Below are 144,179 nucleotides of genomic sequence, written 5' to 3'. Positions count from 1 at the left end.
TAATAAGCCATAAAATAAACATTAGAGTGTCTGCAGTATTAAGCTGGACTGACACGACATATGAAAATGAAGTAACTTCATTTCACATCTCTGTGACTACCGCTGCTGATATTTACAGGAATAGCAATGGCTCAGTGATTGAGGAAAAGATTAGTGAAAAGATATGAAACTCACTTCATCATATCCTCTGATTTGGATATTTTAATTGGCCACTTTGAACTATGTTATTGTGATATTGTCATTCTTCTAATTACCTACCAGGTTGAATAATGCATTTGATTGACTTAGAATTAATCAATCTTTGGCTTTACATGAGAGGTCCATGTGTCTTTTGGTGTGGACAGCTGCCGCCACTGCCAAGAATAGCATTGTTTAAATTAATAGACAGACAGCATAGTGTTGATTGGGAGAAAAGGCTGACGGAGCATCCTTAGTAACATGAAACCTACAAACTAACAAGAAGATGTAAATCACAAATCAAGACATGATACATTCTAGTTTTCTTTATTTTCTGGTTACCTATATCAGGGGTCTGCAAACTTGGCTCTTTTAAGACTTGTGGACTTCAACTTCCAGAGTTTCTCAGCCAGCAAAGCAGAGAGAGAAAGCTTTGCTGGCTGAGGAACTCTGGGAGTTGAAGTCCACAAGTCTTAAAAGAGCCAAGTTTGCAGACCCCTGACCTAGAACACTAAAAACCTGGAAGAGTCAACCACCTACTCCATGCCTTGGATACCTACCTGGTTTTGATAAAAAAGGTTAGCTTCTTCCTTGCTTCTTTGGGCAACGTTCTGATACCAACAATCAATGTTCTTGATGAGGATGTCCATGTCCAAGTCTCTGCTGTTGTCCATATTGAGCACCACAGCTGTCTCAGAGGGATGGCAGTGCAATACAGCACGTTCCTGGAAGTGCACAGAATCTGCTTGAGATCATAACTCAGAGCAATGGAAGTGACATTAACAGTCTGTCTGGAAAATTAGTGGACCAAGGTTAATTGCACATCTAATTTCTGAGCAATTGATGGCATTGATGCATCATTTTAATGAAGATCACTTTTGGCATGCAGCTGATGTCAAGCCTATCTTTCTTTTATGTCACAAAAGTCTCATCAACCTTTCCAACATTTCATAATTTTAAAAATTATATAGTAAACTCAAGGCACTAAATATACTTAATACTTTTGCTTTCCACATACCTAATACTTTTGCTTTTCCCCCACAACAACCCTGTGAAATAGAATAGAATAGAATATAATTTTTATTGGCCAAGTGTGATTGGACACACAAGGAATTTGTCTGGGTGCATACGCTCTCTCTGGGTGTACATAAAAGAAAAGATACCTTCATCAAATGGGTTGAGAAAGAAGGACTGACTTTCATGCCTAAGAGAGACCTAGAGTCAGGGGTGAAATCCAGCAGGTTCTGACAGGTTCTGGAGAACCGGTAGCAGAAATTTTGAGTAGTTCGGAGAACCAGCAAATACCACTTCTGGCTGGCCCCAGAGTGGGGTGGGAATGGAGATTTTGCAATATCCTTCCCCCAGGAGTGGGGAGGGAATGGGGATTTTGCAGTATCCTTTCCCTGTCACGCCCACCAAGCCACGCGCACAGAACCAGTAGAAAAAAAAATGGATTTCACCACTGCCAAGAGACCACTATCTCCCGGTTTCTAGGCCAGGATTTTGACCACTACATCAAACTGGCTTCATAAAAATCATATAAATTGCACAAAAAGTATTTGTAGGTTTATCAAATTCCAAATGTTCTTTTAAACGACTGGGGGAGTTAATCGAGTTGCTTGCTCAGCCCTAGCAGCACATTTGTTAATTCAGCTAAAAGTCCCTTTCTAGATTTATTCTAGTTGTATTAAAGCAGCCAAAAGGAGATCCAAAGAACTTGTTGCTAACTGGATCTCTCTGCCCTTCCTGTGTCCCCAACATGGAGAAAGTGGAGGAGAGTGGCAATCTAAAAGACAGTGTCTATTGAAAAAGACTGATCCTTATGTGAAATCCCTTCATGAAATAATGACAGAGGGATCAGTAAGATGGATGGATGGATGGATGGGAGGGAGGGAGGGATATAATTTAATAATTTAGGGACAAAATAGGAGGAGGGAGGAATATTAGATCCATTCACTGCCTTGAGTTATTTATAAAGGTGTGATATCAATAAAATAAATAAATATTTGGCATTTCAAAAATCCTTAGGTTATGGGTCTAATCATTGCTGTTTGCAACAATAACTCTCCAGTAAATATGTCCTAGCTATCAGTGATATGCAATGAACATTCTGGTAGTAACGCCTAAGAGTTGTTTCTCACATTGCAATTTGAGGATACAGACCTCCATAAAAAAATATTTCAGGAACTCCTTATTCTCCATCAACAACTCCCTCTTCAGTTCCAGTTCCTTCTGTTGTTTAAATTCATTATCTACTTTCTGGAGGGAGGGAAAAGACACTGATAAAAATATACGAAACTTCAAAATCAAAGAGAATACAATAGCAATGAGAGATTTGATTCCAATCTTGGGGAAGAACTTTTAAAAGAAATTGGATTCTGAACCTTTGCACTGTAGAACTTTTTTCAGAGTTTTCAGAAGAGAGGGTTGGGCAAAATAAATTTGGTACAATGTATTTTGCTGCAGTAGTAGATTCCTGAACTTGGCAGCGAGTAAAACAAGATAATCTCCAAAGGCTTTTATTTGGCTGTAAACCACCCTGAGTCCTTCGGGAGAAGGGCGTTATAAAAATCTAATAAATAAATAAATAAATAAATAAATTTTTAAAAAAAACCGCTTATATTCTGTGATTCTATTATAACTTGCATTTTGAATTCAGTGTTATTTTGTTTTGTACTTTCTCCCATAATTTTTTTGCTATGCAGTACACGCTTATTCATTTGTTATGCCTGAACAGGAGACTGTTTTATAAGTACAGAATAAATGTGAAGGAAGCACGTTCTCACATGTATAATAATGCATCCCTGCGCATAAGAACCTGATATACATTGTAGCAAGCAACCAAATTATGGCTTTTACAGAGAATGACATTCCCAGTATGTCTCCGGAAGAGTTTGTCCCTGAGGTCATAGGTGTCCCTACCTCAATGACATTTTATAAAATGGTAAAAATAGTCTTCTTCAAGAGAGTCCTGCCATCTGCCTGAAATAGCAGCAGTGTTGGTTTGATTAGCAGTATTTGTTGGTCTCAATGGTTTCGTTTTAGGAATATGTTAAAGTTTTGCCTGACTGAAATCTGTCTAGAATGGTGAGAGGAGACAGCATCCATAAATCCATAAGAGAGCTTTGTGTGTGTGTGCATTCTCTTTTTAATGTAAAGATATGCCCAGAGTCAACCATTCTCTGCACGTTTAGTATGAACATGCAGACAAAACCCCTTAGGAATGAACAGAGCGACCTGTCAGTGTTTCTAATATTGGGATTATAGCTGGCAGAATTCCAGGCAAGTTCTATGAAGTTAATTAGGAAGAATAATTCAATGGGTATTGTACCCTTAAGCACTATGGAATGTCAATGGGAAAGCAATGGGCATTGCATACTCCGTCTAGCAAAAGAAGTGACGATGTAAGTGGATTTATCTCTGTCACTAGAATTAAATAAGTATAGGCAATTCTTCTATTTATTCCTCTATTTGTACTAACTCAGGTGTTGTTGTTTTAAAGGGCAAATCACTTGATTTACTCACCTGCTTGAGCAGGACAAACTCATTCTCTAAGTGTTCTTTTCTACTACTCTCCTCTTTATATCTTGCAGGATATCAAAAAGCAAAAGCAGGTCAGAAAAAAAAAAGAAACCAGTTTAGTGACAAATAATAATAACAATATTACACACACACACACACACACACCCTGTTTTCCCCAAAATAAAACATCCCCTGATAATAAGCCCACTTGGGCTAACAAATAATAAATTAGTTGGGTTTATATTCTGCCTTTCTACTAGAAGTTCAAGACACTGTGCATATCGCTTCTTCTCTAATTTTCCCATAACAACAACCACCCTGTAAAGTAGCTTGGACTGAACAACTGGCCCAAAGTCACGTTTCCATTGTTAAGGGCAGACTTCAGCTTGGGTTGTTTCAGTCCTAGTTCAACACTTCAACCAATGTGCTCCACATTGTACAATACAGTGCTAGGAATTCTCTTCCAGACAAGAAAATGGTTGCTAAAGTTATTGGCATAAAGTGGTGAAACAATAAATTTGTTCAATTTCAGTTTCTATTCCCCCAATATTGTTATTGAGCATAGACATAGCATCTCACTGCAATTCTTTAAATATACAGGATCAAAGATACGGCTGCCTTAAAGAATTGTGGACAGGATTGTTTAGTTAGTTCAGTTAGTTCTCAACTTACAATATTCCTTCAGTGACTGTTAATGTTACAATGGCATTAAAAAAATGTGATTTACAACCAGTCCTTGCACTTACAACCATAACAGCACCCCCAGAGACACATGATTGGGTACTTGGCAACCTCTATGTATTTATGACAGTTGCAGCATCCATGGGTCATGTGATCACCATTTGGGGACCTTCCCAGCTAACTTCTAACAAGCAAAGTCAATGGGGGAAATCGGATTTGTTTACGGACTGCATCGTTGGCTTTAATAATTGCAGTGATTTACTTAACAACTGTGGCAAAAAAAAAGTCACAAAATCGGGCACAACTCAGTTTATCAACTGCCTTGCTTAGCAATAAAACTTCTGGTCCCCATTTTGGTTGTAAATTGAGGACTACCTTCAGGGATGGGATTCAAAAATTTTAGCAACCGGTTCTCTGCCCGGTTGCTGGGTGGGCGTGGCCATAGTGGATGTGCCTATCCGGCCTCCTGCACCACAGCAGGGGGGGCATTTTCATTCTCTCCAAGCTCTGGAGGATTTCCTCAAGCCCCCAGGAGGGCGAAAACAGCCTCTCCCAGGCTCCAGAGACTGGAAATGGGCCCATTTCTGGACTTCCGGAACTTCCTGGAGGCCCATTTTTCACCCTCTCAGAGCCTCTGCATGGGCACTGCATTTACTTTGCATCCAAAATGGGCTGCGTGGAGACTCCTGGGAGGGGAGGGGTGGGGTGGGCACGGCCAGCCAGTCCTTGCAACTTCCGGTTCGGCAAATCAGATGTAAAATTAACATCTGGTTTGCCTGAACCGGTCCGAACCGGCTGAATTCCACCCTTGACTACCCCTGTTTAAAATCATTTGAGGATGATGCCCAACCTTAGTTGAAGGTAACTTTGCAATATCTCAAAACTGTCCCCCATTTTTTATCATTAGCTGTTGCTCAGAGGAGAGAAGGAAGAGAAGCAATATCCTACAACTCTCTCTTCTGGGCGAAGACTTTTCAGTGGAGTAAGCCTCCTTCACCATCCGTTCACTGAAAAGAAGAACCACAATGCGCAATCAACCTTCTTATGAGATCGCTTACTTGTTTTGGTACTCCTCAATCAGCTCCTGCATTATTCGCTGCTGGTTTTCCAACTTATTCTTTTCATTAAATATATAATCATTTTTTTTCCTCAGATTAGCGATGTAGTTTTCGAACAGAATGCTCAAATCTTTCTTAACCATTGGCAGTTTCTGGTTTTGCAGCAGTTCCCACTTGGTTACCAGCATCTTGTTTCTTTGCTCCAGGCTTCTGACCTAAAATGCAGAGAGAATAAAACTTGGCGCATTGCTGATCAATTCCTGAGGCTTTGAGAAGCAAACTATTAATACAATGTTTTAGATTTTGGCTAAGAAAGGGGCACCTTTGACTTATAAGGCTCATCTGTCGGGTAGGATTTCCTAATTCAACATGCTAAATTCTTCCAACCTAATGTAACTATCAGCTTTACCAGGTAGACTAGACCAGAGGTCTGTAAACTTTTTTTAAATTTAAGTCTTCTTTTAAGACTTGTGGACTTCAACTCCCAGAGTTCAGAGTGCAAATAATAATACATGGTTTGATCCTTAGTGGTATAATGAGATGTCATTGATGTAGCCCACTTCCAAATATCTCCACATTCAACTTCTCTGTTTCACTAACCTCTCCAAAACACTTTCCTTTTCCCACCTTTTTTGCTGGCTGAGGAACTCTGGGAGTTGAAGTCCACAAGTCTTAAAAGAGCCAAGTTTGCAGATCCTAGGACTAGACAAAGAACCATGGCAAAATGAGCTAATTTTACTTTATTGTAAAGCTGTATCATAACAGAAACTTACAAGTCTGAAAGTAGCCGGAGAACTTAGTGATGTCTCCTGAGCCTGTTGTTCTGCTCACTATGCAGCTGCATCCTATTCTCTCTCTAATTTGACCATTCTCTAGGCAGCATCTAACCATTACATCACCCCTCATTTAAATCATATTTTCCTCTTCACTAAAGAAAGCCTCAGGTATCTCTCCTAAAGTCTTCTAGGTAGATAAAAGGTGGTGGAAAAGAGTGGGGATTTCAGAAACTGAAGGAGCTTCCCCAATACCATCTAGTCAAGTAGAAATTGAACAAATGTCTATGGAGATTCTTAGTCGTCCAGATCATGGTTGTCCCAAAGGTGCTTTTTCAAGCACCTTTTTTTTTCTTTGAAGACATTTCACTTTTCATTCAAGAAGCTTCTTCAGCTCTGACTGGATGGTAGGGAATGGAGGGATTTATAGTCCTCGCAGACAGCTGGTCAGTTGCATTTTTTTTAGCAAGTCGTTGAGGCCACTGAAGGTTTATCTGTGTCATCAGGGTCACCTGAGTAGTGCAAATGGGTGTGGAGCCTTCTTGGAACTGTTGAAAAAGCACCTTTAGAAATTTGGATGTGTGGAGATTGAGCCCAGCCTCAATCTCCTTCCACCATTTTAGGATTATATTTAATGCAGTAGTGACTTCCCAAAGGAAGAACTTCCCAGATGTTGGAGGCCGTCTCTCCCCTAAGACTGAATGAGCCAAAAAATGGTCCTGCTGCAGCAGAAGGCGCCCAAACCAAACCAAACTAAAGCTCAAGGCAGTGACTCAGGCACAATAACAGTAAGCCCTCTTCTCTATGGGTTTGTAGGAGGAGCTTTTGATTTGTTAATGAACTTGCTATTTTTCTATGTAGCATGTATGGGTGGCTCATTCTAATCCTCAGTGAATGTCAGTAATTCCCTGAGATAACTCAGTGAATGTGTTGATTGTGTATATTGAGCATGGACCAAAGAAGCTGATGAAACTGAAGCAGCCTTGCTCATTCTTCTCCACATCTGCTATCAAAAGAGTCTGGCATTCCTGGAAGCACAAGGGCCGTATCAAGAGAAGCTCCAGGATGGAGAACCCTTCCAGTTAGAACGGTATACAACTGGCATAGGCTTCTAATGTCCATGGGCTGATTTTGCCTAGCAAAGATGGGTCATGAACCCAAGCCTAATGTGAGAATCTGGATTTTAACTCTGAAAACAGCCAGAAGCTTGGACTAAAATGTTCCTTGAGGAAAGCTACACTCTTTGTCCTGATTACACTTCTCACTAATCTAGTAAGGATGCAGAACGTTAGTATGATAAGCTAGGTTCAAATGTCTTCTCAAAGTGGCTGAAAGACTTTAAGCCAACTCCCATCACTTGAGTCTCCCTCTGAGAGGCCATCTACTGTCCTTTAACCAATTTGGAACATAGGAATACTAATCGCAGCACACATAGCACCGAAATTAAGGGTTGTGAGTGTGTATCTATACATGTGGCTGTGTTATATAAGATAACTGCTTACATCAGGGTCACAAACATATGGAGAAATGGCATGTCTGAATTTAACTATACTGAAAAAACCCCAATGTTTATATCAAAAAAATATGTGGAAGCAGATTGCAATATATTAAGAATTGGGAAATTTATGGTCCTCCAGATATGTGTTCAACTATTCTCCCATCATCTGCTGTTTTAAAAGTGTCAGCTGGGCCTCCTGGGAGTCTTTGTTTAGTAACAACTGGACCACTGGCTCTCCAGTCTTGCATCATAGTTGCAGGTCTGCTAGTTTTATTTGCTGATGAGCAAGGTTTCATTTAAGGATAAGCACCATTAAGATGGTGCTCATCCTTAAATTTCTTACAAATCACTTTTTCTTACAAATCACTCCCATTGCCTTGGAAACACTGAGCCTTACCAAATACTTTCCAGAATTTTGAAAACATTTACTTCCTTCTCTTGCTTCAGCTTTGATCTAAAGCCTGGAATTAAGAAGCAAGTCTGCAAACAAATCGTTAAAGTTGGGTCCTTTGAAGTTGAAGAACAAAGATTTGCAACTCTCCATATGGTGAAAATAATTGTACATCTTACAGTACCTTTCCTTGGGCTATTCCTTCTTTTTTTTCTGTTATGAATTATAGGTGTAGGCAACTAACATCAAACAGGGTTTCCAGGTCAGGGCTATAAAAGTGCAGAATTGAATCTGGAGCTTCCAGAGAGGCACTGAAAATTAGCTGAGAGTTCAATCAAGATCATTCAGTAGAAAAATGTGACACAATTAAGGCTCTTCCACCTCACTGTGCTGCCAAAAAGCTGAGGAATTCTATGTTAATGCCCTCTCCTTTATCTTCACCGTACCTCTATACATTAGGCTGAAGATAGTGAAACTCAAATCAGTTTAAACTCATGCAGCTGGATTCAGCTCAGCTGAAGAAACAATTCAAATACTTTGTTAGGTCAAATTGAATGTTGTGTGTGTCTCTGTGGTTTCACTCTAACAGTATGTTCTTATGTAGATCAATCCGCTCTGTACTCATCAGCCGTGGGAGGGAGAGGAGACCAGATGCTTTTAAAAATGTGCTGTCTCCCTTGTCTGCTTTTACATAAAAAAATGAATTCCAGCAAGAATTCCAGACCCAGAATTCCAAACATAGAATTCGCAAATAATAATACATGGTTTGATATCTCCACATTCAACTTCTCTGTTTTACTAACCTCTCCAAAACACTTTCCTTTTCCCACCTGGGTGGCTTTAGACTTTGCGTGAATGCCTAGACTATGCTAAATTCTAAGCCTGTTAACAAGATACAATTGCCGTGTGCCTGTAACATACTTGAGCCAAACAAATAATCAGTTTTACAGTTTTAGACGCTGGCCTGGCTCCAGTGGTGGGATTCAAATAATTTAACAACCGGTTCTCTGCCCTAATGATTTCTTCCAACAACCAGTTCACCAAACTGCTCAGAAAGTTAACAACCGGTTCTCCCGAAGTGGTGCGAACTGGTTGAATCCCACCACTGCCTGGCTCCCACCGTATGCTGAATCACAAAATAGACAATTCTGTTTCTCAGCCTCCTTTAGAAACTGAACCATTTGCTCACGACGCTCATAGCTACTACGCTGTTTTGCAAGACATGTTTAAACCAAGCCTTAGTATCCCCAAATCCATACATAACACAATACTCAGTACCTCCTGGAGTGAGATAACAAAGAGACATTTATGATTCTCGCCTTCAGTCCCTGAATATTCAGCCATGTGTATAGTTCCTTCTGCCTCAAATCAAAATTAGAGGGGAGGGGGGGCGGGGAGGAGGAAGGGAAGAATTAACTCACCTTGTCAATGAAGCTAGCAAATTGTGTGTTCAGGTCTTTCATTTGATCCTTTTCATGGACTTTGACTTGATGATCATGTGGATCAACTCCCAGATAGAGGGGTTCTAAGAGCAGCTTGTTAATGCTAACCTCGAATAACCCGTCATTTCTATAGCCTGACTTGGAAATGTCTGTATATCCAGGACTGTAGCTATCTGCCAGAAAGCTATGGTCTGTAACACTTTCCATATCTAAACTACTACCTCTAAAGTTTTTCGGCTGGTGGCCCGTGTAGCAGGAGATCCTGTGATTTCTCCCAAAGTTATGGAAACTTTTGCTGCTGTTGCCTCTTTTGAAGGAGGAGTTGGCTGAGTGGGGTTGCGTCCCATTGATCTGGGACTCATCACTGCAGCCAATGGTGGAGACTGAAGATCTTCGCCGGTTCTCAGGAGGAAGGGGCTGCTGGTCCATTGTGTCAGAAGAGTGCTTGGAGAAAAATGGGAGCCACAGGAGGAGAACAGTGAATGAAGGAACTCCTTTCATGCAAGACATAAAGCAACTCCTTATATGCAGAAGGAGAGACTTGATGGCACTGTTAATTTCGGGTATTACTGGGTCTGCCTAGCCTGGCAGCAAAATCTTGAACCCAGAGGCTGTTGTAGGAAGTAAATGAAAATGGCTGGGAAGAATACAAAAGCTCAGGGAATCTCTTCATTTAAAAGGGTTGCCAGTCAACATTTGCCTTATAATTGCTTCCCTTTTATTAGTATTTTCAAGGTAACTGAAAGATCTTACGCTCAAAGCATTTTTGGAATGTGAAGCAATTTTTTCTTTCTTTCTTACATTGTGTGTTCCATGCCAAAGGTTAGGCTTCCTTCTGCGATCGTGCGCTTACTTTGGATGCACAGAGAACATTCCATGTTCCTGCTATACCAGGGGTCAGCAACCTGCAGCTCTGGAGCCGCATGTGGCTCTTTCATCCCTCTGCTGTGGCTCCCTGTTGCTGGTTGGCTCCACAATTGATAGGGCTTTCGGTTAGGATAGGTAGAGGAAAAAGGATGCCGCGCTAGGAGGAGACTCTACGGTGGGGGGAACAGACTTCCAGTCAGCAGAGGAAAAAGGATACCGTGCTAGGAGGAGACTCTATGATAGAGGAACTGGACTTCCGGTCAGCAGAGGAAAAAGGACACTGCGCTAGGAGGAGACTATGATGGGAGAACCGAACTTCAGGTCAGCTCCAGAATTGAACGGGGGCTTCTGGTTAGGATCTTTGTGGCTCTTTGAGTGTTTAAGGTTGCTGACCCCCGTGCTATACAGTAAATAAATTGATAGCAATATACAGATAGTCCTTGATTTACGACCTCATTGAGACCAAAATTTTGGTCATAAGTCGAGACACCCACATGGCCCAACCAGCACCATGTGGTTACATGATGATGTAACCACAGGGTAAAGGAGGCATCACAATGTTTTACAAGGACCAGGAATGCTTTATGGGCTCTAACTAAAGCACCCTTTCTGAAGCTGTAATAACTTTGGTCATTGAACCACCGGTCATAAATTGAAACCCACCTGCAAGTGAAGAGAGAAAAGCCCTTTCCTCCCCTCCCAACTCTGCAGCAAGTAGAAATAAAGATGTTCAGTATAAAGGTGAATCTGATAAATCTCCCATCAATTTCATCACCAAAAATATGGTGCTTTGTATTCTACTTTTATTTTCTATAGATTAAAGCCTTCATTCATAATATCCCCTCCCTATTTTTGCCATAACAACCCTGTGAGGTGGGTTGGGCTAAAAAGAAAGAATGAATGGCTCAAAATCACCCAGCCAGTATTTATGCCTCAGGTAGGACTACAATTCACCCTTGTCTGAATTCTAAGTCAGCAACTTAACCACTGCACCATACTGGCTCATGGGGAAAAAACATGGGAAAGCTGGCCAAAAGTTAACAAGTTTTGTATCCAACTGCTAATGTTTCTTTCCCAAGAGCAAGAACAATTAATTCTAATAGAAGTGAACAAATAGTCCCAAATCCTTGTTTTTACTCTGAAATTCCAACCTCATCAAATATGACATTTGACAGATGTGCTGCAGCATCTTTTTTTATTTGTTTAATTGCATGGTCCTATGCCCTAACATCTGGTCTTTAAAAATTGCATTATTCAGCACGTATCTTTTTCTAAGTGCATGCAAAGAGGACAGAACAACTTTCTACAGTGCTGAGAAAGTCAAGAATTGAGAACATGACAGACTTGCTTCTGGACAAATGGAAGAGCTTCTTCTGACCTTTTTCTTTTGAGGTTCCTCAGAAGAAAGTGAACATCCATAAATTATATTTTCTACCCCTAACTTCACCCTCAGTGCAGAGGTGGGTTTCAGCACAATCTGACCAGTTCTGGAGAACTGGTAGCGGAAATTTTGAGTAGTTCGGAGAACTGGTAAATACCATTTTTGACTGGCCCTGCCCCCATCTATTCTCTGCCTCCCGAGTCCAGCTGATCAGGAGGAAATGGGGATTTTGCAGTATCCTTCTCCTGCCATGCCCACCAAGCCATGCCATGCCCACCAAGCCACGCCCACAGAACCAGTAGTAAAAAATTTTGAAACCCACCACTGCCTCAGTGTAAGTCTGGAGAATCCAGTTCCATTCCACAAGACAGATCATTCCATTCAGGGAAAGCCTGGATGTAATTTAATTCTTAAATTTTTTTCCAATGCCATTGATAATCATTAGCTTGGAAGACCAAAACTGGAGAATATGCAGTTGTGGAAGAATTGACTGCATATATTCATAAGAGAGGTCTAAGCAAATTCAAGGAGTAATGGCTCCCTGTATACAAGGTACCACACAGCGAGGGAATTTAAGACTTAGATTATGTTTTTTTTAAAAGAGAAACTGTTAAAAATAATTAAAATGATCTAAACAGAAATGAGTAATAATTATAGAATTTGAAAGCATAGTATAAAATTACTTAAGTGACCCAACAGATATATAAAAAATAATATAAGAATTATAATCAATGCATTAGAATATTACGAAGCCCACCCTGAAAAACAGGTAGCTGTGTTTTTTTTGGATACACAAAAAGCTTTTGACAACTTAAACTGGGACCTTATGATAAACCAATTAATAAGAATGAATTTTGGAGAAAAATTTATAGATACGATTAGAGCCATATATACTATAAAGGTAAAGGTTCCCCTCGCACATATGTGCTAATCGTTGCCGACTCTAGGGGGCGGTGCTCATCTCCTAGCCCCTGAGCCACCGCTATATATATACATATACATATACATATACACGTGTGTGTGTGTGTGTGTGTGGTATATACTATACATAGACATTAATGTCCCAAATTAGAGATAATTCGGAAATAAAGGGATTAAAAATTAAGTCACAAGAATATACGGTCCAAGCATTCGCAGATGATCTGGCATTTATTATTGAGGAACCTTTAGAATCTGAACCTATTTTATTACAAGACATAAACCAATTTGGCGTGGTAGCAGGATTTAAAATGAATCAAGACCAAACTAAAATATTGACTAAGAATTTAAACAATAGAAAGAGTGATCAACTAGAGGAGGAGCTGGGAATTTTGAGAACAAAGAAAATTAAATATTTAGGAATTTGGCTATCAGAAAGATGTACTAACATAAAGAGGGACAATTATGATATACTCCTATTACAAATACAAAAAGATTTGGATAACTGGACTAAATTACCAATATCATTAATTGGCAGAATTTCAACGATAAAAATGAACATATTGTCCAAATTACTATATTTATTCCAAAGAGTACCAATAACATTAGGAAAAAAATTTTTTTGAACAACTGAACAAATTAACATCAAAATTCGTATGGTCAGGGAAAAAACCGTGCATTAAATTCAAATTACTGCAAGGTAGCAGGAAAAAAGGAGGTTTTGGTTTACCAGAATGGGAATTTTACTATCAAGTGGCATCCCTAACATGGCTTAAAGATTGGATACAACTTAAAAACAAGTGGATATTGATGATAGAAAGTCATGACCTCCAACTCGGTTGGCACAGCTTTCTATGGGATGGGAAAAATAAATCACACACTTATTTTCAATGTCATAAGGTTAGGGATGCACTACTGAAAGTATGGGAAAAGATTAAAAAGAACCATTATATGAAAGTCCCAGTTTGGTTGTCTACAATGGAAGCAACGATACATCCAAATACCACAGACCTAGATAAAATGGTGAGATACAAAGATTTATTAGACAAAAAAGGAGAATTAAAATCAGTACAAGATCTGAAAAAAAAAGGAATAAATTTGGAATGGTGGCCATATTTAAAAATCAAAACTAGATTTAAAAAAGATAAGGAACAATTTGGCATAAACAGGAAACAATTGGAATTAGATAAATTAATATTAGGGGATGCGGTGGCTCAGGGGCTAGGACGTTGAGCTTGTTGATCGAAAGGTCAGCAGCTCAGCGGTTCAAATCCCTAGTGCTGCCATGTAACAGGGTGAGCTCCTGTTACTTGTCCCAGCTTCTGCCAACCTAGCAGTTTCAAAAGCACGTAAAAATGCAAGTAGAAAAAATAGGGACCACCTTTGGTGGGAAGGTAACAGCGTTCCGTGTGCCTTTGGCGTTGAGTCATGCCAGCCACATGACCATGGAGATGTCTTCGGACAGCGCTGGCTCTTTGGCTTTGAAACGGAGATGAGCACTGCCCCCTAGAGTCGGCAACGACTAGCACGTATGTGCGAGAGGAACCTTTACCTTTACCTTTAATATTAGAACTGGGAAGAAAAATGATCACAAATATTTATAATTACTTATTAGGATACAAATTGGAAGAAGAAACAGTAAAGGAAATGATGATAAGTTGGGCTAGGAATTTCGGACATACCATAGAATTGGATAAATAGGAAAAATTGGGGGGGGGGAATTATAAATTGACCATGGCAGTATCATACAAAGAAAACAGCTATAAAATGTTTTATAGGTGGCATTTAGCACCAGCGAGATTGGCAAAAACCTATCACCCCAATGTTGCAGATGTGATCAAAAACTAGGGACATACTACCACATGTGGTGGATGTGTCCTAAGGTGAGGAAATTTTGGTATAAAATTAAAGGGTGGTTGGAAGAGATTACACTTCAAAGGATGGATTTTAAACCAGAGATGTACCTCCTTGGAATGATTGATAGAAAAATGGAAAAAAATCTGAATTATATTATATTGCATATTCTAACGACAGCTAGAATCACTCTAGCGCAAATGTGAAAGTTGACCAATACACCATCGGAAGAAATAATAATTTAAAAAATCCTCGAATGCACCAAAATGGAGAACGTGTGGAACAGGTTTTATACATGGTTAGAAAACAGAAATCAAATTAAGAAATAAGTATATAAAGTGAAATTTGATATTAATACACAGGATATAAATGTCAATAATGACCCTGCTTACAAAAAGGTTAATTATGAATATTTAAAAATAAAGAGAAAGAGCAGGAAGATAAAAATTAAGAGTAAAGACAAAGTAAATGAAAGTTGCAATTTGTATATATCTGTTGTTAGTATTGTAATTTAACATTTGATGTAAGTGTATGTAGTTTTTTTTCTTGTTTTCTTTTGTTATTGTGTGTTTGGTTTTAAAAAAGTAAAATACTCAATAAAAATTATTTTTTATAAAATAAAATTACTTAAGTGGTGGTTAGCAGTTGGAGAAAAAAAGAAAATAAAGTTTAAAAAAAAAGGGGAACAAAAGTGGAGAGCTACTTGAATGTTTTTCCTTATAGGCAGTTTTTTTCTATTACTTTTTTTTCATTGTTTTCATTTTTGTTAATCACTACATCATTTGAGTTCTCACTAATCCTCACCTCACCTCAATGTAAATTTTATCCAACAGCAATCATAATGATACACAATTAATTATTTTATATGTACTGTATACATAAAAGATTAATACCAACATTGATGAGTTAGGAATTACATTACTACGCATATAATTATATTTAGGTATACTATTCCTTTACCCATTTTTCTTTCTTTAGTTTCATTTTAATGTTGCTTTTTACTTAGTTGTAAAAAATTATATTAAAAAAAAATTGGGTATATATGGACAGTTATCAAAATTGACCATGTAAGTCATTCACACCAGTGGCATGGGAATAAAAGAAAACGATTCTTATCTATAAACAATAATAACATTGCAATTACATCAGATTTAACAAGTGCACATTTCCAAATATACCCCCTGTGTCAGTCACAGTTTTTCTGGCACAAAATGAATTGGAAGGATTATGTTAAGGAGCAGCTATGCAGACAGAAGTAGCTGTGCTTGATTTTGAATGAATGTACGGTTACTGGTTTACCTTCTCTAAAATGAGGAGCACACTGGTACTCATGCGTATTGTTTTAATAATTACATAGCATAATTACAGATTACACTTGCCAAGTTATTCTTCCAAAATGTTAAACAAATGCAAATTAATGTTTATACTAGTCTTTTAAAATATTTCAAACAGATACAGGTCATTTGGTGCTTGAGGGAAGAACCTGCATTTAATTAAAATGCTTTGGAGAAAAACACTTCTCCCTATATAATGCAGGAAGTATGGGCAAAATGCTCACCTCTGTTATATCTGTTCTCAGTCCTCCTTCCCCATTGCCTTCCACTAGAATTAAGGATCCCTTACAACCTTTCACAATGAAGTGATAGAGACCTTAACCATGATATCTGCGGCTCAGCATCAGAGCAAACAGGCATGGTAAGATGTAATAGGGAACCACAACAAAAGAAACAAATCCGGACCCGATTCCAAGTTTTATATAATTACAATATAGAAGAGATGCACCTGCTCTCTCAAATAACATACCACCCAATGTTTGCTCATTCATTCATTCATCCAGTCGTTCATTCCAGATTTCCTTGTCTCATCCATGTATGATTTTCAGACTATCCTGGTTCCTGACATGGACCTTGTTAATCTAGCCGACAGCCAAGTGTCATAACTTGTGTCATTTTCATATGTTGAGGTAGACAATGAAGTGTTAAGGGGCATCTTTGCCCAAGGACTCCTATTTGTAAGATGGGTATCGGTTGGATTTCAACTTTGGTCTCCTGGGTCAAAGGTGATGCTCTAACTACTGCACTATCCAATCACTATCCAAATAGCCAGTCAGACACTGTGGAAGTAGAGAAGGAACAGAAGACAGTGGTGGTGATAGATGTAGTGGTGCCAACATCAGGAAGAAGGAGTATGAGAATCTGGAAAATTACCAGGCCTGAAAGAAGAACCTAGAGATGATGTGGAAAGTAAAGGCCAAAGTAGTGCCAAGTGGGGGTAGGAGCACTTGGGGCTGTGATTCCTAAACTGGGAGAGTGACTCCAACAGATCCTAGGAGCAACAACAAAGCTATCTATCCAGAAGAGTCCAATGTAGGAACAGTTAAGATACTGTGCAGAACCATCAAGATCCCAGGCCTTTGGTAGAGAACTTGAGACTGAGTAAAACACATAGAGGACCCATATAAATCAATATAAATAGCTTTGCAAGCAGGCATTTCCAGTTTTAGATATATACATAAAAGGATTTAGATACTTATCTAGAAGCCTGTTTGAAAATTAGCTCTGTGCCATGGTTTGTTGAGCAAACCAGAACTGCCTGGGTTTGCATAACACATTGAGTCAAGAGTTATGTTTTATAAGCACAATGGCTAGGTTCACACAACAAAAGTCATCCATAGCCAAACAAAATCACATGGCTTGGCAATTTTTTTCAGTCTGGGTCAATGGTGGGATTCAGCCAGTTCGCACCCCTTCGGGAGAACCGGTTGTTATCTTTCTGAGCAGTTTGGTAAACTGGTTGTTGGAAGAAATCATTAGGCCAGAGAACCGGTTGTTAAATTACTTGAATCCCACCACTGGTCTGGGTGTCTTTTTCATGCATGGACATCAATGCTCTGAATCCCACAGCCAGCATAGCCATCCTGGATAACCTGGGAAGTCACCCAGCTTGATGAAGGTTGGTTTAATGGGAAGTGGGAACCCAGTCAGCATCAATGTGCATGCCAGGCATTATTGATTTATTTATTTGTAATATGGCTGCCTACCTTATACAGTAATCCTAGAGGGCTCACATAAAAATCAATAAAACAACAACATAAAAAGAGTTCATTTCCCACCACACCATCATGATAACCCACACCAATATTTAGATGCTTATCCCAATCATAATCCAGTGTTGGTGGAAGAGACAGGTCTTCAAGTCTTCTGGAAGGCTAAAAGGATGGGGCGGGAGGGCAAATTTTAAATGGGAAGTTGTTCCAAAAAGTTGGAATGGCTATGGAGAAGGCACACCTTCAAGGTCCCAGCAGATGACAATATGAGAGAAGGGACCTGAAACACATTCACCCTATCTGACCTGACAAGATGAGCACATCCCCTTAGGAACAGACAGTCCTGCAAATAACCTACTCCTATGACATGTAGGGTTGTAAAAGTGACATCCAGCATTGTACTGCATCTGGAATCTTATGGAGAGTGAGCGCAAACTCAAATAACAATCATGTAAGCTGGCCAAACTGTGAGATGTCCATCGTTACTCACATCATTGCATTGTGGACTAGTTGTAGCTTCTGGGTGACCTTTCAAGGGCAGCCCCAAATGAATAATCCAAATGAGAGCTGAGTAAGGTGACAGTTACTATAAGCAAGTCCTCCCAGGCTAGGAATAGATGCAATTGGTGCAAAAAATAAATTTGGGCAAAGGCTTGCAACTTGCTTCTTGTGTGAGTCCAGGAGAACCCCCAGATTGCATACCAACTCTGTCCAGGAAAGTGCTACCCCTCCATAGTCAAAGAGGTCACCTGTTCTGTTTCCCTTCCCCCAATACTCCCAGCAAAGAGTCCGTCAGAGGCCTTCCTTTTTTTTCCTTTTATTTACATAGATACATGTCCTGGCCACGTCTACCCACAGGCCTGCCAAGTTTCTGGAGATAACGAGGAAATTATAGATAAGGCCAGAATTACTCACGAATATATTCTTCCCTCCATGAATTAGCTTGCGCCAAATTCATTGCTTTGTCCGAGACAAAAAACCAGGAAGTCCCGCCTCCTATTTATAGTCTCTGCAGATGTCACTGCATGACAATTATGACTTGGCTTTGTCCCAACTCTTCCGCTGCTGCGCACGCCGATCAAGCCTTCGTAACCTTGCGTCCCTCCAAAACTGTTCTTGGGCGTTGCCAAATCAGAAGAAGGCCGGGAGAATCAGGCCTTGCCGGCCCCTCCCTTTGAGTGGGTGCCAGGGAGGAGAGGGCTCAAGAGAAGCAGGGCTTGCCAGGTCTTCTCCTCATTTTCTGAATCATCCGAGTCCAGGAGTCTGGGTCCAGGAACCTGGGTCACAACACTATCCTCACCGCAGGGCCCTTCCCCGGGCTGACGATCGGGATGCGGTCGGGCTGGGTTCTGCTCATGGAAGGCCTGCACCAGGTCAGGGGCATGAACGCCGGAGGCATCTACCCAGGAGAAATCAGTCCCGTATCCCTTCCACGCGATCAAATATTGGAAACGACCCTTTAGCCAGCGAGAGTCTCGTGACGCTGTGGACTTCAGATTCCTCCGATCCGTCCTCGGCGACAGTGACGGGTGCTGTTGGGCACGAAGGGGACTCGGTGTGGCCTCAGGAACCAGAAGGGACCGGTGAAAACGGGTGGATCCGCATGGATCGTGGCAGGGTCAGTCGGTAGGCTACCGGGTTGATGACTGCCTCGACAGGGAACGGGCCGATGAATCGGTGGTCCAACTTCTTACCGGGCGGTCGGACGGGAGATGTTTGGTGGAGAGCCACACCGGTCTCCAACTGCCAGCGGGCGTTGCCCGTCGGGAGCGGTCGGCGGACCGTTTGTAGTCCTCCTTTGCCCGATTCAGCTGCTGGCGTACCAACTGTTGGACCGCATGCAATTCCGTCAGGAAGGTCTGCGTTTGGGAACAGGAGAGTCGGTGGTGCCAGAGGAAGAGCAGCGGATGGTACCCACATTGGCAAAGAACGGGGTCATCTGAGTAGAGGTGTGCTGAGAGTTGTTAAAAGCAAACTCCGCCAGGGACAGGTAGTCGGCCCAGTTGTCCTGTTGCTGGTTGATGAAGCAACGGAGATACTGTTCCAGTATACCGATGACCTTCTCTGTACCCCGTCGGTCTCCGGATGGTGCGATGACGACAGACATACCTGCACCTCCAACGCGCCATCAGGCTCTTCCAGAAGCGGGCTGTGAACTGAACTCCACGGTCCGAAACCACCCTGTCCGGTAGACCATGGAGGCGGAAGATGTGCTGCAGAAAGAGACGGGCGTTTTGCGGCTGTGGGCAGTCCGCGGCATGGGATGAAGTGTGCCATCTTGGTGAGCATGTCCACCACCACCAGCACCGTGGTGAACCCAGAGGACGGCGGCAGGTCTGTCAGGAAATCCATAGAGATCGCCCCAGGGTCTGTCGGGTGTCGGCAAGGGCTGGAGGAGCCGGGAGGGGCCCCGTGGCGGTCTTGGCTTGCCGGCACGGTACGCAGGATGTCACGTAGGCATGTATATCATGCCGCACTGGGCCACCAAAAGGTCCGTGTCACCAGGTGGAGGGTCTTGAAGAACCCAAAATGTCCTGCTGCAGGGTTGTCGTGGCACTGGGTCATGACGAGCGCTCGCAGTGGTCCTGTGGGCACATATAATCACCCCCGAAACTTGACTACGCCCTCCTCCAAGGCCCAAGGGGCCGTGGGGCCCACCTCCGCTCTCCTTTGCTGCGACCAGGCGTCCTGGCGCTGCGCCTCGCACCTGGGCCCGCAAGTCCACTGGCTCCCGTGCTGCGGCCAAGGCTTCTGCCGGCAGCACTGTCCGTGGAGGAAGGGGTCCTTGGCGCAGAGGTACTCTGGCTTGGGACAGGGCATCCGCCCTCCGGTTGTGACCGCTGGGAATGTAGGTCACGCGGAAGTTGAACCGGGCAAAACAACGACCACGGATCTGCCGCTGGTTTAACTTCCGAGCTGTGGTGAGGTGCTCGAGATTCCGATGGTCCGTTCGGACCTCCACCTGATGTCGGGCCCCCTCCAGATGGTGTCGCCAAGCCTCGAATGCAGCCTTGATAGCCAGCAACTCTTTTTCCCAGATAGTGTAGTTGCGCTCGGAAGGGTTGAGTTTCCGGGAGTAGTAAGCGCAGGAAAAGTGTGCCACCATTCGTCGGAGCCTGTAGCAGCACCGCTCCCAGAGCCACATTGGACGCGTCCGTTTCCACCACAAAAGGCGGGCGGGTCGGGATGCCTCAGGACGGGTTCCGTGACGAAGGCTTTCTTGAGGGCTGTGAATGCTTCTTGCTGCGGGGGACCCCACCGGAATGCAACCTTCTTCCTGAGGAGCTGGGTAAGTGGAGCTGTCAGTGTGGCGAAGCCCGGGATGAAGGTCCGGTAGTAGTTGGCGAAGCCCAGTAGGCGCTGAACATCCTTCACCCGACGAGGGCTTCCCAGCTACACAAAGCTTCTACTTTACATGGGTCCATGGCTATGCCCTCGGGCGAGATGATATGCCGAGGAATTCTATGGAAGTCCGGAAGAAGACGCATTTCTCCAGCTTCGCATTGAGTTGTTGCTCCATAGCGTTGCAGAACCAGACTGGCGTGTCGAAGGTGGCTTTCCTGGACCGGGAGTAAATCAGGATGTCGTCGAGGTAGATAACCACGAACCGATCCAACATGTCTCGGAACACGTCGTTCATGAAGTGCTGAAAACGGCGGAGCATTGGTCAACCCAAATGGCATGACAGTGTATTCGTAGTGTCCGTATCGGTGCGAATGCCGTCTTCCATTCGTCTCCTTCTCGTATCCGCACCAGGTTGTAGGCCCCGGAGATCGAGCTTGGTGAAGATCGTGGCCTCCGCAACCTTTCCAGTAGCTCCGGGATGAGCGGCAGGGGTAGCGATTCCGCACCGTAATGGCGTTTAGCCGGCGGTAATCACAGCATAGGCGCAAGTCCCTGTCTTCTTCTTCACAAAGAGGACCGGGGCCGAGAGGGACTTTGAAGGCGGATGAACCCTCGGGCCAGGTTTTTGTCCAGGAAGTCCCTGAGGCGGCCAACTCGGGCTCCGACATGGAATACAGGCGTCCCACAGGCAGTGGTGCGTTGGGCAGAAGGTCCACGGGCAATCGTAGGGCCGATGCGGGGTAGTCGGTCCGCCTCCTTCTCGCTGAACACGTCGGCGAAGTCCGTCAGCTCAGGAGGCAAGGTGATGGCAGCGGTGGGGCGTTCTGGCGGCACAGGTGTGGCGGATGTGATCGACGCACTGCAGACTCGGGAAAGAGATGGCGTTCGCGACCAGGCCACCTGAGGATCGTGGGTCGAAGCCAGGCCAACCAAGGACCAAGGGAAAATGAAGGTCCGCCGTGACATAAAACTGGATCGCCTCCTCATGGTCCCCAATAGCCAGGCGCAAAGGCTGGGTGGCGAATTTAATGGGGCGGACACCAGTTCTCGTCCATCAATTGTCTCTACCCGCATCGGAGGGTCCACGGAACCACGGGACCGCAAACTGGGTCACAAAGGCCTGGTCCATAAAGTTTGTTGTGGCCCTGAGTCCACCAGCGCATGCGCCTGGAGCCCGTCCGACTGGTTCCCCAACCATATCCGTGTGTCCAGAATCAGATGCCGAGGGGCCCAGAGTCTACTTCCATAGCGTCCAGTGGGGCTTAGTACGTGCCCGACCTAGGGTTTCCCGAGGTCGGGCCTGCCCGCTTCCCGATTGGTCACGCTGTGATTCGGGGACGGCGTCGTGCCGCCGCTTTCTGGGGCAAGAAGCGGCGAAGTGGCGGGCTCCCACAGTACAGGCACAATCCCCCTTGGCGCCTCCGGTTCCGCTCCTGGGCTGTTAGGCGAGGTCTGGCCGCTCCCAACTCCATGGGCTCTTCCGCAGCGGTTACAAAACGTGGGGCGACCCTGGGTGCTGGTGGTGCAGGAAGTGGGGGTGCAGATGTCGACGGAGGGTCCCGGGGGGTGCGACGGGACGGTCGCCGTTGCAGACGGGCATCGAGGCGGAGACAAAGGGGCACCAAGTTGTCGAGGGTCCGCGGCGCCTCCACGCGGGCCAGCTCGTCTTGCAATTCCTCTGAGAGTCCCTCCTGGGCAACGTCCCACCAGCGCTGCATCATTCCAGTCAGAGTCCTGGCACAAAAGACGAAATTGCGATGTACTCCTGCAGGCGTTTCCCTTGACGGAGTTCCTTAAGGCGCCTGGTTGCCGTCAGCATTGAACGGGTCCTCATACATGGTGCGTAGGTGCTGCCAAAACGCTGTTGGTCCGCCAGCAGGGGCTGTCCTGGAGCAAGAGGCGTGGCCCATCGAGCAGCCGAGCCGGAAAGAAGGTTAATCACGAAGGCCACCTTAGCCCGGTCGTCTGGGAAATCCTCTGGCCTCATAGCCATGTAGAGCTGGCACTGTCCCAAGAAGGTCGGGAACATCTCAGGCTGCCCAGAAAACTTATCCCGCACGGTTATCGGGCACTTGCGGTGAGGAGGAGGGGTGGGAGGAGGGGGGGGGGCTGCAGGCACATTCCTGGCAGCAAGTTGGCCTGCCAAGTGAGCCACTTGCTGCTGGAGCTGTTGATTAGCCGCGTGTAGCTGCTCTAACTGCTGCTGTACCTGCTGCTGATCCATCTTTGGTGGAAGATGTTTTAGTCAGGTCTCGGACAAAATGTTCTGTTTCCCTTCCCCCAATACTCCCAGCAAAGAGTCCGTCAGAGGCCTTCCTTTTTTTTCCTTTTATTTACATAGATACATGTCCTGGCCACGTCTACCCACAGGCCTGCCAAGTTTCTGGAGATAACGAGGAAATTATAGATAAGGCCAGAATTACTCACGAATATATTCTTCCCTCCATGAATTAGCTTGCGCCAAATTCATTGCTTTGTCCGAGACAAAAAACCAGGAAGTCCCGCCTCCTATTTATAGTCTCTGCAGATGTCACTGCATGACAATTATGACTTGGCTTTGTCCCAACTCTTCCGCTGCTGCGCACGCCGATCAAGCCTTCGTAACCTTGCGTCCCTCCAAAACTGTTCTTGGGGCGTTGCCAAATCAGAAGAAGGCCCGGGAGAATCAGGCCTTGCCGACCCCTCCCTTTGAGTGGGTGCCAGGGAGGGAGAGGGCTCAAGAGAAGCAGGGCTTGCCAGGTCTTCTCCCTCATTTTCTGAATCATCCGAGTCCAGGAGTCTGGGTCCAGGAACCTGGGTCACAACATCACCTTTCCAGACCCTTTGGGATCAAACACCCTCAAACATTCTGACTTTCTAGGACTGGGCTTCAGCTGGTTTGTCCCCATCCAAGTCTTCACAGCAGCAGTAAAATCCGGCCGGTTCTTTCCATTTCACACGAACCGGTAGCACCGGCGGCAGGAAGCTCCGCCCACCCACCATGTTTTTTACCATCTGCGCATGCACAGAAGAGTCACGTGCACGCATAACGCATATGTAGCACGTTCCCATTCCCAAACCGGTAGCGAAGGTAAGTGGATTTCACTGCTGTATCACAGCCTTGGTGGGGCACTGGATAAGCATCTAAACAGCATCATCCACTCAGCACGGGGTGGAGATGCATAACTATTATCTGTATCCTGATGATTCTACACCCCATGGTGTCAAATGATCTCATCTAATAGTGTCATCTAGATATTCATAGGTGAGATATGAAACCCAAATCCGGCATCCCACACAAAAGTGGCCTAGGGCTGGATTTCTCTGTCCCTACCAACATCAACAGGTACCAGCCACAAGGAAAGGAGGAGAATCACTATAAAAGAGTACCTCCCTCCAAATTCCAGGAGCTGGTCCAGAATCATGCTGGTTGTGATGAGCGTTAGCTTGAATAATGGGATACTCAATTTAGTGCAAATTGTAAATTTATTTATTTATTTTTTTGTTTATTTATTTTTTCAAATTTTTATACCGCCCTTCTCCGAGGACTCAGGGCGGTGTACAGCATAAGTAAAACATAGATATCAAAAAAATTTAAATACAATATTCAATTAAAAATCTAATTCCATAAGCTGCATGTTAAAATTGCTGAATAAAAATTAATAAATAAATTAAAACCCCTTAAAAACCCACTAAAAAAACCCTCAATATTAAAATTAATCATTAGGCCAGCCCCGCTTGATGAAAGAAAAAGGTTTTGAGCTCGCGTTTAAAGGTCCGAAGATCAGGGAGAAGACGTAGTCCCACAGGTAGATCATCACTGATACCAGTTCACATTTAATGTGTCCCCAAATTCAGTTCATACGAGGTTAGCCTGTTTGTAGTTGTGGTTTTGGTTGTTGATACCACTCACCTTCGTGGTGTGCGCAAAATGGAGAAAAGGAAGATTCCATTGGAGGAAAAGAAAGAAGAAAAGTTAGAGCAAAAATTTGATGCAATTGAACGACACGAGCACGGTCATAGCAACACTTCGACAAGATGTTGGAGTATCTGAATCTACAGTAGATTTTTATTTTTATTTTTGCTTTCTATAAATATTCTATGACTTGATGCTTAGAGATGTCCTCCTACTGGTTTTGTAAGGGCTCACCCAGACTCCTTATCCATTGATTACTTTCAGCACCAGAGGTCCTTACCAGGGGTGAAATGCTCCCGGTTCGGACCGGATCATGCGATCTGGTAGTGATCGTGACCAGTGGTTCGGTGATCTGGTAGCAATGGTGGAGCCAAGCTCCGCCCACCCAGACGGGTTTCATTACTTCCTGGTTTTAGCCAGGATATAATGTGTCTTTTACCTTCTGCGCATGCGCAGGTTTTGCGCAAGCACAGAAGGTCTATGCGTGCATGTGATGCGTGTGGCACATGCACTTCCAAACCGGTAAAGGAAGATAAGTAGATTTTACCCCTGGTCCTTACTTAATGGCCACAATGAGCCCAAGTGGCAGGACGGTCACTTCAGGCATCAGTAAAGGAAGATTACATATTAATGAAGGTTAAATATCTAATAGATTCCAGGCACATGCTAACACAAAAGTGGGAAATAATTATCTAATGTACTAAATTTTTATCTCAATTTTATTATTTAAAAAATAATTCGAAGTGGCAAACATACATAATACTCCTTTATCCTCTTTTTCATCACAACAACAGGGAGGTAGGTTGGACTGAAAGAGAACACCTGGCTTAAAGGCCCCCAGCCAGCTTCCATACCTGAGGTGGGACTAGAACTCAGTCTCCTGGTTTTTAGGCCAGAATTTTAACTACTACACCAAAGTGGCTCTCATTAGCCTTAGACAGAAAGTTTGTAATTTCACTGCTTGCTAGAGTAAATAGGAAGAGCTAGTGGCCTCTCTTCCAGGTGTTAATTGAAAATGGGAGTCATTTACATTCCAAGGAGGTAGGGCAAAATTAGTTGTTGCCATAGGAACTGGTGGTTGCCTAATTTAGATAAGGCCCCTGATTTACAAGTGTTAGACGAAGAGATGTTTGAAATACTATTTACTTGGGGATTCAAGCATAGCTCTTCTATTTTTGTATCCAGAAAATCTTTCTTAAACTGGATCTCATCAGAAGCACATAGGAAATCCAGGTTTAAAACATGACATACAATAATCATTTTTATAAACACTGCTAATGGACAGGTGTTTATAAAAAAAACAAAAAATGAGCACCCAAATAGCTGGGGGCAATATGCTGACTCTGTAAACTGCTTCGAGAGGGTTGTAAAACACTGTAAAGTGGTATATAAGCCTAAGTGCTATTCCTATTCAGCTGCTTGTAATTTTAAAGGTGTGCCCTTTAATGCTGATATTTGTGATATTGTACATAACATAGGAGGTAGAATTTATGTTCCTAGAATTTTATTCTAGTTTATAACTTATCAGGGGTCCTCCAAATTTTTCAGACTGTAACTTCCTAAATACTTAATTAGCAAGTCTAATGAATATCTTTATTTCTGGAAAATTTAGGAGTTGTAGACCAATTCTTCTGGAAGGCATCAGGTTGGGGAAGGCTGATCAAGATGTTTTCTGCTGGTCCATAGATATCCCCCCAACGGGTACCAGGGATCACTCAAAAATATGGACAATTTGTTAAATAGGACGTTAAGCCATTGGCAACTGATGTACTTTCCCACTTTATATTCTTAATTGTGTTAATTAAATCCTCAAATATTGCAGTTGGAAATTTTTTCTCAATATCTTTTTTAATACTGCGTTACCAAGATCGGCTAGTAAAAATCCAGATTTTCACTGGATTGTTTTCTTGCAAGTTTTTGCTTCTACAAACATGTTGATAATATAACCTTCCATACATCAGACATCATATGCCTAAGGTTCCTTCATAGATCCAATTTGATTAAACATATCTCTTCCCAGGACAAATATTTTGTATGAAGGCATCCCAAATTGTTTGGTTCGATGTATTTTTAACAGTGTTGACCCTGTAGCTTTAATGAGCTATAAATTGTGCCGTTTGTCTTAACTTCTTCTCTTCCTCTCTTTTCTTCCCTCTATACCAGAGGTGGGTTTCAGCAGGTTCTGACCAGTTCTGGAGAACCGGTAGCAGAAATTTTGAGTAGTTCGGAGAACCGGTAGTAAAAATTCTGACTGGCCCCATCCCCATCTATTCTCTGCCTCCAAAGTCCCAGTTGATCGGAAGGAAATGGGGATATTGCAGTAACCTTCCCCTGGATTGGGGAGGGAATGGAGATTTTACAGTATCCTTCCCCTGCCACGCCCACCAAGCCATACCATGCCCACCAAGCCACACCCACAGAACCGGTAGTAAAAAAAATTTGAAACCCACCACTGCTCTGTACCTACCTGCCTTTAAAAAAAAATATGGAAATCAACTATTGTGGTTTGATTTCTCTGCTCAACTTGGATTGCCAAGTCTGAGAGTTTTATTCTACTTTGTCTTTCCTGCTTTTTCAGAATAATGAAAGCAGGTGGTTTGATAATTGAAAAAAACTTGGAATTCATTCCACCTGGTACAATTGATCCAGCTGCTATTCTCCAGCCAAATAACATGCTATTATTTGTGGAGGGCCTCTGGTGGCTCAACATACTAATGCAGTCTGTTATTAACAGCAGCTGCTTGCAATTACTGCAAGTTCAAGCCCCACCAGGCCCAAGGTTGACTCAGCCTTCCATCCTTTATAAGGTAGGTAAAATGAGGACCCAGATTGTTGGGGGCAATAAAAGTTGACTTTGTATATAATATACAAATGGATGAAGACTATTGCTTAACACAGTGTAAGCCGCCCTGAGCCTTCGGAGAAGGGCGGGATATAAATGTAAATAAATAAAAAAAATTCACTGACCTGGAATTAGGAAGAACTTCATGCTTCCACTTCTTTAGTTGTAAATCTGCTCCCTTTGTTTGGATCCTTATAGGCTTCAAAGAAAATGCACTCAATAAAATCCTCTCCTTTATTATTATTTTGAGCTGTAATTTAAATCCAGAATGAATTTTTGTCTCCTGTCCACCTGGATTATTTTTCTTCTTGTTGCTTCTAATTAATAGCATCTGTTATTATTACTGTACACTATCCAGAGCCACTTCTTGTGAGATGGTCAGGTAAATAAATTTGATTAATAAATAAACCTCTGTAATTTAATGGGTTAATGACAAGCAGGACCCAGACTCATCAGGGCCAATGAATAATTACCTTCTGAATGGGGATATGTAGTACTTCAGATCTGAAGAAAAAGAGAAGGTATTTTGGAGAGGATATGACCAGACAACCCTGCGCCTGTAGCTGGGTCCTTAATGAAGCTGCATCTTTTTTATGGATTTGCATAATAGCTGTGTAATCCCAGGAAGGTACAATTTGGAGGAAAACTATAATAGTAATTTCCCAAACATTATTAATCTTGTATGCTTATTATTTATTTAGAGTATGGAATATACACTGCAAGGCAATCAAACTGGTCAGTCCTGGAGGAGATCAACCCTCACTGCTCTTTAGAAGGCCAGATCCTGAAGATGAAACTGAAATACTTTGGCCACTAATGAGAAAGAAGGACTCACTGGAGAAGAGCCTAATGCTGGGAAAGATTGAGGGCAAAAGAAGAAGGGGATGACAGAGAACCAGGTGGCTGGATTGAGTCACTGAAGCAGTAGGCGTGAGTTTAAATGGACTCCAGAGGATGGTGGAGGACAGGAAGACCTGGAGGAACGTTGTCCATCGGGTCGCAATGGGTCAGACATGACTTTGCAACTAACAACAACAATGGAATATACACAGACAAGCAATATATATTAATATTTCACTATATTAGTAAAACACAATAAAATATAAATGTTAAAAAGATATATATTGCTTATATATATAAAAAGATATATATGTTTTCTGAGGTTTTCGCGGGTATTTGAGATTATATATATATATATATATATATATATATATATATATATATATATATATATATATATATATATATATATATATATATGTCTTTGGTTGTTCGGGTTTTCTCCGTGTAAAATTGGAAGTGTCTTGGCGACGTTTCGACGAAGTCTCATTCGTCATCTTCAGGCTTCAACCGTGCTTCTGGGAGCAATGTGTGATCGCAGCTGTTTCTTCCTTTTAACTGCTAGTGGGGTTTGAACTGATTGGGTGGGAGCTTGGCTGTGCTCTGATTGGATGGGGTTTTCTGTGCTCTGATTGGCTGGGGTGTGTCCTGTGTTGGTGGGGGCTTGGTTGTGCTCAGTCTAGTCTGTGCTGCAGGGGGATTTGAGCTGGTGAGCTGCATAGCTGTTGTTTGGCTTTGTGGTCGTGCTACATCTTCATAGTGGGTGTCAGTCTGCTGCATGAATGGATTGGAGGGGTTTGAAATGGCTAATGTTGCAGCTGCGGTCTGGCTTCTGGTCCTTGGTCGTGCTTCATGATCAGTGTGGGTTTGGGTCTGCTTTCTGGGTGGATGTGCGGTGGTGACATCCTGTGTGGACCTTGTGAGTGTGGGTCTGGTGTCATTCCTCGTGTTAGGGACTCGTTTGTCAATAAGGGCGGGTTTCCAAATGGCTGGTAGGCGGGAGGTGTCATCTCGTTTGTTCATGCTGTGTGGGCGTTTTTCTATCTCAATGGCTTCTCTGATTATTCTGTTGTTAAAGTGTTCAGTTTTGGCGATAGTTCTGGTCTTTTTAAAGTCAATATCATGACCTGTGACTTTAAAGTGTTGGACCAGGGAAGAACACTAGTCAAAGGATTTACAATAAAATCAATAAAAGACAAAACAATAAAGTGGAAGGCCTTGATAAAGAGTCAGGTTTTCACAGCTCTTCTAAAAAACAGGAAAATGTGTCCCCCGTCTCATGACAGGGAAAAGAACTTTCCCAAAGTGCATTGGCTGGGAAGGAGACATATGGGGTTTAATTTTTGTGTTCTGCAGTTAGTGTCCACAGAGAGCCACAATGTCATAAAAATGATGATATGAGTTGATGATGTCATAATATCCCCCCCTCCCATGTACACGAGGCAGGTCCCATCCAGTATGGCTTTACCAGGAACCCTATCTATTTTGTTTATTTAATCAGTTTATATGCCTATCCACTCGCCAGAGAGAATCTGGACAACGTAACATCAAAAACAAATATGTCATCCTGCAATTAAATCATTACATGTAGGATTTTACAAGTGATACTCCGTTACTTTGCATTTTACTCAGAAGTCTATTGAGACCCAATGCAGTTTCTGAAGTACTACAGTAATGCCTTATTAATGTACTCTGCTCGTAATTACCCATGCCACTGCATTCTGGACCAGCCATACCTTTTGCATGGTGTTCAACTCTGCACTGGCTGCCGGTGGTCTTCCAGGTGCAATTCAAGGTGCTGGTTACTACCTTTAAAGCGCTCCATGGCTTAGGACCGGGTTATTTACGAGACCGCCTGCTGCCACCGATTGCCTCCCATCGACCAGTGCACTCCCATAGGGAGGGTCTCCTCAGGGTGCCGTCCGTCAGACAATGTCGACTGGTGACCCCAAGGGGGAGGGCCTTCTCTGTGGGGGCTCCTACCTTCTGGAACGAGCTGCCTCCAGGGATACGTCGACTCCCCGACCTCCAGACCTTTTGAAGCGAGCTCAAGACATTTTTGTTCCACCGCGCAGGGCAGGCCTAATAGTTTTAATGGGGCTTTTATTAGATTTTTATTAGAGTTTTAATTATTTTTCCCCAATTGAATCAGTGTTTTAATAATGTTTTAATTTTTGTATTCTTGTTTTTTACCTTGCTGTAAACCGCTCTGAGTCCTTCGGGAGAAAGGTGGTATATAAATCAAAATAATAAATAAAAAATAAATAAACTCATACAGAGAGCATTGCAGCAATAGTGGGTTTCAAAAATTTTTACTACCGGTTCTGTGGGTGTGGCTTGGTGGGCGTGGCATGGCTTGGTGTTTATGCCTTGGTGGGCATAGTGGGGGAAGGATGCTGTAAAATCTCCATTCCCATCCCACTCCAGGGGAAAGATACTATAAAGTCTCCATTCCCACCCCACTCCAGGGGAAGGATACCGCAAAATCCACATTCCTTCCGGATCAGCTGGGACTTGGGAGGCAGAGAATAGATGGGGGTGGGGCCAGTCAGAATTTTTACTACCGGTTCTCCAAACTACTCAAAATTTCTGCTACCGGTTCTCCAGAACTGGTCAGAACCTGCTGAAACCCATCTCTGCATTGCAATAATTCAACTGGGAGTGTTGTGCCTCGTCCTCCCGCCTCTCCTCAGCCGGGCCCCTCCCGTCTACACCCGGGCCTGTTATCAGACTCGGAGTCTGATAATGAAGATGAATGGCCTATCATGCCTCCAGCCCCCAGCCCTGGCCCCCTGCCCAGACAGGATGTCAGGAATGAACAAACAAACCTCACTCCTACAGCGTGTGAGCAGGGAGCCAGCCACGTGCTGGAATTACCGACAGCAGATCCAGCTGAAGAGAATTCACAGTGGGAGGATCCTCGCTTCCAGAGATCTGAGAGGCGACGCCAGCAGAAGGAAGGGAGGGGCAGGTCTGGATAAATGCTGAGTCATGGAGCCACACCCCACAGCCTATATAAAGGACCTGCTTGTGGCATTCCAACCTTGAGTCAAGCAAAGTCTCATCTAGTTTGCTGAAGTCACAACTTGGACTCCTGCCTGCCCTAAGAAACCTGGAAGGAATTTGGCAAAGCTGCAGAGGCTTCGTTGCCACACTTGATACGGACTTCCTAGACCCGGTCACGACAGGGAAGTAATTGAAGCATGCATAACCATGAGCAGAACCTCTTAGTCTAGAAATGGGTATAATTGATGTCCCAGTTGAAATTGTGCAAAGGTCTGCCTGGTCATCTCTGCCACTTGCTTCCTGAGCACAAGTTTTGAGCCCAAGAGGAGGACTCCATTACCCTGCATTTGTTCCCGCTAAATATAATTGTCATTTGTTCAGTAATAACGTTCCATTTTTTTTGCTCTTTATAGAATTTGATTGATACATGAAACTCTTTTCTTTCACATCCAATCACATATCTTGTATTCTTTCAGAATACACAAGTAGTACTCTTTACTTAAGGAGACTAGTAAATCAAAGAAATCAAAGCGAATAGTGACAAACTAGTTTATTTTTAAAGAACTACAATGGTTTTAGTGTTCACCTTTTAGACCCTAAGCTAGGGGTGTCAAACTCGATTTCATTGAGGGCCACATTAGGGTTCTGGTTAGAGGGATAGGTGGGCGTGGCCATGGTGGGTGTGGCCAGCTCAACATCACTCGTGTTGGAGGCGCCTATAGTGGCCAAGTGCTAAAGCAGGACTTCCCTGAGAGTCTCCCTTACTCTCATTATAATCTCCTTTCCTTCTTTCCTAACATGTCACAAGCTATCTAAATCAGTATTTCTCAATCTTGGTGTGCTGGTTGGGGAATTCTGGGAATGAAAATCCATACATTTTCAGGTTGCCATGGTTGAAAGACATTGGCCTAAATGATCTGTCAGTGCTCTCAGTGGAGAATGTCTGTATCAGAAAATGGAATATTCCAAAGATAATCAGTATACCTGGAATTAAAAAGGCTGTGTCATGGTCCCGTCGGAGCCAGATTCCGAGGAGGAGGAGGAGGAGATGGAGCCAGGACCGATGGCTAAAGAGGGTGTAGCCTCTCTGGCCCAGGAGGAAGGACCGGAGGAGCGAGAAGAGGCAGTTCTGGGTCCCTCAGGCCGCAAAAGGGTCATCAGAGAAGGTGCAGGATGACTAAGGAAGAGGGGAGGAGATGGAAAGAGCAGCCAGTGGAGCAGAGGAGCTCCAGAGATGAGTAACTGCCTCAGGGGTGGGATCTACTTACCTTTACTACTGGTTCACAATGGGAACTGTTGCGCAAAGCTTCTGCACATGTGCAGGACTTCCATGATGATGTGCGGGTCAGTGGGCGAAGCCTCCTGCCGGTTTTACTACCGGTTCGCAAGAACTGGACCAAACTAGGAGCAACCCACCACTGAACTGCCTCCCTCCCCTGATCCTCGACTACAGAGAATGGAGAGGAGGCAGAGTCAGCGCAGGGCGACCTGACTACTTGGGAGGAGGGTGCCCTGCCCCTCTTCACAAGGCTCACCTGAGAATAGGATTTAAGGAGATCCAGGGAGGAGTAACTTTTGTCGGGAACAAGTGTGATACTTTCCAGAAACACTTGTCATGACTCAAGAACCTTTCTGTTACCAATGACTCAATGCCTTGCTTTGCTTTGCTTTGCTCTGCTTGTTTGCCTTTCCTTGCCTTTGCTTGTCTAGCCTTGCTGTGTGCGGGCTGCAGCGACCCAGCTTGGCTCCAGTTTCTGCTGTGGCCCTGGCAAAGTCTCTGTGCAACAAAGATGCAGATGACCAAGTATCCTGAATTGCTTTTGTTCTCAGAACTGTGCTGCTCTCTCACACACACGCTTCTCACTTCGAGGAACTGCTTGATGTGTGTGTACATGTTAGAGGCTTGCTCTTGGGCTTACAGTGAGCTGTGGGAATTTTGAGGAAGGTTGGTTCAATAAAAGGAGATTCGATCCTTTGCCACGCCGGCATTGCATACATGCCCCGCCCCAGCCATAACAGGCTGTTACCTTTTTATTTTATTTATCTATCCTATTTAAAGACAGTTTATGTCCCTCATAGAGTGACCCTCTATATAGAGGATTTATGAATAACAATGGAGAGGCTATTTTGGCATAATCTGGTTTGGGAACAGATGGCTATGACAGAAAGTTTTATGTGCTTGGTTGGTTGACTTGAGATCTCTCTCTCTTTCTCTCTCTCTCAAGTCAACAGATCTCTCTCTCTCTCTCTCTCTCTCTCTCTCTTTCTCTCTCTCTCAAGTCAACAGATCTCTCTCTCTCTCTCTCTCTCTCTCTCTCTCTCTCTTTCTCTCTCTCTCAAGTCAACAGATCTCTCTCTCTCTCTCTCTCTCTCTCTCTCTCTCTCTCTCTCTTTCTCTCTCTCTCATCAACCAACCAAGCACATAAAACTATATATATATACAGATAGTCCTCAACATACAACCACAGTTGAGCCCAAAATTTATGTTGCTAAGTGAGAAATTCGTCAAGTGAGGTTTCCCTATTTTATTACTTCTCTTGCCACATTTGCTACATGAATCTGCTGTTATTAAATCATTAACCCAGTGAATCTGGCTTCCCCACTGACTTTGCTTGTCAGAAGGTTGTGAAAGGTGATCGCTTGACCCTGGGACCGTCATAAATGTGAGTCAGTTGTCAAGCATCCAAATATAAATCACGTGACCATCGGGATGCTGCAACAGCCGTAAGTGTGAAAAAAGTCACTTTTTTTCAGTGCTGTTGTTACTTTGGTTATTAAGCGAACTGTTGTAAGTCACACACATACACACCAGTATATATCCCAAATATACTCATTTGTATACATGTTGTTCTGTAATGTATAACTTTTTATATGTAACTTTCCCATTCATATACCTTTGCACTGGGGTTCTGAGTTTAGAAATATTCCAGGACAATATGTCTAGTTGCATCTTGATTGATGCCATTTTGGTGGGTCACACAATTTTTCTTGGGGAAGTGGAAGGAGCAAGGAACTGGCTGAATCCAATGGTGAGATTCAGCCAGTTCGCAGCACTTCGGGAGAACCAGTTGTTAATTTTCTGAGCAGTTTGGTGAACTGCTGGTTGGAAGAAATCATTAAGGCAGAGAACCGGTTGTTAAATTATTTGAATCCCACCACTGCCTCTATCCCATCTCAGCGAGCAGATTCACAGGGATATTGCCACAGCTTTTAATTTGTATCAGAAATGTACAGAACTACAAAAATGTGGTCTAAATGAGACCCTTCAGATCAAACGTTGGATGAAGTCCAAGAGGCGCTTAGTTTTGTTCCTCAGTGTGTCGTGGCATTGTTCTTTGGACAGAAAAATAAAGGGGAAATCTATGTGGATCAATTTATGGGGAGAAACAATTCAAATGAACTTCTGCACCTTCTCACAATGTGCGTTGTGCAGCTGTGTAACTTCAAAGTGTATAGGTCCTTCACACAAGAGGTACTTGGAAGTATTTCTGATCTTCAGAGGGGAAACTCAAAAGAATGAATGAATTCAAATGCGCCTTTTTTCATGTGCATGATTAATGCTTAATACAACCCAAAGTATGTCGAACATCCTATTCCCATTCAAACTGCAGAACTTTTCTTAAGCAAAATCTGCAATAAATTGTGTTTGCTTGTATGGATTTCTCCAAATATAATGCTTTCAGGCATTCTATATGTAAATAACATACTTTAATGTGTTATTATGTGTTTTAATGGAGAATTTAATATATTTTTGCACTGATGGAAGTAACACTGCAAAGCTGAGAAAAATGCAGATCTGAAAAGCTCATTTTAAATCTTTATTTAGCTCTGAAAATGAGATGCCGGGTAAGTTTGAATTCTAACATAAAGTGTGAATTTTGCCTCTGTGTCAACTTGACAGAGGGAGCTGTGCCAGCATGTATATATTTACTTACAATTCACAGAGAAAAAATTAGAGACAGAAGGAAGCAAGAAACAAAAACACTAAAGTGAAGCAGAAGCCAAGTGCATGCATGCAATTTATTGAAAATATAGAAGGAAGCGTGGAGTGCTTAACAAGGAGCAAAATATAGCAACAATGTAGATATTAAAGATATACCGGTATGTCCTTTGCAACTAATCCTTAATCAGAATAGTAATGCATGCATTGAACTATGGCAAAGCACACTTAATTAAAAAGATGCAACAGAATTTCACACTACAATGAAGAAACCTTCTAACGTGTTATTTGGATTCAAATTTCTACTAATCTTTTTTGATAGAAACTTGGCTTTTACCAAGTAACATCTGAATGCAAAAGTAGACAGCCTACACGCATCACTCTCTTCATCCCAACATTTCATAATTTCAATTCTGAACTCAGCATACAATTTTTTTTAAAAAGAGGTTTTTAACAAGTGGGAAAATGAACGTGATCCCCATCCCCAGTCTAATTGCAAGTCCAGTTGTAACAGGGAAGAAAAATATATCAAAGCAAGTATTCCAGTGTGAAAATGGGTGCAAAGAAGTCAAGAGAAGAGATCAGTGTTAAAATGTGGATAGAGTAAATCTTGACACAGGGGAGGGGAGAGGCAGGGGAAAGAAATGTTATTTGCAATCCCATCTTGGACAGTTAATATGTGGCTTCCCTTTCTGAAATGATTTGCTAGGCACCAAGGGCAAAAAGGAAAATCAAAAACTAAAATAAAATCCCGAATTCAAAGACAGGCAAAAAATAAAATATTCCCAGGCTAGATGGAGGGAAAAGGATCATACATGGTTGGAGACTGCTTGAAGAGTCTTAAAGACAGAAAACCCTGGCCATTACGTGCTGAAGCAATCTACAGTAAGCTATCTCAAATAAATATAAGGTCTGGCTGTTTCTTTCCCATGGGGTGGGTAATCCAGAGGCCCTGTGAAATCCCAGAGGCCTAGGCATGCCCCCCAGAGCCTATTCATCATTATTTCACCCTTTTCAGCCATTTAGCTGGTCTCTAAAATTGAGCAATTAATCAGGGTTGGTTCTGGGGGAGGAAAGGAATGGCAGAAATGGAGTGGTTCTGATTTTTCCCTTTGAGAGGATTGATTCTGAATTTGCTATGAGCCAGCCCCACCCATTCATTTGCCATGGCCATGGCCCAATACCCGAGTCTGGCTCCTGGCTCCTGGCACACCCCAAACCCTCAATATGGTCTTAATCTAGAGCATGGCTGTTCCCAGCCATGAATTTAATGATTCATGCATCTGTCTCCACATGAAGTTCCTTCTTCCCAGCGCCTGGGATTTAGTACATAAATTTTCGGACTGAAGAACTGACTGATGTGACTTGGACATTTCTAAGCCCAGAGCTGCTCTCAGCACGGGGAGCCCCGAACACAGCTCCGGAAATGCCTCCAGCTCCAGGACTATGCATTCCCATGGCAGACCCTCCAGAAACACAGGTGGCTCCTACACTATAGTGTATTCCACCATGGTGACTATTTGCACAGTTTCCATCTGCAGAAAGACCTGAGTTATGTCTGCCACCTCCAGAGGTCATTACATGCTTGGTGGTAACATTGCCTGTGTAGCCACCACTGCTGGCACTAACCCCTCCTGCAGCTCCCAACCCAGCCCCGTGGACCATCCCATGATTGACTCCAGCTGCCATGCCGCCTGAGCCTCCTGTATTCCTGGGGCCCATAGTGTGGACACAAGGTGCACTCCCATTAGTGAAGCCTTCTCCCATGCCGTTGAAGTTCCCATGATTGTGTTCCATGCCTCTTCCTGCTGCAGCACCATAGGCCACTCCGACTCCCATTCCAGGGGAGCACTCACCCACTGGGTAGCCTCCACTAACCATTGCTGTAAAGGTGGCAAACAAGAGAGGTTCTGTTACTTTGATGGCAGGCTTGAAAATATCAAGCACACAATATTGGGTTGCACATTTTTAAGTGTGGTAAGGGGATGTTGAATGTACTTACCAACACTGACAGGGTTGCCTGTGTAAATCCTGTTAGGATGAGAAAAGTGAAAATTGGAACCAGAAGTTCAGGATGGCTATACAGACCATATTCTTTAGACACTCAATATTTCAAAAACAAACATTTTGCATTCTTTGTCTAAAGACAGTACTATCTTCGCCGTCATAATGGTCAGCACCACTATTTAAATAAGATGTCCTGGCTTGTGGCTAGCACATCAGAACTGCAGAAATCCGTCTGGCTCTTAAGTGGAAGCAAAGCCACGTTTTTCTGCCACATCATGTTGGCTGGATTTTGGTAACTCAGTCCTGATGATGCTCAGAAAGGTGGGTGAGGGGATCCCATGTGTCATGGCCGCATTGCATCCTGGTATGGAGGAAGAGGTGGAGAAGTTGAAACCAGGAGCCTCCAATGGGGATGATATGTCTATCCTGGAATGTCCGGAGAGGCCAGGGGCTGAGGCTTATGCTGTCCCAGGTCCCTCCAGCATTGGAGGAGGTTTGCCTGCCCTCACAAATGCAGCGGAGGATTGGCTGCAGACAGGCAGTGATGAAGAGAGGGAACAGATTTCCTCTAACGAGTAACAGCTGCCTCCTCCACTGGCTCTGAGGGCACAGAGGGTGGAGCAGAGGAACGCTCAAAGGAGGTTTGTGAGGCTGCTGGTGAGGAGGCTGCCCCACCCCTTCTTACAATAAACTGATTCTTACAACACCTGGCTTGGCTTGAGCTGTTTTAATCAGAGGCTGGAGTAGGGTGTCTTTGTCAGGGAACAATTGTTTGCTTCGGCACACATTTCCCCAGTCATTGTAAACCCTGACTTTGGATTGTATTTCTGCCCTGTGGGCTTTGAACCTTGTTTGTGGACTCTGGACCTTTCCTTGTGGGCTTTGGAACCTTGTTTCTGGACTATGGACTTCCTTCTTGCCTTGTGAATCATGAATGTGATGAATATGGGATTTAGTTTGTGAGATTGTGTGGCACTGACTGTGGGTAGCTGCCTTCAGGAAAGTTTGGAGTTGAGCTTTACTGGATGTTGTAGGATCAATTGTCATGGGATAGCAGAGCAATAAAGGACTTTATTGTACCCTTTCCTACCAACCTGTGTCATAACACCAAGTATAATATGTGAGGATTTCATCCATACAGTTAAGAAATGAATGAAATGGGAGAGAAGGTCTGTTTACAGGTGCCTCACATCCTACTTGTCCAACTGTCTATGTGTTGAGAGAACATCTATTGATCAGACTTCCCCAGCCTGATTACTTCTAGAACAGATAGTCTGTAGCTTCCCAAGCTCTCAACAAATAAAGGTTTGGTCTCTCTGGTAGAGAATTTAGGAAGTTGTAGTCCAAAACACTGAGAAGGTATGAACTTTACTTGGAACAGGTTACACCTTGCTGCAAAACCTTTAACACCCTCAAACAACATCTGCCTATCTCAGGTCCTAAGACTCAATAGGTGGATTAAAAATGCCAAATCCAGTCTAAACATCTAGATGACTGTGCAACCAACATAATAAAGCTTATGAGAAGCTGAACGAGGGGAATCAGTCTTCCCAGGTTTCAAAAATCTAGAGAATTCTTTGCTGCCATCTAGTAGCTCAGTGGATTCTTGTGCTACATATCTGATTTCCATAAAGAGAAAGTAAAATATAGTTCCAAGTGTTGCAAAGAATGATATCTTTTGGAAATCATATCTTTCTGCTGATTCTGGAAACGTAACCATAGAGGTCTCCCAATAAAACTAATTTACATTCTCAGGATGGGTATATAAGGACATTTCTTATCCAGTATTCAATTCTTTATTTTTAGAATTGTATAGTACATTATTCCCAGCCTCACCCAATCAAACCACCTAATCATAACATTGATTATTTATTGAGTATCTTTCCTTTTATAAATATAGCATATCACCAGTTTGATGCCTTCCTTTTTAATCTAGCATTCTAAATGCCAGTTTCCCATTTTAGCATATTTTATAACAGACATGTATAACATAACAATCTACAGTAGATAGATTTGGGTGTTCAGCCTTCCAATTACTCTTGACTACCAACCATATTGATTAGGATGAATAGGAACCCAACATTATGGAGAAAACCACAGATTGCTACCCCCTTATGATAGCTGGACATTGCAAATATGTGTTTTTATATTTTTCTAAATATATTTAGAAGTGCACCTCACCTGCTCTCCTCTCCTTCCAGCAGTGCCTTATAGGTAGCAATTTCAATATCTAGAGCCAGCTTGGTATTTAGCAGCTCCTGGTAATCACGGAGCAGGCATGCCAGTTTATCTTTCGACTGCTGGTAGGCTGTCTGCAGCTCAACATGCTTAGTTCGAGCATCTTTTAGGGCAATGTCACCACGTTGCTCAGAGTCACAAATGGCTGACTGAAGACTGGCAACCTAGGATCAGCAGAAGGAAAGCTTAAGGGAATGCAGCGTCAACTGATTAAGACGGAGAGTGAAACAGAGGAATGTTGAATCTGATCCATGGGTGTTGAAGAAACTAGCTAAAGCAGGGGTCTCCAACCTTGGCAACTTTATGGACTTCAACTCCCAGAATTCCTTAGCCAGAATTCCGGGAGTTGAAGTCCACAAGTCTTAAAGTGACCAGGGTTGGAGACCTCTGAGCTAAAGAAACCATAGTCTTTCCTCTTGGCTAATTAAATTGGTCAGGGACATTGGTAGAATCAAAAGCAGATCGGGAAGACACATGGAACAAATAGGGAAGTTACTTGGACTCTGAGAAATAGGGGAAACTACATATTAAGCATGTGAAAATCCACCATGATACCTGTTGTTTAATACTGACACCCCAATGTTGAAACACTGTACATGTCTCTCCACCCACTCAGCTTCCATCGCTATCACCGTTCAATCTGCTGTCCAGCAGCTCATCCCAAAAGTACTTTTTTTCAAAAGGCAACTGGGCTTTGCTTTTCCTTCAAGACATTTCACTTCTCATTCAAGAAGCTTCTTCAGTTCTGAAGAAGCTTTGGGGCAACCATGACCTGGATGTCTGGGAATCTCCATAGACATGTCCAGAAGCTCCTTATGCAATGAACAGGCACCTTGGGCCAGAGAAGTGATGGGACGGGGACCTAGCAGTCAAGGCAAGTGATAGCAAAGAAGGAAGGAAGGAAGGAAAGGAAAGAAGGAAAGAAGGAAGGAAAGAAGGAAAGAAGGAAAGAAGGAAGGATACCAAAGAAGGAAGGAAGGATGTGGAGTCTACCAGCAGTATCAACCCCTTTGTTCTCTTGCTATAAGTTTCTTTTCTTTTATGAACACTGACAGCATATGAACCAAGACAAATTCCTTGTGTGTCCAATCACACTTGGCCAATAAAAAATTCTATTCTGTTCTATTGATGTAATAGTGGTAGCATACATTTATTATTTAAATTTAAATTTATTATTTATACATATTCACTCATTGAGCTCTAACCATATTTCCAAGGAAAGGAATATACCGGAAGGCATCATTCCCGATTGAATATTTCACTCAGATGGATTTGATAAGCATGTTATGACTTAATATTCCTGCCAACCAGGTGGTGGAGTAATTGTGCTATTTTTAATCCAGGCCTTGCTTTAACTTGCACTTTAGATTTCTTCCCCACTTCCAGATCACATTAGAAAAATTTCACTTTATTTCATTTTGATTTTTGCTGTTACAGGGCACTAGGTATTATCTATGTAAACCAATCTAATTCAAATACATTTTAGTTTTGCTGCGAAGTGAAGGCTGATCATGTTTTCTTGAGCGGGCGTCTAATCACGGAATTGCAATATGTATGCCTAAACTGCCCATCTTATTTCCTAGTCTGGGTGTTGTCTTCTAGCAACTTTTCTCAATTTAATTCCATTCTGTATCATGTTCCCAAATCTTTATATATTAACTGATCGTTTATACTATGAGAATTTGAAAATCTGAAATTATCGCCATTAGCATTTGATTTTTGGATTTTATAATTCTTTTCAATGGTTGTTTTCAGCCCTTGAAACAGATAGATAGCTAATACGTGGTGGCGTTTAATGATTGAACAGCTTCTTTGAAGTCATAATGGAGATATTACATATTTTGGCATTGCCATTTATTGTACAATATATGCCAGCCTTTGGCAGCTTCTATTTGTTTCTAGCCACAGCAGGTGGCAGCATCCCATTGACTTTGGCTTTTGTGAAAAAAACTAATCCAATTCAAACATGGTTAGGATTTGGAAGATTTGGGCGTGCATAAGAGCACCAGCGTGCCTACCGTTCCTGTCCCAATGTCCCCTTTGATTGTATACAATTCGTATAGTTTTTTTTATACTTATGCTTATATATATGCTTATATATCGTATAGTTATTTCATGCTTATGCTTACATGTACTGTTGTGATAAATAAATAAATAAATAAATAAATAAATAAATAAATAAATAAATAAATAAATAAATAAATAAATATCCCAGGGTTAGATCAGGAAACTAGGGAAAAAAATATCTCAGGAAAACTGGGGGCAAGTAGTCCTAGAAGCCAAACGCAATTCAAGAGAGACTTTCTTATTTGTTTTTATGGTAAGCCAACCCTATTCTTCAAATATTCTCCTCCTCAGAAAACAAATGTACATTTGTGGAGGGAAGGGGGATTATTTTATTTTATTTTGAGGGGATTCCCCCCCCCTTCAAAATCAAATAAAATAATAACAAGACCTTGATAGCACAGAGGTTCCCTTATAGTTTTCCACTGTGGTATTTCCAAAATGAGGGTGAAAGAACACATTGCAATTTAATCAGCGGTGGGCTGCTGGGGGTTCGCAGGGGTTTGGGAGAACCTCTAGCTACAATTCTGTGCAGTTCGGAGAACCTGCAAATCCTGGCTGGCCCTGCTCACCCACTCCTCCCCTCCCAGGAGCCCTCACATGCCCATTTTGAATGCAGGTAAGTGCAGGGTGCGCGCAGAGGCTCAGGGAGGGCAAAAAACAGGCCTACTAGAAGAGGGCATCCAGAGCCCAGGGAGCCCGTTTTCACCCTCCCAGAAGCTCGAGGAAAGCCTTCGGAGCCCGGGGAGGGCAAAAACATCCCAACCCCCCACTGTGATGCAGGAGGCTGACTAGGTCCACCCAGCAACCAGGCAGAGAAACCCTTGCTAAAATTTTTGAAGCCCACCCCTGAATTTAATGGACATTCCAGAAGACCACCTGAGAGGAATCTTCTGAGAAAACCACAATAGTTTTATTTTTCTTTATAGTGAGCCTCTTTGTAAGATCAATAAGATCTCAAGATTCCAGAGAATCTGTTTACCTGCTATTGTAGGAAAACAAGTTCATTCGAGTTGAAGCAATAAAATAAGATTGACTCCCCTACCTGCTTCTTTGCATTATCACTATCCATTTGCAGCCTCTGGACCATCCTGTTGAGCTCTGCAATCTCATGCTGGTTGTTTTTTAGTTCTTCGTTGAATTTGCCTCGATTGTTCTGAATTTCTGCAATCTAATGAATGAAAATCAGCATCACTCTTACTGTCATTTGAGCAGTCGATAGCATATCAACATTAAAAATATATATATCCCTCATCATTTGCTGTGTGTTGTGGTATAGGCCACACCAGGGATGGGATATAACTGTCTGTTATAATAGCTGTGATTTGTAGGAATAAGCTGGACAGGAAATAGCAAGAGCAAGAGCACTTAGACTTAAATACTGCTTCAAAGTGCTTTACAGCCCCCTCTAAGTGGTTTACAGAATCAACATATTGTCCCCAACAATCTGGCTCCTCATTTTACCGACCTTGTAAGGATGGAAGGCTGAGTCAACCTTGAGCTGGTCATTATTGAGGGAATCGAACTCCTGGCAATGTGAGCAGAGTTAGCCTGCAACACTGCATCCTAACCGCTGCACCACCACTGCTCTTATAAGATCTGAAGAAGGCAATAAGGCTTAGTGGAGGAGGACATTGTTACTTTTCCTAGTGGTCAAGGGCTTTGTTTAAGCCACTCATCTGACAGTCCATGCCAAGGTTTGTTTCACAGCCCCCAACTCATGGATGAGTTGACTCAAACAAAGAACTCAATTGTTGCATCTTGATCTGTTTGATTTTCCAAGCAAGGTCCCTATATCTATCAAACTAATACTCACCTTGCTGTGGTAAAAAGCTTCAGCTTCTTGCTTGCTGGTGTGAGCAATATTCTGATACCAGGCTTCTACGTTTTTAAGGATGAGGTCCATATCCAGGTCACGTGTATTGTCCATTTTCAGAACCACAGAAGTGTCACAGATTTGGTGGTTGAACTGAGTTAATTCCTGTAGAGCATATGATTCCAAAATAAGTGCCTACATCCTTGTAGGGATACATGAAACATTACATGTATAGACTGTGGCATGCAAAAAAACCAAACCCAGTTATTTTTGGGGGTGCTGTTCTTGATGCAACACATACAGGTTTCTGCTGTTTGGGCCCAGACATAGAACAAATAAGGGACTGTTTTGTTCTGCGCACAGAATGATTGTTTTGGTCTTGGCAGAAACTGCTTAAGGTGAAGGTGGGAGAAATGGGATATAAGCCAAATACATTAGGGGTTGAAGGAAGGGAGGGAAGAGATAGAAAAGATGAGTGGATGAACAGGACAGGGGTGTGTGTCGTGCTAGGAATTGGAGAGAGAAGTAATTGCAGCTGAAGGGGGAGAGGGATGGGAAGGTATTGGGAATATGGGATGAATGGTGGAATATACCATGATGGAAACTACTGACAAGAAGAGCTACTGTGTTTTCCCGAAAATAAGACCCTGTCTTATATTTTTTTGAACCCCGAAATAAGTGCTTGGCCTTATTTTCAGGGAAGGCTTATTATTTTGGGGTGCGTGGAGCAAAACGGGGATCCTCTTGCCATCTTACCTGATTTCCAGCTCTGTCTCCCTAACCCTAACCTGAGGAAATGGCGGGAATTGGCTGCGCATGCATTTAAATATTTTTCTGGAAGGTCTTATTTTGGGGGGAGGTCTTATTTTCAGGGAAACACGGTATCAGAGGGAATAATAGGCATTGTCTCACCCTATAGGCCTATCTGGATTATATTTCACCTGAAACCTGGAACAGTCAATGCATTCTGGGTTCCAGTTCTGATCCAAAATGGTTCGGGATCCTCCAGAATGCGATAGTTTGTTCCAAATTTCAAATGAAACATTTCCCCTGTTTCTTGTAAACTCCTATATTATTGCCTTCTACTGCTTAACAATTAATGTATGTTGGGCCTCTTTTAGGACCTTATAAGAGAATGCCAATAAAAAGAGTGCATATTGAGCAAAGCTGTTAGAGCTGTGATAGGTTAGGACCACACACCCACAATTGTATGATGTTCCCAGTGGGGGGATTCAGCCAGTTCGCGCCTTTTCGGGAGAACCGGTTGTTAACTTTCTGAGCAGTTTGACAAACTGGTTGTTGGAAGAAACCATTAGGGCAGAGAACCGGTTGTTAAATTTTTGAATCCCACCACTGGATGTTCCTAAAAGAGAGTTTTCTCTCTATGGATATGTTACCAACAGGTTTCATAAGAACTAGATACCCACCTCTGCAAAGATACACCTTAGAGTTTCCAATTCTTGGGCTAAAACATCAACTTTCGATTCCAGCTCTTCTTTAGTGAGGAAGACACAGTCAACATCCTAAGTAGAGAGGAAAACCATATAAGAAATTATTATTATTATTATTTTAAAAGGAAGTTTAAAAAGTCTTTTTATAGATCAGGGGCAGTTTATATATTCATTAAGGCGTTGTAATAAAGAAAACATTTTTGAATATTATCTCAAAATGGGTTAAAGCTGGATCATGTACAATTTTTAAATCGTAATTGCCGTGAAGTGCCAGGCAAGCTGACTGTTAAGCAGATGTTCCTAAATTGCAGCGTTTACTGTGAAATCTTATAAATCCATCCAAGAATGCTGATGGGTAAAGAATGCAAACTTGAAACAGGATTAAGAATAGATATTAGACTCTATTCATCCCAGAAATCAATTTTTTTTTTAGTCTTTCCTCTGTGCGCATGAACCTATTGCCATCATTTAACGTATCTCCGGAGGTCTAGCTAGATTAAAGAACCTCCGAGTGCAAAGTTTCGTGTATTTTGTGTTATGTTTCAAAATTACCTTTTTCAGCAGCACAAAGTCATTCTCTGCTGTTGTACGCCTATTAACCTCATCTTCATACCTGCATTAGAGAGAAAGAAAGGCTGGTTCTTAATGTCAGAAACATTTAAATCGAGAGCAGGTCTCACTGGTATGTTTTCATCAGGTAATTTTGCCACTTTTTCATTCATTTAGTTAAAAGACCTCTAGGTTCTCTTCAAGACCAACAGACTCACCCCCAGGCGGCTTACATATAATAAGCAAAATACCACAACAGTTAATGTATCCTTCAAATAGTGAACTACCTAAGCAACAATTTGAAACTCAAGCAAAGCCCTAGGTATTTGTTGGAAAACTAATTTTTAAAGCTTTTTTTTTAAAAAAAAAGAAGTAGGCTGATGATACTCAAGGTGTTCCATATAAACTGGAACAGTAAAAAAAGAAAGAAAATAAACACCTCTTGTTCTTACACTGTAATTACTATCCTGGAGCTATCATATCATGTAGAGAGCTGGTTTGGTCTAGTGCAGAGATCTTCAAACTTGGCAGCTTTAAGACTTGTGGACTTCAATTCCCAGAATTCTCCAGCCAGTTATGCTGGCTAGAGAATTCTGGGAGTTGAAGTCCACAAGTCTTAAAGCTGCCAAGTTTGAAGATCTCTGCACTAGTGGTTAAAGCACCAGGCTAGAAACCAGGAAGCCGAGTTCTCAATCCTGCCTCTAGTCATGAAGGCCTCTGGGTGATTTTGAGCCGGTCACTTCCTCTCTGCCCAGAATGTCAGAATCTGGTGACAAGCCAGTCAGCTGATTCCTGTCACAATCGATGGATCAACACTTGGCTGACCTGACAAAAGAAGATCTGGCCTGCACTTTGTGGGAAAAATGCTAGGATGGTGGTGGTGGGGGGAAGGCTATTATGAACTCAGTGGTAAAGACAATACAACTTAGATCAGCCTTTTTCAATCTGAGTTTCACTGGGATTGCTGCTCACAAAATTCTCAGTCTCACTGGCTGGAATTGCAGCCCCAGCACATCTGGAGAAATGGCAGATGGGATAAATACAGCTAGGTCTATCGACTATCATTTAGTGACCCTTTGAAGGTACAACAGCACCGAGCGGGGTGTTACTTGGAATCCCAACAAAAAATGACTGATGACCATTTTCACACTTATGACTATTGCAGCATCCTGATGGTCATTTGATCAAAATTCAGGTACTTGGCAACTGACTCATATTTATGATGGTTGCAGTGTCCTGGAGTCATGTGGTCCCCTTTGTCAGTGACCCACCAACAAGCAAAGTCAATGGGGAATCCAGATTTATTTAACAACCCTGTTAGTTACCTAACTCAGGGGTCTGCAAACTTGGCTCTTTTAAGACTTGTGGACTTCAACTCCCAGAGTTCCTCAGCCAGGAACTCTGGGAGTTGAAGTCCACAAGTCTTAAAAGAGCCAAGTTTGCAGACCCCTGACCTAACTTAACAACTACAATGATTCACTTGGCAATTGTGGCCAGAAAGATCGTAAAATAGGGCAAAACTCACTGAACAAATGTCTTGCTTAGCAACATAAATTTTGGCCGTGCTTGTGGATGTAAATCGAGGACTATCTGTATTTAGATCCTCCATAAATCCCGATAGACCTTATCTTGAAATGCGGCTGATCAGATTCTTATCTGGGGAGGGGATTTCAGTATATTGCCAAGCTTCAATCTTCCAAATATGTTTACTCACCTAGACCTATATTCCTCAACTAGTTCCTGCATGTTCTTCTGCTCGTGTTCCAGTTTTTCTCTTTCACTTAGGAGACATTCCAGTTGTTTCTTAAGTGAGCCAATGAAATTCTCATAGTAGGCTTCGAGGTTCTTCCGAGTAGGTTGAACATACTGATTCAGGAGTTCCCACTTAGTAGCAAGAACTTTGTTTTGCTGCTCCAGGGATCGAACCTGAAAGAAACAATCTCTCCAGTAAGTCTTCCAACTAAACCAGTTTCTCGTAGTGGATTAGCTGAGGGTGGCCTTATAACAAATAACCCAGGGAATCCTGCATCTTTAATAGTGAGATAGCTTCAAGGGACTTCAGGATGTGTCACTTGCTTCTAGATTATTATTATTAAAGCTACAGTAATTCCACCTTCCTGGGCATCTGATAATCTAATGAAAAAGCACAAATTATGTGTAACCTAGATTGTGCATCCTCCCTGAGAAAACACTTGAAATCGGTATGAATCAAACACAATTTTAGTCTTTTGTGTGTTTATTTTAAGCTGAAGGCCATTTCACAGATGCAGCGATAGCCTGTTGTTTGCTATAGTCAGTGCATTCAGGAAAGAACCACACCTACTTATTGCTCTCTGAAATTATAGCTATGCTTGGCAAACTATTTTTCTCACAGTTCCCCAGGTTCTGTGCCCTGGAGTACCAGCTGTCTGTCAAACAAGGAACAATTCTTTTCACCTGCTCACTTTGCCTGCCGATGCTCTTATTTCGTGACAGGTAAGCAGATGGAAAGAGAGATGGGGCCAATGGGGAGAATTTGGGAAGGGAGCTAATTAATCCTTGGCTTGGCGAGAAAAATGCAGTGGGTGGGGGAATTGAACATTACTCAAAACTCCCCTATCAATCCATCAATCTGCAGTATCTATGCTTCAATCAGTTGAGCATCTGAGCTCAATTCTGAAACAATCTATACAGATCCAAGTTTGTCTCTTGGAGATATGCTGGAATTACAGTTCCTCAGACTTTCCAGCCTGAGGGCTATATTGGCCCATTTTCTTGGGAAGTCTAAGAATTCTAGACCTAAGATATATGGAAGGAGCCAAATGGAGAATGCTGAACCATACCATCTGTGAACTTCCAAAACTAGAGGGGGCACAGGCCGATATTTCAAAATTTCTCAAAAAACGTCATCTTGTATGTAGCCCTATTTCTCTGATGTGTAGGGATGATAATCAACTTTTGTCTTGTTTGTGCAAATATAATATTTCTCAGAAGAGGCCTTGCTGTTGATTGCTTATGATGTGTTTGAGGTGAATCATTACCAAGGCCTTCCTTTTGTGAGAGTTTGGTGCTTAATTAACTTGATTTGTCATGGATTGACTTTAAATTATTTTTTTCTCTTGAGTGTTTGACAAAACATTTAAATATTTTATTGCTATCATGTTTGGCATACTACTCCAATTATAATAGCTTTTGCATTCCTGAATTATCTATGGTATTTTACGTATTCTTTTTCTTGCCTACTGCTTTGAGAATTAGTTGGTTGATAATTCACTACTGACACTTCAGGAGCCTTATGTGGGAAGTAGTTTAAATAAATATTATACCTTTGTCTACCATTGGGAATTAAAATGGTATAGTTCACATTTTTATAGTTCACCTGCAGTAGACAAACATGTCTCTTACAGCAATAGCTTCATACAGTTTAGACATAGATCTAAGATGGTTGAGCCCAAGCTGAAATAATTTAGAAATGTTTTTTTCTAGTCATTTAATTGATGGGCAGAATGGACAATATGAATTTATGTCCCTGCTGATGATGAATTAACCAAACATACAGTAGACTACAAAGTATAAACCTACAAAGCACAGCCCAGAACATAGAGCTAAAAAGAAAAAACTAAAAGGAATTTCACGATGAAAATAAAAAGAAAGCAATTTCTGGAGTTTTTTGTTTAGAGCAGGGGTCTCCAATCTTGCCAACTTTAAGACTTGTGGATTTCAACTCCCAGAATTCCTCAGCCAGCAAAGCTGGCTGAGGAATTCTAGGAGTTGAAGTCCACAAGTTTTAAAGTTGCCAAGGTTGGAGACCCCTGGTTTAGAGTATGAGGTATGAAGAGAGTGGGAAGATCCTGTTTAGGCCAGAAGCTAAGCAGGGTCAAAACTGATTAGTATTTGGATGGGTGACTTCTAATGAATGCCAAGGTTGTCAGTTAGACTTGAAACCTGAAAAAACATTTCAGAAGAAGAGTATGGCAATCTTACTGTTTCAAATAATATCCATATAATAGATAACAAAGTAAAGAATATATTCCTGTAAAGTTCAGCAGCTGAGCTCAACTTAAAGGAAGCTACCTTTTATAAAACAAATGCCCAAAATATTGAGCTCCAGATATTATTTTTTTTCTTCCATTCAGTTGTGTCCAACAAGCTTCTGTAGTTTTCTCGGCAAGATTTTCCATAAGTGGTTTGCCATTGCCTCCTTTCTAGGGTTGACAGAACATGACTGGCCCAAGGTTTCTCAGCCGGCTTCATGCACAAAGTGAGACTAGACGTCACACTCTCCCAGTTTCTAATTTGATGTCTTAACCACTACATCAAACTGACTCTTAGGCCCCAGATATTCTAACTCATTTTGGCAAGTGTATTTTTGCAACGGCAAAATGCTTCATGTATTCAGATGACCTCACAATTGCTGACCGACCCTCATTTGAATTGAATAAGTGACTGATCATGATATGATTTTGTGGCTCTGATTTATCATTAGATTAGAGGACATATATTTAAAATTGGAAGAAAATAAAATGGAAAGGGAGGAAACAGCTTCTAATTTTTACTGCTTCCTTCAATTTTCAGTTCGATTACAGTGAATCAGGATTTCAACCCCCGTTTCCTATTCAGATATCTTATTCTCATGACATAGATCTAAGATGGTTGAGCCCAAGCTGAAATAATTTAGAAATGTTTTTTTCTAGTCATTTAATTGATGGGCAGAATGGACAATATGAATTTATGTCCCTGCTGATGATGAATTAACCAAACATACAGTAGACTACAAAGTATAAACCTACAAAGCACAGCCCAGAACATAGAGCTAAAAAGAAAAAACTAAAAGGAATTTCACGATGAAAATAAAAAGAAAGCAATTTCTGGAGTTTTTTGTTTAGAGCAGGGGTCTCCAATCTTGCCAACTTTAAGACTTGTGGATTTCAACTCCCAGAATTCCTCAGCCAGCAAAGCTGGCTGAGGAATTCTAGGAGTTGAAGTCCACAAGTTTTAAAGTTGCCAAGGTTGGAGACCCCTGGTTTAGAGTATGAGGTATGAAGAGAGTGGGAAGATCCTGTTTAGGCCAGAAGCTAAGCAGGGTCAAAACTGATTAGTATTTGGATGGGTGACTTCTAATGAATGCCAAGGTTGTCAGTTAGACTTGAAACCTGAAAAAACATTTCAGAAGAAGAGTATGGCAATCTTACTGTTTCAAATAATATCCATATAATAGATAACAAAGTAAAGAATATATTCCTGTAAAGTTCAGCAGCTGAGCTCAACTTAAAGGAAGCTACCTTTTATAAAACAAATGCCCAAAATATTGAGCTCCAGATATTATTTTTTTTCTTCCATTCAGTTGTGTCCAACAAGCTTCTGTAGTTTTCTCGTCAAGATTTTCCATAAGTGGTTTGCCATTGCCTCCTTTCTAGGGTTGACAGAACATGACTAGCCCAAGGTTTCTCAGCCGGCTTCATGCACAAAGTGAGACTAGACGTCACACTCTCCCAGTTTCTAATTTGATGTCTTAACCACTACATCAAACTGACTCTTAGGCCCCAGATATTCTAACTCATTTTGGCAAGTGTATTTTTGCAACGGCAAAATGCTTCATGTATTCAGATGACCTCACAATTGCTGACCGACCCTCATTTGAATTGAATAAGTGACTGATCATGATATGATTTTGTGGCTCTGATTTATCATTAGATTAGAGGACATATATTTAAAATTGGAAGAAAATAAAATGGAAAGGGAGGAAACAGCTTCTAATTTTTACTGCTTCCTTCAATTTTCAGTTCGATTACAGTGAATCAGGATTTCAACCCCCGTTTCCTATTCAGATATCTTATTCTCATGAAATGGATCTATACAGATCCAGGTAATAACTTAATGAAACAATTACATTCATGAATGCCTTCTCCACTTGTCTGCCTAGCCAAATCAATTGCGTCCCTCCCCTGTTATAATTTCATTTCGGATTTTTTTTTTTTTAAAAAAAGGATTTTCTATTCAGCAAATATAAGGTTGGATAATACTATCACTTGTAAAAAAAATATGAGGATTAATCCTAATGTTAATTGAAGTTGGAACAAGGCTAGAATTAGGGTTAGAAAAACCAGGTAGTTTTGATTGACATATGATGGGTCATAACATGGGAAGAGTAGAATAATAGAATATATTTGCAGTAGGTCTGAAGAGCAAAGTGAAAAGATGGATATGGAAGGAACTGAAGCTATTGCCATTTAATGAAGGAAATCTCAGGCCACAAAATTCCTGGTTCAAAATTTCCCCCTTAGAAAAAAAACTTCTCCCCACCCTCCTATTCAGTAGAAGCATAATGCTGATCTCTGTCTTAGGGTTTTTATCATATTTATTAAGATAACAGAGCTGGCAATCTGAATCCTAACTATATTCCCAGTCTCTCTCGATGCACACAAGCAAGCACGTAAGTCCCTCTTTACGGAATGTCATAAATCAGGAAAGATTTCTTATAATTCATTGCTAGCACGGCAAGAAGAATGCAACAGGGAGCATCTCCTAGATGTTTGTTCTAGAATGAGGAAAGTGTATAGCAAGAGATAAAGAAAGGGGGATAGATGGATTATCCCAAATTATTCTTAAACATTTAAAATTGAAAGCTGAAAAAAAGACTAGACTAGACTAGACTAGACTAGAATAGACTAGAATAGACTAGAATAGAATTTTTTATTGGCCAAGTGTGATTGGACACACAAGGAATTTGTCTTTGGTGCATATGCTCTCAGTGTACATAAAAGAAAAGATACGTTCGTCAAGAATCATAAGGCACAACACTTAATGATAGTCATAGGTTACGAATAAGCAACTAAATCATAAGCAATCAAATCATAATCAAATCAAATCAGAAGAGAAGGATGGACAAACTCCTACCTTATCAATGAAGCAAGCAAACTGGTTGTTCAAGGTTTTCATCTCTTCTTTCTCGTGGGTCCGTGCTTTATGCTCCTCGGGATCAACTCCAAGAGAAAGTGGCTTCAAGAGGCGCTCGTCAATAGAGACCCCACGGATCCCTTCGCTTCTGGTGCTAGTCATGCTGCCCATTCTAGCATATCCTCCAAATCCACTCTGGCACTCAGCGCCCCCATAACCTCCACCAAACCCTCCACCATAACCAAGACCCCCCATTCCCATCACCTGCCCACCCATTCCCATGCGCTGTCCACCAACTCCTCCATAGATTTGTCCTCCATAGCCTTGGCTGTAAGAGATTCTTTGGCTTCCCCCACCAAAATTATTCAGACTCATGCTGGAGTAGCCACCAGTCCCACATGGTCTTCCATACGACTGGCATGGAGAAGCAGAACTCCGGCCACCCACCATAGAAGCGGAGGAAAATCGCCTTGATCCACCTAAGCATCGAGACCCGACAGGTATGTTCATGGTTAGGATTGGTGTTTTGGGGTTTTTTTAAAAAAAGAGTTGAGCAAACTATTAGTGAAGCAGTGGAATGAGGGAGAAGCAGAAGAGCGAAGGCAAGAGAGTCCCTTTGATTTGCAATCAGGGCTTCTCTCTTTTATATGGCTCAAGAGGTGCACGGGATGCAAAAAAATAAAAAAAATTACATGAAACAACCTGGGTTTGGTTTGCCTAGCAGCTAGAATCTATGCTCCTGAGCAAAAAATATTTGTCATATGGGAAATAGCGTGGAATTAAAAAAAAAAAATGCTAGGCTTGCAAGCTTCCTTCTCTGTCTCTTATGTCTAGCTTTAATTAATCTGCTTCCTCAATGTATAATTATCATCCACCAAAATACTTCAAGTGGTTTATTTACAGGGCAGTTTCACTTGCAGCTTCATCTCTTTTTATGTTTAATTGTCTGGATGGAATGCACCATTCCTGATAAGAAGCAATGGTTTGGGTTAGTTTATTTATTTGCTCTCCTACATGGAAACAAGGCGCAAGAAGAGGTGGAATGCATTAGGCGACAAAAATCTGACTCAAAGCAAAAATTCAAAGCAAATTTAGTTACTCACCTAACTAAAAATCATAAAGCAATCCTCCCCCCTGTTGAAAAAATATTAGTCAAATGTCTTGAGGGGAGAGTTGATCAAGCCTAGATCCCCAAATTGGTACCCACAGATATTAAGACATTACCCAGGGCAGGAATCCCAAATCTGCTGATGATCAGAGCTGACGTTTCCAATGTCAGAAGTGCAAAGTAGGGCTTCATGAAGGAAGGAGACCATTGAACAAAGTTTAAACATAAAAGAAGCAGCAGTTTCATTTTGTAAGAGGGGAATTACTTTTCTGAAGAGGCTGCTTATATTCTGGATATCCTTTTATACAACAGAATGACATTCACAGTGAAATGCTGAGGCTATGGTATATTTGGACTTCAATAAGGTATTTGACAAAGTAGACTACAACTTGCTTCTTGGTAAGATAGAACAATGTAGGATAAACAGTACCATCACCAACTGAATGTGTACTTGGCTGACCATCTGCACTTAGTTTGTAGTCCTTAACGGAACTACATCTACATGGAGGGAAGCATGCACTGGGATACCTCAATGTTTTGTTTTGGGCCCATTACTCTTCAACATCTTCATAAGTCATCCAAATGAAGGATAGAAGGGGAACTCATCAAATCTGCAGATGACATCAAGCTGGGAAGAATTGCTAACGCTTTCGAAGATTGATATAGAACAATCAATAAGTGGAACAACTTGCCTGCAGAAGTTGTGAATGCTCCAACACTGGAAATTTTTAAGAAAATGTTGGATAGCCATTTGTCTGAAATGGTGTAGGGTTTCCTGCCTGGGCAGCGGGTTGGACTAGAAGACCTCCAAGGTCCCTTCCAACTCTGTTATTATATTATATATATTATGATACAAAATTGAGAAATATCCTGACAGACTTGAGCATTGGGCTGTTTCAACAAGATGCAGTCCAATAGTAAGAAAAGTACAGTCCTCCACTTAGGCAGGAAAACCCAAATGCACAGATACAGAATAAGTATGTGGCCTTCCGGGTGCGCTTCAAGGTTTTGGTGACCACCTTTAAAGCACTCCATGGCATTGGGCCGGGTTATTTACGGGACCGCCTACTGCTACCGAATACCTCTCACCGACCCGTGCGCTCTCATAGAGAGGGTCTCCTCAGGGTGCCGTCAGCGAGGCAATGTCGTCTGGCGACGCCCAGGGGAAGGGCCTTCTCTGTGGGGGCTCCCACCCTCTGGAACGAACTACCCCCCGGACTACGGCAGCTTCCGGACCTTCGGACCTTCCGCCGCGGGCTTAAAACATACTTATTTAATTGTGCAGGACTGAGCTAGATTTTAAATTCATGGGTTTTAATTGGCTTTTATTTTTATATTTTAATTTAACGGGCTTATGGAATAAGTTTTTTAACTGTTTTATATTGTATTTATGTGTTTTATGTTTTTTAAATGCCTGTGAACCACCCTGAGTCCTTCGGGAGATAGGGCGGTATATAAATACGATTAATAAATAAAATAAATAAATAAATAAATAAGTGGTACCTGGCTCAGCAGTAATAAGTGTGAGAGAGATCTGGGTGTCCTAACAGACCACAATTTAAGTATGAGCCAGCATGGTGCCACAGCTGCCAAAAAACCCAATACAGTCTTTGGCTGCATCAACAGAGGAATAGCATCAAGTCACAAGAAGTGATAATACCATTTTATAGTACACTAGTGAGGCCAATACTTGGAATACTGTGTATCCTGCTGGTCACCAAATACACTAATACTCTAGAAATAGTGCAGGGAAGACCAGCAAAGATGATAAGGGGTCTGGGGAGGCTTAATTGTATGATGAATGGTTAAAGGAACTAGGTATGTCTAGCCCAGGGGTCTGCAAACTTGGCTCTTTTAAGACTTGTGGTCTTCACCTCCCAGAGTTCCTCAGCCAGCAAAGCTGGCCGAGGGACTCTGGGAGTTGAAGTCCACAAGTCTTAAAAGAGCCAAGTTTGCAGATCCCTGATCTAGCCTAAGGAAGAGAAAGTTTAGAGGGGACATGATAACTGTTTTCCAGTACTTGATGGCTGTCACAGAAAAGAGGGGATTGAGAGGGGCAAGACAAGAAATAATAGTATATGATATGAAACTGTTGTAAAATGGGAATTTTTGTTTTGTGTTTGTTTCTGTTTTTGTTTTTAAAGAAAAATAATGATAAAAAATATTTTTTTTAAAAAAAGAAAGAAAGAATAGTGGAAACCTGTAAAGGAAAGACCCAACCTAGAAGTATGGAAAAATGTTCCGACAGTGAGAACAATTAATTGGTGGAATAGCTTGCCTACAAGAACTGTGGGTGCTCCATCACTGGAGATTTTCAAAAATAGATTGAAAAACCATCTGACCAGGATGATTAAGTTGAGCAGGGGTCTGCAAACTTGGCTCTTTTAAGACTTGTGGACTTCAACTCCCAGAGTTCCTCAACCAGCTTTTTTTGAAAGTGTGCCCACTAAATTAGCGTAGGTGTTGAAGAGCGTTTACTGAAGCAGCTTCCCCAGAGTGCCCTCTGATAAGTGACTATCCATGTTCACCACAATAGTGATCTAGAGAGAAAGTGGTCAAAACATAGTTTTAAATTTCAAAATGAGCACATTAGTCCAAAAAGGATGAAGAAGCCTACCCTCAATTATAATTAGATTTTGTCTGAAGTATAGGAACGTGGTGGTTCAGGGGCTAGGACGCTGAGCTTGTCGATCAAAAGGTCGGCAGTTCAGCAGTTTGAATCCCTAGCGCTGCCGTGTAACGGGGTGAGCTCCTGTTACTTGTCCTGGCTTCTGGCAACCTAGCAATTCGAAAGCACGTAAAAAATGCAAGTAGAAAAAATAGGGACCGCCTTTGGTGGGAAGGTAACAGCATTCCATGCACCTCTAGCATTGAGTCATGCCAGCCCCATGACCACGGAGACGTCTTCGGACAGCGCTGATTCTTCAGCTTTGAAACAGAGATGAGCACCGCCCCCTAGAGTCAGGAACAACTAGCATGCATGTGTGAGGGGAACCTTTACCTTCACCTTTGTCTAAAGTGGGGATCCTAAATTTTTTGTCACCACCCTCTCTTTAGAGTAATCTTAATGTATACATTTCCCTTAAAATTCCAAACAGTAAAATGAACACAAAAGAACGATGAAAACAATACAAGAAAATTTCAGGAAAGGTGAATGTATTGAAACAATGTACAACTAAAAGGTTCTTCACATCTCCCTTGGACTCTATCTGCATCTCTCCAAGAGAGGTACACCTCACAATTTGGGGTACCCGAGTCTAAAGCAAATTTGGATTCTTCCTGAAGTGAAACATCTGGGGTGAAAGATTTGATAAGCGTATATATCACTTCTCCAGGGTGTTTTGCACACACGCTGGCACAGTATCTAGATCACCTTGATGGATCTTCAAAATTAAATAGAGGCAGCTACAGATCATTACTTCAATGGGAAATAATGAAATGCTTGAGTTGAAGAATAGGTTGGGAAGTGGGCAAGGGGAACCCATTCCAGATGAAAGCAATGGCAAATAACTTCTGTACTGTGACCAAAAAAAGTGTGTGGAAGAGTCTATGAACTCACAAAGATTTATCTAATGAGGTGGATCCAATAGGAAAAAAGAGCATTCAGGAAAAATAGAATGACCTCTGGCAGTGGGTGATATCTGTGAACATATTTCTCTCATGTCGGCCAATTATATTCAGCAGTTATTTCTTTCCCATAATAAAAGTGTGTCTACGAATACCTTCTTTGGCACTGGATAAATTGCAGTAGAGATCGCAGAACTATACTCATAAATTTATTTATTTATTTTATTTTATTTGTTTCTCAAACATGTACAAGGTAACAAGTAGAGGTATGAACATAAGCATGAACAAAGGAAGTAAATATAGATAAATGGGGACAGTAAGGCAGGGATGGTAGACATGCTGGTCTGCTTATGCATGCCCCCTTTACAGATCTCTTAAGAATGGAGTGAGGTCCACTGTAGACAGTTTGAGATTGAAGCTGTGAGGGTTAATTATTAATTAATAATTAATTTTATAAATTATCTATGCAAACTGTGAAATGCTTTTTGTGATTCCCACAGGCACATGATTGTCCATGGTGAGACAAGAACTGTATGCTATATCAGGGGTCTCCAACCTTGACAACCTTGACAACTTTAAGTCTGGTGGACTTCAACTCCCAGAATTCCCCAGCCAGCAAAGCTGGCTGGGGAATTCTGGGAGTTGAAGTCCTCCAGGCTTAAAGTTGCCAAGGTTGGAGACCCCTATGCTAGATGGTCTTTGGGTGCTTATCAAATCTGACTCAACCTTCTCTTCTCCTGAAAGAACAGACTGTTTTTTTTAAAAAGTATTCATAATATGGAGAAAGCCATACTATGGAATCAAATCAGTGATAGTAGTAGTAGTAATTTAGGGTACTAAATTATATCCTCAAACAGTTAGTTTATGGAACTCATTGCCCTGAATGAGGTTATGGCCACAAGCTTACATGATTTCACCTTAGATACATTTGTGGATAGCAGATCTATTAAACTGGGTTGACAATTCATACCTCTAATGAAATGTGCTGTGAGCCACAAAAGTCTTTCGTAACAAATTGGATCACACAGGCCAATCGACTCTGTACCTCAGAGTTATGGTTACAGTGGTGATGCAGTGGAATAATTGGACTTATAGGTGGTTTCATGTGGAAGTATGTAGCTGATGAATCATCAGAAACCTTTTATGTCCATGAAACCATTTGCTTAATTGATCAATGTTATTGAGGTATTAGAGAAGAGTAACTAAAATTGCAATCATGGAGACTTTGAATGGACACCCCCGAAATCATGCTCTTTTCAGAATTAGAACTACGCAGACTTCAATCTGACCGAAGCATAGTACATAAAATTATCTACCACAATGTCCTACCTGTCAATGACTACTTCAGCTTCAACCACAACAATACACGAGCAAATAATAGATACAAACTCAAGGTAAACTGCTCCAAACTCGATTGCAGAAAATATGACTACCTGACTCTGTAGAAGACCCTGGAATGGACTACCTGACTCTTCCCCAAACCCCCAAAACTTTAAGCTTAAACTGTCTACTGTTGACCTTACCCCATTTTTAAGAGGTCCGTAAGGGGCGTGCATAAATGTACCCGCATGCCTACTGTCCCTGCCCTAATATTCCTTTTTTACTTACTCTTTTCATGTATCCAAATTTTGTTTATACTTTTACCTGTTATCTTATATATGATTGACAAATAAATAAATAAATAAATAAAAATAAATAAATTTACCGCCACCCTCCCAACTTGGAGAAGTTAATGTCAGCCATACAAGAAAGGCCAGGTCAAGAAACTAGTGCCATATTGGTCAGGATCGCTTTTATTATAATAGCTACAGTAACAGAATCTTGCAAGTCTAAAAATGCTCCTTCCACTGCCATTTTATCTTCATATGAGCTAGTGGGGTGGGGGTGGGGGCTTTCCTGAGACATTTTCTTCAATTATTGTCTTGGCTGAGATTCAAGCCATGCTCATCTGACCATTTGGGAGCAGCTTTTCCTTCTGTCCCTCAAGGCTCTTTCCTGTTCCCGCTACAGCCGTAATGGTGAACCTATAGCAGACGTGCCAGAAGTGGCATGTAGAGCCATCTCTCTCGGCATGCCAGCTGTCGCTCATTGCTCTTCCAGGTTCCGGCGCCCACACATGTGCGCACCAGGGAGCTGCTCTTCCGATTTCCGGTGTTTCCTCCCCACCCACCCACGCGCTCCCCTTTCAGCACTCAATGCCGAAAAGTTTCGCCAACACTGCTATATAAAAAAGGTAAAGGTTCCCCTCGCACATATGTGCTAGAGGACAGTATTCATTTCCATTTCAAAGCCGAAGAGCCAGCGCTGTCCAAAGACATCTCCGTGGTCATGTGGCCGGCATGACTCAATGCCAAAGGTGCACGGAACACTGTTACCTTCCCACCAAAGGTGGTCCCTATTTTTCTTCTTGCATTTTTTACGTGCTTTCCAACTGCTAGGTTGGCAGAAGCTGGGACAAGTAACGGGAGCTCACCCCATTACGCGGCACTAGGGATTCGAACCGCTGAACTGCTGACCTTTCAATTGACAAGCTCAGCGTCTTAGCCACTGAGCCACCAGGTCCCTAACACTGCTATATAGAGAAGGCAATAACAGAAACAGATTCTTGTTCCCCCTATCTTCCAAAGCCTATTCTTCCTAACATCAAATATTAGAAAAGACCAAGAGGAAGTATATCAAATGAAGGATATGCTGCAACCAAATACTTTCCTACTCACACCTCTAGTAAATGTCCCAAGACCGCACTTTATCTTTGTCTGTTCTGGAGTGAGAAAAGCTCCATACAAAATTTCACATTAAATTAAAAAGGAATTCCACTTTTTTTTTTTCAAAAATTTGGGAATTAAAGAAAGAGATGCTACAACATCTCCTTCACTCATTCTTAATGAACCAGGCCAAGGAGCCTTAGCTATTTAGTTACATGAGTTCTCAAAATAACAGCTTCCTGTTTGTGACTGTAATTTGCATTCGTTTGTAGGGGAAATGTCTTACCGCAAGGGTACATTCACCTCTCAAAACTGAGGTGTCAATATTTATGTTATTCTTGGAAGTTATTGCCCTGTATTTCTACATAGAATAGCACTTTAGGATTCTGGGTAAATATTTACCAGAATTTTTTTTTGTTTTATCTCAAAACAGTCTATAGTAAAACTACATATTACTTGGTGTAGTTATTATGTATGCTGAGACTAACTGTTGTTCTTGAGGCAGTAGCAGAAGGAAGGAGCAAAGAAGTAAAACTGAGAAGGAGGAGAATGCATAGTCTTCCTCATTTACTACGTTCTCCAGCCTATGTACAGTAGCATTCCACATTTGGGATGTAAATGCAGTTTTTGGATGGAAATTCATCTGGAGGAGAGTGTTTCAGAGTAACAACAGTGGACAGGAAAACCAATGGGTGCTGATTCTGTCTTAATTCTGTTGGAATTGTGTTAAGCCCTTTATAATCTAGAACAGCGGTCACCAACTGGTGATCCATGGACCGCTGGTGGTCCACAAGAAAATGTTGGTGGTCCGCAGAAGAATTATTTGCATTTTTTTATTACACTAATACTAGTTATCTTTTTTTTAAAAACATATTAGTGGTCCGCGGGATTTAAAATTATGAATTCAGTGATCCCTGAGTTCTGAAAGGTTGGTGACCCCTGGTCTAGAATGCAAGATACCCACAGATTCAGGGAAGGCAGATGTATCTCAACAAGGGAGGGCTGGGTTACAAAATGTTGGAAATTGGTTATGTGTATCTTGCATATCTTATTAGGGAGTCCTTAAGGTGGGGCCTCTCTCTCCCCTTTCATCTTTCTAAACAAGTCTTAGTTTAATGGGGAGGTTTCTAATATTTATTTGACACCACAGAAATATTCATCTTTTCTTCGCTCTGCGATGTTTTGAAAACACCCCTTTTCTTTCCAGAATTTCATTTCAGGTTAGATAAGAAATTTATCTTGTCAGAATTTTAAAACAAGCTAGACAACCTGTGACCCATTGGGTCATCCTTTCAGAGATAGTTCCTTTACCACAGGGGTGTCAAACTCAAGGCCCGGGGGCCAGATCCAGCCTACGGGGTGCTTAGATCTGGCCTGTGGGGCTGCCCTGGAAACAGTGAAGGACCAGTCCATGGTGCAGAGCTTTGTTTTTGCTGGCAGAGGGTTGCAGGAAGCAGTTGCAGCTGAAAACAGAGCTTGGGAGCCCATTTTCACTGGCAGAGCGCTCAGGCCGCCGTAGGCGCCCCCAACATGAGTGATGTTGAGCTGGCCACACACACCCTGGCCACGCCCGTCCCAGCCCCCCCGAGGAGGGGTGAAATATATTTACCTTTCCTACCGGTTTGCTGATGTGCACATGTTGCGCAAAGCCTTGCGCAGATGATCAAAAATGGGACGTAATGACATCCTGGTTTGGGGGGGTTGGAGCCTCCCGTTGCCAGCACTACCAGCTCCCGCAAGCCAGATAGAACTGGCAACATTTCACCCCTGCCCCCGAGGTCAAACACAACCCTGATGCGGCCCTCAATGAAATCGAGTTAACACCACTGCTTTACCAGATTCCCCAATGCCTTCAACAATGACAAACTTCTAATGTAATGGAAAAGTTGGAATGCATTCAGAACTGTATTTGCCTTGAAAATAGCCTATGTTGAACTGTATAGGACAGTCAAACATCAACAAAGGGAATGTTTTATGATATTGTGTATTATGCCATATCCTGTTTTATGATAATGCTGATGTCATAAAAAGATTTTATAAAATTTGCCAAATTTCAGTCCCATTGGAGTCGTGGGTTCTGGATTTTTGACACATTCTAGCCTATTTGAGGTATCTTGGTTCAAAATATAATGCATTTCCCACAGTTAAAGATTATGGAAATGAGTTTTAGTAGTATATTGATATATTAGTTTGAGACCACCCCCAAGATATGTATGTCAAATAGGTGGTAGAATTGTGATAACCAAGTTCTGGCTGAACTTGAAAAACCAAGATGATTCTGACCTGATTAGTCCATGGATGGTAGTCTACCATGAAATTCTCTATGGGAATAGGCTAGAAAAGTGAGGGGAACTTTTGCTTGAAGATAATGAGAATCCCCTTCTCATGGCCATGAAACCCTACATATACAGTACGTACCCATGAAGTTTATTTATTTATTTATTTATTTATTATTTTTGTCACAACAATATATGTAGGCATCATACAAAAAGATTATATAGTACATAAACACATATATGAGTAAATATAAGGAGGAATAAGCATATATACATTGCTCCCAGAAGCACGAAGCTGAAGCCTGAAGATGACGAATGAGACTTCGTCGAAACGTCGCCAAGACACTTCCAATTTTACGCGGGAGAAAACCCGAATAACCAAAGACCTACATACAAACACCCGCGAAAACCTCAGAAAACAAATATATATATATATTCTCTGAGGTTTCGCGGTGTTTATTGATTTCCTCACAAATTGAGATATGGCGACGATATTCGTTCATCTTCAGCTTCAGCTGCTCCCAGAAATGAGTTTCACATGAAACCAGAAGCACGGCTAAAGCCTGAAGATGACGAATGAGACTTCGTCGAAACGTCGCCAAGACACTTCCAATTTTACACGGAGAAAACCCGAATAACCAAAGACCTACATATATATATATGTAGAAAAGAAAAACAATAGGACAGGAATGGTAGGCACGTTTGTGCGCTTATGCACGCCCCTTATGGTCCTCTTAGGAATGGGGTGAGGTCAATAGTAGAAAGTTTTTGGTTAAAGCTTTTAGGATTATGGGAAGAGACCACAGAGTCAGGTAAAGTATTCCAAGCACTGATGATTCTGTTACAGAAGTCATATTTTCTGCAATCTAGATTAAAGCAGTTGACATTAAGTTTAAATCTATTGGTTGCTCTAGTATTATTGCAATTAAAGCTGAAGTAGTCTTTAACAGGAAGGACATTACAATAGATGATTCTATGAGTCAAACTTAGGTCTTGTCGAAGGCGACGGGTTCCAAGTTTTCTAAGCCTAGGATTTCAAGTCTGGTGGGATAAGATATTTTGTTGTTTTCAGAGGAATGGAGAACTCTTCTTGTAAAATATTTATGGACACGTTCAATTGTATTGATGTCAGAGATGTGGTGAGGGTTCCAAACAGGCGAGCTGTATTCTAGAATTGGTCTAGCAAATGTTTTATATGCTCTGGTTAGTAGTGTGGTGTTTTTGGAAAAGAAGCTACGCAAGATTAGGTTTACAACTCTTAGAGCCTTTTTTGCTATGTAGTTGCAGTGAAGCCTTGCTCAACTCCAAGGGAACTTTACTTTTTAAATAGATACAAAAAGCCAAATTACTCATTGAAATACGTATTTTTCAGAATGTCGAAACACCTGTTGGAGGGGGAAATGTGTGCAAGAATATATTTAAGCATGGAAAAAATGGAAAAACATCAAAAGGGAAATGTAACACTGATGCGTAGACTGAATTTCATATGGAACCACCCTGCTAAGCTCACAAGCTGCAGAGCTGAACAGGGCCTCCAGTTAATAAGATGGATAATCCATTGCAAATGAAATCAACACCTTTTACCTATTTACAGACGAAAAGCCTTTATTTTTTAATCACATTAAATAACTAGGATAAAGAACCTGGTGCCCTTTGGTTGTTTATCATTTAGATTTCTCCCTCAAGTCAACATACCAAAGGAAGACTTGATGGGAGTTGTCGGACAAAACATCTGGTGGGCCCTGGGTTGCTTTTTCTTCTCGTTTTGAAGTTCATGTGAAACATCTGGCATTAAACGGCATTGGATCCTATCTTCCAGTACAGTACCAAAAGAAATAATTCAAGCCAAGGAGGTCCACCGAGAGACAACTGTACTTAACATTAAAGCGTGCAAAGGGATTGACGAAGGTAGCACTTTTTAAGGAAGGGGAAAATCAGATGGAAAAAGCCAGAGGAAAAGAAAGGAATCATCTATTACAATGTCCTTCCTGTCAAAGATTACTTCAGGCTTCAGCTTCGTGCTCCCAGAAAATGAGTTTCACATGAAACCAGAAGCACGAAGCTAAAGCCTGAAGATGACGAATGAGACTTCGTCGAAACGTCGCCAAGATACTTCCAATTTTACGTGGGAGAAAACCCGAATAACCAAAGACCTACATATATATATATATGTAGAAAAGAAAAACAATAGGACAGGAATGGTAGGCACGTTTGTGCGCTTATGCACGCCCCTTATGGTCCTCTTAGGAATGGGGTGAGGTCAATAGTAGAAAGTTTTTGGTTAAAGCTTTTAGGATTATGGGAAGAGACCACAGAGTCAGGTAAAGTATTCCAAGCACTGATGATTCTGTTACAGAAGTCATATTTTCTGCAATCTAGATTAAAGCAGTTGACATTAAGTTTAAATCTATTGGTTGCTCTAGTATTATTGCAATTAAAGCTGAAGTAGTCTTTAACAGGAAGGACATTACAATAGATGATTCTATGAGTTAAACTTAGGTCTTGTCGAAGGCGACGGGTTCCAAGTTTTCTAAGCCTAGGATTTCAAGTCTGGTGGGATAAGGTATTTTGTTGTTTTCAGAGGAATGGAGAACTCTTCTTGTAAAATATTTCTGGACACGTTCAATTGTATTGATGTCAGAGATGTGGTGAGGGTTCCAAACAGGCGAGCTGTATTCTAGAATTGGTCTAGCAAATGTTTTATATGCTCTGGTTAGTAGTGTGGTGTTTTTGGAAAAGAAGCTACGCAAGATTAGGTTTACAACTCTTAGAGCCTTTTTTGCTATGTAGTTGCAGTGAAGCCTTGCTCAACTCAAGGAACTTTACTTTTTAAATAGATACAAAAAGCCAAATTACTCATTGAAATACGTATTTTTCAGAATGTCGAAACACCTGTTGGAGGGGGAAATGTGTGCAAGAATATATTTAAGCATGGAAAAAATGGAAAAACATCAAAAGGGAAATGTAACACTGATGCGTAGACTGAATTTCATATGGAACCACCCTGCTAAGCTCACAAGCTGCAGAGCTGAACAGGGCCTCCAGTTAATAAGATGGATAATCCATTGCAAATGAAATCAACACCTTTTACCTATTTACAGACGAAAAGCCTTTATTTTTTAATCACATTAAATAACTAGGATAAAGAACCTGGTGCCCTTTGGTTGTTTATCATTTAGATTTCTCCCTCAAGTCAACATACCAAAGGAAGACTTGATGGGAGTTGTCGGACAAAACATCTGGTGGGCCCTGGGTTGCTTTTTCTTCTCGTTTTGAAGTTCATGTGAAACATCTGGCATTAAACGGCATTGGATCCTATCTTCCAGTACAGTACCAAAAGAAATAATTCAAGCCAAGGAGGTCCACCGAGAGACAACTGTACTTAACATTAAAGCGTGCAAAGGGATTGACGAAGGTAGCACTTTTTAAGGAGGGGGAAAATCAGATGGAAAAAGCCAGAGGAAAAGAAAGGAATCATCTATTACAATGTCCTTCCTGTCAAAGATTACTTCAGCTTCAGTCACAACAATACACGAGCACACAATAGATTTAAGCTTAATGTGAACCAGTCTAATCTTGATTGCAGAAAATATGACTTCAGTAACAGAGTTGTTAATGCTTGGAATACACTACCTGACTCTGTGGTCTCTTCCCAAAATCCCAAAATCTTCAACCAAAAACTGTCTACTATTGACCTCACCCCATTCTTAAGAGATCTATAAGGGGCGTGCATAAGAGCACAAACGTGCCTACCGTTCCTGTCCTATTGTTTCCTTTCATTATATCCAATTTATATAGTTATTACATGCTTATACTCATATATACTGTATGCTTATATATCATATAGTTATTTCATGCTTATATATACTGTGTGACAAATAAATAAATAAGATAAATCAGACGGGAAACAACATCATCTGAATTCACTTCCTGATCTTGCCAATAAGCTCAATTCCATGAATGAAGGAGAAAAGCTGAATAATGAAAGCTACATTCGGAAACATCCTCACTAAATCACCCAGAGCTGCTCTGTGAATAAGATGGGTGGTCTCTAAATTTTGTAAGTAAATAAATAAATCTGCAATGGTTTGGGGAAAAGAAATCCCCCAATATTCTATGGTCATATCTGTATCATTTCCAGTATTTAAAGTGTTTTTTATATATTTTAAAAATCTACATTTTGGTTTTCTGGGAAATTTCTAGCAAGAATACTGCAATATTCCCCAAAGAATTGTTTCTGTAGGAAGTGTGAGTCCCAAATCAAATAAAACTAGTTCACACGCCCTGCACTTGGATAAATGGCCACTTTTCATCTGAGCTAAAACCTGTTCTTTTCTTACCGTACAATCTAATTGCTCAGAGATGACACATCCATCTAAGAAACTTATTTGTTGTTTCTTTGATCTGCAAGTGTTATGTTGGACCACAACTAAGCTCATCCATTTGGAAACCAACTGACCTAAAGCTATTTCCACAATCCAGTTCGCTAGACAAAGCAAGTTGGAGGCCTCTGCCTGGTGTGAATTTATTCATGCTTAAAGCTTTGCCCCATGTTGGTGGAAACACCCACATAGTCATGGAGCCTATATAAAATCACAGGCAACATGTGTCATTTCTAACCTGGGGAATCTAGATGTTTTGATGTTGTGGAGAAGATTTCATACGTGAATGCAACTAAAAATCTCCTTGCATGTAAGAAAAGAACACGGCATAGGGAAAGTTTGCAAAATTCTGCTTTCTAGGCGAGTTTTTAATACGGGCAGGAAATCAGGCTTTCTCTGAGTTGTGTTTTCTTTGAGGTGCAGCAGTTTGGGAATGCAAGAAAAATTTGCAGGGAGTTTATCCAGTGGTGGGCTGCTGCCGGTTCGGACCGATTCGGGCGAACCGGTATTTGCTACCTGCAGGTTGGCCTGTCCACCCGCCTGGGCACAATCCCGTCCTATATCGCTATGTTGTTTGATGCTGGGTGCATATGCAGACGGAGCACACAAGTGAATTTCCATGTTTTGTGATGCCGCACGCATGCGCTGATGGCATATGCACGCTCACATTTCCAGTGCTGGGTGAACTGGTTGTTACAATATGTGACGTCCACCTCTGAGTTTATCCCAGTACTTTATTAATATGGCTCATTCTGGAGAGCACATTCTGGGAATAGGGATCTCCTTAGGCTCCAGGTTGGATTTTGGTACAGAAATCCAGGGTTCTTCCTAGCAGAATGACTGTACAAGGACTCCCAAGTACAACATGTCTGCTTGGCTTATGGCATTCTGAAGTAGAATAGAGTAGAATAGAATGAGCTGGAAGGGACCATGGAGGTCTTCTAGTCCAGCCCCCTGCTCAAGCAGGAGAACCTATACCATTTCATTTCAAGTAAGTGAAGTAAAACTTATCTAAAAGCAGGTGGTGGCTCTAAGGCCGTGTTGTGCAAAAATTTAACATTTCCAGATTATACTTGGGAAATTTCACAACTCTTTTGAATTTACTTCTGGTTGATTAGGGTTTTTTTCCCCCCCTTACATTGAAATCCCCTTCAAATTTCCTTTTGTGTCAAATGTCAGTGCTATTTCTGCCCAGCAATACACACAGGTGTGTAATTTGCAACCTAGGTATTAGCATCCATTCTTCACCGCGTCTTTTTAAAGCTCGTTCAAGTTTCTGCTGAACCCCCTTTTTATTTGTAAAATCTGCATCTAGTAATGGCCAAGAAAGGACTCGCAGGTTGATCTTCTCAGAAGAAAGCAACAGATAATAGGTGAAACACCTTCAGATGCTCACATGATGGCAAAAGTACCAATCTGATGGGATTTTGCTCTTCATGAAGCAAGCTTTTGGAGATGCTTAGCCCAAGATGCGGTGGCTCAATGGCTAAGACGCTGAGCTTGTCGATTGAAAGGTCGGCAGTTCAGCGGTTTGAATCCCTAGCGCTGCGTAACAGGATGAGCTCCCATTACTTGTCCCAGCTTCTGCCAACCTAGCAATTCGAAAGCACATTAAAAAAAAGTGTAAGTAGAAAAATAGGGACCACCTTTGATGGGAAGGTAACAGCGTTCCATGTGCCTTTGCCATTGAGTCATGCCGGCCACATGACCATGGAGACGTCTTCGTACAGCGCTGGCTCTTCAGCTTTGAAACGGAGATGAGCACCGCCCCCTAGAGTCGGGAACGACTAGTACATATGTGCGAGGGGAACCTTTACCTTTACCTTTACTAGCCCAGGTTGGAAGATAATATCATCAATCCCCTGGAAGGGAGTTGAAAATCTAGACTATCATCCTACTGTTAACAAACAAAGCTTTTCCAGTTAAATTACAAGGAGTTAGTTTTAGAAAAACATTTAATTAACATGCGGCTGTTTTCACAGCAGGGGTGTAAAAGATGAGGGGGGGGGAAGAGCATTCTTATGGAATAAATGGTGGGGAAACACATTTCAAACAGCTCATCCTTCCTGTGTTTAATTGATAGACAGTCCAATGGAATTACAGCTTAATTCCATTGGACTGTCTATCAATTAAACACAGGAAGGAAATCTGAAATGAAATATAGTTACGCATACTCTTAGAATACAGGCAGTCCTTGACCTACAACAGTTTGTTAAGTGACTGTTACAATGGTACTGGAAAAAAGTGACCTGTGAGACCCTTTTTCACACTTACAACCATTGCAGCATCCCCACAGTCATTTGATCAAAATTCAGACACTTGGCAACTGGTTCACATTTATGATGGTTGAAGTGTCCCGGCCGGGGTCAAGTGGTCACCTTTTGCAAATTTCTTGACAAGCAAAGTCAATGGGGGAAGCCAGATTTACTTAACAACCACGTTGCTAAATTAACAACTGCGGTGATTCACTTAACAACTGCGGCAAGGAGAGTCATAAGGGCAAAACTCACTTAGCAACCGATCTGCCTAGCAACAGAAACTTTGGGCTCAGTTGTGGTCATAAATTGAGGATTACCTGTATTCATACAGAGGAGAAGACAGCAAAAACTTGACGTCCTTAAAGGGAGTTTGGTGGAACTTGTAAGATTAAAGTGAATGGGCTGAGGCCAGTAGTGGGATTCAGCCGGTTCGCACCTATTCGGGAGAACCGGTTGTTAACTTTTGAAGCAGTTCGGAGAACCGGTTGTTGGAAGAAATCTTATTTTATTTTTCCCCCCACTTTACAGGGCTAATCCTGTAAGGAAGGCAAGAAGGAAACATTCTGGTGGTGTTTTCAGTCTAATCTTTATTGCCCTGCTTACAGAAACTGCCTCTCTGGTTAACCCTTATTACATTGTAACAGCTAAGGCAAAGCGCTCATCGGTGTGAGTGACGTTGAGTTGGCCACACCCACACCATCACATGACCACCGAGCCACGCCTACCCAGCTGGTCATTAGGGCAGAGAACCGGTTGTTAAATTATTTGAATCCCACCACTGGCTGAGGCCTTTTGCCCACAGGTCACAAGTGATGTGAGTTCCAAATCTCCAACCAGCGGACCTCTCGGGCCTATTGAAATTGTTGCTTAGGAAGCAAGGAGAAGGAAGGGAATGTCATAGAGAATACAGGATCCCCAATCACATTTGGCTCTGACTTCATTTCTTCATTACCTGTCATGCACTGGCCACCAACCAATGACATCTGTGGGAAAGCAACAGTCTTATGTTCTAGCATTTAAAAAATACGTTTTGACATGTTTCAGTTTTTTAATTTCACTTCTTCACATTTTAGCTTGGATCATCCAGAAAAAAGTACTGGTCAAAGGACAGGAAAAAACCTACTTTGCCACCACTCCTTCACCGAAACCTCTGAATTCCCTCAAAACGTTTTCCCAAATTCAAATGCAATGTCCTGAACTGCGTGGAACATAAGGCCATGGTGGATAACCTGAGACTGACAGGTATCCCCCAGCCTCCACGATTACATGAGAGGGAAAGGGGATTAATGATTGAAAAGGTACATAAGAGGAATGTTGAGCCCCTACAAGGATTAGGCTGTGTATATGATTTTGACTGATTCAAACTCCCCCCCACCCCAAGGGAAGGGCTCATAGCAGAGGTGGTATTCAGCAGGTTCTGACCAGTTCTGGAGAACCGGTAGCAGAAATTTTGAGTAGTTCGGAGAACTGGTAAATACCACTTCTGACTGGCCCCACCCCTATCTATTCTCTGCCTCCCGAGTCCCAGCTGATTGGGAGGAAATGGGGATTTTGCAGCAACCTTCCCCTGGAGTGGGGTGGGAACGGAGATTTTATAGTATCCTTCCCCTGCCACGCCCACCAAGCCACGCCCACCAAGCCATGCCACACCCACCAAGCCACGCCCACAGAACCGGTAGTAAAAAAAATTTGAATTCTACCACTGACTCACAGCCTTCAGTCCTGTCCTCTGTGTTGTCACTCTTTTGACAGATATACCCTCCTGACAAATAGTTATTTAAAAAAAAGAAAGAAAGAGCAGCCTCCAATCCCCTGGCTGGGAAAAGCTATGGTCTGAGAGGGAAAGGAAATCACTCAGAAATTAGCTTAGTCACCTTAAATTCTACTCAATTAATGTATTTGCTTTAATTTCTTTAGCCTCTCACGCTATAGCCCAGACTGTTTTGGAGACTACTTTGACCCTGGCGCTATTTAGGACTACAGGTAGTCCTCGAAATTGAGCATAGGCATTTGTGTTAATCAAAATTAGGTTTAAGGGTATTACAATTCATAAATTTTAGAATTATCTTCATACAGAAGAAAAGGTGCTGGTTGTAATTTCTAGCTGTCTTCATCATAGTTTAGACTTAGCCGCCAAGATCCTAGTCAGCTAGGCTTTTAGCCAAAGTACTGTTCTTGTTACGTTTTCTTCCTTTCATCTGTTCCTACTTTCGCATTTCCCAGTGACTGGCTCAGCATTTTCAGTCCTGCTCGCCACATCAACCAATATTTCCAGGTTCTTATCGTGCCTTTGTAAAAACTGAGTGAGAAAAAAAAAAGCACTCAAAGGAAAGCCACAGTGTTTTGATCTGATGTGTTTAAATTAAAAATCATGAAGAATAAAGCAAATGACCACCTTGCCATAATAAACTGTTGAGTTATCTCAAATATGTGATGTGTTTGCACAACTCCTTCACAAAGCGCAGTTGAGGAAGAGAGAGAGGAAAAAAAAGAGGATCAAGGTAACAATCAGAGTCCTTCCTTTTTGTTTAATGTGTGTCATATTTTGAGTATTTTTAACTTGCCTCACAGGTGTCCCGCCTACCAAAATGTAAAGGTTAAGAAGTCGACTAAAATATTCAGCTCCACTTATTTGATGTCAAATTGTTCCGTGAAGCAGGGGTGGGGGAATTAAAAAGGAAAATACAGCTTCATTGAAAAATGTTACTTCCCCCTGTTCTAAAGGGTAGCTCATAATTCAGCCAATATTTATATTGCAACCTAAAATACTTCTCACAAATGATAGTTTCACAACAATTTTCCACATCCAGCCAATATTCTGAACCCCATGCGTAAAATAATAGAGAATGAAAACTTGCCTAGAGGTCTGGATAAACGTAAGTATGTATCTCTGTAGCAGAGGTGGGGAACAATGCAGTGGTGAAATTCAATTTTTTTTACTACCAGTTCTGTGGGTGTGGCTTGGTGGGCATGGTGTGGCTTGGTGGGCATGGCAGGGGAAGGATACTGTAAATTTCCATTCCCGTCCCATTCCAGGGGAAGGATACTGCAAAATCCCCATTCCCTCCCCACTCCTGGGGGAAGGATATTGCAAAATCTCCATTCCCACTCCACTCTAGGACCAGCCAGATGTGGTATTTGTTGGTTGTCCGAACTACTCAAAATTTCCGCTACCGGTTGTCCAGAACCTGTCAGAACTTGCTGGATTCCACCCCTGTCCACAAGTCATAAAAGGCCCATCATTCCCCACCGCTGCTCTACAAGTATGGGTTTGGGTGCAGACAGGAATATGTTGAGGTGAGTGAGAATAGCCTTGAAGGACACAGGAAGAGCTGCTCTCAAGATAATGGCCAGATAAAAGGGACTTGTGCCTATTCCAGGAAAGTAATATGAATACATATCTCAATAAGCCCTTCCCTAGTTCCCATAAAGATAAGGGGAGAGAGGACAAAGCATACTCAGATTTGCAAGATTCAGTTATTATAGTTTTATTTTTAAAAACTAGTCCTGATCTTGTTGATGTTGGTTTCCTAGTCTGGTCTACCATGAAGGGCTGATGCTACATGTGGTGCTTGTATGTGTGTATGTACAATTCTGGTTTTGCTGATGACCTTGGGCTGAAAAGGTAATCCATTCCTATAATTGAAATACAATTGCCTACCTCTAGCATAGAAACTTACAGTCGCAAAAATATTTTATTAGATGATTAGGGCCGCCATATTGGAGAGGCTTAAGTCAGCTGGAGGGATGGGTGTGTGTGTGTGAGAGAGAGAAAGCTTTCAAAGCATAAAAGGAAATGTTTGTCATATGGGGAGGAGGGTTAATTAATGTACACAGATATGCACATGTATCACATGTCTACAAAGTCGTGTATGAGCCATTTCCAGGAATTCTTTCAGACGAAATTGGCTACTATTGATTTTCAGGTGTGGCATTGCACAGGATTTTTAATCAAGTTTATAAAGCTGTCGTCTGTCTGTCTGCCTGAGTCTTTTTGGGGAGTCACATTCAATTCAGAGTCATGTTTATGGAGGTTCTCAATCATCCAGGTCGTGGTTGTCCCAAAGGTGCTTTTCCAAAAGGCAACTGGACTTTCTTGGACTTTTCCTTGAAAATGTTTTGCTTCTCATCCAAGAAGCTTCTTCAGTTCAGTTCACTTCAGGACTGAAGAAGCTTCTTGGATGAGAAGTGAAACATTTCTGAGGAAAAAAACTAAAGAAGGCCCAGTTGCCTTCTGGAAAAGCACCTTTGGAATTCAGAGTCATCTTTTTCTTTATATATTTATTGATTGATTAAATTTGTTTGCTGCCCATCTCACTGCAAGGTGACTCTTATGTGGAGGATAAAACATTCCTGAAAAATGTTTCCCTACACCAGTATGGAAGAACAAAAGAATGCCCAGAAGCAAAGCCAAAATGCAAAAAGACTTGAGTTCCACTGGCACATAGAATAAATTATTAACTTTATCATTGGAGAGACATATTAATAAACAAGTGTCTGCCACAGATAAGTGTTTCTGCTTCATCTTATCTAGCCAGATCCTGGGATACAAACTCACCATATGGAGAAAAGTTTCTGAAATTTGAATTTCATTCAGAACTGAACACCACCTTCTGTTATAATAACAATTAGAAATAATATTTTAAATTATTATTATGTATTACTCCAGTTATTACTTTGGAATAATAGATAATATACCAAAAATGAATATGCTCTCAAAGTATGTCTGTCTCCATTGAGAAATCACAATGGGTTCTTAACTGCTGTGGGTTTACAGTAGAAAATGATGCTGCAGCAAGCTTGTCCTTTCAAAAACCAGCCACAAAGCCCTCCACTTCTAACAGAAAATGTAGAACTAGATTGTGCTGTTTCTCTGGGTCATATACCCTTTTCCCCCAAAATAAGAGATCCCCTGATAATAAGCCCAATCGGGCTTTTGAGCACATGGCAATAAGGCCAAGCGCTTATTTCAGGGTTCAAAAAAAAAATATAAGACTGGATCTTATTTTCAGGGAAACATGGTATGTGTGTGTATGTGGGTATATGCCAGAGGTGGATTTCAGCAGGTGCCCAATTCTGGAAAACCAGTAGCAGAAATTTTGAGTAGTTCAGAGAACCGGTAGTAAAAATTCTGACTAGCCCCGCCACCATCTATTCTCTGCCTCCCATGTCCCAGCTGATTGAGAGGAAATGGGGAATTTTGCAGAATTCTTCCCCTGGATTGGGGAGGGAATGGAGATTTTACAGTATCTTTCCCCTGCCATGCCCACCAAGCCATGCCACACCCACCAAGGCACAGCCACAGAACCGGTAGTAAAAATTTTTGAAACCCACCCCTGGTATATGCATAATTTTTTGTCATGTTCGTGTAGTGTACATTGGGGGTGGTTACCCTTTGAGAGCTGTATGCAACAAAATCTCATTTTAATGTATGCTGATTAATGTACATTTAAAATGACAATAGTTAATATTCTCTCCTATCCTATCCCTATCCCTGTCCCTGTCCCTATTCTATTCCTATTCCTATTCCATTCTAGAAAAAGAAGGAAATGTATGTGTCACCCAGCATCTAAGTGAAGTCTGCTTCATTAACCTCTCTGCAAAGAAGGGGAAGTGGGATGATGTCATAACATAAAATCTCCCAAAATGATGAGAATTACACACTTGAATCATATGTAATTTGTGTTATTTTCACAGTGATGTCATGATGCATCATTTTGACACCATCATTACTATTTTTCCGTTATGGAAGATAGTCAGGTTGGAAGATGTTTGGAATTTCTCATTCTATGAGCTGAACTGCTGAAGTGTATGTATGTATGTATGTATGTATGTATGTATGTATGTATGTATGTATGTATGCAGGGGTGAAATGCTCCCGGATCGGACGGGATTGCGCGATCTGGTAGTGATGGCAGCTGCTGGTTCGGAGGACCGGTAGCAAAAATCCCTGGCCCCGCCCCCCCTGCCTCTGCTGAGCCGCACCATCTGCAGAGGGGTTTTTTTTTACTTTTAAAAGCTGGTTTTGCTTCAGCCGAAACCTGCCTTTAAAAGCAAAAACAGCAGAACCTTACTTGTACTCTTACTTGTAGAAAACATGTTTTCTACAAGAGTAGAGATTCTAAGGCACTTACCTGATTACTGATGAACGCATGGCCACAGCCTGAAAGCAGTTTCAGTTTCAGTCAGACAGAAACAATCGCTCAGCTAATCTATTTCCTCCGTGATCAACTGGCTGGCTGAGGAACTCTGGGATTTGAAGTCCACAATAAAATAAAATAAAATAAAATAAAAAAATAAAATATTTGTGCAGCTTTCTGAGATTTGGTGTGTTTCTGTTGTGTTTCACTCTAACTACACAAACACACAAAATCTCAGAAAGCTGTATGTGGCATATTGTGTGTGTGTGTGTTAGTTGTGTGTGTGTAAAGTGTGAAAGTTGGTTTTTGAGCTTTTTGTGGCTGTGTGAAGTGTGAAGTGCAGCTGCTTTTACATTGTGTGTGAGTCAGTTGTGTTGTGTTGTGTTGTGTGTGTGTAAAGTGTGAAAGTTGTTTTTTGAGCTTTCTGGGGCTATGTGAAGTGTGAAGTGCAGCTGCTTTTACATTGTGTGTGAGTCAGTTGTGTTGTGTTGTGTGTGTGTAAAGTGTGAAAGTTGGTTTTTGGTACCTCTTATTGTTTTTTTATACTTTGTTTATTATTTTTATTATTTATTGTTATTGGCCACGCCCACCAAGCCATCTGACCACCAAGCCACACCCACCAATTAAGCCACGCCCACAGAACTGGTAGGGAAAATTTTTAGATTTCACCCCTGTATGTATGTATGTATGTATATAAAGTCTGTTCCTTTTCAGTTTCTAGTGCTGATGAATCCAATATTTTTTTATAGCTGTTATAATTTTTGAGAAGGAACTTTTGATAATCCTGTCTCTCACAGCCAAAACAATAATCATGGCTCATCATTTTATGGAGCTCATTGGTTAAGTAAGTCCATTTAACTTTATATAAATAAAGGTAAATGCCTAAGAAGTAGTCAAGAACCCAAGCTACGTATATTGTCTTCTAATGTCTTTCTCAAAAACAACTCCTGATTTTCCTAAGCCTCATTCATTATAGTAGCATAATTGAGAGGGAACAAGAAAATGCTCCAATCCTATGTTATACTTTCCCCTTAGAATTTAAGACTTGTTTCATACCTTCTATTGCTCTGGAAGCTGTTAAAGATAGAATGCTCTACTTCCACATATCATTTCATTAAACAGTTAGTTCTTGTCATCACTATTTAAATTTCCTTTAACTTTAGTTAACTTTTTTTTTGTATCTGCTTTCGTTACAAGTTCATTTTCCTCTATTCTTATTACCACTATCACAATTGTTTTGTATTTTTGATATTGGAGTCATACTTGTTTATTTTTATTTTTATTTCTATTTATATTAAAAACAGAAATACAAAGAATAGAATATTCTTCAATGACATGTGATAGGATAGAATTATTCTATGATATTTTAACTGCTTATGGATTTTTGCTTATGAGCTTTATTATAAACTGCCATGAGTCTCAGCAGGAGAAATAAATAAATAAATAATCAATCAATCGATCACAGGTGAAAATAACTGGCAAGAGTTTTAATTCTTTATTCATTGGCTGGAGAGAATAACACAAGCTTTTTGACAACATGCAGTCCCTAATGCAAGACTATCAAAAGATTATGCAACAGGCAAGATGACCAACATCTCCAATCACTTCAATTGTAGAAAGCAGAATATTTGAGAATCCCGTTCCATGAAAACAAACATCTATAATCAAATGAATTCTAAACAGTGGTTAAAAAAAAATCTTGGAATAGATTTTTGTTCTTTTGAAGTATCTGTACTCAGAGGTAGGTTTCAGCAGGTTCTGACCAATTCTGGAGAACCGGTAGCAGAAATTTTGAGTAGTTCGGAGAACCAGTAAATACCACCTCTGACTGGCCCCGCCCCCATCTATTCTCTGCCTCCCAAATCCCAGCTGATCGGGAGGAAATGGGGATTTTCCATCCCCTGCCACGTCCACCAAGCCACACCCACCAAGCCATGTCACATCCACCAAGCCACGCCCCCAGAACTGGTAGTAAAAAAAATTGAATCCCACCACTGGCTGTACTCAAAAGAGTTTATCCACCTAGATCAGATTTCTGAGACAAAAACTACCATTTGGATGGAATGCTAGGGAGCTTCGACAACTATGTAGTTGTTATTCTGCCCAAAAAGATGGGATGTACTTAGGAAAACCACTAGTTGTGATTTTCAAATGTTTTTAAAGAATATCCATGAAGTGACAAGGTGTAACATTCTCTTTATGGTCAGACATGTAGAAGACTTTATTCTACATGACCAGGCATGTATAAGTCTTTATTGTATATACGAAGGGAGAAGAATATTAGTATAGTGTCTTTGAGAGTCATAAGGGGGTCATTTTCTTCTTAGTCTTAATACTTTTCTTTCTGTCCTTCATCATTATATCTACTGATCGCTGACATGTCTGTATCTGTTCTTCACCTTGGCAGCGCTTCTTTGACAATAATTGTGTAGTATGCACATTGTACTATTTTGTAGTACTAATCTGTAAGAAATATAGTTAATCCTGATTTCTGGAATTGAGTTCTCCTTGTAGTATTTTGCTTTCTATTTACGCTAGCACACCGCTTATTAAACAGACTCACACAATCACCATAAGAAATCCAAAAGGAAAAGCAATCTAATCTAAAGATCAGAAGGGAATAAATACTTTGGAGTGTCAAATGTATGCTTGCATTAACAATAGCAATAACTATAAAATAAATTTTGGGTAAAAAGTCAATTAGTTTAAATAGCTGTTTTTAAAAATAGTGCAGCCCCTCTCCTAAAACAATGCATTTGTTTTCCAGTTAATACAAATTTGTGAATAAAACATTAGTATAAAATGTTAGTAAGAATATGTTTAAGAAAAAAGCCAGTGCCAAAAAATACATGGAAAAATGGTTGACTTGATAGAATCAAAGTATATGATTCTGGGGCAAATATCTTGCTTAAAGTAATAGAGTCACCAAAATACAAATACAGAATGGGTTACTAATCATGAACATTGTTCCAAAGGGTTTAGGAGAAGTTTTTCTGAATTTCTATTGTGCTGTCAGGGTCTATGACCAACTTTATAGTAGATTGATTACTGAATGTTAAAAATAAGACTGTTCCTATCTCTTTAAAAAAGTCTTACAGGTGTAGGGTAGAACAGTTCTCCAGAGCTTCCTACTGGCCCAGCATAACACACCCCTGCAGATGTTCCTAGAGATCCAGAGTAACACACTGCTGCAGGACCTCCTGCTGGTCTAGAGTAACACACACCACCTGCAGCTGCACCTACTCCTACAGAGGCTGGGTTCCCTTCAGCTGCACCCCCCATTGGGACTCCTCCCCTGGAGCACCACCTTGCATCCCCAAGTGGAGCAAACCCTGAGGATTCATAACCAGTCGTAGACCCATATCCCCTTCCTCCACCGCAGACTGATCCATAGGCAGTCCGTGTGCTGAAACCTGCACCTGGGCCATGGCCAGCACCTCTGCCAGCCTCTTCTGTTGAGGCTCGGCGCATGCCTGCAGAGGGATTACCAGAGCAGGACTCATTCCTATAGCTATGCCCTCTTCCTTGGTGGAACTCTGCATCTGCTGATACATTCCCAGTAGCTATATTGCTCCTTCCATTACTTTGATCAAATCCAGTACTTCTGGAGCTGTAGTTCCTATTGCTTCTCCCCTGACTTCCCATTCCATACCCTTTACCAAATCCCATATCATATCCTCCACCCACATATCCACTTGAAAATGGGAATCCAGCTGCATTCTCTGTTCCAGCTCTGATCACATCTGCAAGAAAAAGTAGGAAAGTCAACTTGTGCGAGCCAGAGGACCAATCCAGAGACCTATGGAAACCTATTTCCCACCTTATCTTTGCAATACTATTGCTTTAATAATTTCAAGAACATGTAATGAAAGTGATAAATGAATCCCTTTTAACTCTTCTTCCAAAGTAAAGTAAAAAATTACAGCTTTGCTATAGAAAAAGTTTGCCCACTAGAGAAAATCCTCACAAAAAATGATAATAAACCAATTATAAGAAATAACAAGACAACCGTTTGATCATACTAGCTAGCAAACCAATGCATCTCTCCTGCCAGGTCTTTTAACGGTTGAGTTTGTTTAGATTGTTGGCATTTCTTTTTTTTTTAAAAAAAAACTGGTTTGTTATTGTGCAAAGGCTGTTTGGATTTAACTTTTCTATTTTTACTGTTGTGAGCCACCTTAACTGATAGCTGAATAGGAAAGTAATAATAAATAACTAAAAAGGTGCACAGAGGATGGAAGATTGTACACACATCAACTGATGAACATGGATCAGTTCAGACCCTAATCTTGATTTTCCCAATGTAAGTGTTGTTGTTGTTTTGTACTTTTGAGTCAGTTTTTAAATCGCAGGTCACGCCCACTCCAGCTCGAGGAAGGGGAAAAACATCACGAAACATCACATGACGGCAACGTTTAGAGCAGGGGTGGGTTCCACTTACCTTTACTACCGGTTCACATTGTGAACCAGTTCGCATCATTACTCCAGTTATTCCAAAATAATAACTGGAGTAATACATAATAATAATAATTAAAAATATTATTTCTGAAGCCGGCTAACTGTTATTATGACAGAAGGTGGTGTTCTATAGAATCGGTCCAAACCGGGGGCAACCCACCACTGGGTGTAGCGAGAGGGACAAGCCCAAGATCACCCTGCTGGCTTTATACCTAGGGTGATACTAGAACTCGCAGTCTCCCAATTTTCAGTCCGGTGCATTAACACCAGCTGGCTCAAACTGGCACTACAGCATAAGTGCAGTCCCTAAAAAGAAGACCAAACCAGGGGTGAAATGCTCCTGGTTCGGACTGGATCACCCGATCTAGTAGCGATGACGGCAGGTGGTTCGAAGAACCAGTAGCAGAAATCCCTGCCCCACCCCATGCCCATTTGAGCTGTGCAATCGTCAGAGGTTTTTTTATTATTATTTTTAAAAGCATTTTTTCTTTGGCCAAAAAAATGCTTTTAAAAGTAAAAAAAAAAGCCTCTGATGATCACGTGGCTCAGCCGGGATCGTCAGAGGCTTTCTTCGGCCAAAGAGATTGTAGAAAAAAATTCTTTTAAAAGGCTCCTCTGATGATCCCACCTGAGTTGCCTGATCGTCAGAAGCTTTTAAAAGCATTTTTTACAACCTCTTCGGCTGAAAAAATGCTTTTAAAAGTAAAAAAAAAAAAAAGTTGGCCACACCCATCTAGTCACATTACCCCCCCCAAGCCACGCCCACAGAACTGGACCAAACATAGAACTGATGACATAATCCACCATATTTTCATGCTTTTTACTTACCTATACAGACAGGATTTCCTAAATGTATCCTATGGGGAGAAAAAGGAGATTCTATTGTAATCAGAGAGCCTTATGACTTATTTCAGACAGATACCCGATATCCTTGTCCTGCCCTGGCCTTTTGTAATTGTAATTAATAGGCAGTTGGCTATTTTTTCTTCATTTTATTTGAGGTGGGTTTGGCTTATAAAGCTATTGGAATAAGCTTATGCTGAAAATCATAAATACAGGTAGTCTTTAACTTACAACCATTTGTTTAGTGACTGTTCGAAGTTGCAATGACACTGAAAAAGCAGATTTATGTTTTTCACACTTATGACCATTGCAGCATCCCCAAGATTAGGTGATCAAAATTTGGATGCTTGGCAACTGGTTCATATTTATGACACTTGCAGTGTCCCAGAGTCATGTGATCACTTTCTTTGCGACCTCCTGACAAAATCGACGGGTAAGTGAGATTCACTTGACAACTCTGCGGGGCCATGCTAATCTTCTCTGTATCGTTCCAATTTTAGTATATGTGCTGCCGAAGCGAGCACACTTGGACAACTCTGTTGGTAACTTAACAGAGTGAGTCACTTAACAACTGTGGCACAAAAGGTCGTAACATGAGACAAAATTTGCTAAACAACTGTCTCACTTAGCAACAGGAATTTTGGACTCAATTGCGGGCATAAATTGAGGGCTAGCTGTATACATTATTAAATCCTGACACATCCACCTATTGGTTCATGTCCACCAATGGCAGAGGAAGGAAAACTGTCTTAAACCACAGGTTTTTTTCTGGCAGTAGGAAGAACGAATATAAAGGTATGATCTTTCATGCCTAATTATAGACATGCCAAAGATCTGATCTGGAAGCCAAAACTAACTTTAGCTTAAAGAGTCCCACCTCAAGAGAAGCGAGAGGGCATGAAGAAAATCTCAGCCCACCCCTGGATATATTGAATGTCATTCATAGTTACCTGCTCTCCTCTCCCTCCAGCAGTGTCTTATAAGTAGCAATTTCAATGTCAAGAGCGAGCTTGGTATTCAGAAGCTCTTGGTAATCTCTTAGCAGCCTTGCTAAGTCATCCTTGGCCTTCTGCACAGCAGTTTGCAGATCAATATGCTTATCCCGGGCATCTTTCAGAGTACAGTCTCCATGCTGCTCAACCTCACAAATGGATGTTTGGAAAGCATTAACCTGTTCAGAATAGACAAGCAAAGTCCACACCGAATCAACCGATGGGAAAATGGCACCGCAGTGCATGCCAATTGGTAATAACGTCAGTAAAGAAAAAGAAACGCATTTTTAACATGTTGGATTGTGGACTTGAAGGGAAAGCCAACAGCAAAAAGAATAAAGAAAAAAATGTCAAGGCTAAGAACTGAGAAGCATTTTTGAGTTTTCGGTGTTATTAATTTAGAATTGGGAGAAGGCATCCAATTGAAATGAAACAATAGCTGAAGTAAGCAGAGATTAACATTAGCTTGAAAACGTGTGAAGGGAGAAATGAAAGCAACATCAACATTAAAAAAAGATATGAAAATCACCATAATTGCAACGAGAGACAAAAGAGCGAGAAGAAGGAGAACTACGGTCCAGGAAGACCTGATAGGAAGAGAGAGAAAATGAAGTGACTAATACAGACAGAAAAGTTGGAATAGGATGTAAAAAATGAAAAACACAAAGAACTTGGCCACAAAATCCAAATTGTTCAAAAAGCAAGAGGAATTTAGTATCCTACAGTAAGGACAGTAAATATTAAAAATATGGAAGCCCAGATGAAGCAAGAGCCAGACAAACGCCAGTGCTTTCTTTCATTCTTTGTATTCGTTTTCAGCTCTATTTCTTGACTTTCAATTTCTCGGCTAACAAGTTTGGCTCAAGGGCCTCTGGTGGCTCAACAGACTAATGTAGTCTGTTATTAACACAGCTGCTTGCAATTATTGCAAGTTCAAGTCCCACCAGGCCCAAGGTTGACTCAGCCTTCCATCCTTTATAAGGTAGGTAAAATGAGGACCCAGATTGTTGGGGGGGGGCAATAAGTTGACTTTGTATATAATATACAAACGGATGAGACTATTGCTTAATACAATGTAAGCCGCCCTGAGTCTTCGGAGAAGGGCGGGATATAAATTCAAATTAAAAAAAAAAAGGGAATAGACTGGCAAATCATCCATTGTCAAGAAAATGAGAAACGAATCCCAAATAAAATAGAAAAAAATAATATAGATTTACCTAAAAGACAAGTACTTGTGTGTAATAGCTTCCCTGTCAATAAAAATAGACCACAACTCAATCTGGAGAAGAATAGAATAGAATAGAATAGAATAGAATAGAATAGAATAGAATAGAATAGAATAGAATAGAATAGAATTTTTATTGGCCAAGTGTGATTGGACACACAAGGAATTTGTCTTGGTGCATATGCTCTCAGTGTACATAAAAGAAAAGATACCTTCATCAAAGTACAACATTTACAACACAATTGATGGTCAATATATCAATATAAATCATAAGGATTGCCAGCAACAAGTTATAGTCATACAGTCATAAGTGGAAAGAGATTGGTGATGGGAACGATGAGAAGATTAATAGTAGTGCAGATTCAGTAAATAGTCTGACAGTGTTGAGGGAATTATTTGTTTAGCAGAGTGATGGCCTTCGGGAAAAACTGTTCTTGTGTCTAGTTGTTCTGGTGTGCAGTGCTCTATAGCGTCGTTTTGAGGGTAGGAGTTGAAACAGTTTATGTCCAGGATGTGAGGGATCTGTAAATATTTTCACGGCCCTCTTCTTGATTCGTGCAGTATACAGGTCCTCAGTGGAAGGCAGGTTGGTAGCAATTATTTTTTCTGCAGTTCTAATTATCCTCTGAAGTCTGTGTCTTTCTTGTTGGGTTGCAGAACCGAACCAGACAGTTATAGAGGTGCAAATGACAGACTCAATAATTCCTCTATAGAACTGAATCAGCAGCTCCTTGGGCAGTTTGAGCTTACTGAGTTGGCGCAGAAAGAACATTCTTTGTTGTCCTTTTTTTGATGATTTTTTTGACATTAGCTGTCCATTTTAGATCTTGCGATATGATAGAACCTAGAAATTTGAAGGTTTCTACTGTTGATACTGTGTTGTCTAGTATTGTGAGAGGTGGAAGTATGGAAGGGTTTCTCCTAAAGTCTACCACCATTTCTACGGTTTTGAGTGTGTTCAGTTCCAGATTGTTTCGGTCGCACCACAAAGCTAGTCGTTCGACTTCTCGTCTATATGCGGATTCATCATTGTCTTGAATGAGACCAATCACTGTTGTGTCATCTGTGAACTTCAGTAGCTTAACAGATGGATCGTTGGAGATGCAGTCATTGGTATACAGAGAGAAGAGAAGTGGGGAGAGCACACAGCCTTGGGGGGGCCCTGTGTTAATTGTACAGGTATTTGACGTGATCTTGCTTAGCTTCACCTGCTGCTTCCTGTTTGCTAGGAAGCTTGTGATCCACTTACAAGTCTGTTCTGGTACTTGTAGCTGGTTTAGCTTAGTTAGAAGAGTGTCTGGAATGATGGTATTGAATGCTGAACTAAAGTCTACAAAGAGGACCCTTGCATAGGTCTTTGGAGACTCAAGATGTTGTAGTATGTCATGCAGAGCCATATTAACAGCATCATCTGTTGATCTATTTGCTCAGTATGCAAATTGCAAGTGGTTTAACAGCGGATCCATGATGATTTTCAAGTAGGAAAGCACTAGCCTTTCAAAGGTTTTCATGACTACAGATGTTAAAGCAACTGGTCTGTAGTCATTCAGTTCCTTGATGGTGGGCTTCTTCGGCACTGGGATGATGGTAGAGCGTTTGAAGCAAGAAGGAACATAGCACATCTCTAGTGATTTATTGAAAATATGGGTGAAGATGGGGGCCAATTGGTCAGCACAGACTTTTAAGCAAGAAGGAGTTATCTTGTCTGGGCCTGGAGCTTTTCCTGGCTTTTGTCTGTGAAATAGGTCCTGCACTTCCTTTTCTGTGATCACTAGGGGTTGTGAACCCAATGGGATGGGGTCAATTGTAGGAGGCTTGGCCGTTGTTGGTGTGTCTGAGATGGGGGTTGTGGAGATAGGTGGCTGTAGTTTCCTTTCAAACCTGCAGTAAAACTCATTCAGGTCATCTGCCAGTTGTTGATTACCTTCAGCCTGGGAAGGAGGTTTGCCATTGCCAGTGATATTTTTAAGAGTTTTCCACATGTTTGCTGGTTCATTTGCTGAAAACTGATTCTTTAGCTTTTCAGAGTAGCTTCTTTTTTGCTGCTCTGATCTCCCTTGTTAGTGCATTTCTGGCCTGATTGTACAGCATTTTATCACTTTTTCTGTAGGCTTCCTCTTTGGAATGGCGTAGCTGCTTAAGTTTAGGTGTGAACCAAGGTTTGTTGTTACTGTATATTCTCAAGTTCCTTGTAGGTACACATAGGTCTTCACAGAAGCTGACATATGATGTTACAGTATCTGTGAATTCATCCAAGTCTGCAGAGGTATCTTAAAAAATATTTCAATCAGTGCAGTCAAAGCATGCCTGTAGCTTTAATTTTGTCTCCTCCGTCCAGGTCTTCACTGATTTAATTGTTGGTTTTGTGGTTTTAAGTCTTTGCCTGTAAGCAGGTACAAGGTGAATCATGCAATGATCAGAGTGTCCTACAGCTGCACATGGTAAAGACCGATAAGCATCTTTTAGTGTTGTGTAGCAATGGTCTAGAGTATTCTTGCCTCTGGTGGGATAATTGACATGCTGAAAGTATTTTGGTAGCTCTTTCCTTAAGTTTGCCTTGTTTAGATCTCCCAAAATAATGGCCAGTGAATCAGGGTGTTTGGCTTCAGCCTCCATGATTTGGTCAGCTAGAGTTCGTAATGCCTTGTTTACACAGGCTTGTGGTGGGACATAAACAGCAATTAGAAGAAATGAAGAAAATTCATGAGGCGAATAGTATGGTTTGCAGTTGATAATTAAATTTGTAAATTATTTTTAAATCTTGACACTTGTTAATATATAGGCATAAGCTTCCTCCTTTCTTTTTACGTTTCTGTAATTCTGTCTGATCGTTCAATCTGAAATCCTGGAATGTTCAGGCTGCTATCTTCAATTGATTCATTTAACCAGGTTTCAGAGAAGCATAGGACTGCTGAATTGCGAAAATCAGAATAGTATTTGTCTAAGAGGAGTATTTCATTCATCTTATTTGCAAGTGAACATACATTTGTTAGGAAAATTGAAGGCAGAGGAGTTTTAATGCGATTTCTTAATCTGTTTAAGATCCCAGCTCGTTTACCTCTCTTCCGTGGCTTCCATCGTTAGGTTTTTTTGATAATCCATGGCTCTGTGGGAATTGCCTCCTCCTGTGTTAGAATCTCCTCCGTGTTTGTAAAGACTGGCGGGGGTGAGATCAAAGAAAGCTGCTCCTTAAAGAAATGTTGCTTAATTTTTAGCAGATGGTCTCGTGAGTAGGAAATCCATAGTGAGTCGCAGAGAACAATTAGAAATAAAGAAACCATTAGAGAGCATTTCACTGAGGCAGCCTTCGTCGGCGCCATCTTGGAAAACTAAGAAGAAAACTAACTAGGCAACCTCCATGCCTGCTAAGCCTGTTGCTCAGGTATTGACCATTGATGGACAACTTCAAGTCCCCTGCCTTGCCATCTTCTGGTTCCTGATCTTTAAATTTGACCTTGGTTGAAGATTCCTCAAACAGAAAGGGCCTTAAATTACCAATTCAAATAGAGATTGTCCTCTACCAAACAGGAGGAGGATTATAGTCTCGTAATGGAACCAATCAAGAACAACTGCGGAAAAGAGAATCTGTTAAAATTATCACTACCTTTAAATCTGGGGGAGGGGGAAGGAATTTTATATTTATAGGATTTTGATGGAAGCCATGATGACACCACGCCTGTCACAATGCCATCACACACAATGTAAATTACATAATTCAGGTCTGTCGCTTTGTGATATTATGGTGCAAATAATACATGTGTGATATCACTCATTTTCCCATAGATGCCCAAGCTTGCTTTTATTCTTGTTTAAATTATTTTAAATTATTTTACCTCAAGAGAAGGCCTGTTGTCTGACATAAACAGAGGATATAAATATTCATCTGTGAAGACGTAGTGTCAGTACGCAAATCAGCAGATCTGATAATGCTATTTATGGAGGGAAGCTGAGATTTTTTTTAAAAAAACAGCAATTTCCACAAATTGCCGATGTTTTCCTAAGTGCTGAACCTAAACAGCATATTTCAACCCTAGTGGAAATGTTCAGAAAAAATATTGACAAGTTTGGACTCCACAATGAGGTTTCCAGAAATAACTTCAATGGGTATATTGAAACAAACAGGTCCTAGATGAGGAATAACCCATCAGGGTTGCCCCTACCTGCTTTTTAATAATATCAGATTCAGACTGCAATTTATGAACCAGACGAGTCAGATCTGCAATCTCTTGCTGGTTGATCTTCAGAGTTTGAGAATATTTGCCTCTTTGTTGCTGAAGCTCCTGGAACTGATATCCAAGAAAGAAAGAAAAAAGTTAATAATATTGCCACCATGTGGAATGTGCCATTTACATCTTGATTAAATTCCTATTGGATTGTGAGGACAATCCAAAAGCCATAATAAGCAAAAATTCTCAGTGGTGGTTCTAGGCACACACACATACCCCAATTTCAGCCTGTTTTGACCTACGGGACATGCTAAAGAGAACAGGGTCAGGAGAAAATTTAAGTGGACAAAAATGGCGGGACAGAGAAAAATTAACATGCATTAATATTTCATGAATTAAGTATTGTTCCTCTGGAATATGCCAGGTAGATGTTTTGGAGAATGTCAGGGAAAGGACTTGAAAAATGGTATGAATTCCATAAGACCCATCTAGTTTTCCAAACAGATACGAAGACCCCGCGCCCCCATAACTTACTCGGTTTTCATAAAAAGCATTAACTTCTTCTTTGCTCCCCTGGGCAACATTCTGATACCATGCTTCCACGTTTTTGATGATGCAGTCAATGTCCAAGTCTCGGCTGTTGTCCATTTGCAAGAGGATGTTGGTGTCGTAAACTTTGTTACTGAGCTGTGCTAATTCCTGCAAAATCATTGAAAATCTGTGGCTGAGCCAGGTAGAAAAGGCTCTCGCATCTCCAGGGATACATTAACATAAAACCAAACTATGACATATGACTTGACTACAACAGGGGTTTCCCTAAAGCTACTACATTCAATGAAATAGGTGTAAGTATCCTGTGTAAAGGCTGATTTAGTGAAGCATATTCTTCATCTTTTAATAAGAACGTTGCAACTACAACTGATTATTTTCCTGATGAAACATCTGCTGCTCTACAGTATATACTGTATATTCCTCCTGTCTTTGAAAATCCTGCCCACGGGGCTTTTACCAGGCCAGATTAAGACCAACTGATGTCATAAGCAATGCTCAATGGTAGTGCTGCTGGGCCCTTCCATTGCTTAACTGTCAAAGCATTAAAGAAGCTGTAGTGGAGGAGCGGTTAGAATGCAGTATTGCAGGCGAACTCTGCCTATAGACAGGAGTTCGATCTTGACCGGCTAAAGGTTGACTCAGCCTTCCATCCTTCCAAGGTTGGTAAAATGAGGACCTAGATTGTTGGGGGAAATATGCTGACATTTGTAAACTGCTCAGAGAGGGCTGTAAAACACTGTGAAGCAAATGCTACTGCTATTAAGCCTCAAAAAGTACCTTATTGCTCAAGGCCAGAGTTGTTTTGAGGCATGCTGGAAATAAAAATGGTGGTTACCATTGTATCAAAAAAATTAAGAATAGTGGGAGGGACATTCATTCCTATTGAAGCTCAATCCATTTGAGGGAAGTATATTCTGAGATACTTCAACCCAATTTTAGGAGCATGGATTGGTTGCACTCATAGGAAAGCTAATTTATTTATCTAATTTCTATTGCCAAGTGATACTGGGTGGTTTACAAAAGAGTTAAAACAACTTAAAGGACATCAAAAACAAGAAAAACATCCACAAAATAAATAAATATAAACTGTGACCATGATGATTAATCAGCTAATAGTAAACCCAAGTAACGGGGCCCTTCACAAATTATTTTGACAGAGTTGCAGCTGCTTCTAAAAGATTTCCCTTCTCCTTTCTTTGTATCTTGCCATTTTCTCTGCATTGCTTTTTTTATACCTGTGTTTCCCTGAAAATAAGACCCTGTCTTATATTTTTTTGAACCCGGAAATAAGCGCATGACCTTATTGCCATGCGCTCAAAATCCCAATTGGGCTTATTATCAGGGGATGTCTTATTTTGGGAGTATAATGAATGCTAGAACATGAAACAAATGCCTATGAATCTAATTTTCACCCAGCTGCTTTTCTTTTGAAAATTACAGAACACTGTAAGAAGGAATCCTGTTCTTCCTGGTCTTTGTGTGGCTGGTGGCATAGGAAATCCAAATTAGGAAGAAAGCTTGTTTGGATGAGAGTACATATTCATATTCTTTCCCCTATGAGTCTTATGTCCTATGAGCTGAATGTAAACTGCTCCAATCTTGATTGCAGAAAATATGACTTCAGTAATAGAGTTGTTAATGCCTGGAATGCACTACCAGACTCTGTGGTCTCTTCCCAAAATCCCCAAAGCTTTAACCAAAAACTATCTACTATTGACCTCACCCCATTCCTAAGAGGTCTGTAAGGGGCGTGCATAAGAGCACCAACGTGCCTACCGTTCCTGTCTTAATGTTCCCTTTGATTGTATCCAATTTCGTATAGTTATTACATGCTTATGCTTATATATACAACGTAGTTATTTCATGCTTATGCTTATATATACTGTTGTGACAAATAAAACAAAATAAAATTCTGTCTTAAAATAATCCCAGGGTTGTTCTTACCTCTGCATAGATACCACTGCGAAATTCCAATTCTCCGCTGAGCAAATTTATTTTCCCTTCCAGTTCTGACTTGCTCAGAGAAATGGAGTCTACATCCTGAAGATGATAGAACAGATAATTAAACATTTTTCAATTTGGAAATATTGTCTATGTCCAGGCAACCCTATCATTAGGCAGAGCAGGAGGGTAGGTCCTTGGTGGGGTAAAGAGATTAGTAGAGCCTGATACTTCCACTTAAAGACACAGGTGCATATCCCAAAGGATCTAGCCAGTCTTGACTTAATTGAATGCCCTCAATTCACAATGCTGGAGAGGAAAGGTAAACCAGTTTTAAAGCTGGTGAATTCTTGGATTGCTCAAAATAGAGCAGAAATTATGAAAACAGGCAGCAAGGAAGTCTGATGAAGTAGAAATGGAAAGTTGGTTAAAATATTCCACACTACCTTCCCCATTCAAGGATGGCACATAATTTGGGGGTTCTCCTTGGACTGGCAACTGTGTCTAGGAAGGCCTTTGTAGTTTCATCCGGTGTGCCAGTTGCGGTCTTTCTTAGACCTTTCAGACAGTCTTTCAGGCGGTCTTTCAGACAGTCACTCATGTTTTAGGTCACGTCAGAGCTCTGTTCACATTGTAGGTAGTGCCATCCATATAAACCAGGGCTGTCAAAGTCCCAGTCCGTGAGCCAGATGCGCTGGCCACGCCTACACCCGGTTTAGTGAAGGGGGGGGGGAAGTCCCGATATGTCACCTGACGATGCCGTGATGATGTGAGTTTGACACCCTTGATATAGATCATCCAGAAGCTGCAGTTGGTTCAGAATGCAGCTCTGTGGGGAATGGTGAGCTTGCCTTGGTATGCCCATGTAACACCTCTGCTTTGTGAGCTGCACTAGTTGCCAATTTACTTCCAGGTTTTATTCAAGTTGCTGATCATTATCTATAAAGCCCAACATGGTTACTTGACTGACTCCCTGTCTTCCATAGTATCTGCCTGGCCAATCCTATTTGGCAGAGTTGGATGCTCTGGTTCTTTGATTTAAAAATTTCATCTATCAGGACCCTGGAAGAGCACCTTCTCTGCCCTCTGGAATGAAATCTTCGTGAAATTTGAACAGGCCCCTCACCCTGCTGGTGTCTTGAAGGAACTTCACCCAGGCCTTCAGTGGGCGTGTGGGAAGCCCTCTTTACTTTGTGTTTGATTTCCCCTTCTGTATTTGTTCCAGCTCTATTATACTTTTCAGAATGTGGGGATCTGAACTGTTCCCAGTGTTCTGGATACAGGCACACTGTTAGCAGATTTACTTTTTGATAGAGGTTAGGACAAAACCAGTCCATTTTGTGTGTTTTCTCTATGAGGAAAATGGGAGGATGCCTTTCGTTTCCTGCTTTAAAAAGAGAGAGAGGTCCATCTATCAAAGGTAAAATGGCCCCTTGAAAATCACTCATTGGGGAATATGGAAAGTGGTCTTTTACAGCAATAGAGAATGGGTAGGGTCCCTGGGAAGGAAGGAAGGAAGGAAGGAAGGAAGGAAGGAAGGAAGGAGGAAGGAAGGAAGGAAGGAAGACAGGCAGGAAAGCAGGCAGGCAGAAAGGAAGGCAGAAAGGCAGGCAGGAAGAAAGGCAGAAAGGCAGGCAGGAAGGAAGGCAGGAAGGAAGGAAGGAAGGAAGGAAGGAAGGAAGGAAGGCAGGAAGGAAGGCAGGAAGGAAGGTAGGCCTTCTTTTGCAGTAGAATTTTGGTTAATTTAAGGCATTAATCCAGAAATCTTACCTTCTTGAGCAGCACAAATTCATTTTCTGCATCTGTGCGTCTTTTGAATTCCTGTTCATATCTGGAAACATGGAATAAGAGCTCTGTACCATTCAAAGCATGACTCTCTGTGAGTCACCGCAAGCCAAAAAAGGATAAAGACTACCTTTCCCATAAAACGATATAAAGTAAATTGCTTCGGCTGTTTATATTTATATTTTGAATGCCCTTGCCCATTCATTTTCTTGTCCATTAGCTATCATTTTCTTTTAGCACGAGATATATATTATGGAATGTTAATAACGTAGCCATATGCTGTACTTAATATAGAGCTGGTTTGGTTTAGTGGTTAAGGCACCAGTCTAGAAACCAGGAGACAGTGAGTTCGCAACACCTTAGGCATGAAAGTTGGTTGGGTAACTATTATATTATTATGCTGTTCAGGACAGATTTCTTTGTACCATAGTACAATTGGAAGGAATTTATGAAACGTCAAAATACTGATCGTAATTCAACAGCTATTTTCGGATATTTTAATCAGTATCTAAGTTGTGATGGAAAGTTTTAAAAAGGCAATTCCGTTTGGGCTGGAGAACAAAGATAAATCTAAGAAGCATGTTTAAAAGTTATTATAATCAAACAATAAGGAAGTGTTGCAGAAGATGAGACTTGAGAACTGAGGACTATGGAAAACATAATTTTGAGCTTATTCAGAATTTTAGAGATTTTTATGAATGAATTATAGGATATTACCTCCTGTAGATTATATTATATTAATTCCACCTTGCTTTAAGTCTTTTAAATATTTGCCAGTTCACAAGGAAAGAAAGCAAAAGTTGGGGGAAAAAAACTTATTTCAATTTGCGTAGCTGGTCTCCTCTTTTTAATTGAGACAATTGCTACGTGCTTCAAAAATATTGAATAAAATGAGCTATCTAGTCCCATGTTAGTGCCAATGGGCACCCCAGCTGAAAACATTAAAGAATCTCATACTCAGAGTATATCTTTTTTCCCCCACATTATTTTCCTCCTCCTCCTCCTCCTCTTCCTCCTCCTCCACCTGCTGATCACCCTCATATTACTTGCACTTGAAGTCCTCTACCAGCTGGTCAATGGCAGCATTTTCATTTCTTAGATGCTCCTGGGTATTTAACACACACTGCAGTTGCTTTCTCATGTTGCTGATGAAGTTCTCGTAACACGGTTCAAGGCTTTTCTTGGCTGGAACGACCTGTTCTTGCAAAAGTTTCCATTTGGTCTCAAGGACTTTGTTCTGCATCTCTAGGTTTCGGACCTATTTCATAAACCAGAATCCAACAATAGCATAAATTAGGTAACGATTCAAGACTTAACTTTATCTCTGAAACGAAATTTATTTTGGTCTGCTTTTCGTTCTATATAAATTTCATTCAAATTGAATGTAGTTCATTACGGATATGATTTCTTTGTAATCATCTGTTTACCAATGTCTTACTTTCTGTCAATTCAAATCTTTATTGTCAGTGCACTGTCACGGTACACATTACAATTTCTTAACCTCTAGATCTAGATCTAGATCTTGGATCTAGGATCTAGAGATCCAAGACAAATTCGTTGTGTGTCCAATCACACTTGGCCAATAAAAAAAAAATTCTATCTCTGGGACTAGAGTCCAATCTTCTGAAGTTCTGGAGCTTTAGGATATGCACTTCCAAGACAAACAATGAGGCATATTGGGTATCTGCAGAGAAGAAAGGGGACCCAAATACACATGTGGTCAATGTCACCATCACCTACTATGATTCCAGAAAGACTTTGGAGTACAAAGACCTAATGGTGGCATCTGAGTGACCTAATCATCACTCATGCATCAATCAGTTTGGCATCCCAGTGGTTTGCTTGGTTGTTGCTGGAACCCTTTTCTCTTTGAGTAAGCTGAGTTACAAAATTTATTGGTATCGAATTGTACTTTATAGTCCAATGATACTTTAAGTAGCATAAACATTTACAGCAAAATGCATATTATGCGCAAATAACAATGCACATTACAAAACACATTTTTGTTAGCAAAGTAAATCACGTATGAATAGCTCTAGAAAGCCGAGTCTCTGTGCCGCTGCCTGTAACATGTTTAACAAAGGTTTGTAGATAAGTCAAAATATGAATTCTTTTTTGTTATTGATACTTCCCATATTAATTTTCTCAGGCCTGGGGGCCAGGAGAGCAAGCGAGCCCACACCATTGATGAAGCATATTTTCATGAGCCACATTGTACTAATCGGTTGGAGACAATATTTTTTATATATTGTGTTTATGTTTTATTTTAATTCTTGTTAGCTTCCCAGAGCTGCACTCCAGAGAGGAGCATTTGTAGTTATAGACGTAAAGAAAATATAAATAAATATCAATAATTGGAAAACATCTCTCATGGTTCGCAGCAAGTGTGCTTGGGCTGAGAACCAAAGTCTAACTCATCTGGCATACATTATACTAGGCAAGAGTGCATTATGTGGTGTTACAAAATATAATCATCCAAAGCATGTTAAAAGATCACATATTCTGCATCCTTGATTTGCTTTTTCAGTCGACAGCACCATAAGGAACACTAAAACTAGTTTCATTTGTAAATGAAAATCCTTTCCACAAGGCAAGTTCTTTCAGCGCGCTCATCTAGAAAAGTAAATTAAAATTCAAGTACAAAGAAAAAAGAATAGAAAGTCAAATGAAAAGTCTAAAAGATCAGATGAAAATAACAATGCCAAAAAAAAGCAACCATCTTGTTTCTTCTACAGTAGCTTAGCAATCTCGATGAAATCCATTGCTACATAAGTAGAAATATAAGCCAAGAGTCTGCTAATATCTGACATATTTCTGGCTCAAAATATATATATATTTGGAGCAACTCTCTCTCTCTCTCTCTCTCTCTCTCTCTCTCTCTCTCTCTCTCTCTCTCTGAGTGTGTGTGTGTGTGTGTTTACATGATAGACAGACAGACAGATGATAGATAATGATGATATAGATAGATGGATGATAGATGGTAGTAAATAGATAGATACATAGATGACAGAAGATAGATAGATAATGGAAGATAGATAGATAGATAGATAGATAGATAGATAGATAGATAGATAGATAGATACAGACAGACAGACAGACAGACAGATAGATGGATAGATGACAAATGGATGGATGATAGATAGATAGATAGATAGATAGATAGATAGATAGATAGATAGATAGATAGATAGATAGATAGATAGATAGGAAAGTTATATGCAAAATTGCATATTAAGGAAATCTGGGCACAAAATAAATGGATATTTGAAGGATGATTTTTTTAAAAAAATAAATAAATGATGACATGATGTAGAATTTGGAATGACAGACTGATTCAATGCAAGGGGGACTGATAAAGACTGGGCACAAGGTTTTGGCTTATGCAGCAGATTCGCATTTCAAACGAAGCAGTTTTTCAACATTGGTCTTTATTGACTAATTCTGAGTCAATAATATTAGTTGCCAACTTTGAAAAGTAAACACTTAGACTTTATCTATATGTTGCAATCTCCCCTTAGAGTAAAAATAGAAGCCCAAAGAGGACATATTTGAGGAACAGTGGGAATTTTGCCCATCAGTAGCCCCCAAAAGCTTGCAACGGTATAAATCAAAGAGGGTACAGTGGCTTGGCTTGTGTGTTTCATGGATGATCAAGCTCATCAGGAGTCTACACCCTCACTTCCTGATACTTCCTCCAACAGAACAAGAAATTGCTCCAGTGTTATCGGTGGCGTATTGAATGGCTTCGCAAGTAAACCAATATGAATGGAGAAAGAAGATTCCCGCCCCCCCACAGCAGCATACTTTGTACTCTGGGCTAACACAGACCAAGATTGCTTAGGAAGCAGCAGAAGCTCTGGTATGGATCTCTCCATTTTAGAACTGTTCTCTGATTGAAGTAACCAAGTGATCAAATTCTGAGCTACTTACATTGTATTGCTTTTAATTCAATGCCTAAACAATCTAGTAAAAAACGGGCATTAGAAAAAACGTGGAAATTCAGATTTATTTCTTTTTTTAAAGAATGGACCAAAGTATATGAAGAGATAAGATAATGCTCAAATGAAAGCTCAAAAGCTCAAATGAAACCTGGTGAAACAGTTAAGATATCTCATGGGACTTTATACCATTTTTTAAAAAAAAAAACTTCAAGTCAAAGAGAAACCTATTTCCTCACCTTATCAATGAAGGTGGCAAACTGGTTGTTGAGGCTCTTCATCTCTTCCCTTTCGTGGTCTCGTAGAATATGTTCTTGAGGGTCAACTCCCACGTGCAATGGCTTCAGAAGCTTCTCGTTGATTCTAACTCCATGGATGCCGTCCCCCCTGCTGTTTGAGTATCCACCGAAAATCCCACAGCTTCCAACTGGACCATAATGACCCACTGAGCCAACAAAGGCAGGGCTACCATGACTTGCACAACCATAGTTGTGGCCACCATAATATCCAAGTTCGTAACCGCCAGGCGCCATTCTTCCTCTTCCACCCAAGTTGGAAAGGCTTTGACTGCTGAAACCATGGACCCCACCTCTGCTGCCCATGTGATGGTGCATGGAGGTGACATAGGTTCTATGTCCACTAAGTCCACCGAGAGCAGAGGCAGAGCTGAACCCCATTCCCCTTAGGAAGGTATTCCTGGTTGCTGACACCTGGTGAGTCATTGGGACAAGACGGGATGGTTGAGCCAAGGGAACAGGTGCCACAGAAGCAAAGCAGAGAGTGCAGCCCTCTAGCAGACGACCTCAAAGCGAATGCTTATATACACTTGTGGAGGTGTCCTTGATTGGTTTAGCATTTTAATTTAGGAACTTTCTCAGGTTTGGCTTGCCTCAGGGACAGAACTGCTTTTCAAAGTGCAGGTAGGAATTGCTTTGTTTGCAAGCTTTCTTCAGAGCGCATGATGTCTGAAAATTGTTTCCCTCACATTATTACAGGCTACAAAGAAAGTGAAGGAAGTTTTTTCTTCCTTTACTGACCACATTCGGTAAACTGAGAGGATGCATGTTCTGCCACACCACAGCTCAGCTCTCTCTTGTTAAGAGCCGATTTTACTAGTACCAAATAATTTATGGTAGTATCAGTAAAAACATGCATAACAAGAGAAAAAAAAATCTCTTGATGTAATCAGTACATATAGTCATACCAAGAAGGAGAACATTAGTAGAAATCCTATTTGTAATTTTATTGTCCTAAGAATCCAATTGTTACACTTAATGAATAACATAGAAGTTAAGGTTCTTTCTCCTACGATCCACAAACACAAGTAAACACGGACACAAAATTCCCCTAAAGAATAGTTTTATGAAACTCACTTCATAAAATAGTGTGCTGTGTTTTCAGTCATAGCAAACCCTACTCTGACCTATCATCATTATCATCATTTTAGCCATTCGGTAAACTGAGAGGATGCATCTCTTTTTTTCTGTAATGTCTCCCAGAGTTGTAAAAAATAAATAAATTACAATTATCTACTTAACTACATTAACAGAGCTATTATAATGATATGGAATGGTCTTGAAAATAGTCTTCCAATATTTTGAGTGGATGGTTGGGATGTCAAAAAAAAAAATATGTAGGGATGTTCACAAACTGTTCAACTAGAATGAAATAACATTTCTGAAAATCTCAATTCAATAGCTTTGGGACCTTTAGAATGGATAAACAGATTCAGCGGCGTATCCTCCCAAATCTAAGCATAGCTTGAATTTTAAACTGGTTTTAGTTAAAAGTGTTCAATTTCATTAAAAGGGAAGGGAAGGAGAAGGATATACTTTTATGTAACATATATCTGGAACTGAAATACAATCATTTTATAATGTTAGAATTATGATGCTCTGACAACATCTTTTGTGGGGGGGTCACATTCCTTATGATTTTGCCTTTATTTTGTTCATAGCACATGAAATGGAGGCTTAGGTCTCCTGTAATTGCTCTTAATCTTGAGGTACTTTGCTAGTACACCTGCTCATCAGAGGTGGGTTTCAGCAGGTTCTGACCAGTTCTAGAGAACTGGTAGTGGAAATTTTGAGTAGTGTGGAGAATCGGTAGTAAAAATTCTGACTGGCCCCACCCCCATCTATTCTTTGCCTCCCAAGTCCCAGCTGATCGTGAGGAAATGGGGATTTTGCAGTATCCTTCCTCTGGAATGGGGTAGGATTGGAGACTTTATAGTATCCTTCCCCTGCCATGCTCACCAAGCCACACCCACCGAACCGGTAGTAAAACCTTTTTGAAACCCACCACTACTCCTCATGGTGCACCTTGGATAGCACGGTAATGTGAACCAAACAACTAGCAACAATTGGCAGCCAGGCTACATTGAAGAATTGGCAGAACGACAGTTTGGCAGCCAGACATCTTTGTAGAATCCTGGCTCTCTAAATACATGGCAATGGTCATTGGCAGGATTAAATCCAGGAAGCCCTCTCTGGCACTCGCTCAAAGAACTGTCTAACAACTTTGACATCAACACACCAAATGGGCTGCTGAACGCCCAGATACAGGCAGTTACGTAGATGAGCCTACACAAAAGGTGCCAGGTTTTGGCCTTCCTCACCAGCATTGGTGAACTCTGAACAGGATCCGTACCCAACATGGTGTCTGCCAGGATTCATTGTTCAAGTGGGGTCTTGCCTCTATCCCTCAGTGTGACTGTGATGCTCCTCAACAAAAGATCCATCACATTGTGTCCGAATGTTCATCAAGAGCCTACACCGGCCCAATGTCTGATTCTTTTCAGTTGAACTACTATAAGTCCATATATTTGCCATATGCTAAATAAATAAATAATCTTGATGTTGTTGGATGCTGTTGGCTTTCCTTCTTAAGCCAACAGCATCCAACAACATCTGCTACGATCACTCATTCCCTGATCACCTCCTTTGTGGATTACTGTAATGCAGTCTACACTTGACTGAAGCCAAAAAGCCGAGAAGCAGACTAAATGGGACTGCTCTTGAAGCGTTGTTTGGAAGCTTCAGTTGGTATAAACTGTGGTGGCGTGGGCAGCTATGTGTGGGAATGGCACACTTTACGCCTCTGCTCTGTGAGCACATTGGTTGCTGGTTTGTTTCTGGGTGCAATTCAAGGTGCTGGTTTTGACCTTTAAAGCCCATTATGGCATGGGGCTGGGATAGTTGAGTGATTGCTTCTTCTCAATTATGTCTGCTCATCCCATCAGATCCAACAGAAGAGGTGTTTCTTCCTGATTTAACACAAGTCTCAGAGTGTGAAACAGTGAAATAACAGTACCAATTATTCTGCCGTTACTACCTAAAAGGAAATCTGGAAGTCTGAGTTATTTGTTGCTTGAACAAAAGGAAGAAGAGAAAGTGCCTACTTGTGACTCACCACTCATTGTGATTCCAGTCTGTTTGTCTTACTTGTGTTATGACCAAATGGGTGTAGAGGAGGTATTAGTCCAAAGAAGGCTCACCCACTGGTTATATTCACTCGTACTTTAATCCTTGGTGCCCGCACTTAAGATGTCGGTGGAGAAGAGATTTTCTCAACAGCCTTCCTTGAGTTCACTACTAGGGCTTCCTTTAATCCCTTGGTAATGCTGGAGATTTGCCACCCAAAGGGATGTGACTGCCACCAGGAATACAGATTATTTAATTTAATTTAAGGCAGCGGTTCTCAATCTGTGGGTCGGGACCCCGTTGGGGGTCAAATGACAATTTGCCAGGGGTCGCCTAAGACCATCGGAAATATGGGAAGTATACTTGCAAGTCGAAGAATCGCGCCCCAATGGTTGACTCCACAAGCCAGCTGCAGGCTCTTCAAATCGCTAGCTGAATTCAGCTTCAGGTGCGATGAATTAAAAAAGAGAGAAATCTTTGCTCTGATGTCTCCCTCTCAAGCCAGCTGCAATCACTCCCAATCGCTAGCCTAATCTGGCTTCAGGCGCGATAAACTTAATAGGGGAGGAGTCTCCACTTTAATTCCTCCGTCAGGGCAATCGCAAGCAGTTCAGATCGCTAGCCAATATGGCTTCAGGCGCGATAAATTCAAAACAAAAATAATTTTACAGTTGGGGTCGCCACATCATGGGGAATTGTATTAAAGGGGTTGCAGCACTATAAAGGTTGAGAACCACTGATTTAAGGTCTCTTACACTGATGAGCTGTAGAGCCAGAGTGGTCTCAACCCCCACTGATCAAGATCAGAAGACAGGGGAAGTCCACATAGCCCCTTTGCCCAAATCTAAAATGCTATGCTTATTGGTCATGGAGGGCATATACTCACAACTGTCTCCATCTGTCTACCATTGTTGTGCCTCACTTGCCCCCCCCCACCGCAGCCGGGCCCCTCTTATCTCTGCCAGACGCTGATAGTACAGAAGAATGTCCTGGCATGCCTCCAGCCCCCAGCCCTGGCACCATGCCCGGACAAATCGAATAAACAAGCCTCCCTCCAATAGCATGTGCGCCTGAAGCCAGCCATGAGCTGGGATTACCAACAGCTGGAGATGAAACGATGCAATGGATAGATCCACGCTTCTGGAGAATGGAGAGGCGACGTCAGCAAAAGGAAGGGAGGGGCAGGCCTGGATAAGTGCTGAGTCATGGAGCCACACCCCATGGCCTATATAAAGGATCTGCTTTCTGGCATTCTCTGAGTCAGGCAAAGTCTAATCTGGATTGCTGAAATCACACCTTGGATTCCTGCCTGCCCTGAGGACTCTGATAGGACTTTGGCAGAGCTGCAGAGGCACACTTGATACGGACTTCCCCGACTCAGCCGTCAGAGGAGGAGTGGGACACTACAACCATCCTGCTGATGAATCAGACTCAAGCCAGGACAAAGTGGGAAACCCAAAAGAATCTCTAGCCAAACATTCTGATTCACCTGGCAAAGGAGCCTAAGGGAATCTGGTGACCCTCTAATTGTCCTGCTGTGGGATTGTTCCCTCCCATCTGGTATGGAGCTTTAATTCCTCCCTACCTCTCTCCCAGGATGCCAACCTCATAAAAGTTATTCCTTAAGTGGGGCCCTGCAAGTAATCGGGGCCCCATTACCTGGTTGCCCTGTTAATTTTTATGTAATCCTTATGATAATTTTTGATTGTCTATATGTATAAATTAAGAAATTAAAAGACGCTTGCTCCTGGGGAGGAAAGCTATGGCAAATCTAGACAACATACTAAAAAGAAGAGACATCACCCTGCCAACAAAAGTGCATATAGTAAAGGCTATGGTTTTCCCAGTTGCAATATATGGCTGTGAAAGTTGGACCATAAGAAAGACTGAGCGCCAAAGAATTGAGGCCTTTGAACTATGGTGCTGGAGAAGACTCCTGCGAGTCCCTTGGACTGCAAGGTGATCAAACCAATCAGTCCTAGAGCAGATCAACCCTGACTGCTCTTTAGAAGGCCAGATCCTGAAGATGAAACTCAAATACTTTGGCCACCTAATGAGAAGGAAGGACTCACTGGAGAAGAGCCTAATGCTGGGAAAGATTGAGGGCAAAAGAAGAAAGGGACGACAGAGAATGAGGTGGCTGGATGGAGTCACTGAAGCAGTAGGCGTGAGCTTAAATGGACTCCAGAGGATGGTATAAGACAGGAAGGCCTGGATGAATGTTATCCATGGGATCGCGATGGGTTGGACATGACTTCGCACTAACAACAAATGTATAAATTATAATGCAGCTGTTTTTCAGATTTTAGTGTGCTGCATTGTTTGTACATTGTTGGATGGGAGTCTCCTCTTACTTAATTAAATTTTACGGCATTATAACAGCTCTGCCTGAAAGGCAATGAGCATTTACAACAGTCGAACTGGTTTTCCATTCATAATGAAAGATTCCTAGTTCAAATCCCACTGCAGTCAATTTAGCTAGCAATGCTATTAGATTTCTTTTGTATTTACCTGTTTATTGGTCTAATTCATTTTCCACTGGAATTTCTGTACCATCTGACTCAGGCCTCAGGCCATCTGACTCACGCCTGCAGCCTTGAGCTGGTTGGTCTTCAGATAATTTGGCATCTAATTCCAGAGCTGCTAATGCTAAATCTTCATTAAAGGGACAAGAATTATGAGTAACTTTTGTGCAGTTTTATTACAGTTGACTAGTACCATCTTTAATCCCTAAGGATCAGAGGTGGGTTTCAGCAGGTTCTGACCAGTTCTGGAGAACCGGTAGCAGAAATTTTGAGTAGTTCGGAAAACCGGTTGTAAAAATTCTGACTGGCCCCGGCCCCATCTATTCTCTGCCTCCCAAGTCCCAACTGATCGGGAGGAAATGGGGATTTTGCAGTAACCTTTTCCTGGCATGCCCACAAAGCCACGCCATGCCCACAAAGCCACACCCACAGAACCAGTAGTAAAAAAATTTGGAATCCACCTCTGCTAAGGATCTATTTAAACTTACTTACTCTATAAGAGATGTTACCAGGGGTGAAATCTAAAAATTTTCCCGATTGGTTCTGTGGGCATGGCTTAATTGGTGGGCGTGGCTTGGTGGTCAGATGGCTGGGTGGGCGTGGCCAATAACAATAAATAATAAAAATAATAAAGTATAAAAAAACAATAAGAGGTACCAAAAACCAACTTTCACACTTTACACACACACAACACAACACAACTGATTCACACACAATGTAAAAGTAGATGTACTTCACACTTCACACAGCCACAAAAAGCTCAAAAACCAACTTTCACACTTTACACACACACAACTGACACACACACACACACACAAAATGCCACATACAGCTTTCTGAGATTTTGTGTGTTTGTGTAGTTAGAGTGAAACACTACAGAAACACACCAAATCTCAGAAAGCTGCACAAATATTTTATTTTATTATTTTATTTTATTTTATTTTATTTTATTTTATTTTATTGTGGACTTCAAATCCCAGAGTTCCTCAGCCGGCAAAGCCAGCCAGTTGATCACCGAGGAAATAGATTAGCTGAGCGATTGATTCTGTCTGGCTGAAACTGAAACTGCTTTCGGACTGGAAAAAAAGCCATGCGTTCATCAGTAATCAGGTAAGTGCCTTAGAATCTCTAATGTTTTCTACAAGTAAGAGTACAAGTAAGGTTCTGCTGATGAGGAACTCAGGTGAGATCGCCAGAGGAGACTTTAATTTTTTTTTTTTAAGTTTAAAGTCTCTGCTGATCTCAGCTGAGCGGCGGGATACTCAAAAAGGCTTTTTTAAAAAAAAATTTTAAAGGCCTGTTTCTGCTGAAGCAAAACCGGCTTTAAAAAAAATAAATACCACTGCAGATGGTGCGGCTTAGCAGAGGCAGGGGTGGGGGGCCAGGGATTTTTGTTACCGGTCCTCCGAACCAGCAGCTGCCATCGCTACCGGATCAGGCGATCCGGTCCGATCCGGGAGCATTTCACCCCTGGATGTTACCTTTCAAGAGATACTTCTTTCATTAGTTCTATTATGGCCCATTAAAAATAAGGCTGCAAGAACAAGGCAGACTTAAGTCTCTAGGAGAAACACTAGGTGTTAGCTAGTGTTCTCCACATACTCCACAACACTAGCTATCTCCACATAGCTCCATTTTCTAAGTAGCTGGCTTCCTCCTTCTGTACTGTAATATTTTATACTACATGGCAAAGCTGGATTCTAGGGAGGGAAGGGGACTTAGTGTAGACCTGGGTTCAGACCTCTCATCCACCATCATTTCCTTAAATATCATGTATCTTCTTATGTTAGTTGTTGATACCTCAACTCACTCTACCAAATTGCTTTCTTCACAGTACAGACCAAGGGAGTGATCACCTGGTGTCCTATTTTCCACCTTTATTTTTTGAAAAAAGAAAAAAAAAGGTTAAGACCAGAATAAACAAAGGCCACTCCCTTTGAGACTGTTCATGATAATTATTACAGTGTAATGGATAGGTATGTCCCTTTGAAATATAGATATAGATAATGTCTATCATTGATGTTAAGTCCACTTTCTGCCTCTTGCTCATTGTTCAAATCCTTTTCTCTTTCTATTTTTGCCTGCTGTGCAGGGGTGAAATGCTCCCGGTTCGGACCGGATCGCGCAATCCGGTAGAGATGGGGGCGGGTAGTTCGGAGAACCCGTAGCAAAAATCCCTGCCACCACCACCACCACCCATGCCTCGGTGTTCCTCTTCTCTGTCCCTGAACCTCTCAGTAGTGATACAGCTGCAAACGGCCATGGCGCTTCAAAGGGCCGTACTACAGCTGATCAGCACTGTAGGCGGCTAGTAGACCAGTGCCTCTATTTTTAAAGAAGGTAGACCGGTGCCTCCCAAAAAAAGGCAATTGGTAGACCAGTGCCTCTATTTTTAAAGAAGGTAGACCGGTGCACTCCCAAGATTTGTATACTTTAATATTTTTATCATTTATTATTATTGGCCATGCCCATTCAGTCAACTGACCACCAACACCCACCAATTAAGCCACGCCCACAGAACCGGTAGGGATAATTTTTAGATTTCACCCCTGCTGCTGTGTGTTCTATTTTTCTAGATAACTCTTTTACTAATATCTGACAAAGAAACACCAAACTGTAATTTTTTTTTTAATAATTGAATGAGTGGTCAGTGTGCTTACTCAGTCTGAGATAGGAGAATTGACTGAACATATGTTGGGTGCAAAGTAACTGATATGGAAATTACACACAATAATTTTCCAATAAAAGATGCAGCTTCTCCAAGGAGTTGCTGACAAATGAACACCCACAATTCACCCTTTTCCCTGAGAATCCAACCGTATTAGAAGTGTAATCTTAGGTTGATATCAATATCTATGAAAGGACTGAGGCTGAAATGTTCAGCCAGTTTTGGGGGGATTGTTCATATGGCATAACTAAGTGAAACTGTGACTTTGCTTACTATGTTTTATTTATTTATTTATTTATTATTTAAATTTCTATACCGCCCTTCTCCCGAAGGACTCAGGGCGGTTCACAGCCAAATAAAATACACAATAATATTACAATATAAACACAATTAAAATACAATTAAAAAACTTATTCAATTGGCCGAAATTAAAAATTTAGAATAAATAATAAAAACCCAATTAAAACCCATAAATTTAAAAAACTAACCCAGTCCTGCGCAGATAAATAAATGCGTTTTAAGCTCACGACGAAAGGTTCGGAGGTCCGGAAGTTGACGGAGTCCCGGGGGGAGTTCGTTCCAGAGGGCGGGAGCCCCCACAGAGAAGGCCCTTCCCCTGGGCGTCGCCAGACGACACTGTCGCGCCGACGGCACCCTGAGGAGTCCCTCTCTGTGAGAGCGCACGGGTCGGTGGGAGGTATTCGGTAGCAGTAGGCGGTCCCGTAAATAGCCCGGCCCTATGCCATGGAGCGCTTTGAAGACGTTCACCAAAACCTTGAAGCGCACCCGGAAGGCCACAGGTAGCCAGTGCAGTCTGCGCAGGATAGGTGTCACGCGGGAGCCACGAGGGCCCCCCTCTATCACCCGCGCAGCCGCATTCTGGACTAACTGAAGCCTCCGGATGCCCCTCAAGGGGAGCCCCATGTAGAGAGCATTGCAGTAATCCAGACGAGACGTCACGAGGGCGTGAGTGACTGTGCACAAGGCATCCCGGTCTAGAAAGGGGCGCAGCTGGCGCACCAGGCGAACCTGGTGGAAAGCTCTCCTGGAGACGGCCGTCAGGTGGTCTTCAAAAGACAGCCGTTCATCCAGGAGAACGCCCAAGTTGCGCACCCTCTCCATCGGGGCCAATGACTCGCTCCCAACAGTCAGCCATGGACTCAGCTGACTGTACCGGGATGCCGGCATCCACAGCCACTCCGTCTTGGAGGGATTGAGCTTGAGCCTGTTTCTCCCCATCCAGACCCGTACGGCTTCCAAACACCGGGACAGCACTGATAGCTTCATTGGGGTGGCCCGTGTGAAAAGTACAGCTGGGTGTCATCAGCGACAGCTGGTACCTCACACCAAGCCACTGATGATCTCACCCAGCGGTTTCATAGATGTTGAACAGAAGGCGAGAGAATCGACCCCGCGGCACCCCACAAGTGAGGCGCCGGGAGTCAACCTCTGCCCCCGTCAACACCGCTCATGCGATCGGTCGGAGAGATAGGAGGAGAACCACCGATAAACGGTGCCTCTCACTCCCAGTCCTCCAACCGGCGCAGCAGGATACCATGGTCGATGGTATCAAAAGCCGCTGAGAGGTCTAATAGGACCAGGGCAGAGGAACAACCTCATCCCTGGCCCTCCAGAGATCATCCACCAACGCGACCAAAGCCGCTCAGTGCTGTAACCGGCCGGAAGCCGGACTGAACGGGTCTAGATAGACAGTTTCCTCCAGGTGGAGGGGAAACTGATATGCCACCATACTCTCTACAACCTTCGCCGCAAAGCGAAGGTTGGAGACCGGACGATAATTACCTAAAATAGCCGGGTCCAGGGAAGGCTTCTTGAGGAGGGGCCTCACCACCTCAGGTTTCTTCTGCTTTACACATTTGTGAAGGTAATAAATGTGAGGATTGGTGGCAAACTTTTTCTCCCCTCACGCTGGTTGATTGGCTCCTTATATCTGTTGGCCTACAAGAGAGAAAGATGACAAGTCACAATTTCACAGTCCCAAAGACCTATAAATCTTCATCTGTCCAGGACATGAATCCATTGAAGTAGACTCATGAATTATTCTACAATCTCTTTTTCTCTCTATGGGCATATGTGTGTTTTAGATTGTGTGGAAAACCCATCTTTGCAGTTCCTACAATTTCCCTGAACTTTTGAAAAGAAATTTGAAGTAGACCCTTTAAGGGAAGTATAAATTGTTGGGGGAACATCTGTTTTCCGATTTAAATTACATTATATTTTTAACTGATTATCTACCCCGTTTCCCCCAAAATAAGACATCCCGATAATAAGCCCAATGGAGCTTTTGAGTGCAAGGCAATAAGGCCAAGCGGTTTTTGCAGGGTTCAAAAAAATATAAGACAGGGTGTTATTTTTGGGGAAACACTGTATCTTTCTGTCTGTCTGTCTGTCTATCTATCTATCTATTTCTGGAATTATAGAAAGTTATTCTGGGTTTCTGTTGCAACTGCCCCTATTAAATGTGCACAAGTGAACACAAATTGCAAGCGAGGAAAGAAGCATCAAAGTTCATGGACTGTAGGATTTCAGGAATTTAAGAAGAACTTCGGTGGATCAGGCCATAGGCTCATCTAAAACCAGGCATAATCTTCCCAATATTTAAAAAAAAAAGATTTAAAGTGATCCATGCACTGATGATTGCCTGATTAATTTTGGACACAACTTCCGAGACATATGACAAAACCCAGCAGAACTCTGCCTGAAGACTAATTAGTTGCCAACAAGAGAAATCAAGTCATGTATCTCAGAACTCACCCAAAAATCAGATTTCTAAATTTCAGTTTGTGTTTTCATAAATAAGTCTTTAATCATAAATATGTCTTTCCCAAGCAGAAAAAATGTATTTCAGGATAAATATTCCATATATGTCTTGTTGTATTTTGTTAAATCCTCCATGCAAAATGATATTTCACCAACTCAATCAAGCAACGCCAGTGGTTGAGCTCCTTGGCCCACTACTGCTCATCCCACAGTTCTCTTATCTCAGCTGCTCCTTCTACTCATATCGGTCTTCCTGCATAAACTGTTGAGAGAGTTTTCAAGGAGGGCTTTGAGATCTCTCCTGAAAGGGGGCATCTACTCCATGAGCAAGTTCCATTGGTGACTAACACTCGGTTCTTCTTTTTTGTTTTTTAATAAGTTTTTTATTTATTACACAATATAACAAACACAAAACACATAACATACATTCCCTTTTTACAACTGTTTCATAGCGGTGATCTCCTAATATTTACATTTTCTCTCAATTCCCTTTATAATATTTATAGCCTTCTTGTCCTATTATCCCTTATTACTCTATAATTCCTATCCCTTATAATATTACATTTGTACATTTTATACACTATCTTACATACATCTTGCACTTATTGTTTCTCTCCTTTCATCACTATTCATTTTTTCTAGTCTCCAGCCATTTGTACCATTTATCCCATATTACGTAATATTCTGTATCTTCCTTTTCTTTAATTTCTTTTGTTAATTTGTCCATATCGGCACAATCTAAGATTTTCTTTATCAGATCTTCCTCTGTTGGTGTATTTCCTTTTTTCCAATTTTGTGCGTATGAAATTCTTGCAGCCGTTATGATATGTAAGATTAAGTGTTTTATGTCTTTGGTATAATGTCTGGTAAATATTCCTAACAAGAATGTCTCTGGTTTCCAATACATTGGTTGGTCTGTTATTTTTTCTAGCCATTTTTTGATTTTGGCCCAATACTTTTTTGCGGCTGGACATGGCCACCAAAGATGATAGTATGTTCCATAGACCTTATTACACTTCCAGCAAATTGGTGAATTATTCGGGCACATCTTGGCGAGCCTTGCCGGAGGAAGGTGCCATCTGTAAAACATCTTCAACTGGTTCTCTTTGAATGCTGAGCAATAAGAACTTTTGATTTCCATGTATTTTTATTTTCAAGCTATTCTTAATATAATTGCTAAAATGATGCAATGCACTTAAGGGCACTAGAAGGGGTGTGCACAAGCAAGAGACTATTAGTTATCATTAGTTACAGAAAGATTATTACACTTAGTTAGAGACAGATGCAGCTTAAAGTAGTCTCCAGGAAAGTGATAATCCCTCATCAGAAAAGAGCAATGTCTCAAGATTCGGGATAATAATTATTGCTGAAAGAGCCAAGAGGTTTTCAGCTGGGGAAGAGGAAATGCAGGAAATAGGACCTGGATAGGAGTTGCTTTTGTTAGACTACTTTACTGGTTGCATGGCTAAAGGATCTAAATATGATAACCGGAAAGCAAATGGGAAGGAAAACTCTTTGAGGAATAGAGAGAAAATTAGGTCAGAAACATAAAGCCCCCAGTTGCCATGAGATGATATAATGAAGCAAGGAGCAAGGCAATTTCAAGGCAATTCTGCACAGTGGCCAATAATACACCCATATAGTCTCTCTGTATTAAGCTCAGTTTAACTATTCTCTATTAAATCTTTTCCCACTCCATCTCATAGTTTTAAAAATCAACTATTGTATTCTGGAAGAAAAAAAAAAGAAAAAATAGACAGTTTTTTTTAGTGCACATATTATTATTATTATTATTATTATTATTATTATTATTATTATTATTATTATTATTATTATTTGCATTTATATCCCGCCCTTCTCCAAAGACTCAGGGTGGCTTACACTATGTCAAGCAATAGTCTTCATCCATTTGTATATTATATACAAAGTCAACATATTGCCCCCCCAACAATCTGGGTCCTAATTTTACCTACCTTATAAAGGATGGACGGCTGAGTCAACCTTGGGCCTGGTGGGACTTGAACTTGCAGTAATTGCAAGCAGCTGTGTTAATAACAGACTACATTAGTCTGTTGAGCCACCAGAGGCCCTTATGAATGTTGTCATTATAATTAGTCATTATAATAATTATATAATATCTGGATTATTTATTTAAGAGTTATTTTCCCCTTCTTACTTATTGTTGCTATTTTGCTATATTTCTTAGCATAAAGATGCTGGAGAAATCTGGAACATTATTCTGGGAAAACAATGCAATCTTTCAGAACAGAATATACCCTGATGCCAGTTAGTTCAATTGTTCTACATTATTTTCAAGTCAGACCAAGACACTTTTATTTTCTCAAAAGGTTTAAATGTTTTTTTTTATTGTTTCTGTCTCATTGTTTGTGATTTGGTTGATTCTCTGTTTTATGAGATTGGATACAATGAATTTATTCCCTTTTTACTATTGTTTATACCACCTAGGTTCCTAAAAAGCAATATATACTGTAGAAATGTTAAAAATACAATAACCTAATAATGTTGGGAATCCAAAACAGCCTTGTCTAATCCAGAAGAATACCATGTTCTTTGCAGACTAGCAGAAGGTGAAAGGATATTATTATTATTATTATTATTATTATTATTATTATTATTATTATTATTATTATTATTATTATTAATCTTTATTCATTAAACATGAAACTCAGTCAACTGAACATTCAAAAATGCATCACAAATACCATTGACTGGTGCTGATGGTTAATATGGGTTGCTGCCAGCATCCTAGGTATCAACCAAGTACCTTCTTAAGATATATGATGTTCCAAGTAGCGCAGTTTTTTGCAGTTTTGCTGGTGTTATGGCAGGAAGCTGCAATTTGTTGATGTGTCTTATAAAATTCTTGGACATGGTACCAAGTGCCCCGATGACAATGAGTATCACTGTTACATGTTTCATCCATAGCCGTGTAGTTTTGATGGCCAGGTTGCGATATTTCATGATTTTTTCCAGTTCTTTTTCTTTGACTCTGGCATCTCCTGGTACCACAATGTCAATAAATTGTACGTTTTGGTTTTCCACAACTATGACATCTGGCATGTTGTGTTCCAAGTGATGATCTGTCTGTATTCGAAAGTCCCACAAGATCTTCACCTCCATTTTCTATAATTTTTTTCCACTTTATGTTCCCATGACTTTTTGGCTACAGGAAAGTCATATTTTTTACATAATGACCAGTGGATTAATTTAGCAACTCAGTCATGTATTATTATTATTATTATTATTATTATTATTATTATTATTATTATTATTATTATTATTATTATTATTATTATTATTAACTCTTTTATTCATTAAACATGAAACTCAGTCAACTAAATGTTTAAAAATGTGTCACAAATACGATTGACTGGTGCTAATGGTTGATATGGGTTGCTGCCAGCGTCCTAGGTATCAACCAAGTATCTTCTTAAAATATATAATGTTTTGTCCCAATTGCTTTACAGTTGCATGCCCTGGTTTCCCAGCAGTAGCAACTGAGCCCTGCAGCCCATTTTTCGGCAGGTGTCCAGTAGCCATAGCATCTGACATGGTCCTTGTTGACCCGGGCAATGAGTGATCCGGTATGGAATTTTGTTGATTTCTTCTCATCATTGGTGATGGTAGATGCCTGGGTTGGTTGGTGGCTAAGCCACTACTGATCCAAAGACTGGCATTCCCATAACCATAGGGACCGCACCCAATAGCCGTCCAGCCCCAGCCATAGGGAAATAATAACAAGAAGAAGAAGAAGAAGAAGAAGAAGAAGAAGAAGAAGAAGAAGAAGAAGAAGAAGAAGAAGAAGAAGAAGAAGAGGAGGAGGAGGAGGAGGAGGAGGAGGAGGAGGAGGAGGAGGAGGAGGAGGAGGAGGAGGAGGAGGAGGAGGAGGAGGAAGAAGAAGAAGAAGAAGAAGAAGAAGAAGAAGAAGAAGAAGAAGAAGAAGAAGAAGAAGAAGAAGAAGAAGAACAATAATAATAATATACTTTATTCATTAAACATGAAACTCAGTCAACTGAACATTCAAAAATGCATCAAAAATATCATTGACTGGTGTTAATGGTTGATACAGACTGTTGCCAGCATCCTAGGTATCAGCCAAGTACCTTCTTAAGATATACAATGTTCCAAGTAGCGCAGTTTTTTGCAGTTCTGCTGGTGTTATGGCAGGAAGCTGCAATTTGTTGATGTGTCTTATAAAATTCTTGGACATGGTACCAAGTGCCCCGATGACAATGGGTATCACTGTTACATGTTTCATCCATAGCCGTGTAGTTTTGATGGCCAGGTTGCAATATTTCATGATTTTTTCCAGTTCTTTTTCTTCAACTCTGGCATCTCCTGGTACCACAATGTCAATAAATTGTACGTTTTGGTTTTCCACAACTATGACATCTGGCATGTTGTGTTCCAAGTGATGATCTGTCTGTATTCGAAAGTCCCACAAGATCTTCACCTCCATTTTCTATAATTTTTTTCCACTTTATGTTCCCATGACTTTTTGGCTACAGGAAAGTCATATTTTTTACATAATGACCAGTGGATTAATTTAGCAACTCAGTCATGTATTATTATTATTATTATTATTATTATTATTATTATTATTATTATTATTATTATTATTATTATTATTATTATTATTATTATCTCTTTTATTCATTAAACATGAAACTCAGTCAACTGAATATTTAAAAATGCGTCACAAATATGATTGACTGGTGCTCATGGTTGATACGGGTTGCTGCCAGGATCCTAGGTATCAACCAAGTATCTTCTTAAAATATATAATGTTTTGTCCCAATTGCTTTACAGTTGCATGCCCTGGTTCCCTAGCAGTAACAACTGAGCCCTATAGCCCATTTTTCGACAGATCTCCCGGAGCCATAGCATCTGACACAGCCCTTTTTGATCCAGGCAATGACTGATCCTGTATGGAATTTTGTTGATTTCTTCTCATCATTGGTGATGGGAGGTGCCTGGGTTGGTTTGCATTGGCTAAGTCACTACCAATCCAAAGACTGACAATCCCATAACCATAGGGACTGCACCCAATAGCTGTCCAGCCCCAGCCATAGGGAAATAATAACAAGAAGAAGAAGAAGAAGAAGAAGAAGAAGAAGAAGAAGAAGAAGAAGAAGAAGAAGAAGAAGAAGAGGAGGAGGAGGAGGAGGAGGAGGAGGAGGAGGAGGAGGAGGAGGAGGAGGAGGAGGAGGAGGAGGAGGAGGAGGAGGAGGAGGAGGAAGAAGAAGAAGAAGAAGAAGAAGAAGAAGAAGAAGAAGAAGAAGAAGAAGAAGGAGAAGAAGAAGAAGAAGAAGAAGAAGAAGAAGAACAACAACAACAACAACAACAACAATAATAATATACTTTATTCATTAAACATGAAACTCAGTCAACTGAACATTCAAAAATGCATCAAAAATATCATTGACTGGTGTTAATGGTTGATACAGACTGTTGCCAGCATCCTAGGTATCAACCAAGTACCTTCTTAAGATGTATGATGTTACAAGTAGCGCAATGTTTTGCAGTTCCACTAGTGTTATTGCAGGAAGCTGCAATATCTTGATGTATTTTATAAAACTCTTGGACATGGTACCAAGTGCCTCGATGACAATGGGTATCACTATTGTTGCTGTTGCTGCTGCTGCTGTTGCTGCTGCTGTTGCTGTTGCTGTTGCTGTTGCTGTTATTGTTATTGTTGTTGTTGTTGTTGTTGTTGTTGTTGTTGTTATTATTATTATTATTATTATTATTATTATTATTATTATTATTATTATTATTATTATTATTATTATACAGCCCATTTCTCCTCCTGCAATCCCGTTTTTTCTCTCTGGAAAATGTTCTAAAACTGACAGCAGAATTATCAAAAATAACCTCTCCTATTTTTCTCACTGGATAAACACCACTTAAAGAATATTTTCAGATACTGAAACCTAGCACCAACCCACAGACAAGTAGTAGATTCAGAAAACAACAACACTATTATTATTCATGGTGCAGGCAATGATTTCCTCTGGGACACCCTACAGAAGTGAAACTTGGACTTTGAAGAAGCTAAATAGAAAAAAAAATATTGACATTTTTGAAGTTTGCTGTTGGAGAAGAGTGTTGAGAATACCATAAGTAGACAAGAAAGTCAAACAAATGGATCAATGAACAAATCAAACTTGAATTCTTAGTCAAGGTATAAATGACTAGGCTCAAATTATCCTGCTTCAGACATGTTATGTATATATGTTATGTATAGACTTCAGAGGATAATTAGATTTGCAGAAAAAACAATTACTACCAACCTGCCTTCCATTGAGGACCTGTATACTGCATGAGTCAAAAAGAGGGCTGTGAAAATATTTACAGACCCCTCGCATCCTGGACATAAACTGTTTCAACTCCTACCCTCAAAACGACACTTTAGAGCAGGGTGTCAAACTACACCAGCAGGGCCAACATATTGGCCCGCAGCAAATTCTGAAAATATAATTGAATATGGCCCGCCGCCTTCACCATTCTGCGCTGTTGCAAAGAGGGTTGGGGCAGTTCAGCCGCCGAGCAGCAGGGGGAGCTCGCGCAGCAACGGAAAGGTGGCGCCTGCGTAGCTGCGCCGCCAAAATGGGCGACTCTGAGGATGAATTTCGGTGGCGGGATCCGGTGGGCGGCGGGGAAGCGGCGCGGGATAGGCACAGGCGCTGCTCCGCCGCCGCCCGTCCCCGTCCCAGTGCGGACTGAAGCGAGGCGGTGCCCCTCGGCTGCCCGGGAGGAAGAGGCAGCGGGAGGCGGACGGAGAGCCGCTGGTGGTTCCGGCCAAGTTCCGCTCGGAGGCCGGGCCAGGCGGGAGGCGGCCCAGGGCTGGTGAGTCAGGCGGGAGGCGGGGAGTGGGGGGGAAGAGGCTGAGGGGATCGCCGCCTGGGAGCCACTGACTGCCACCTGCTCTCCGCCTAGAGACGAAGGGCCACGGGAGGCCGCCGCCCCCGCTGCTGCTTCAAGGGCCGGAGGACGCCAGCCGCGGACTCAAGGTCCGGGCGGCCCTACTGCTTTTGGAGGCCCCGGCCGCGCCCCGCACGCCCCCGCTGCCCACCAGCTGCTGGAAAGGGGCCCCGGCTAATGCGAGGCCGGGCTGGCTGTGGGAGCTGAGCTCGTTGACGGGCACCCCGGGCGTAGCTGCGCCGCCAAAATGGGCGACTCTGAGGATGAATTTCGGTGGCGGGATCCGCTGGGGCGGCGGCGGGGGGAAGCGGCGCGCGGGATAGGCACAGGCGCTGCTCCCGCCGCCGCCCCGTCCCCCGTCCCCCCGGAGTGCGGACTGAAGCGAGGCGGTGCCCCTCGGCTGCCCGGGAGGAAGAGGCGGCGGGAGGCGGACGGAGAGCCGCTGGTGGTTCCGGCCAAGTCCCGCTCGGAGGCCGGGCCAGGTGGGAGGCGGCCCAGGGCTGGTGAGTCAGGCGGGAGGCGGGGAGTGGGGGGGAAGAGGCTGAGGGGATCGCCGCCTGGGAGCCACTGACTGCCACCTGCTCTCCGCCTAGAGACGAAGGGCCACGGGAGGCCGCCGCCCCCGCTGCTGCTTCAAGGGCCGGAGGACGCCAGCCGCGGACTCAAGGCCTGGGCGGCCCTACTGCTTTTGGAGGCCCCGGCCGCGCCCCGCACGCCCCCGCTGCCCACCAGCTGCTGGAAAGGGGCCCCGGCTAATGCGAGGCCGGGCTGGCTGTGGGAGCTGAGCTCGTTGACGGGCACCCCGGCCGTAGCTCCTTGGGAGGCCGATCAGGTGCGTGGCTGCGGCGAAGCGTCGGGCTCTTCTCCGGGGTCCTCCCTTCCCCTTGGGGGCAGCTGAGCCGTCGCTCTTTTGCGGCGTTTCTGTCCCCGGAGCATCCCGAGGCCGAGTTCGCCTTCAATCCAAATATTACATTAAAAATCAACATAACACAAACACACACGTACACAAACATAGAGATACACATGCACATATATATAACTCACACACATATAGTATACTTAAGCCTAAACTGTGCATAGGGACTACCCAGACGGCTGAAAAAAGTGATTTCTGACAGGTTCTCACACTTTTGACTGGTCCTCACACATACAACTATCTTTACATTTTGCACCCTATCTTGTAACCATGGTGAAGAGAAGCAGTTGTGAAATGAGTGATATGGTTGTTAAAAATGCTGCAATGGGCATAAATGTGAGGATGGTCATAAGTGTGAGGACTGGTCAAAAATTACTTTTTTTAGCCCTCTGAGTAGTTTCTATGCCCATAGCCACATCCACTCAGTCACATGAGCAGTTAGCCACGCCCACCAGTCACATGACCACCAAGCCACACCCCAAAATAAGCCACGGCCATTCCCCCCGTGGCCCGGGCCTTTGCTTATTTTTCTGTATTTGGCCCTCACTCAAAAAAGTTTGGACACCCCTGCTTTAGAGCACTGCACACCAGAACAGTTTCTTCCCGAAGGCCATCACTCTGCTAAACAAATAATATCCTCAACACTGTCAAATTAGTTACTAAGTCTGCACTGCTATTAATCTTCTCATCGTTCCCATCACCCATCTCCTTCCTTTATGACTTTAACCTTGTTGCTTGTATCCTTACGATTTATATTGATATTGTTTCCTGATTGCTTATTTGTAACCTATGACTATCATTAAGTGTTGTACCTTATGATTCTTGATGAAGGTATCTTTTCTTTTTATGTACACTGAGAGCATTCGCACCAAAGACAAATTCCTTGTGTGTCCAATCACCCTTGGCCAATAAAGAGTTCTATTCTATTCTATTCTATTCTATTCTATTCTATTCTATTCTATTCTATTCTATTCTATTCTATTCTATTCTAAGACCTGGTTCTTTGGAGAAGTCTACAATGCTGGGAAAAGTGAAAGGAACAAGAAGAGGGTGACCAGCAACAAAGTGATGGACTCAATTACAGCAACGCTGGGGATATCATCAGAAGACCTGAAGGACCAGATGGAAACAGATTGCCCTGATGAAAATCTGTCTATGGGATCACTGAGAGTTGGTGCTGACTTGGACATAATCAAAAGTCAATAATACATTATGCACACCTGCTTTATATGAAGGACAAGGAGAAATGATTCATGGAATCAGAAACTGGCCTCCAGTGGACTTCTCTTAGGCTTCTCTGTTTTTAGCGTAAGGTATAAATGTCCGGGAACCCAACTCAGAATGTAACCAAGCAAACCGGACTAAAACAAGTAGAACCAGAAGCAAAGGTTTCTTTGATGTCCAAAAGAAGGTCTACTTCTTTTGTACACATGTGCACACATAATTGAGGATTGCATGGTGCTATTTTTTTAACCAAACATCTTTGCCATTATGAGATAGCTAGGAGGCAAAAAACAACTCCTTTCCCTGTGCTGATGGAATAGATTTTAATCTTAATGGTACTTGTCACTCCTGTGAAAGCACTCAACATCTATTATAAAAAAAAGAAAGAACCGTGTATATAAGTCCACAATAGGCACTGAAATATTCTGGAGGGGAAAACATTCTTCTAACGTGGTCTCCTGGTCACTTAAACTCTTCCTTTAGCTATGTGCAAATGCCATCTTCCAGCCTTGGCAGAAAAATATACTGGCTTAAATTGTTCTGCAAATACTCTTGTGTGCATCAGAATCCAGGCTAGAGAATGATGTTGTCCTCAGAGTTTTAATGTGGGACAAATTAAGAAATGCAATTGGTGGGTTTCCCCAGCCTTATGGTACTTCCCCTCTTAGTGAGCATCGCCTGCTGGTGGGAAAATGTTCCTTATGAATGTAGGTGGTACTTGGGGTGGAAGTTTTAACCCCTTTTGTCTGAATGATAGAGTGATCTTCTTAAGCACGAGGCCTAAATTCAAGATAGGCTAAGTGACAGATCAAAGGCATAGAGGAACGTTGCAAGAAGGTTTGCTCGATTCTCCTCTGTGCCAGTGAACCATCAGTCAAGTTATTTATTATGGAATTCAATAGTAATTTGCCCTGATGAAAACATCTTTATATAATTGAATATCTCAATTTATTGTATAAAGGTAAAGGTTTCCCCTGTCTGGTCATGACCTACTCCAAGGGGTGGTACTCACCTCCGTTTCTTAGCTGAAGGAGCCAGCATTGTCTGAAGATACTTCCATGATCATGTGACCAGCCTGACTATACACTGAGGCACATGGAACAGTGGTGGGTTTCAGAATTTTTTACTACCGGTTCTGTGGGTGTGGCGTGGTGGGCGTGACATGGCTTGGTGGGTGTGGCAGGGGAAGGATACTGTAAAATCTCCATTCCCACCCCACTCCAGGGGAAGGATACTGTAAAATCTCCATTCCCACCCCACTCCAGATTGCAAAATCCCCATTTCCTCCCGATCAGCTGGGAATCAAGAGGCAGAGAATAGATGGTGGTGGGGCCAGTCAGAATTTTTACTACCGGTTCTCCGAACTACTCAAAATTTCCGCTACCGGTTCTCCAGAACTGGTCAGAACCTGCTGAAACCCACCTCTGACGTGGAACACTGTTATCTTCCCACCAAAGTGGTATCTATTTATCTACCTGCATTTGCATGCTTTCAAACTGCTAGGTAGTCAGGATCTGGGGCAAGGATGGAAACTCATCCCATCATGGGCGCTTGGGTCTCAAACATGTGGGCTTTCCAGCTGACAAGCTCAGCCTCTTTAATCACTGAGCCATCGCATCCCCCACTCCCATGTTTATTGAATAGATGGCTGCAAATAAGTGGCTGTGCCAGTAGCAAGTGACCAAGAAATCCATTTCCCTCCTTGTGGTTGGAGGTACTTGGAAGTATCTAATGGAATAGGAGTAAGAAGAGAGCACTGTTATAGACGCACACACAAACACTAAATAGTGCAACCATTAAAAATGTGTGTCAACTGGCAAAGCAGAAAACTGATTAGAGACCGAACCAGGAACACACAGCTGGCTTATATCACTCTAGGACTATGGCTCTAATGACAGGCTTATCATTCTTTCCGAAGAACATAAACCTGTATTTTAAAAACTGGTCTGGTGATTTTTCAAAGCACTGCTAATGCTGTATAATGGCCCTTTTTGAAGCACCAAGCAGACCTTATCCAAGCAGATGCTACCTCTGCAGAAGCCACATATCCAGTCTCTTCTGCTGCATAAGACAGAATGGCCCTGGATGCAGTGTCCAGTCACTAGAGGATGACAGCTGTGCCCACAGCAATTTAATGGGACATTTTGACACTAGGCAGCTCCCATTCCTGTTTCTTCACTGAAGACATGTCCAAGATTGTGTCTATGGCAAAAATTATATTGGGAGAAGAAACAAAACACTCTTTTGAATGGGTAACAGCTAAAAATGTGTTTAAGATTCCTTGTTCTGCTATTGCAGATGAAAAAAAAAAGAGAGAGAAGATAGATCCTTTAAAAATGGTCTAAAGGACACCTTCATCCCTCAGTTAGAAGGATGTAGAAAGAAAGAATGTACATGAAAAAAATGAAAAAGAGCATCATAATCCATTCTGTTTCTTTCCAATGTGTACAACAGAAACTATTTAAACATCTAAAGAAGGGGAAGATAACTCTTGAATAGAATAGAATAGAATAGAATAGAATAGAATAGAATAGAATAGAATAGAATAGAATAGAATAGAATTTTTTATTGGCCAAGTGTGATTGGACACACAAGGAATTTGTCTTGGTGCATATGCTCTCAGTGTACATAAAAAGAAAATATACATTCATCAAGAATCGTAAGGTACAACACTTAATGATAGTCATAGGGTACAAATAAGCAATCAGGAAACAATATCAATATAAATTGTAAGGATACAGGCAACAAGGTTACAGTCATACAGTCATAAGTGGAAGGAGATGGGTGGTGGGAACGATGAGAAGATTAATAGCAGACTTACCAAATAGTTTGACAGTGTTGAGGGAATTATTTGTCTTAAATAAACAACAACCTGTGTTTGTCTTCTCTATCAAAATAGAGGCAGATCAAAATCATAAAGGCAGATTTTGCCCTTTCCAATGAAAGGGGACTAAGTCTTTAATTTTGTGGCATCACAGACCACAGACATGATTTGCATGTATTACCTTAGAAGGTTAAGTTTGAGGCATTGCTAAAGATCAAGAGCTTGCTACATTTTTCAGGTGCTTGTGGGGTGGTGCTTCCCACTACATCTGCTGCTTGCCAAAGGAAAACATAGTGTCAACTCTGAAGCGAACCTGGCTGAAGCCATCTTGTGCTGCCTCATAGTTGCCACGCAGCATGAGAGTGGGAAGGGAAGGGGGAAGTAGAGAGCCCAGCTACAGTCAAAACAAAAAGTTACCTGTGGAAACCAAGGCCATTGTAACAGGTGACTGTTGAAGGAGGAGAGGAACCTGCCATCCATCTTCATTGGACAATGTGACCGGTGACACCTGGGCGGGGGAATTTTACTCTTTTAATTAGGTGAAAACCGTGGGAACTATTGGAGTTGGTTTTCACCGGCTGTGCCGATATGATGTATCCAATAAACATGTTCTTTGAGGAATCTACCTGCCTCGGAGTTCTGCTTTCAATGGTTACATTACTGGGAACACTGACACATAGCCCAGCAGCAGTGCAATCTTTTGGGTTTCCTTGGTGCTTGGTTGTAAAGGAGAAAACCTTTGAGAAAACCTTGAGAACCTTTCTTTTCATGTATTGCTGAATACTCCCCACCAGAGATTGATTGGTTGATTTTTCAATAGTGTTGGAAAGGACCTTGGAAGTCTTCTAGTTCAACCCCCTGCTAAGGCAGGAAACCCAATAGCATTTCAGACAAATGGTTGTCCAACCTCTTCTTAAAAACTTCCAGTATTGGATCATTCACAACTTCTGGAGGTAAATTGTGCCATTGATTAATGGTCCTAACTGTCAGGAAATTTCTTCTTAGTTCTAGGTTGCTTCTCTCCTTGATTAGTTTCCATCCATTACATTACAATATATTACAATACATTTTGAGATCTTTCTCCAAACCTCTACTTTTGGGGAAAGGAGAATAGGGTTGTGGCAATATCAACACAGCAAACTTATAGTCTAAAACACAACAAACATAAGTCTACAGTCTAAAAATGCCTAAAAGGTAACAAGGAGCCTGTAAATAACTCATCTGAATCAATGTGGTATCCTGCTCCTAGTTAAAAATGCAGACTTTCAAAAAAAAAATTGATAACTCCAGAATTTGTTTTTTCTTTTCAGTGTTGTTGTTTTTTCTGGAGCACTAGAGGTTTGTGCTTTGCTACATCCGATCCCTGAGTTTCTGGAAGGGCTGGACAAACTTTCATCTGGGAAGGACTGTCCTTCCCTCATTGTTGATACCAAGGGATGCCAAGCAGAACAGAACACAACTCTTGCACCTTGTCTGAATTTGATTCTGTAAGTTTGGTTATATTGCTAGCAATATCTATGTCTGTTATTAGCAATACAGCTGGGAGGGCAGGTGCTGGCAAAATACGGAATGAAGGGCCTGAGAACAGACTGGTGATACCTTCATAAAGAATGAGCAGTTTTCCAAACATATCACTAGAGTGCTGGAAATGTAAACAGGCACAGGGAACTTATTATCACCTGTGGAGGACCTGTCCATTTGATGAAAAAATATTGGGCAAGGATTAAAAAAAGTGGTTAGAGGAGATGGTAACACAACAAATAGACCTAAAACCAGAACTGTTTTTACTAGGCATACTAATGGGGAAATACAATAAAAGAATTCAATATTTAATGTTACATGTAATAACAGCGGCTAGAATTATGTATGCACAAAATTGGAAAAATGGAGGTATACCCACAGAGGAAATAGTAATAAAGAAAATATTAGATTGCGCCAAAATGGACAGATTAACGATGGAAATTAAAGACAAAGGAGAAACAGGGTATTACCTGATATGGGACCTATGGTACAATTGGCTAGACAGTAGATACAAAGGTTATAAAATGGATGATGAAAGTGGATCAACAAGTTAGAAACAAATTCAGGTATAAAGCTATATAGAAAAATATATATTGTAAGCAATATTGGTACCAGATTGTACATAATTGCAAATCAAAATATATAGAGCGATAAATGTATAGAGAAGTATGTTATAACCATGGATACAATAGATATAAGTATGTTGTATAATATTAAGTTTTTATTCTTTCTTCTATGGTCTATACTGTATGAACAAGAGAAAAATGGTCGTAACTAGGATGTATAACATCACCTAAATTTTAAAAGGTGCTGATACAACCAGCATACCGTTGCAAAATTGAAATTACGATGTAAAATGAAAGAAAATGTACAATAAAAATATTTTTTTAAAAAAAGAGAGAGAATGAGCAGTTCTCGTTCTACTGTAAGGTAAGGGCATGGGAAAGGGATGCAGGCTTTGAAGGTGGGCACTGCTTTATACAGAATTTGCAGTAGCTGATTTTTCCCCCCAGCATATAATAGCTGAATAACTATAATAGCATTAAGGGGTCTGGATGGGGAGAAAGCTGTACGGGTCTGGATGGGGAGAAACAGACTCAAGCTCAATCCCTCCAAGACGGAGTGGCTGTGGATGCCGGCACCCCGGTACAGTCAGCTGCATCCGTGGCTGACTGTTGGGGGCGAGTTAGTGGCCCCAAAGGAGGTGGTTCGCAACTTGAGTGTCCTCCTGGATGGACGGCTGTCCTTTGATGAACATCTGGCAGCCGTCTCCAGGAGGGCCTTTTACCAAGTTCGCTTGGTCCGCCAGTTGCGTCCCTTCCTTGACCGGGATGCCTTATGCACGGTCACTCACGCTCTGGTTACATCTAGGTTGGATTACTGCAATGCTCTCTACATGGGGCTGCCCTTGCGGTGCACCCAGAGGCTACAGTTAGTCCAGAATGCGGCTGCGCGAGTGGTAACGGGAGCCGCTCGTGGCTCCCACGTAACACCACTACTCGTAACCTGCACTGGCTTCCTGTGGTTTTTCGGGTGCACTTCAAGATTTTGGTTACCACCTTCAAAGCGCTCCATGGCTTAGGACCCGGGTACTTACGAGACCGCCTGCTGTTACCTTATGCCTCTCACCGATCTGTACGCTCTCACAGAGAGGGTCTCCTCAGGGTGCCGTCCGCCAAACAGTGTCAGCTGGCGGCCCCCAGGAGTAAGGCCTTCTCTGTGGGGGCATCGACACTCTGGAACGAACTTCCCCTGGCTTACGTCAAGTGCCTGATCTTCGGACCTTCCGTCATGAGCTAAAAACACACCTATTTATTCAAGCGGGACTGGCATAATAGTGTTAAATTTTAATTCGGGGTTTTATTAATATTTCTAAAATTTTAAAACTAAATTTTTAATTATCAGCCTTTTTGTAATTTGCTAGGTTTTAAATGTTTTAATTGTATATATTTCGTGTTTTATCTTTGGCTGTACACCGTCCCGAGTCCTTCGGGAGAAGGGCGGTATAAAAATTTAATAAAATAAAATAAATAAATAAATAAAAGGGGCTATTATAGTTTGTGTAAGAAATGATTGACATCTGAGCTGTATTTGAATCTCGGGTTGGAGCCTTCTAAGCTTGAATATTGAACTCCATGCCACCAGGAATTAGCAGAAGCAAATTGGCTAAGGGAGGTAGAATGAGGCAAGCAGAGAGAGAAAAAATTGCATTTTGAGCCCTGCCTCCTTAGTAAATATTTGGATGAGCCTATCAAAAGAAGCTTGGCACACATTCATTCATTTTACTGTGGGGAAACTTGAACCAGCCACCGAATATAAAAGTAAGGCTTAACTTGACAGGGTTTATTTCCGAACCCGATTCCCTTGAGACCATATTTGGTGTTGAGTTCAGCACCTACTTCGATTAGCAGCGCTCACATCGAAGTACAGACAGTCCTCAACATACAACCACAATTGAGCCCAAAATTTCTGTGGTTAAGTGAGACATTTGTTCAGTGAATTCTGCCCCCATTTTACAACCTTTCTTACCAATAGTTGTAAAGTGAATCGCATCAGTTGATAAGTTAATAACAGAATTGTTAGGTTCGCGAAAAGGGATCACATGACCTTGGGACATAGCAATGGTCATAAGTATGAACCAGTTGCTAAGCGTCTGAATTTTGATCACGTGATCATGGGGATGCTACAAAGGTCATAAGTGTGAAAAATAGTCATAAGTCATTTTTTTCAATGCCATTGTAACTTTGAATGGTCACTAAGTGAACTGTTGTAAGTGGAGGACTACCTATATCAAATATATTTGTCAACCTCTATTCAGCAAAGTGGGCTTTCCCTAGAAAAATAGATGACTCCCCTTTACAGCTCTTTCTAAATGGTTTACAGAGCCAGCCTATTGCCCCCAACAATCTGGGTCCTCATTTTACCCGCCTCAGAAGGATGGAAGGCTGAGTCAACCTTGAGCCTGGTAAGATTTGAACTGCCAAATTATAGGCAGCTGGCAGGCAGCAGAAGTAGCCTGCAGTACTGCACTCTAACCACTGCACCACCGTGGCTCTTTTCTGTTAATTGGGGAGATCATATTTATTTTATTTTAGCTTCTATATTCCAATTAGATTTCCTTTCTTGAGTGAATAATCACCCTCTTGTCTTCCTTTTTCCTTCTCGGCCTTTTGGCTAAGATCAAGTGTAGTATCCTTCTCCTCTGTAGGTGCCCTTTGTTTATTTTTTTTCTCTTTTTTTTTGCATTTTACCACCTAATTAAAAAACATTCAGTAACCCCTAAATTGACTAGCACATTCCTGGATTAATGCACAAAATTGAAAGTGTAATTCAAAAGACATTAGTCTTGCACTTCTATAAGTGCGTGGTGGGGATTTCCTTTCTCAATACACCGTCAGTTCTTTTAACAGATTTTTTAAAAAAAAATAATAATAATTCCAGCGTTCAGCATAACCAGATATCAATATGGCTTCAACACAGAGCTGTCTTTGTTTTGTTTTCTTTCTCCTGCTTTTCTAAATGATCAGCGGTGGTTTGGGCATCCTAGATTGACACAAGAATCAGTTAAGAATATCCCTATAGAAGTTTCAGCTATTGTCAGTAAATAAACACTTTAACCATTGGTGAGATTCAAATTTTTTTACTACCGGTTCTGCAGGTGTGGCTTGATGGTTGTGGCATGGCTTAGTAGTCGTGGCATGGCTTGGTAGATGTGGCTTGGTGGGCATGGCAGGGAAGGATACTGTAAAATCTCCATTCTCTCCCCACTCTAGGGGAAGGTTACTACAAAATCCCCATTTCCTCCCAATCAGCTGGGACTCAGGGGGCAGACAATAGATGAGGATGGGGCCAGTCAGAGGTGGTATTTACTGGTTCTCTGAACTACTCAAAGTTTTTGCTACCAGTTCTCCAGAACCGGTCAGAACCTACTGAATACCGCCTCTGACTTTAACCTTGGATGCTTTGGATTGGCTTCATCCTGTCTTGGCTGTGGGCTGTCTACAAGAGGGATGCTCCATTGTGAAGTCCGCAACCTCTGAAATTGGTGTAAGTGGGACAACTTCAGGTAATGGTAAGCAGGCCATATGGATGAGAACTTATATGATGTGTCAATCCAGCCATTGAGGCTTGCAAACTACTACTGCTGTTCAGAGTGAGACAAAGCTGGAGTAGTATAGCAGCATATTAAAATATAAACCATTTGATCCAGCCACTGCATCACTAAGGACCTCTGGTGGCTCAGGCTGGTAAGACAGTCTGTTATAAACACAGCTGCTTGCAATTACTTGCAGGTTCAAGTCCCACCAGCCCAAGGTTGACTCAGCCTTCCATCCTTTATAAGGTAGGTAAAATGAGGACCCAGATTGTTGGGGGCAATAAGTTGACTTTGTATATAATATACAAATGGATAAAGACTATTGCTAACATAGTGTAAGCCGCCCTGAGTCTTCGGAGAAGGGCGGGATATAAATGCAAATTAAAAAAAACAACTATTCAGAAATCTGGAGGAAGTCAAGAGATACAAACATTCTGTCTCTTTGGTGCCATCTAGTGGTCAATTGACTGACAGCTCCATTATTCACTAGGTCCAGAACTTTGTAGACTTAGAGCACTCCACACCTGAAAACCCCTTTCACATGTCCAGATTCCATTTTTACCTTGCAGCTAAGTTTAGCTGCCATCTAGAGCAGGGGTCCCCAACCTTTCGGACCTCAGGGACCACTAAAATCATAATTTTAAATCCCATGGATCACTAATATGATCTGCCTAATGACCAGCTGGGTGAGCGTGGCAAGATGGTCATGTGGCTGGGTAGGTATGGCCAAATTGATGTCACTCACATCGAGGGGCATCTCACTGGCATCTACTCACCCCTCCCCTGCCAGCCACTCCTTGCCTGCCCATCCGGGCTTCTTAGGGCCCCAACAGGAAGCAGTCGCTGGAGCTCAGCAGCCACCATGAGAAAGAGTTGGCAAAACAGCTGGCTCAGTTCAAATTGGATCTGACCAAGAAGGTGGCTCAGCAGAAGCACCTCACTGAGGACTAGAAGCATAGGCTTTCCAAGCAGAGGGATGACCTGCGGGAGTGCAAGGCCAGGTACTGGCCCCTGGAGGCTCAGCGGGCTGAGATGGTCAGCCAGTTCCAGGCCATGATGCAGTCCCACTAGAACAAGGCCTTCCGGCTCTTCGCCACCAGTGGCATTTCCCTCAAGCTTTCACCCAAAGCCCCACACTAGGAGGCTGAAACAGACCCCAAGTCAGAATTTCTGCCCCTCTCCGACCCGCACAAAAAGACCACAAAGGGGAAACTCTCTGCAGCAACACAAACATTCATTGCACGTATCCGGCCCAGAGGCCATAATTTGAGGACCCCCGATTTAGTGCAATATATAAAATGCAAATATTTTTTCTGGGGACCACCAAATTTTTCTCACGGACCACCAGTGGTCCATGGACCACCAGTTGGTGACCGCTGATCTAGAGGTCATTAGGTCCATAAAGTGACAGCTTTAGAAATCAGAACACCCAACCTTACAAGCACCATCCAGAAACATTTTCCGTATGGTTAATGGCAGCTATTCCTAGGCTTAGAGATGTTCACATTTTAGCGACAATTCATTACAATTCTTTTTTCTTTTTTTACTTTACTAAATATTTACAAACGTAATCAAGAGGAAAAAAACGGAAAGAAAAGTAGGAAAAGAAAAAAAAAGGAAATAGAGAAGAGACCTATAGATATCATGAATAAAACTGAATTTAAAAAATTCAGAGGAACAGAAAAATGTAAGGGGTAAGATTAAAAAGATAAATGGCAGATTTTTTAAATCAAGGGAGGACTATATATGAGATTTAATTTAAATCATTTTTTCTGTAAGTTGTCTATGTGAGTCCTCTGTCTCCCACTAGATGGTGCTAAGTATTGCTAGTTGTTGCAAAGTTGTTCAAAATGTTCTTTGACTTGTTTGCTGGCGTTTTAAGTCACGATTTCCAGGACACAGTCCAGTTTCATTGGTCTGCTGGTAAGCACATCCGAATCATGAAGTCGTGAATGGGGTTCTAATTATCTCACCAAGCTTGTGTTTGATGCAGGGAATCTTGAACCAGCATGCTTCAAAGCTGATCCATCCACTTTTGGTCTCCATGATAAAATAAAGAGGCAGAGATCCTAGGAAGAGTGCAGAGAACAGCAACAAAGATAACAAGGGGTCTTCAGGATAAGTCATAAGATGAAGGGAGCTGGGTAGGTTTAGCTTAACAAAGAGAAGGATTAGAGGTGACATGATAGCTGTCTTCCAGTATTTGAGGGGCTGTCACAGAGATGAGGGGGGGGGTCAATTTATTTTCCACAGAACCTAAAGGCAGGACAAGGAGCAATGGGTGGAAGCTGGTTAAAGAGAAGTCCAATCTGGAACTAAAGAGAAAGTCCCTGACAGTGAGTATAATTAATCAGTGGAATAGCCTGTTTTCTGGAGTTGTGGGTGCTCCATCGCTGGAGGTTGTCAAGAAAAGATTGGACAGCCATTTGTCCCAGATGGAATAAAGTCTTCTGCCTTGGGCAGATAATTGGACTACCTCTAAGTCCCTTCCAGCCCTATTATTCTATGATTCATTTTTCATTAGTATGAATTTTGTTTATGTGTCCTTCCCACAATGTTTCACACGGGAAAATGCAGTATGGTGTGTGCATATGTGTCTGTGTATGTATGTATATAGTGTTAAATTTATATTTACTGACAAGAGAGACTAGTATAGATCTATTTAGTTCTCATCTGCTAGCCATACCCTTCTGGGATTCAAACCTGGGCTTGCTTGCATATTAGGCAGATGTATTAACCTCTAAGCCACAGGTTCTCCTCGCTTTGTCAGCTGTACCGGGGAGAGATTAAGTAGGCTTTTTCCTATCAATATATATATATATAGTATCATGCACCATTTTGTGAGATACAAGTTGCTTCATAGCATTTTCCAGAGCATGTATTTTGACATGCACACCAAGCATTGATTGATTGATGTGAATGATCTCGGTGCCATTTCCCATTTCTTAAAAAAAAAAAAAAAGGCTCAGCTTTATTCACAAATGCAATACAAGCATAGTTGTACAAAAACTTTCGGTGATGCATATGGGAAACAAATGGGGCTTCTGACAGGAAAGTCTTGAATTCTTCTGTTATTTACTCTGTTTTGACCTTGGTCCAATATCCACTGCCAATTATAAATGCTGATAAGAAAATCTTGAAGCCAGAAAGAGTATTTTATTCAGAAAAGCAAGAAGAATTTATTTCTTTAGATAAATAGAGCATAGAATTAATTATTGAATGAATTAAGGCACATTCTCAAGCAAAGAGTAGCACTTGCCTTCCTCATCTCAACATGTAACACAAGAGCATGACAATTTTGGTTGGTTCAGACTGTGGAAGAACGTTTTCTTTAAAATGCAGGCCAGCTCTAACTTGCATGCAGCAGAAAAAGGGGGAGGGGACACAATTTTATGAGCAGAATACACATAAACCCATCTCCAAAAAATTTTTTTCCTGCACTGTGATTTAATCAATGCATCTATGTGTTAATGCATATTACTAACTAATATGGGAAAGGACAGGAAGTGACCTGTGCAGTGGCTATAATGGCAGTTTGTAAATGGACAATAACAACATAAGGAAAGAGTGCTAATGCAATTCACACCTGTATCTCTTAGAAACAAGAACAGTTCATTCTTTCCGCAGAGTAAAAATACTTTTAAAAGATATTGTTCGACCAGAGTAGCTATTCGTAGAACCCAGTCTACATCCTTAAAACCAACATTGTCACCTAAACCTAAAAAGATGAACGGTTGCTCCAAAAGGCTACACACAATTGATCTTTGCACCGTTCATGTTCACAACCTCCCCACATTCTGTTTGCTTTTCCTTGAGTTCTTAATAGAATTCTGGCTCTGATTTTAGCGTAGTATCCAGGCGCATTGCTGCAGCCACTTTAACTCCCTAGGATTCCTGCAGGGAAACCTTGCAAAATGTCCCAGAAATGATTTTTTTTCATAAACTTTTTTTAAGCATAAGAAAGTTAAATAAATATGGGCTAAGCCTCTGCTAGGTTTAACACCTAAGAACAAAGGATTTTTCATGCCAAGAAATTCAGCAAAGCTGCTCGTAGAATACATATTCAAATAACTATTTCCACTGTTTGGTTTCTGCTTTCCAAAAAAAAAAAAAAAAAAGAATCTTGAATTATGTGGCCCCAAAACCTCAGGTGTTACTGTCACCTCCAAGTATTGCTTTTTGTATGGAAAGCTGTAATTTATTCGGATTTAGTTAATTGGTCAGGTATGTAGCATTTAAATGTATAATCAAATTTGAGAAGCATCACACACATTCATTTCAAACATAGGAAGCCATTTTCTTTTCTTCTCATGGTTCAAAGACGCCATCAGAGGTGGTACATTTTAAACATTCTTGGACACCTCAGATTTTTTTACAGCTAAAGAAGGAAATGCTATTTTGTTTGGAAACAACAGCACGAAACATGCAAGACAAAAAAAAAAATCCCCAGTAGTAATGGCAGACAGTTGGACAATAGCCGTGTGTTCACCCACAAGCATGGGATCAGAAATTTGAAGTGTAATTCAGATGTTATTCTTATACTTTACTTTACATTCTCAATACCTGGAACTCCTAGGAAAGGACCGATTGGGTTACCGCAGAGAGAGATGTAATGCATAGCTCTGTTAAAAGGACATATATTTGAAAGACATCAACTGCTGTCTTAGGAATTGTGGGAATATACTATCAAAGGAATATTGGATTTCTGCTAAGTGCTAAGCTACTGGTTTTGATTTTGGAGGGGGGCAGGGGAGTAATTAAATGAGGCTTCTTTATATAAATAGGGAATATTAGCGGGAATACACCTGCTGCTGTTGGATTAATCCTTTTAAAATATCTTCTGAAGAACTCTACTGGTTTGGAAAGTCTTCCCTTTCCTTCCCCACCTCTGTTCCTATCCATGTTTTTCCTAACAGGGCCAACTGACTTCTTATCATTCTAGATATCCTTCACACACACATAAACACACTCGATATTTAGGGTTTTGTGGAGTCCCCCCCCCAAAAAAAAGTGCTTACCAATGCCATTGCTAATCTCATCCCCTGCAGTGACAGGAACAAGGAGTTTCAGAAGCAAACTGGAAAAGCTGTGCCACTGTGCCATTATTCTTACACAGGGAACTTACTGGAAAACTTCCCCCCCTGCAGAAGTTTGGTGAAATTTTCCCTTTCTTGCTTTAATTTTTAGAATTTGTTATACGGGTTTTGCTCGCAATGAGGTGGAAAATGTTGAGATGTTGTTTGTGCCATGTTCTAAAAATGACTGCTGTAATCATCCCCTGAGTATCCTCCACTGCTCTGGATGTTATAGCTACCACTCACAGAAATCCCTCCGGAGCCACCTTTGCTAGAAATCCCGGTAGTTGCAGATATATGTGTTGTGTTTGTGCTGCTGTATCCTCTACTCTTAGAACCATACAATCCACTTCCAGAACTTCCCACATTTGCCAGATCAGAATTCTTAGAAGTAGACGGGACCACGGTAGGGCTACCACTTTGTCCAAACCCAGAGCTTATGGGGGATTTAGAAAGGCTGTCTCCGCTCCTAGGGGTAAGTGCAGGTTTGCTGCCATGATCTCCACTTCTAGGGCTGGATCTTCCACTGCTGTTGAGGTTTCTTTGTCTCCTTCCAATTGTCCCACCATAAGAACGTCCACCAGCTACAGAGAGGTTGGAAGAACCTACAACAGCTATAAGAATGGGGGGGGGGAAACAATGTTGAATAACATTTTTTTTTGTAATCCAAGGATACTCCTACCCTCAAAACGACACTATAGAACAACTAGACACAAGAACAGTTTTCCCCCAAATGCCATCACTCTGCTAAACAAATAATTTCCTCAACACTGTTGAACTATTCACTAAGTCTGCATTACTATTAATCTTCTCATCATTTCGATCACCCATCTCCTCCCACTTATGACTGCATGACTGCAATTTTGTTGCTTGTATCCTTATGATTTATATTGATTGTTTCCTGGTATGATTGCTTATTTGTACCCTATGATTATCATTAAGTGTTGTACTTTATGATTATTGACTAATGTATCTTTTCTTTTTATGTACACTGAGACCATATGCACTAAAGACAAATTTCTTGTGTGTCCAAACACACTTCGCCAATAAAGAATTCTATCTATCTATCTATCTCGCTCGCGCTTGCTCTCGCTCTCGCTCTCCATCCATCCATCCATCCATCCATCCATCCATCCATCCATCCATTTATCTATCTATCTAGGACATCAGGCAATGTTCATGACAATATACATGTGCTTTTCAAAGTTACTTACATATGTTAACAGGAGGAGCATTAGATATCCTGTGGAGAAAAGAGAATGAACAATTATTAATGTCCCAAGAAGCTAGTTCTGTATCCCAGATATCAATACCCACAAAGGAGATGGCTGATGGAGTTTCAAATGTTTTAATATTTTCCCAGCTCATTTTTGATCTTTTAGGACAGCTGGTAGGTTCGAATGCTGTATATTAGTATATTTGCCCTGTGTGTGTTTTTTTTTATCCCCTCTGACCACAATCTAGAACTTATTAAAAGTGAAGAAATGGTCATAAACTGTGAAAAGCCATTTAAATAGCAGCTCTCTCTATCCTGGAAGTATCAGCTGATTCATTCAGTATTTTTTTTTATCACAGCATATTGCAGTCCTGAAATATGACCAGGTGACCTTCCCAAAAGAACATTAACAATCTGTAGCTGTGTGGTTTGTAGGTGTCTTTTTTTTTTTTTTGCCATTTGATTTTTTTTAACCCACTTACCTGTTCTCTTCTCCCTCCAGAAGTGACTTATACATCGCAATCTCGATATCCAAGGGAAGCTTGAGATTCAGCAAGTTCTGGTAATCTCTCAGCAGGCGAGCTAGTTCATCTTTTGAACTCTGCAGGTTGTTCTCCACCTCAGTGAGCTTTAATTTGGCATCTTTCAAAGCATTCTCTCCCCGCTGCTCGTCATCAGCAATAGATGTCTGCAAGGCCTCGATCTTGAAAAGACCCCACCCCCCCCAAAAAAAAGAATGAACTTGGGACAACTTGAGCTTCCTCAGCAGGATGTGGTGGAGGAGAGAAAGGGGGAGTTAAAATGACTGGGGGGTGGGAATAAAAAAGCATGTTTTTTTTCTAAATCAATCAATCAGATGTCTGAGTTTCAATTATCCTTAATGTGCTATCAATTCTTCCAGGGATGAGGACAAAATTGGCCTTTAGGTGGCACCCCAAGAAGAAAAAGAACAGGATGGTAAGTTAAATGTATTTGAAGTGAAATTTAATCATACATTTAATCTGCTGAGTCCCAGTGTCATTCGTCATTTGCCCTGCCTGCAGATTAAAAATGATCATTTGGTAGTATATTTTGGAGGGGCTCTGGGGATCACATTTAGCGATGATAGCCCCTAGGTTTTGCATCCCATTTCAGAATGATCAAGATGTCTGCTAAATTCTTAATACTATATATAGCCAAATCCAATATTGTCTAAATTTGGAAGCCAAGCAGGAACAAGTGTAAGTAAGAACTTGATGGGAGATCTAATGTCATAACCAGTACTGCATGCTTAATCTATAAAATTAACACTGCAAAACTTCCCATTAAATTCACATTTACTTGTTCATAAGATTTAAATGACTATAGCTGCCCGTCCACAAGTGCGTCTCTGGATGGCATTCAATAAAATGAACTAATTAAAACAATCATATAAACAAGATCATAACAGGAGGATATATAATGCAACCACACTTGTGACCTCCCTGTTACCAACAGATCCCAAGGCCTGCTAAAAAGAGATTTCCAAAAGGTCAATAGGATTGGACTTAATATTTGAGGGAGGATGGGCAGTTTAAAAATATGAAATGAAATGTAAATAAATAAATGCATAAATAAATAAATAATCTCAACTGGTGTGGGGGGAGGATGTTCCAGAGGGCAGGTGCCAGGACAAAAAAGGTTCATCTCCCGAGGTCCCATCGGATGCAGCTCCTTAGCATAGGGAACCTATAACATGCCCCTCCTGCTGGACTCGATGGGAAGAGTAGATGTAACTGGGGAGTCCTTCAAACAACTTGTCTTCCTGCCATGTAATGCTTTAAAGGTCAAAACCAGCACCTTCAATTGGAGCTGGAAAGAAACTGGCAACCAATGCAGCTCATGGAGCAGTGACATATACCTTTCTATGGGCACCCATAACTACCTGTGCTGCTCATCCTGCTTCCTTCCTTTCCCAGGATCAGGATTTGATTATGTCCTTAGTTCTTATATACATGCCCAATTCCAGATTTTAAAATCAAAACTGTCAAATGTTATAGATGGATGGATGGATGGATGGATGGATGGATAGATAGATAGATAGATAGATAGATAGATAGATAGATAGATAGATAGATAGATAGATAGATATAGATATAGAGAGACAGAGATAGAGATAGAGATATGTAGATATAGATATAGATATAGATATAGATATAGACATAGACAGTGGTGGGATTCAGCCAGTTCGCACCTATTCGGGAGAACCGGTTGTTAATTTTCTAAGCAGTTCGGAGAACCGGTTGTTGGAAGAAATCTCCTTTTGTTTTTTTCCACTTTACGGGGCTAATCCTGTAAGGAAGGCAGGAAGGAAACATTCTGGAGTTGTTTCTAGCCTCATCTTTATTGCCCTGCTTACAGAAACAGCCTCTCTGGTTAACCGTTATTACATTGTAACAGTGATTGACACTGAGTTGGCCACGCCCACATGGTCACATGACCACCGAGCCACACCTACCCAGCTGGTCATTAGGGCAGAGAACCGGTTGTTATATTATTTGAATCCCACCACTGGATATAGATATAGATATAGATATAGATATAGATATAGATATAGATGGTGGGATTCAAGTAATTTAACAACCGGTTCTCTGCCCTAATGATTTCTTCCAACAACCAGTTTGCCAAACTGCTCAGAAAGTTAACAACTGGTTCTCCCGAAATGGTGTGAACTGGCTGAATCCCACCACCGGATATAGATACAGTTACAGATAAAGATATAGATATAGATATGAGACATCTTTGTAAAGTGTTCTTTGTTCCCTGTGCATTTAGTGCAGAGGTGGGTAATGGATGATCCTTCAGATGTTGGACTTTTTCTGCCTTCACATCAGTGTGACATCAACCCTACTGACGGAAGACAGGTGGGAGTTGTTCAATAGCATCTGGCAGAGCACATTTTTGTCTACTCCAGACTTAGATCAGCTTCTTTTACCTGTTTTTTGGTACTTTCCACTTCATTTTTGCATCTCTGGACCATACGGGTGAGGTCTTGGATTTCGTGACGGCCATTGCTGAGATTGTTGCAATAATGTCCCCATGTGTTCTGTAGCTCTTTATACTGAAATACAGGAGAAGGCCTATGTTTTTTTGTTTGTTGTGGCTTTGTAACTTTAGTTTGTACTAAGGTCAATTAAAAAACACTCATTTCCCTCTAGGGAAAGTAAGTTAAGCCAAGCCTACCTTGTTTTCATACAGAGCATTGACCTCATCCTTGCTCTTCTGGGCAATTTCTTCATACTGAGATCTCACTGAGTGAATTATTCCCTCCATGTCAAGGACTCGACTGTTGTCCATTGACACAATGACATTGGTTTCTTCATTTGCTGCCTGTAAGCTTTCTATTTCCTGTCAAGAAGAAGTTGCAAGGGAATGGATTGATTATCTACAAAACAGATATCAGATTAAGAAATATCAGATTGCCTTTGAATAATTAGGAAGTTATTTTATGTAATGGGGAGGGGGTTGGGAGATGGAAAGCTTTGGATGAGGTTAATTGGATTGGAAGGGAAAATTTTATTCTATGTTTGGTTTATGTATAATAATACCTTGTGATTGACCGGGGAAGCCGGGGGGGGGGGGGAAGGGAGGGGGGAAGGGAGTTTTCTGGGAGGAAGGGGGGAAAATGTTTTTGTTTTTTTAAAACTTTTTCAATAAAAAAAAAAAGAAGAAGTTGCAAGGGATATTGAAAGTAATTCTGAATAATGCAGGAAACTCCTATCCCAAAGGAAGAAGGCATGTTAGAAAGGTTAGCATCTTCTCCTTGGAGCAAATGATCCATTTATCAAATATTGACCTCACCCCATTCCTAAGAGGACCATAAGGGGCGTGCATAAGCGCACAAACGTGCCTACCGTTCCTGTCCTATTGTTTTGTTTTGTTTTTCTTTTCTTTTCTTCTTCCTATATATATATTGATGCTTATACCTCCTAATATTTACTCATATATATGTTTATATACTATATAATCCTTTTTATATGATGTTGTGACAAAATAAAAAAATAAATAAAAATAAATAACATTTCCCTCATCATTTTAGCCCCTCCCCTTGAGACTCTAGAGAAGCCTGTAGTACCATTCATTACCCCTAGGAGGAGCTGGCTTGATTTGCAAGACATGCAACCTATTTCAGCAACAGTGGCAGAAAAGTTTCAGAGGCCACACCAAGCTGTAAGACTTCCATAACTGTATTGTTTAAGTTGAAAGAGCAGTCATGATGCTCAGAAAGAATATCCAGGAGCCTCCCTGGTCCTTTTATAAAATATCACCTGAGGTGGTCACATCACCCTCATAATTATAGGGGCTGATGAGCCTGGAAAGATTCCAGCAAAATAGGATCCGATTCTGCTTTACCTGTCCTTGTAAATTCTTGAACTGTAGATACGAACTTGGTTTATAATTAAAACCTTCCATTATTTTTAGTAGTCAGTAATGATACCCCAACTTTAAGTATTCAGGGAAACTCTTCAAGAGGATTTCCTACAGTGTGTGCAATGGACAAAACTAAGTCCTTTCTCTTCCTTGGATTTTTCTAATACTAACTACTTGGGAGAGAGTTAAAACAAATCAGATTCTCCTCTTTCTTTTGGCCAATTCCTGGTACGAAGTAAAATGAAAGAAAGCAACCCAAGGGAAGCAGAGATCATGAATCTTTTCATTGCAAGAGGAATAAACCACGTATGTGGGGGATCCTTACAGCCTGGAAGACACATCGGATGAAGTTGATCTCCTGTCTCAGGGATTCCACTTTCACTTCTAGATCAACTTTGCTGCTATACCCAGTATCAACATCCTGCAAAGCATGACGGGAAAGTACCATTTAGCTTAATAGAACGAAACTCATTTTTCAAAATATTTCGTTACGTGTCCCCTAAAGATCTTTTCCACATTCTTCACTCATGACATTGATGTGGTTGGTGATCAAATCAACCTTCACTTTCTCATTATTATTATCCAATAGAGGATTTTTCCTAGTCTGGTTCCCCCCCCTCAATATATTGGACAATTAGTCCCATTAAGCCTCTTAATCAGCATTGGCTAGATGGTTTTCTCTTGCAGTACACTGGCATCTCGCCGGTCAACTGCTTTATTGGAAATGCTTCTGGGACCTATCTTGAGAAAAACAAGCATGATTTCCAAGCACTGAAAATTTGAACACCAGCAAAGAGGATTGGGCTGTTTGTCTTATATTTCTTCCTATAGTGATCTCTCAAAATAGACAGAGCATGTCACCATCAACAAGGAACGTTAAGCTAGAACGGATAGGAAAGGAGCATGTCTCCTGATCTCCACTCTATATGCTACAGGGATTAATGACAGAAGAGCACTGAAATATATGTATGTATGTTATGAATGAATGAATGAAGTCAATTTGCACCCTCTCTAAAAATGTTGCAAAGGGGCTCATATTGACCTCAAGTAAATTCCAGACTTTTATTTTTATTGCAATAAACCTATATTCCAGAGGTGCATTTCAGCAGGTTCTGACCAGTTCTGGAGAACTGGTAGCGGAAATTTTAAGTAGTTTGGAGAACCGGTAGTAAAAATTCTGACTGGTCCCGCCGCCATCTATTCTCTGCCTCCCGAGTCCCAGCGGATCAGGAGGAAATGGGAATTTTGCAGTATCCTTCCCCTGGAGTGGGGTGGGAATGGAGATTTGGCAGTATCCTTCTCATGCCACGCCACCAAGCCACGCCCACAGAACCGGTAGTAAAAAAAATTGAAACCCACCACCGCTACATTCCATCTGTTCCAGCATTACAACTGCTCACAAGTGTGTACATATTGGGTGAGGGCTGAATCGTTTTAATTATACTTTTTCCGAGAACTAGAAATATCTAACCTTTTTTAGCAGCACAAAATTATTTTCTGCACCCAGACGGTGGTTGATTTCTTCTTCATACCTTGAGGTTGGAGGGGAGGGGAAAAAAGGGAGATATCGAAGAGCTTGAACAAGCAAATATACACACAAGATATACACAAATCAGTTGAACTGCAAAATTTTGTGTGAATGAATGTCAGGATTGTGGGGGGCGGGCAGGCAGAGTGTGAGCTCAAAGCTTTTGCCTCCTGACCTTTGATACTCTGCTGGAGCAGAATGAGAGGAGAGGGGAGAGGTTTCATTGGCTGGATTAGGATCCTCTCGGTTAGTGTACAGATTTTTTTTTTTTTACATTTATATCCCGCCCTTCTCCGAAGACTCAGGGCGGCTTACATTGTGTAAGGCAATAGTCTCATTCTATTTGTATATTTACAAGTCAACTTATTGCCCCCCCCAACAATCTGGGTCCTCATTTTACCTACCTTATAAAGGATGGAAGGCTGAGTCAACCTTGGGCCTGGTGGGACTCGAGCCTGCAGTAATTGCAGGCAGCTGTGTTTTAATAACAGGCTATCTTACAGCCTGAGCCACCACGGCCCTAATGAATTATCTCAAAGAATCTCTGTTATCTTAAAAGGACAGACTTCAGCCAGCACTTGTCCATCTAACACCAGGTCCACAAACTTTTCCAGATTTGAAGAAGGAAGAGGAGATACTAAGACACACACACAGCATGCTTTGAAAGGTAGAACTTGGTTCCTGAAAAGCTGGGAATCTGGATGCGACCTTCAGCCAGTTCTCCACCACCCCAACCTTTTTCTGTATGAAAGAGAGCGGTGCAAAATGTGCAATAATTTGTAATGCTGCCCAAGTCTGCTCTACAGCCAGACGTTTTTGGTTGGTTAGACTAAGGTCTGCCCTTCACCCTAAGTCCGTGATGGTGAACCTATGGCACTGCGTGGCGGAGGTGGCACGCGGCATCCTCTCTGATGGCACGCGAGCCGTTGCCCCAGTTCAGCTCTGCTGCGCATGCACGGGCACCTCTTGCCAGGCAGCTGGTCTTCGGGCCTCTGCTGCGCATGCGTGGGGGGGCAGGGTGCATGCAGGGGAGGCCACAGGTGCATGTGTGGAGGGCAGGGCATGTGCGGGTGTGGCGCATGTGCGGGGGGAGGGGTGCATGCACAGGACCCATGCACCCATGCATGGGGGCAAGGCGCTGTCAGGCCTGGAAACCATATTAGACTTTAGGGTTCCAGACGCTGCCACATTTTTCCCCTGAGGGGAGGAAGGGGGGCTGAGGGGTATGGTAACATTCTTCAAGCGGTCAAGGTCAGATGGTGTTCACATCTGCAGGAGGAGTGGCGAGAAGATATTTGAATGAACTGGGAGAACGTGGGACCATGTGACCAGCAAAGGGGTTAGGGGGGTGGGACTCTTGGGGTTTGTATGACTGGGAAAAGAATCCGGAAATTCAGTTTTGGAATTTCACTCATCGTGTGCCAGTTTCCTCATGCTAGTAAAGAACTCTGGAAAACAATGGCTTCTGAGTTTTTTTTATGCAGAAGAGGCGCATGCACAGGGACGGGGACACATGCAAGGGGGCATGTGCAGGGTGTCACGTGCACATGCACAGGGCGGGGTGCGTGCATGAGGGCTGCACGCACATTGCATTTTGGGGGTTCGGGTGCACGGCGCAGATTCTCACACACACACACACACACACACACACACACACACACACACACACACATGCTTTGGGCACTCAGTCTGGAAAAGGTTAGCCATCACTGCCATAAGTCAGGGGTCTGCAAACAAGCTTTGCTGGCTGAGGAACTCTGGGAGTTGAAGTCCACGAGTCTTAAAAGAGCCAAGTTTGCAGTCCCCTGCCCTAAGTCATTGGGACTTTGACCAAAACAACAACAACAACAACAACAACAACTAAGAGAATAAATTTTAGAACTAAATAAATAAATAAAGCCAACACAAACTCAACTTTCATTCCTCCCCTTTCAAATTAGCACTGAATTAAATCAACACGATTAAGCACATTGGATATGATTGCCCCTCCCACTTCCCCAGGGCAGGTAGCAATTAACTTCTTCTGTCACATTAGCAATTACAAGCAGGTGGCAATTTGGGGCGGGAACCTGAGAACCACCCTCAAGTTTTTGGAGGGTACACATCGCTCGGGCCTCCAAGTTATGGACTTCTGCTTTAAAGAGATTAGAAACAATACAAGAGATAATAGCCACTGTGCTATACTGGATATTGAGGTCCCTGTCACCCACCCATGGTGGGAAGAAGAAGATCTATATTCAGCCAGGAACTCTGTTGCCCTACAGCAGGGGTCTGCAAACTTGGCTCTTTTAAGACTTGTGGGCTTCAACTCCCAGCTTTGCTGGCTGAGGGACTCTGGGAGTTGAAGTCCACAAGTCTTAAAAGAGCCAACTTTGCAGACCCCTGCCTTACAGCTATCTACAAAGGGCAGAGCCCACCTGACCATGGGTAGCGTGTCTATGCTTGCTACTACAGAACGAAAAGGCAGATCCATATTGAAGAGAGAACGCGATTCCATTTTTTCCAAGGATTCCCCCAACTACTTTTTGACATGGGTGGGCCTTGGGAAGCTGACCTTCTTCCCACCTGCTTCAGCCTCCCACTTGATTACCTGCTTTTGAATTCTTCAACCATATCCTGGAATTTTGACTGCTCCAGTTGCAGCTGTTCCCGCTCGTGCAGCAGCCGCTGCAGGTGCTGCTTCAAGGATGTGGTGTAATTTTCAAAGAGGGGCTGAATGTTGGCCTTTTCCACAGGCTCCTGCTGCTGCAGGCAGTTCCATTTGGTTTCCAGAAGCTTATTCTCTTGCTCCAAGTGCTTGACCTGCAATGAGGAAAATGTCTAGATGTTCTTCTACTGTTTCAGACTATCAACAGATTCTTAGGATCTATATTACATGAGGAAGGTAAAGGAGCACTTTTTGACTGAAAGAAGGATTATTCTTCCTCTTATTGATACTATTGTTTTGGAAAAAAACTAGGCATCACCATTTCATGTCTTGGAATATCTAGATCAGGGGCATCAAACTCCCACACCAGATGCATCACACGCTGGCCATACCCACACTCAGTTTAGCAAATGGGGGGAGTCGCAATATGTCACGTGGCGCCGCCATGACAAGACGAGTTTGACACCCCTGATCTAGAGGATTGAAATCAGCTATGAAAAAAAGGAAGAAGGAAGGAAGGAAGAATAGAATAGAATAGAATAGAATAGAATAGAATAGAATAGAATAGAATAGAATAGAATAGAATAGAATATTTTTATTTATAGACCGCCCTTCTCCCGAAGGACTCAGGGCGGTGTACAGCCAAGAATAAAATACAGAAAGAAAACAACAATACAAAACTAAAAACAACCCTTAAAAAACCTATTTGATATGGCTACTTATAGATAAAATATTACCCTCTAAAATTTACAAAAAATTTAAAATCTATAAAATCAATTTGATAAGCGAGTCCAGCAAGAAGGAAGGAAGGAAGGAAGGAAGGAAGGAAGGAAGGAAGGAAGGAAGGAAGGAAGGAAGGAAGGAAGGAAGGGCACACATCCAAATGTTTACATCACTTCTCTGAGCATCAGTAATGCAAAGTTAACCCCTAAAAATATTCTCAGGTTATTTGAGAATAATTGACTTAAAAGTTGCAGCAATGAATTAGAGAAGGGCAGAATTTCCAATGTATCATTGGAAAAACATGGCAATTTGCAATACTCAGCGCTTGCAATGCCTTCGTCCCTAACTAACTCATACAGGATTCTAACAAAACTTGGATTAGCTGTGACTTTCTGTTGAACACCTTCTACTGGTAGAACTGCTCTGGACTGTGCGTGTGGGAGACAATGGGTCCACTGCAGTCCACACATAGGCAAATGTTGCACAATGTAGGGTAACTCCCCAAAAGATATTGTAGAGCCGTTTCCAGTATAGCATTTGGTTAATCCATCAAAAAGCTGTAAAAAACGGTTGAGAAATACATCTTGACGTGATAAGGAGAAATACAGGCAGTCCTTGTCTTACAACCACAATTAAGCCCCAAATTTAGGTTATAGTAAAGATATTTCTTAAGTGAATTTGGCCCCTTTTACAACTTTTCTTTCCACATTTGTTAAGTGAATCACTGCAGTTGTTAAATTAATAACACGGTTGTTTGACTCTGCTTGTCAGAAGACGCAAAAGGGGATCACATGACCTGGGGACATTGCAACTGTCATAAATGGGAGTCAGTTGCCAAGCATTTGAATTTGATCACGTGACCATGGAGATGCTGCAATGGTCATAAGTCACTTTTTTCAGTGCTGCTGTAACTTTGAACGGTCACTAAATGAACTGTTGTAAGTCGAGGACTACCTGTGTAGCCACAGTCTCAAATCAATTTAATAGTAAATGCATTTTAAAAGTTGAAGCTCTCCAGAGCTATGGATAAGAGCAGTGGTGGGATTCAAGTAATTTAACAACCGGTTCTCTGCCCTAATAATTTCTTCCAGCAACCAGTTTGCCAAACTGCTCAGAAAGTTAACAAACGGTTCTCCCGAAGTGGTGCGAACTGGCTGAATCCCACCACTGGATAAGAGCCTGTAACAGTTAAGGCACCAGGCTGGAAACCAGGAGATGGTGAATTCTAGCCCCACTTTAGACATGAAACCAACCGAGTGACCTTGAGCCAGTCACTCTCTCTCAGCCTTAGGAAAGAGGCAATGGCAATCTATTTCTGAAAAATCTCGACAAGAAAAGGATGGAGAGACTGGTTAAGGCAGCCACCATCAAAAAAACTAACTCAAAGACATACATACAAAATAATAATAATAACCCTCCAAAAATCCTATTTATGGGTGAGTAGGACTGTGCATCACTCCAAAGCCATATGCATGTCCTCCCTGAAAAAGCTCATTGCTTTAAAAAGGATCTCTAACAAGTGGTCCATTGTTGTTGTTTTCCATATACAGGTGAGTCATGGGTTGTGCAAGTTGTAATCATTTGATACTAGATTTAGTGCAAGTTGTAAATGGTTTAGGCTAATATTGAGGCTAGCGCATGCGCAGTTGCCATTTTAGACGGTGCTAAACTTCATGCGTGCAAAATGGAGAAAAGGAAGATGCCATCAGAGGAAAACAACACAAGTTCCAAAAAGAAAAAGAATTTGGTGTAATTGAATCATACAAACACGGCCATAGCAACCCTCATCTGTATTCAATACATAGCAATAGCAATAGCACTTAGACTTATATACCGCTTTACAGTTCTTTACAGCCCTCTCTAAGGATATTTACAGTGTCAGCATATTGCCCCCAACCATCTGGGTCCTCATTTTACCAACCTCGGAAGGATGGAAGGCTGAGTCACCCCTGAGCCTGGTGAGATTTGAACTGCCAAATTAGAGGCACCTGGCAGTCAGAAGAAGTAGCCTGCAGTACTGCACTCTAACCACTGCGCCACCACGGCTTATACTTAGTCCACCTGGTATAAAGAACATTCTATAATTAGAATGCCCCAAAACAGCTTTGTATCAGAACACAACAGACCAGCCTTACCGTTCACTCTTCTCACCTTATCAATGAAGGAGACAAACTTATCGTTCAAGGTTTTGATCTGCTCCCGCTCCTCCTCCTTCACTCGAGAAATCTCTGGATCAATCTGGATCCTAAGAGGCTGCAACAGGTTTGGGTTGACTCGGACTGTGTGGATGCCCCTCCCTTCCCCAAAGCGGCCAAGGGATTCGTAGTTCACACCAAGACCACTTCTGCCGACACTGCCACCCAGACTCCGAGAGCTGTAGCCCTCCAGCCGATAGCGTCTGCCATGACTATTCCCGCCACCGAGACTCTGGCTGCTGAACGCTTCGTGCCTGTGATGGCCACTGCTTTGGTTGCCAGCTGCTCCGGCTTGGCTTTTGGTCCCTGCACCTTGACTGCTATATCCCTCGTTCTTTGAAATTCCACCATCAAAGCCCACCGGCCCAACGCTGTAGCCAAAAGGCGCAGCTCCATAGCCCAGCCCACTACTCAGGTTTGCTCCGGTGTATTTCCTGCTATGATCATGGAGGCGGAAGGAGGACACACTGCTGCCTGCATGGAGCCCACCGCTAGAAATATAATTCCGTCTCCCGTGAAGGGATTTAGAAGTGCAGCATTGCCGGCTCATGATGGCTATGGAAAAGATAGAACCCAAGCGGTTGAAGCAAAGCTGAGCTGCCAACAGAGCTACCAAAGAAGAAGAGAGAGGCTTGGAGAGAGAAGCAAAGTCTTTTCCTGCTCACATCAGGAATTATTCTTTATATACCTTCTGGGATCTGGGCTGGGCTACAAAATACCCATCAGGTTAGGAAGATTATGCTTCCTTTCCTGGGGAAGCATAAATAGTCAACATGCAGGCGCATTTTCTTTTCTTTTTTTTCCCCCAATGTGCAAATGAAAAAGACTTCAAAGAAAAGCTAACGTAATGCGGATGAAATAATCTGAAATGGAAAAATGTTGCTTGGCTTGCATGGCTCTTGATGGTGATCTTGAGTGACCTAATTAAACTGTTTTCCATATGGCAATTAGTCCTTTGCATTTTGCCTCCTGAAACTTTGACATTTCAGCACCTTGTCTCAGGCAAGAGTGAAGATTACCCAGTTTTAGGGCTTCCTACTCAAAGTTACATAAATCGGTAATGCTCCCATTGGACCAAACAAACCCAATAAGGCATCTGTTTCTAACCTCAATGATGCCAAAATGCTGAGACTCTTCTTATGATGTCCCAATGCAAGCTCTACCTTCTTACTTTGTGATGTCACTTGGAAATATGTAAGACACACCGTTTGTTCTACAGTGATACAAAGCACGTGACCCCTGCCTTCCCCATCTCCCACCCTAAGGCTGCCTATGCCAACAAATTGAAGCAAAATAAATATTTCCACAAGATCTCTAGAATTTCCCAGCAATTCCTTGGCGTATTTTAGCCAAAGTTACTATATAAAACTTGAACGAAGACAATCTTTGATCATTTGATACCATCTGTGAAGGAAAGTACATTTCCCCCCCCCAATTCTTTCGAAAGAAATTTATTTTCAAAGATGAGCCCTAGTAACTTACTTCTCTGGTTTTAAATTTGTAATAATTATAATGATTTGATCTTAGAAGTCATAGAATAATGGAGTTGGAAGAGACCTTGGAGATCTTCTTGTCCAACCCCCTGCTCAAGGAGGGATTCCTTACTATTCTGGAAAAATGTTTGTCTAATCTCTTCTTGAAAACCTCTAGTGATGGAACACCCACAAGTTCTGGTGGCAAGCTGTTCCATTGATTAGTTGTTCTCACTGTCAGGAGATTTCTCTTTATTTCTAGGTTGTAGCTCTCTTTAATAGTCTTCCATCCATTGATTCTTATCCTGTCCTCAGGTGCTTTGGAGAATAGGTTGACCCCCTCCTCTCTGTGACAGTCCCTCAAATATTGGAAGACTGCTATCATGTCATCCCCTAGTCCTTCTCTTTGCTAGACTAGACATACCTATCTCCCACATGCATGGTTTAGCCTTCAGACTCCAGTCATATTTGTTCTCATCTCTAGAGCTTCACCATATTTTTTTTGAACTTTTTTGATTTTTATGAACTGATCCTTGTGATATTGAAGGTAATAGAATAGAATTTTTATTGGCCAAGTGTGATTGGACACACAAGGAATTTGTCTTGGTGCATATGCTCTCAGTGTACATAAAAGAAAAGATACGTTCATCAAGGTACAACATTTACAACACAATTGATGATCAATATATCAATATAAATCATAAGGATTGCCAGCAACAAGTTATAGTCATACAGTCATAAGTGGAAAGAGATTGGTGATGGGAACTATGAAACGATTAATAGTAGTGCAGATTCAGTAAATAGTCTGACAGTGTTGAGAGAATTATTTGTTTAGCAGAGTGATGGCCTTCGGGAAAAAACTGTTTCCAGTGAAGTGTTTCCAGATAAATTGTCTGAAGACTAATGAATACTCTTATTTGATTGGAAACTGACCAGAGGTGGTATTTGTTTCTATGTCATCATGTGAACCTATGATGTGCCGTGTGTATGGACTACGTGATAAATAATGAATATGCTTGCACAATTCGGCAGCCTGTCTCATCTTCTTTTCAGGAATTGGACCATCAATTGGATATTGGACCTTGGTGATCCGATAAGCAAGATAACTGAGATGCTCTATCTAAAATCCAACAAGTTAGTTATTCACTAACATAAAATGAGAAATCAGTACCACTTAAATAACCGCTTGCGTAAAAGAT

At 41.6% G+C, this 144,179-nt stretch overlaps 4 protein-coding genes, 1 long non-coding RNA gene, 1 other non-coding gene and 1 pseudogene across 7 annotated transcripts in view; 1 reads left to right on the top strand and 6 right to left on the bottom strand.

The window, feature by feature from the left end:
* LOC131192195 (keratin, type II cytoskeletal 5-like) overlaps nucleotides 1-11,094 on the bottom strand; it is an 18,334-nt gene extending 7,240 nt beyond the window's left edge. The window contains exons 1-6 of the mRNA XM_058171123.1: nucleotides 11,073-11,094; nucleotides 9,522-9,986; nucleotides 5,439-5,653; nucleotides 3,703-3,763; nucleotides 2,341-2,436; nucleotides 738-902 (exon numbers count right to left, since the gene is read on the bottom strand). Coding sequence (XP_058027106.1) covers nucleotides 738-902; nucleotides 2,341-2,436; nucleotides 3,703-3,763; nucleotides 5,439-5,653; nucleotides 9,522-9,971 — 987 coding nt within the window. The 5' untranslated portion in view covers nucleotides 9,972-9,986; nucleotides 11,073-11,094. The remainder of the gene's footprint in view (nucleotides 1-737; nucleotides 903-2,340; nucleotides 2,437-3,702; nucleotides 3,764-5,438; nucleotides 5,654-9,521; nucleotides 9,987-11,072) is intronic.
* Nucleotides 11,095-24,411: 13,317 nt separating this feature from the next.
* Nucleotides 24,412-33,048, bottom strand: LOC131192200 (uncharacterized). Of its 2 annotated transcripts, XR_009153665.1 has the most exons (4): nucleotides 32,805-33,048; nucleotides 32,521-32,713; nucleotides 27,816-27,940; nucleotides 24,412-24,845 (listed from the first exon to the last, which is right to left on the bottom strand). It is a non-coding gene; the product is annotated as an uncharacterized LOC131192200 (long non-coding RNA). The 2 variants fall into 2 exon arrangements; XR_009153666.1 differs by lacking the exon at nucleotides 32,521-32,713.
* Nucleotides 33,049-35,537: 2,489 nt separating this feature from the next.
* On the bottom strand, nucleotides 35,538-52,987 carry LOC131192197 (keratin, type II cytoskeletal 4-like). Its single transcript, XM_058171125.1, has 9 exons — nucleotides 52,478-52,987; nucleotides 47,316-47,527; nucleotides 45,605-45,665; nucleotides 45,029-45,124; nucleotides 43,602-43,766; nucleotides 42,831-42,956; nucleotides 39,665-39,885; nucleotides 37,479-37,507; nucleotides 35,538-37,359 (listed from the first exon to the last, which is right to left on the bottom strand). Exons 1-9 carry the CDS (start codon nucleotides 52,985-52,987, stop codon nucleotides 36,800-36,802), a joined length of 1,980 nt encoding a protein of 659 aa, XP_058027108.1. The 3' UTR covers nucleotides 35,538-36,799.
* Nucleotides 52,988-76,840: 23,853 nt separating this feature from the next.
* LOC131190594 (keratin, type II cytoskeletal 7-like) lies at nucleotides 76,841-95,490 on the bottom strand. The gene is made up of 9 exons (XM_058167933.1): nucleotides 95,053-95,490; nucleotides 91,922-92,133; nucleotides 90,861-90,921; nucleotides 89,094-89,189; nucleotides 87,132-87,296; nucleotides 86,592-86,717; nucleotides 81,165-81,385; nucleotides 80,200-80,228; nucleotides 76,841-78,656 (listed from the first exon to the last, which is right to left on the bottom strand). The coding sequence occupies exons 1-9, from the start codon at nucleotides 95,488-95,490 to the stop codon at nucleotides 77,995-77,997; spliced, it is 2,010 nt and encodes a 669-aa protein (XP_058023916.1). The 3' UTR covers nucleotides 76,841-77,994.
* On the bottom strand, nucleotides 80,635-80,738 carry LOC131193755 (U6 spliceosomal RNA). Its single transcript, XR_009154013.1, has one exon. It is a non-coding gene; the product is annotated as a U6 spliceosomal RNA (small nuclear RNA).
* A 27,303-nt stretch (nucleotides 95,491-122,793) lies between the features above and the next one.
* On the top strand, nucleotides 122,794-123,017 carry LOC131193788 (U2 spliceosomal RNA; annotated as a pseudogene).
* Nucleotides 123,018-128,987: 5,970 nt separating this feature from the next.
* On the bottom strand, nucleotides 128,988-142,266 carry LOC131190593 (keratin, type II cytoskeletal 7-like). The gene is made up of 9 exons (XM_058167932.1): nucleotides 141,465-142,266; nucleotides 138,534-138,745; nucleotides 135,887-135,947; nucleotides 134,741-134,836; nucleotides 133,228-133,392; nucleotides 132,980-133,105; nucleotides 130,509-130,729; nucleotides 130,025-130,053; nucleotides 128,988-129,424 (listed from the first exon to the last, which is right to left on the bottom strand). The coding sequence occupies exons 1-9, from the start codon at nucleotides 142,056-142,058 to the stop codon at nucleotides 128,988-128,990; spliced, it is 1,941 nt and encodes a 646-aa protein (XP_058023915.1). The 5' UTR covers nucleotides 142,059-142,266.
* Between the last annotated feature and the right edge of the window lie 1,913 nt (nucleotides 142,267-144,179).

The sequence above is a fragment of the Ahaetulla prasina genome, chromosome 2, assembly GCF_028640845.1.
Source record: "Ahaetulla prasina isolate Xishuangbanna chromosome 2, ASM2864084v1, whole genome shotgun sequence".
NCBI classification, from domain to species: domain Eukaryota; kingdom Metazoa; phylum Chordata; class Lepidosauria; order Squamata; family Colubridae; genus Ahaetulla; species Ahaetulla prasina.
The sequence above is the reverse complement of the archived record's forward strand: the minus strand, read 5'-3'. Positions and strand labels throughout refer to the sequence as shown.

Excerpts from the sequence above, each read along its gene's own strand:
- LOC131192197 (XM_058171125.1), bottom strand. The coding sequence starts at position 52,987 with ATGAACATACCTGTCGGGTCTCGATGCTTAGGTGGATCAAGGCGATTT. Across the intron at positions 45,125-45,604 it reads ACTTTGTGCTGCTGAAAAAG|GATGTTGACTGTGTCTTCCT; the intron begins GTAATTTTGAAA and ends CTCTCTACTTAG. Across the intron at positions 37,360-37,478 it reads AGGCAACCCTGTCAGTGTTG|CAATGGTTAGTGGAGGCTAC; the intron begins GTAAGTACATTC and ends CCACCTTTACAG.
- LOC131190594 (XM_058167933.1), bottom strand. The coding sequence starts at position 95,490 with ATGGGGTTCAGCTCTGCCTCTGCTCTCGGTGGACTTAGTGGACATAGA. Across the intron at positions 90,922-91,921 it reads GTAGAGGACTTCAAGTGCAA|ATATGAACAGGAATTCAAAA; the intron begins GTAATATGAGGG and ends CCATGTTTCCAG. Across the intron at positions 86,718-87,131 it reads ATGCTTTTTATGAAAACCGA|TTCCAGGAGCTTCAGCAACA; the intron begins GTAAGTTATGGG and ends CTTGGATATCAG.
- LOC131190593 (XM_058167932.1), bottom strand. The coding sequence starts at position 142,058 with ATGAGCCGGCAATGCTGCACTTCTAAATCCCTTCACGGGAGACGGAAT. Across the intron at positions 135,948-138,533 it reads GTTGAAGAATTCAAAAGCAG|GTATGAAGAAGAAATCAACC; the intron begins GTAATCAAGTGG and ends TCCAACCTCAAG. Across the intron at positions 129,425-130,024 it reads TGCTCCTCCTGTTAACATAT|CTGTTGTAGGTTCTTCCAAC; the intron begins GTAAGTAACTTT and ends CCATTCTTATAG.